This window comes from Pan paniscus, chromosome 5, assembly GCF_029289425.2.
Source record: "Pan paniscus chromosome 5, NHGRI_mPanPan1-v2.0_pri, whole genome shotgun sequence".
In the NCBI taxonomy this organism is placed as follows: domain Eukaryota; kingdom Metazoa; phylum Chordata; class Mammalia; order Primates; family Hominidae; genus Pan; species Pan paniscus.
Window position 1 is genome coordinate 21,960,928 of NC_073254.2, and position 144,179 is coordinate 22,105,106.

At 42.8% G+C, this 144,179-nt stretch overlaps 2 protein-coding genes, 1 long non-coding RNA gene and 2 pseudogenes across 5 annotated transcripts; 2 read left to right on the plus strand and 3 right to left on the minus strand.

Moving 5' to 3' along the window:
* Positions 1 to 7,128: 7,128 nt before the first annotated feature.
* CAGE1 (cancer antigen 1) lies at positions 7,129 to 70,283 on the minus strand. 2 transcript variants are annotated; one of them, XM_008972533.3, is made up of 14 exons: positions 69,730 to 69,930; positions 67,515 to 67,732; positions 66,318 to 66,405; positions 59,133 to 59,542; positions 53,625 to 54,683; positions 50,464 to 50,613; positions 49,240 to 49,350; positions 46,309 to 46,389; positions 45,973 to 46,080; positions 36,519 to 36,623; positions 35,535 to 35,605; positions 14,464 to 14,532; positions 10,304 to 10,343; positions 7,129 to 7,361 (listed from the first exon to the last, which is right to left on the minus strand). In XM_008972533.3, exons 2-14 carry the CDS (start codon positions 67,707 to 67,709, stop codon positions 7,320 to 7,322), a joined length of 2,529 nt encoding a protein of 842 aa, XP_008970781.1. In that variant the 5' UTR covers positions 67,710 to 67,732; positions 69,730 to 69,930; the 3' UTR covers positions 7,129 to 7,319. The 2 variants fall into 2 exon arrangements, with proteins under 2 accessions (XP_008970781.1, XP_054969136.1); XM_055113161.2 differs by lacking the exons at positions 36,519 to 36,623; positions 46,309 to 46,389; positions 59,133 to 59,542 and having other exon boundaries at positions 66,318 to 67,732; positions 69,730 to 70,283.
* On the minus strand, positions 19,271 to 19,996 carry LOC129397914 (small ribosomal subunit protein uS3-like; annotated as a pseudogene).
* Positions 21,247 to 22,988, minus strand: LOC100978489 (probable inactive 1-aminocyclopropane-1-carboxylate synthase-like protein 2; annotated as a pseudogene).
* Positions 69,817 to 98,455, plus strand: RIOK1 (RIO kinase 1). 2 transcript variants are annotated; one of them, XM_034961408.3, is made up of 17 exons: positions 69,817 to 70,601; positions 73,629 to 73,833; positions 75,580 to 75,670; positions 77,238 to 77,307; positions 79,232 to 79,274; positions 81,493 to 81,585; positions 83,141 to 83,253; positions 83,355 to 83,435; positions 84,479 to 84,565; positions 84,960 to 85,097; positions 85,460 to 85,563; positions 85,791 to 85,897; positions 90,932 to 90,997; positions 91,879 to 91,998; positions 93,433 to 93,486; positions 94,782 to 94,934; positions 97,888 to 98,455. In XM_034961408.3, exons 1-17 carry the CDS (start codon positions 70,531 to 70,533, stop codon positions 97,996 to 97,998), a joined length of 1,707 nt encoding a protein of 568 aa, XP_034817299.1. In that variant the 5' UTR covers positions 69,817 to 70,530; the 3' UTR covers positions 97,999 to 98,455. The 2 variants fall into 2 exon arrangements, with proteins under 2 accessions (XP_034817299.1, XP_034817300.1); XM_034961409.3 differs by lacking the exon at positions 69,817 to 70,601 and having other exon boundaries at positions 73,702 to 73,833; positions 75,548 to 75,670.
* Positions 98,456 to 120,659: 22,204 nt separating this feature from the next.
* Positions 120,660 to 133,626, plus strand: LOC134730570 (uncharacterized). The gene is made up of 2 exons (XR_010112378.1): positions 120,660 to 121,870; positions 133,144 to 133,626. It is a non-coding gene; the product is annotated as an uncharacterized LOC134730570 (long non-coding RNA).
* Positions 133,627 to 144,179: the final 10,553 nt, after the last annotated feature.

A 144,179-nucleotide genomic window follows, 5' to 3' on the forward strand; every position in this document is an offset into this window, starting at 1 on the left:
GGCTCAGGGCAAGAGATGCCGTAATGGAACTGCACTGACAGCAGTGGGAGTAAGGATGGGAATGGAGGCCAGACGGCATCACCTAATGGTCAGCAACAATGTGGGCACACTGCTCACAATTCTGCAGGGTCAGAATAGGGGAGAGGGGCTGGGGAACGGGCAAGGGGAGTAACCTGTAGAGAGTTATGGTAATAGCTGATAAAACGCCTTCCTAGAGGCAAGACAGATGGGCACCCAACAACAGCATTGTTTAGTTTATACAATTAAATAAATCAAGAGGCCGGGCGCAGTGGCTCATGTCTGTAATCTCAGCACTTTGGGAGGCCAAGGCAGGTGGATCACGAGGTCAGGAGATCGAGACCATCCTGGCCAACATGGTGCAACTCCGTCTGTACTAAAAATACAAAAATCAGCCAGGCGTGGTGGCACGTGCCTGTAGTCCCAGCTACTCGGGAGGCTGACGCAGGAGAATTGCTTGAATGTAGGAGGTGGAGGTTGCAGTGAGCTGAGATTGTGCCACTGCACTCCAGCCTGGAGACAGAGCGAGACTCCATCTCAAAAAAGAAAAAAAAGAAAAAAAGAAATCAAGAAAAACCAGGAGGCTGAGGGCAGTCATCCCAATAAAAAGTTTTGATACTGCTGTGGTCTGAATGTGTCCCCTAAAATTCACATGATAATATTATAAGAGGAGGAGCTTTTCGGAGGTGATTAAGTCTTGAAGTCAGAGCCCTCATGAATGAGATCAGCAACCATATAAAAGCTCTGGAGAGAACTAGCTAGGCCCTTTTTGCCAGTCTTGATTTTTTATTATTATTAGTTTTTGAGACGGAGTCTCACTTTGTCATCCAGGCTGGAGTGCAGTGGCACGATCTCAGCTCACCACAACCTCCGCCTCCCAGGTTCAAGTGATTCTTGTGCCTCAGCCTCCTGAGTAGCTGGAATTACAGGCATGTGCCACCATAGCCAGCTAATTGTTGTATTTTTAATAGAGACGAGGTTTCACCATGTTGGCCATGCTGGTCTTGAACTCCTGACCTCAAGTGATCCACCCACCTCAGCCTCTTGAAGTGCTGGGATTACAGGCACAAGCCACTGCACCCGACCTGCGTTCTTTCTGCCATGTGAGGACACAGCATCCATCACCTCTGGTGGCCACAGCAACAAGGAAGCAGAGAGCAGCCTTTACCAGACTCCGAACCTACTGGCACCTCGATCTCAGATTTCTAAACTCTGAGACTCTGAGAAATAAATTTCTGTTCTTTTTTTGTTTGTTTGAGACAGAGTCTCACTCTGTAGCCAGGCTGGAATGCAGTGGCTCAATCTCGGCTCACTGCAACCTCTGCCTCGCGGGTTCAAGCGATTCTCCTGCCTCAGCCTCCAGAGTAGCTGGGACTACAGGCGTGCGCCACCACGCCCAGCTAATTTTTGTATTTTTAGTAGAGACAGAGTTTCACCATGCTGGCCAGGATGGTCTCCATCTCTTGATCTCGTGATCTGCTTGCCTTGGCTTCCCAAAGTGCTGGGATTACAGGTGTGAGCCACTGCGCCCGTCCTAAATTTCTGTTCTTTATAAGTTACCCAGTCTCAGGTATTTTGTTACAGCAGCAGGAACGAATTTAGACAGCTCCCCTTCCTCCACTGGGCCTGACCCAATTACCAATCCCAGAACTGAAGCAGAAGTCAGGTTCCTATGACAAAGAGCCCTGAAGCACCACCACAACTGCCATTTAGTATTGAATACCACCACTACTCCCCTCCCCAGCCAAAATTAAAAATTAAAAATACAAACCAATCACATCAGTGGGGAATGGGAGAGGTGTGTGTCGCCTTCAAAGCGGTGGTGGTCTGTGTTAAATCCCAGTTTAATTTGCCAGCTTGCCCCTGCAAACACTAGATAGTTCATAGGCGATGACAGCAGAATACTAAAACTTTCCCAGGTAGCAGCCCCGATGCCTCAAGCTCAAACACAGCAGTTGATCACAGTTTGTCCTACCAACCCTTCTCTTGCATGTTCCCCAGGAAGAAGATTGATCAGAATCCTTGGGAAACATGGGGTGGGAGCAGTGACGGACTGCAAATAGGATGGAGGAAATTTGGGGATGGGGTGATGGAAATATTGTAAAACTAGATTGTGGTGATTATTGCATGACTGTATAAATTTGCTAAAAATCACTGAATTGTATACTTAAAATAGTTGAATTTTACAGCACATAAATCATCCCTCAATAAAGGGAAGAGTATATAAAATATATTTATTAGTTGTAATAACTTGTGTATTTATGTACTATAGTTTTTATGCCTCTTCTTCCAGTTACCAACACTCTTTCATTAGGGGATCAAACCCTCCCATCAAACAAGTGGAGACATGCCCAGTGGAGCAGCTTTGCTGTGAAATTTTGAAAATTGAAAACTCTTCTCCCAGCACCTTCTTTGGCCCTTGGCCCCATTTATGATAAGAATCCTCCACTGTATTATAGTGTTGAATTTTTACCATATTGTGCTCACTAGACTTTTATAAAAATATATTCTAATTGTTCTTCATGCACGTTTAACCTTGCTAAATACAGGATGATCTTTGTCCAGTTTCACACCTTACCCCTAAGGTGCAATCATAATTCATACTAATTCCCAAAGTCCTTTGCAGTTTTTTTCAGACTGGATCTGCTAGATTTGAATTATATAGGCGGCTCACTCTTACCAAGAGTTGCATTTATATAGGCGAATGTTAACAATCTTTGAAAGATAGAACATAATATACAAAATATTTATATCCTTAAACAATACTAGCACAGTCCTGTAACTCTTCTTAAACTAGAGTGACTATGAACTTAGTTTCCTAAAACAGATGTTATGGAGGAGCCAGGGTTTGAATCTGAATCTTATGATTCCCTGTCGAGTGCTCTTTTTCCTATTCCATACTCTCTCTCCTGCATTATAATTTAGGGAAGAATGTGCTAAGTGCCGTTAAAAAGTCAGATAAAACAGACAAAAGAGGCATTTCAGATGAGGATGAGGGTGAGATCTGATTTAGATCTCAAAGGGTACAAATGTTTTAAATATGAGGTACTGCATGGTGGATGTGAAGAAAGGAGAGCTTTTAGTGGGCAAGGTAAGTGCATTCCCAAAAAAGGAAACAATATGGGGAAAGGCACAGAAGTTTGGGCCCGGAGCATGGAAGGCAATGAACACTGACTATGGAGTAAGGATTTGAAAACCTGTCCATAAAATATATTTAAGTGAATTATGACACATATCCATGAAATATTATACAGCCTTCAAAAATCAGAGTTATGAAGACTGGATATATAGGAAAATAGTTATCAGAAACACTATGAGTTCAGATAACCTACTTAGGATAGTGTGTGAAAGTGCCTTGTAAACTGCAAATAACAATTTTTGGAAGGTTTATCATGGGGAGTGAAAAGAGAGGAACCATGATAGCTTTAGAAAAGAAAAGGGTTGCAGGAAGGATATTTTTTAAAGGCTAGGGTAGGGTTCAGTGAAGAGTTATAAAGGAAGGTGTGAGAAGATACAAATGATTGCCGGAGCAAATCCTCAAGGAGATACGATGGGTCAGAGTCAAGAGGACAAGAGACCAAACAGACCAGAGGAAAAAAGAGGAAAGTGCGTAAGTCCACAGACGGGAGAGGAAACTGCGTCCCCATGCAATCTCCTGTGGCGAGAGCCAAAGCTTTACTCTGTGAAGGCAGAAGCTGTGGCTATTTCCAACTTTCACTTCTCTCTTCCGTCCCCCTACTACAAGAAGAGAGTGACACTCCCAGCCATGAGCTCCCTCAACTTACTACACCACGGCTTATGTTTGCCCTGAACATGCCTGTCCTGATTTCAGAGGAAGAGCTGTCCCTGTCCCTAGGCTGTGCTGTGGAGCCTAGTCTCTCTTTTCTCCTCTGACATCTTGCTTCATCAATGATCCCTCTCTCTCCTTGATCTTCAGTCTCTTCCCTGATCACTTCTAAGCATATACATAACTGCTTGTGAAATACCTCCACTCAAGATGCTTCACAGCTACCTCAAACTCAGGTATCTCTCCCTACAAACCAGCTGTCCCTCTTGTCTTCTCTACATTGTTCATCCAGAGCTCTTCTAGGCTTCCTAGACCCTTCTCTCTCCACTCCCACAGCTAACTAATAACCCCATCCTTTCCATTTTACCTTTGAAATCACTCCGCATGCACATCTTCCTCTTTATTTCCACTGCCACTATTTTAGTTCCTAGTCTGTTTTTCTTGACTGTATCAGTAGTTTAACTGGTACTCCTGATTCTAGCTTCACCCGCCATCAACCTACCCTTTCTATCACTATTAGGGCAGTCTTTCAAAAATAACACCTCAACCACATCACTGCTCTACTTAAAATCTTTCAGAGCCTCTCATCAGAATAAAGTTCAAATTAATTAATTTCCTTTTTTTTTTTTTTTTTGACACAAGGTCCCACTCTGTTGCCCAGGCTACAGTACAGAGTGCAATTCCAGCTCACTGCAGCCTTCCCAGCCTTGACTTCCTGGTCTCAAGCGATCCTCCCGCCTCAGCCTCCCGAGTAGCTGTGACTACAGGCGTGCACCGACATGTCCAGCTAATTTTTAAAAATTTTTTGTAGAGATGAGGGTCTATGTTGCCCAGGCTGATCTCAAACTCCTAGGCTCAAGTGATCCTCCTGCCTCAACTTCCCAAAGTGTTGGAATTACAGTTGTAACCAACTATGCCTGGCCAAGTTCAAATTTCTTAGCACAGCACAGAATGCTCCTCATGATCTTCTTCATCTCTGACCCTCTGAAGAGCTTGAGTTTTCGACATTAACTGTACTTCAGGGAACGTAACTGGCATCTCAGGCCTCCATGCTCTGAGCGTGCTCTTGCTTTCCTGTTGTGTCTTGAGATACCTCATCGGCTGTGAACATCTGGCTCACATGCCATCATTTCTGTAAAATCTTCCCTGAGGTTTTCTCACGTAGTCCAGGGCCATTTCCTCCCACCATTACATCTTTCATTGTTCTAGAATACTTTACTTATTTATCACCTTAGGATCTTCATTTTTCTTTGTATCCTTGGCATCTGACACAGAGGCTGTCCCAGTGCTTATTGAAAGTCATTAAATGTTTATTGAAAGAAAGACGGGCTTAAACGCTGCATCCTTGAACCACACACCAAGGCAAGCACATTCATTCTGGGACAACCTCTAGGTAAAACCCCATAGGTGTCTCATAATACACACACTGCATCCAGCACTTATGCACACAGTCCTGTTCGCAATGTGTTAGTGCTTCCTTTCTACCTGTTTCATCACATTTGTGTGCAGACTTCCGGGGCTGCATTAGCCATCCTTCTCCTATCATATTTTCTCCTTTTCCCTAGAAGATCCCATGAAACTAGTAATAATATCTCTTTTTAAAATATGAGTAGCTTCTAAAGCTTTCAAGGCTTCACTTTCTAAAATGAAACTACACTACTAGAGCTGCAACCCACTGTGCATTTCTCATGGTTTAATTTGTCATTCTAACTTTTAGAATTTGAAAAATTAAATATTTTTGTTTCAACATTCATATAAGTCCTCTCTTATGGAATTCCTCAATAAACATGACAACAATAATAATAGCTTTTATTTATTCACCACTTCCTTCAGGAACAGATATATACTCCACATATATTTTCATCTTGTATTTATCTAATTTAAGTGCAAAACTAACTTTAGTGAGATAAAATAGTTTTTCTCTTCCACCTAAGGTGTGTGTATATATATATATATATATAATGTATATATTTTATATATATATATATTATTTTTATTTATTTATTTATTTATTTTGAGACAGGGTCTCACTCTGTTGCCCAGGCTGGAGTGCAGTGGTGAGATCTCAGTTCACTGCAGTCTCTGCCTCCCGGGTTCAAGCAATTCTCTGGCCTCAGCCTCCAGAGTAGCTGGGACTACAGGCACTCACCACCATGCACGGATAATTTTAGTATTTTTTTTTTAGTAGAAACAGGGTTTCAACATGTTGTCCAGGCTGGTCTCGAACTCCTGACCTCAAGTGATCCACCTGCCTCGACCTCCCAGGGTGCTGGGATTACAGGCGTGAGCCACTGTGCCCAGCCATAAGGCATATTTTGATCAATAGCTATACCTCCAGTCCGGTTCTGGGATTTATCAAAAGGATAATATGTATGTTATATACATTTATTTTTCTAGTGCATCTCACAAAATCAGCTATCTCTGGCTCCTTTGTTTAAATTCGGAACTAATTCCTCAAAACTATGTTAAAGTGGAAATTATAAGGGTTAGGTCTTAAGAGACCAGTCCTTTCCTTTCATCTGGGTTTTTCTGTTTTGAGACAGGGTTTCACTCTGTTGCCTAGGCTAGAGTGCGGTGTATGATCATGGCTCACTGCAGCCTCCTCCTGGGCTCAGGCCATCCTCCTGCCTTAGCAACCCCCCATCCCCACCCCCTTATACCACACTCCCCTCCCCTGCCACCCAGTAAGCTGGGACAACAAGTGCTTGCCAGCATACCTGGCTAATGTTTCTGATTTTTAGTAGAGATGAGCTCTTCCTATGTTGCCCAGGCTCTTTATTTATTTATTTATTTTATTTGAGACAGTGTCTCGCTCTGTCGCCCAGGCTGGAGTGCAGTGGCACGATCTGGGCTCACTGCAAGCTCCGCCTCCCGGGTTCACACCATTCTCCTGCCTCAGCCTCCCGAGTAGCTGGGACTACAGGCGCCCCCGCCACCACACCTGGCTAAGTTTTTGTATTTTTAGTAGAGACGGGGTTTCACCATGTTAGCCAGGATGGTCTCGATCTCCTGACCTCATGATCCACCCGCCTCAGCCTCCCAAACTGCTGGGATTACAGGCATGAGCCACCGCGCCTGGCCACCCAGGCTCTTTTATCTGCGTTTTAATTCCAAAGGATTTCAGAGTTGGTGTCTTTTAAAATTTGGTTGGTATTATGAAGAATCTGCCTGCCTGGACAGAAAAAGGATGTCCTGCAGAGGAAATAAAAAGTTGAAGTGAAATCCATGACTATTTTTGTGCATCATTAAAGGCCTGATAATATGGGAGTGATATTCTGTGAGAATATTTGACCAAAAAACCACTGTATTCTTCTGTTTATGTTAAATAGAATATATTTGATTATTCACAGGAAGAAATTAGAAGAAAAGTAATCACATCTTTGGAATGTAAGACTTTACCCTTTATACAGATTTTAATATATCATCTGCATGGATTGATTTGGCTAGCATATGTAGTAATGACTCTTCCTGGAGTGGTTGACAAAAATGATTACTGTTTAATCTTCAGGCTTGTTTAATCTAAATCATTTCTATTTTCTTTAAAAAGAGCTGGCATCTAAAAATGAAAGGAAAAATGTGTCGTAAGTTTTGGGGAAAGACTAACATTCAGTGACAGAACCCCTAAACAGCCAATTTTTTATTACATATGGAAAAGGGGTGCAAAGTAAGCCTATAGATAGATGAATTACACAGATAATACCAACACTATATTTTGTTTGTTTCTTTTGAGACAGAGTCTCACTCTGTTACCCAGGCTGCAGTGCAGTGGTACAATCTCGGCTCACTGCAAGCTCTGCCTCCCAGGTTCAAGCGATTCTCCTGCCTCTGCCTCCCAAGTAGCTGGGATTATAGACACTCACCACCATGCCCGGCTATTTTTTGTATTTTCAGTAGAGACGGGGTTTCACCATGATGGCCAGGCTAGTCTCGAACTCCTGACCTCAAGTGATCTGTCCACCTCAGCCTCCCAAAGTGCTAGGATTATATTTTTGATAGAGATGGGGTTTTGCCATGTTGTCCAGGCTGGTCTCGAACTCCTGACCTCAAGTGATCCACCCGCCTCAGCTTCCCAAAGTGTTGGGATTACAGGTGTGAGCCACCACACCTGGCCTCCAACACTATATTTTAACTGATATTTTTGTTTGTTTGTTTCAACCTTTTTCCCACTAAGGAACACCATGAAGAACAATGTGGATTGAGTTTCATCTTCCTTGGTTTGGTTGGCAATTGACAGATGTAGAAAAAGGAACAGAAGCAAGAATCTGAATAATCCAAAAGTGACTTACCAGCATGGCATAGTTAAAAATTGATAGTATTGGCTGAGCGCGGTGGCTCACGCCTGTAATCCCAGCACTTTGGGAGGCTGAGGCAGGCGGACCACCTGAGGTCAGGAGTTTGAGACCAGCCTGACCAACATGGAGAAACCCCGTCTCTACTAAAAATACAAAATTAGCTAGGCGTGGTGGTACCTGCCTGTAACCCCAGCTACTCGGGAGGCTGAGGCAGGAGAATCACTTGAACCCCAGAAGTGGAGGTTGCAGGGAGCCGAGATTGCGCCATTGCACTCCAGCCTGGGCAACAAGAGTGAAACTCCGTCTAAAAAATAAATAAATAAATAAATAACCATTGACAGTATTAAGGCACCCTCTTAGTTCAACTATGAGAAAAGCTGGGTCTCAATGGCAGCAGATGGAGGCATGCCCCACTGAGTGTCCCCTCATCCCCAAAGCTATGTTACAAATAGGCCACGGCATTTATGAACATACCCATGTCCTGGAATGGGACAGAGGTGGCAGCAGCTGTGTCTGCTGTTTGGGATCACTCCAGCAAGTGTAGCATTGGTCCTGGGTCCCAAGTCTAACATTCACTCCTATTTAGTACCTTTTATGAGATAGGTACTTGAGGATATCAAAATGAATATGAGACAATTCCTGTACTCAAAGAGTTCTAGTCAAGTCAAAGGACATGCAAGCAGAGAACTGTAATGCTGTGTCATAGGTGCTATTATGTCAAAGGGTATAGTGTGGGCACATGGGAGGAAGCAAGTCAGTTCCATTTGGGAGACAGAGCAGGAAAAGCTTCAGAGAGGAGGCAGAGCTTGAGCTGACAGGCGTTTGTGAGGTGGGAACTGAGTAACTGAGAGAAAGAGTTGGGGAAGAACATACCAAGTAGGAGAAGCTGCATGAGCAATAACAGGAAAGCACAGAAATGACATACCATGCATAGAGGTAGGAAGTAGAACCATGGTTAGTAGAGGCTGAGATGGGCAGTGAGGGGAGGATAGGGAGAAGTTGGTGAATGGGTACAAAATGACAGCTAGATAGAAGGAATAAGTCCCAGTGTTCTATAACACTGCAGGGTAACTAGAGTTAACAATAATTTATTGGATATTTTCAAATAGCTAGAAGAGAGGATTTTGAATCCTCCCAACACAAAGAACTGATGAATGTCTGGAGTGATAGATTTGCTAATTACACTGATGTAATCATCACACATTGTGCACATGCATGGAAGTACTACTCTGTATCCTATAAGTGTGTGTGTGTGTGTGTGTGTGTATTTTTTTGTTTGTTTGTTTGTTTTGTTTTGTTTTGTTTTTTGAGACAGAGTCTCTCTCTGTCGCCCAGGCTGGAGTGCGGTGGTAAGATCTTGGCTCACTGCAACTTCCGCCTCTTGGATTCAAGCTATTCTCCTGCCTCAGCTGCCCAAGTAACTGGGATTACAGGCACGCACCACAACATCTGGCTAATTTTCTGTATTTTTAATAGAGACGAGGGTTCCCCATGTTGGTCAGGCTGGTCTTGAACTCCTGAACTCAAGTGATCCACCCGCCTCGGCCTCCCAAAGTGCTGGGATTACAGGCGTCAGCCACCGCGCCCAGCCTGTATCCTATAAATATGTACAAGTAATATGCCAACTAAAAAGAAAAGAAAAAAATCGCTTGTTTAGAAAGCTGCAGTTGGTTAGATGTGGCCAATATGCATGATAAGAAGGAGAAAACAGTGAATGGTAAGACTGGATAGGAGGGCCAGAGCCAGATCATAGGGGACTTTATACGCCTTGCTAAGGAGCTCAGATTTGATCCAGAATGTGATTGGGAACCACTGAAGGGCTTTATGCAATGGAGGGGCATGAAAATATTTTGCTTTTGAAAGATCACTCTGTCTACTCTATGGAGGATGGCATGAAGGGGACCAAAACTGGAGGCAGAAACAATAATTAGGAGGTGAGTGCAACAGGTCATATGAGAAACGACAGGGGCTTGAAGCAGTAGCAGTGGGGATGGAGTGAAGGGGGCCCTACAAGATTAGAGGGAGGGGTTTCCAATTATAGCACCAGCTATGACAGGAGACGGAAGAGCCCTCATCTGAGGACAGAGGGGAAGGCTAGGTTGCACAGTATGGAAATGTGACTTCAGGAACTCCTATTAAATCTTGTGTTATTGTCAAATTACATGGAAATGTAAGATTCTTTATCATGATCATCAAGGTGACCTACCATGGTCATGGACTTTGGATGATTTTCTAAGCTTTTCGATCTGTAAGAAATAGAAAGAAAATAATGTAAAAAGGAGGAAGGGGGGACTGAAATAGTGAACATGGTGAGCAAGTGTGCCATTATTTAGCATATTTTCCCCTCACTTTCAAGGTGAAATCGTCATTTAAGATAGAACTATGAGACTCTCAGAGATTAAGATCAAGCTTTTTGGTATATAACATGTGAATCATTCTCAGTGGATTTAAATAAAAACAATGAGGCAGGTTGCTGTGGCTCACAACTGTAATCTCAGCACTTTGGGAGGCCCAGGTGGGTGGATCACTTGAGGTCAGGAGTTCAAGACCAGCCTTGCCAACATGGTGAAACCCTGTCTCTACCAAAAATACAAAGATTACCTGGGCATGGTGGCACGCACCTGTAAACCCAGCTACTCACAAGGCTGAGGCAGGAGAATTGCTTGAGCCCGGGAGGTGGAGGCTGCAGTTAGCTAAGATCGCACCATTGCACTGCAGCCTGGGTAGCAGAGCGAGACTTCATCTCAAATAAAGAAATACATAAAATAAAATAACGACGAGGCACACTCTCACTACATTTAACATTCTCATAAATTTACTTAGGATACGATTCTGACTTGAAAACTTAATGAATTTCCTTGAAAGTCATGAAGAACTAGAGGCAAAAATAAAACATCTGAGGCTATTCAGATACTCGCTTTTATATCCTTATTTCCCACTATTTCCACTACTGAAGACAACTGGCAAAAGCAATGCCATAATTTCGAGAGGCTGCAGAGTAAGCTGAAGCTTGTTTGAGTGCCGAATATACTGAGATCAACTGGGCCAGTCATCACAGGCTTCACAGAGGGTGGTGGCTGAAAGCTGATGTAGGTCTGGAGTTTTCTAACAAATGTCGTCTTGGCTGGAAAGGGCTTTGAGAGCTCTTCTGCCCATCTCACCCCCTGGCTTCTAGGCCAGTCTAAATCTATATAAATGGACCTAGACTCCATTGTGAAAATAGGCCAAATATAAGTAAACAGAGGTCTGAACTGGTGAAACACATGTAAATTCATATTTAAATTTTCTTATTTTAAAATAAGCCTAGGAAAAAAATTCCATTGTTTCTCTCAGCAACTCAGAGAAGATCCATCTTCAGTATAAATTAGCATTTACTGAGCATCTGTGGTATGCCAAGGATCAGATCACATTTTTTCATTTTGGGGAAAAAGTCATAGTTAACCTATCACTTGCAAACGCTAGTTTAAATCTGCCAAGGGTTTTCTATTTTCTTTCTCTCTTTCTTTTTTTACATCTTTAATGAAATGACCTTGGAAATAACGTACATTTCCATGACACCAACACTATAGTTTTTGGGGTCACAGTAAGATACACAGAATTACATCTGTAATTAATATGACTGCCAACATGCCAAGCAGTGGTTTATCACATGGCAAACAAAATCAAGAAAGCAACCATCAAACAAAAGAGACCCGTAAGTCTGGACAAGGCAAATCCCAGGATAGCATATGAGAACAGCTGCTACTTTAGTGCAGGGTTTCTGGCGTAACCAATGATAAGGCTACCAAAGACTGTTCCAATACCAGCACCAGAACCAGCCACTCCTAATGTTGCAGTGCCTGCACCGTTACATTTCACACCAGTCTCAATGTCTCTGCTGATTGCCGTGGTTTGAAACTCCCTTTGATTTAGCTGAGACACACCATTCTGGGCCCCATTAAATACCATAGAGCCCTCTCCAGGTCTGTATGCAACTCTACGCTGTTTAAGATAGAACTTCAGAGCAGGGGTGCAGGTGAGCTTGGCATAGGCAAACATCTTAAACTCTTCGAGGTGGTGCAGCTGGAGGACTTGGGCGACAGGAGACTTGGGCTCCTCTCCCGCTTCCTCTCCTCCTGGGAAGTGGCAGTGGTGGTGGCAGCAGTGGCAGCAGAGGTTGAAGGAATGGGCCTCCGATTTTCAAAACAGTTGTATTTGCAAATGGTATGGTGAACAAACATGACTTATGACAAAATCAAAATGCAACTTTAATTTTGGTCTTCCATTTCTACTTTAAGCTTTTTGCACTCAGAGAAGCTTTTCCTTTGCCCTTCCTCGGGTGAATACACAGCAGGGCCAATGCTTCTTTTGCTTACTCTAAAGTAACAGTCTTCACTGTGAGGCATAAACAGTCTCAATTCATTAGGTATACTGTACTGTCTTAATATTAATCAATCCTTTAATCTTCACTCAAAAGCAGGGCTTCTCCTCCCCATCTATCAGTTCAGGTCTGTAGCTGATGGACACCACTGTCTTTGGAGGCCAGTTTCCCCTTTTTGCTCATTTCCCTCTCCATTTGTAGGAGGAGAGCAAAGGCCACAGGACAGCTCATACTTGGCTGGGTGGCTTCAGAGTCTCGGCTTGGCAATTGGCTAATGCTGATTCTTTCTCTTTGGAGCTTGCCGTTGCTGGGGATCTCTGTCCTGCAGTTCCCTGGACCTACGTGGAGGCATTTCTCCTCTGGGTGATCACTCGATACTCTATCAGCCCCGAAGAATCTGGCATTCTCTTCTAGCTTCTTGCTGCTTCCAGGCCTCCTTGGGCAGAGCTGAAGATAACTCAACTCTCAGCTGCATGGTTCTTAAGGGATTTTCACACCCATTCTTTGTCTCAACAAGCTCAGAGAGAAAAGCTATCCAACACAGCCCCTCTGCTGAGCAGCCACAGCTTGCCTTAGTTTTCTTAGGCATGAATGAATCACCAGTCCTCTGTGTTTCCCAACTTTTAGGGAACACGTTTCAAAGCTCTCTAGGTGATTCCCTGGAAACTCCTCATAAGGCTTTAGGTAAAAGAGGTAGAATTACCTGGGAGACAGGAACTCATGACACGACAGATTCGAAGAAATCCTTCTCCAATCTTCCCTACTCTCCATACTTTTATATCTTGGATCTGGCCAAGAGATAGGAGTAATGGAAGGGGTTCTCTGAAATCATTTATTTCGGAAACTCTGCACATGGGAAAAACTCACTCTCACTTTGGGAACTGGTAACAGTGTTATTAGCACCTAAGGAACTGGGCTAGAAAGAGTCTCATTTTAACATACTGCTGTGTTCTTTTTTTTTCTTTTCTTTTCTTGAGATGGAGTTTTTGCCCTGTTGCCCAGGCTGTAGTGCAGTGGCACGATCTCAGCTCACTGCAACCTCTGCCTCCCGGTTTCAAGCGATTCTCCTGCCTCAGCCTCCTGAGTAGCTGGGATTACAGGTGCCCACCACCATGCCTAGCTAATTTTTGTATTTTTAGTAGAGACAGGGTTTCACCATGTTGGCCAGGCTAGTCTTGAACTCTTGACCTCAAGTGATTCACCCGCCTCAGTCTCCCAAAGTGCTAGGATTACAGGCATGAGCCACCGTGCCCTGCCTATACTGCTGTGTTCTTAATCAACCACACAGGGTTTGCGCATACATCTTGTAGCATCAGATGTTGAGCCTCTTCTAAAATAGCAGACTGTGAGGCTTAATGTTACTGTAAGAAAATATGGTGATAAAATACAGAGCAGGGCAAGTAGTTTTGTTGTAGACAAAATCTTAGCCCATAATCTTTATAGTTTCTTCCTTAGAGTGACTGTACATTCCATGAAAGCGGGGAATCTGGCTTTCCATTTCAGGTTCTACAAAAAACATTAATCAAGCAACTACTTTATGCTAGGCAAAACATGAAGCACTTTCATATAATTATCTTGTTTACCTTAAATTGAGATAAGAAAAAGAGTTTTTTTAAGTATTATCTAACTATCTATCTATATATATATATATATACACATTTTTTTTTTTTGAGACAGAGTCCCACTCTGTTGCTCAGGCTGGAGTGCAGTGGCATGATCTCGGCTCACTGCAACCTCCACCTCCCAGGTTCAAGCGATCCTCCTGCCTCAGCCCCCCTAGTAGCTGGGATTACAGGCACGTGCCACCATGCCCGGCTAATTTTCGTATTTTTAGTAGAGATGGGGTTTTGCCATGTTGGCCAGGCTGGTCTCGAACTCCTGACCTCAGGTGATCCACCCACCTTGGCCTCCCAAAGTGCTGGGATTACAGGCGTGAGCCACCGCACTTGGCCATATTACCTATATTTTAAAGACATTATTAATTTAAAAAATAAAGGGAAACTTACCTTGGTTTTCTAGCTTTTTCTCTGGGCTTTCTAATTAAATCCTCTAAATGTTTATTTCTCTCTTCCAAACTGAAAGAAGAAACAATTGAATTTTATGACTAAAATTGACTTTTCTAGACCAATATTTTGTTAGATTCACTGGAGGATTTTAGTAGATAAAAATAGGTAATCTAATTATCTCTATGCTATCCAACCACCTAACCATATAGAAACTTGGGATTCTTTCCTAGCAACTCAAAATTATTCTATCAGATTTTCCCTTTATAGGTTCCAGTGGTGAAGAAGGAAAGTAGACAGTAGCAAATATGTAAAGCAGCATTCAGATATTCTCCCATTTGCTTACACAGTGGTTTACTCATACTGATCCCTCTATATGAGTAAATCCAATATGATCCTGGGGGTAACATGCTAAAAACAAAACTCCTGGCTAGACATGGTGGTTCACACCTGTAATCCCAGCACTTTGGGAGGCTGAGGCAGGCGAGTCTCTTGAGCCCAGGAGTTCGTGACTAGCCTGGGCAACATGGTGAAATTCTGTCTCTACAAAAATACAAAAATTAGCCGGGCATGGTGGCACATGCCTGTGATCCCAGCTACTTGGGAGGCTGAGCTGGGAGGATTGCTTGAGCCGAGGAGGTGGAGGGTGCAGTGAGCCAAGATCGTGCCACTGCACTTCAGCCTGGGACAGAGCTAGACTCTGTCTCAAAAAAAAAAAAAAAAAAGAAAGAAAGAAAGAAAGAAAGAAAATAAAAGAAAAAAACCAAAAAACCCTGAGCTAGAAACAGCTTAACATGGGAAAATATGTGATAGCATTACAAGACTGTCACAAACCCATTTTTCCATCCAGAGAGGTTGTATGAGCTTCCTGTGGCTGCTGCAACAAATCAACACAAATTCTGTGGCTTAAAACACCATTTATTTTTTTCTGGAGGTCAGAAGTCCAAAAGAAGCTTCACCAGCCTGAAATCAAGGTGTTGGCAGGGATGTCCACCCTCTAGAAGCTCGAGAGGAGAATTCTTCACCTGGCCTCATCCAGCATCTGGAGGCCGTCCTCATTCCTGAGGGGGCTTGGCCCCACATCACACCACCTTTTCTCCCCGTTTCCACTGTCATGTTGACTCTTTATCTTCTGTCATCAAATCTCTCTCTGCCTCCCCCCTCTTATAAGGACCCCTGTGATTGCATTTAGGGCCCACTCAGATAATCCAAAATAATCTCCACAACTCAAGATGTAATCACATCTGCAAGGCTCTTTTGCTATATAAGGTAACGGTCACAGGTTCTAGTGATTAGAATTTGGATATCTTTGGGCCATTCCTCAGCCTACTATAAAGGATAAATAGACCTGAGAGGATATGAAATTCTACTGCAGACGTCTAAACTCAAACGCCTGTAGAAGGGTCAGGCAGGTATGTGAAATGAGCGAAGCCAGCTAAATGGTGATTCAGACAAACCAAAGAGCATACACTCCTAGGCCCTGCCTAAAAGAAGTTGCTACTTAGCTCTTGCCAAATGTTGCCATGTGAGAATGCTGCAGCCGTGAGATCAGATCTTCTTGTTTTATTTATTTTTAAAGTTTTACTATTCAGAGACAGAGTCTCACCCTGTCGTTCAGGCTGGAATATAGTGGTGCAATCACAGCTCACTGCAGCCTCAAACTCCCGGGCTGAAGCAATCCTCTCATCTCAGCCTCCTGAGTAGCTAGGACTGCAGGTGCATGCCACCACACCTGACTAATTGTTTTACTATTTTGTGGAGACAAGAGTCTTGCTATGTTGCCCAAGCTGGTCTTGAACTCCTGGCCTCAAGCTATCTTCCCGCCTCAGCCTCCCAAAGTGCTGGGATTGTAGGCATGAGCCACCATGCTCAGCCTACTCTTGTTTTTAAAGAGGAGATATAAATCTAGAGTTTTACAGAATTATCTTCCCTTTTCAATTTTGGCAATTAATTTAAAAAATATGTTAAATATTATATGGACAAAACACATATACCCCAGAATATAACTTGTAGATTGTCATTTTGAAAGTTATACTCTTTCAGAGATATCAGGCTTTTGTTTTAAAGGGATAAAGAGAAGTTGTCAAACCCAGGAACAGAAGATAATGTGAAACAGACTCTGTGTATACCAAAAGCCTGAGTCTATCATGCTTTATTATCAGAGAAATAACATGGAATAAATCTTCTGTATTTCTAGAATTGAAAAGAATGAGCCCAACTCCTGAAGGAGGGAGATACCCAAGGAAAGAAAGTGAAAAGTTTTTCCAAGTGTGCAACGTAGCAGCAGTGGAATATATTGACACTGCGCTCCCATGTGTAGAGCTGCGCGCAAGAAGCTATAATCTAAGCCTACCTAAATGGAGTCCTTGGTTTATTTTGGAGGAAGTCATGTCCTCCGTAGAGGCCATGGGAGAACTCTGCTGAGAGCTAGGCAAGCAAAGCAGCACCACTGAATGGAGTATAATGAGTGCTTTGATTTGCATTTAATGACATGAGTGTATTTCTTTCTTTTTTTTCTTTTAAGACAGAGTCTTGCTCTGTCGCCAATACTGGAATGCAGTGGCACAATCTCAGCTCACTGCAACCTCCGCCTCCCTGGTTCAAGTGATTCTCATGCCTCAGCTTCCCGAGTAGCTGGGATTACAGGTGTGCGCCACCATGCTTGGCTAATTTTTGTATTTTTAGTAGACATGGGATTTTGCTGTATTAACCAGTCTGGTCTCAAACTCCTGGACTCAAGTGATCCTGTCACCTTTGCCTCCCAAAGTGCTGGGATTACAGGCATCAGCCACTGCACCCAGCTGACATGAATATATTTCATGTGCTTATTTGCCATCCATATACTTTCTTGGTAGAATCTCTACTAAAATCTTCGCCCATTTTTATTGGGTTATTTGTTTTCTTATGACTGAATTTTGAGAGTTCATTACATCTGGATAGAAGTTCTTTATTGGATACACGATTTACAAATATGTTCTTCCAGACTATGGCTTGTCTTTTGATCTGTTAACAGTGTCTTCAGAGAGCAGTTTTAGGCTGGGTGAGGTGGCTCACACCTGTAATCCCAGCACTTTGGGAGGCCGAGGTGGGTGGATCATGAGGTCAGGAGTTCAAGACCAGCCTGGCCAACATGGTGAAACCCCGTCTCTACTAAAAATACAACCAAAAAAATTAGCCCGGTGTGGTGGCGTGCACCTGTAGTCCCAGCTACTTGAAAGGCTGAGGCAGGAGAATCACTTGAACCTGGGAGGCGGAGGTTGCAGTGAGCCAAGATTGCACCACTGCCCTCCAGCCTGGGTGACAGAGTGAGACTCTGTCTCGAAAAAAAAAAAAAAAGAAGAGCAGTTTTAAATTTTGATGAAGTCGAATTTATCAAAATTTTCTCTAATGAATCATGCTTTTAGTGACATGTCTAAGAAATTGTTGCCTAACCCAAAGTCACAGAAATTTTCTCATATGTGTTCTTCTAGATATTTTATGGTTTTAGCCTTTATCTTTGGGTATATTATCCATTTTGAGTTTACTTCGTATGTGGTGGAGTGTATAAATCAAAGTTAATTTTTTTGAAAATGGGCAATGATTTCAGCACCATTTGTTGAGAAGGCTATCCTTTTTCCACTTTGTTGCCTTTGTGCCTTTGTCAAACATCACTTGTCCATATATGCATGGGTCCAGGTCTGCATTCCCTGGTCTGTTCCATTGATTTTTATATTTTTACACCAATGCTACACTGTTTTGATTATTGTAGCTCTATAAAAAGTCTTAGAATCAGAGTTTCCCTCCCATTTTATCCTTCTTTATCAGAGTTCTTTCAGCTATTCTATGCCTTTTGAATTTCCATATGAGTTTAGAATCAGCTTAAGTTTATTTAAAATTGGAATTGCACTGAATCAATAAATGAACTTGGGGAAAATCTTAACAAAATTGACCCATGAAAGAGATATACCTCTCCATTTATTTAACTCTTCTTTACTTTTTCTCAATGATGTTTTGTAATTTTTAGTATATGAGTCTTTTACATACTTTCGCCAAATTTATCCTTATGTAGTTTATATTTTTGGTGCTATCAGAAATGTTTCTTAATTTCTGATTATCTGTTGCTAGTATATAAAAATACAACTTTTACATATTTGTACTGGATCCTGCAACTTTTTTTGTAGATTCCATCAGATTCTCTACATAGATGATCACGTGTCTGTGAACACATGCATTTTTGCTTCATGTCCAATTTGGATGAGTGTTATTTTTCTTGCCTGATTGTACTGGACAGAACTTCCAGTACAATGTGAATGTACTGGAATGTCTTGTTCCTGATGATGAGAAAGCATTTAGTCTATCATCATTAAGTATAATGTTAGTAGGCTTTTTGTAGGTGCTCTTTGTCCTTATTGAGACAGTTCCTTTCTTTTCCTAGGTTGTTTAGGTTTTCTCATGAAGAATGATGTTGGATTTTGTCAAACGGTTTTTCTGTCTATCGAAATTATCATATGCCTTCTCTTTTTTAGTTTTTTAAATATGCTAACATTGATGCATACAATTGTTATTACACATAAAGCTGGCCCTTTTTTGCTATATAAGGTAACATTCACAGATTCTAGGGATTAGAACATGGATTTGCCATTTACTTTTACCTGCCATTTTTAGCAGTATACACTGTACCCAATTTGTAATCTTTTTTCCCTCACCCCCTTCCACTCTTTCCCCCAAGTCCCCAAAGTCCACTGTATCATTCTTTTTTTTTTTCTGTCTTTGTACAATATTTTATAAAGGTCTTTACAGAGCAACATCCAGACTCCAGAATACAGCTGCCAAGGAGATCCTGTTATGCTGTGGTGACTGAGGGCACGGCAGGAGGCTCTGGCTTCCCACCCTTCTGTTCTGAGATGGGGGTGGTGGGCAGTATCTCATCTTTGGGTTCCACGATGCTCACGTGGTCAGGCAGGGGCTTCTTAGGGCCAATCTTACCAGTTGGGTCCCAGGGCAGCATGATCTTCACCTTGATGCCCAGCACACCCTGTCTGAGCAACACATGGCGCACAGCAGTGTCAACATAGTAGTTAACAGGGTCTCTGCTGTGGATCATCAGGCCATCCACAAACTTCATGGATTTAGCTCTCTGTCCTCAGAGTTTCCCAGACACCACGACCTCACAGCCTTTGGCCCCAGTTTCCATGATGAACCACAACGCACCATAGCAGGCCCTCCGCACAGCAAGCCCTCCTAGGAGTTTGTAAGGCAGAGACTCTGCCTGGGCAATGGCACACAGACCCCTAGTGGCCACCTTTTCAGCATAAAGCTCTACACTGCCCTCTGGAGAGCCAAACCTCTTCTGAACTACAGCAGTCAGTTCCCGAATCCGCCAGCCCTTCTCACCAAGAACATTCTGTGTTCTGGTGGCTAAGATAATGATTTCTGTCCTGGTTGGTGTAACTCGCATCTCAACTCCAGAGTAGCCATCTTCAGCCAGCTCCTGAGTAAGAAACTCATTCATTTCAGCTTAGAAGATGCCATCACTGACAAACTTCCTCTTCTTGGAAATTTGTATGACGATCTTGCCGCCATGCTCCGCTGAAAGGAAAGGCACTGTATCATTCTTATGCCTTTGTGTCCTCATAGCTTAGCTCCCACTTATGAGTGAGAACATATGATGTTTGGTTTTCCATTCCTGAGCTACTTCACTTAGAATAATGGTCTCCAATTCCATCTAAGTTGCTGAGAATGCCATTATTTCATTCCTTTTTATGGCTGAATAGCATTCCGTGGTGTATATATATATACCACAATTTCTTTATCCATTCATTGATTGATGGGCATTTGGGCTGGTTCCATATTTTTGTAATTTCAAATTGTGCTGCTATAAACATGCATGTGCAAGTATCTTTTTTGAATAATGACTTCTTGTCCTCTGGGTAGACACCCAGTAGTGGGATTTCTGGATCAAATGGTAGTTCTACTTTTAGTTCTTTAAAGACTTTCCACACTGTTTTCCACAGTGGTTATACTAGTTTACTTTTCCACCAGCAGTGTAGAAGTGTTCCCTTTTTACCGCATCCTTGACAACATCTGTTATTTTTTGATTTTTTGATTATGGTCATTCTTGCAGGAGTAAGGTAGTATCACATTGTGGCTTTGATTTGCATTTCCCTGATCATTAGTGATGCTGAGCATTTTTTCATACGTTTGTTGGCCATTTCCATATCTTCTTTTAAGAATTGTGTATTCATGTCCTTAGCCCACTTTTTGATGGGATTGTTTTTTTCTTGTTAATTTGTTTGAGTTCCTTGTAGATTCTGTATATTAGTCCTTTGTCAGATGTACAGAGTGTGAAGATTTTCTCCCACTCTGTGGATTGTCTGTTTACTTTGCTGATTATTGCTTTTGCTGTGCAAAAACTTTTAATTAAGTTCCACCTATTTATCAGTTTTTTTAAGAGAATATAGAATTTATTAGATATTGAATATAAAAATAAACCATCTAAATAGGGGCCCGGGGAGCTTCCTTTATTTCTGTAGGTGCCTCCAGGCCTTCCCACCCCAACCCCAATAAAAACATTTTGCATATATAATGGCTAGCAAACACTAAAAAGATGCAAAGCTTCCAAAGACAGCAGGCACTCAGCTTAAGGAGGGTGATGACTGGGTCAGATGAGATCTTCCTGGAGGAGCCCACCATTTTCTTAGTCGCAGCACTGACAAAAATACACCCCAGGCTTCTGGACCAGGGGCTGACATTAGGGGGTCCCTGAGCAAGTGACGGGCCAGAGCTACTCGTTGGGAGGCAGACAGTCTACTCCCTCAATGCATCCTCCAACTGCTTCACTAGCAAAGCCTGCTTCTGTTCCTGCAGCACACCACAGAACTGACGCATGGCCAATTTTAGCCGGGGGAGCTCGTCTGCAAAGATGAGGTGGAACCGGCCTGGCTCCTTATACATACAGGCTTTGCCACGGGATAACAACAGATTGTTGTCCAGGAAGCGGAGAGAGGAGCTGTTGCTCTTCAAATGTACAGGGATCCAGGTACGTTTTCAAGTTGATCCAGATATAGAGGCCAGAGCTGCAGCTGTGAAAGGGGATCTCCAATGCCTTTAGCTTGGCAGTGATGTACTTGTGAGCTTCCCACAGCCGGTAGTTATTGGTGGGCAGGTACACTTTGTCAATCCATTCTGTGTTCTGGAGCAGTTGACACAGCTTGTGCTAGGTGATGCCAGAGATACTGTGGAGGTAGCCAAAGGTGCTCACAGCAGAAGCCATCTCCTTGTGGTGGGTGTAAACAGAGCACCAAAGAGGAAGCCAGAGATGCCAAAATCCTTACTGGTGTCCCAGATCACATGGGTCCTGTTGTGATCAGGCAGACTTTTCATGCTTAGGACACTGTGGAATGTGATGGATTCATCAAAAACACAGAGAGCATGTAAATCTCATCTATGATCACATGTAGGTTATACCTCTTGGCAAATTCCAGGTATTCCATCGCGAGTCTGAGGAGCAGATGTCACCCAGAAGACTCTGAGGGTTGATTAGCACAAGGCCTCGGACCTTTTTCCTCTCAACCCTAGCTTTAAGCAGGGCTTCCTCTAACTTGTCCATAGCAAGGTGGAATGGATGGGTGTTTGCAACAGTGATCTCACTCTCCAGGTGGACAGGAATCAACTCAACCTTCACGTACAGGCAGGAGCTAAAGTCAAAGCCACTATAGAAGGGAGCAGGCGCCAGGAAGGCCTCGCTTGGATCACACAGAACCATGGCCAGTGCAGAGAAGACAGAGCAGCAGCCATTTAGAACAACCACATTTTCTGGATCAAGTCGGGCAGGTGCCTTGCACTAGTAGGTCAGGAACTGGGCCACTTCTTCTTGCAGGAACGGGTGCCCTCTCCAATCAGGGTACTGCAGCAAGATGTCCTCAATGCTGTTCGTGTCACTTTCTTGCAATCTTTCAGTCATCAGATCTATGCAGAGCTTGTTCTCACTGGTGCCAAGGTTAACGAAGCTCAAGGTGTTCTTGTCCTTATGATATTTGTCTTTTTGGTAGGCATTGTAGTCCTGGAAGCTCGACTAATAGAAGACAGAGATGTCAATCCCACAGTTGGACAGGTCACGGCTGATGAAGGCAGCTTCACAATCACTCAGTTGGGGAACTGGATCAGGCTGCCTGGACAGTTGGGCCCCCTGCCCATATCTGACATCACCCCTAGAGTCCTGGGAAGGAAGAGGCACTTGGAGCTCCAGGTCACTTATGGCCCCAGACTATAGGAGCTGGATCATCTGGCACATTAAGCGACCCAGAAGGGCTTCATGCTCACGGACGGCCTGAGTGTGCCTCCATTCTTCCAGCGGCAGGGCCCTGCCTGCTCATCAGCTGCACGAAGTACTCCCTCATGGTCTACTGCAAGTGCAGCATCATCTCAACAGCTGGGTATAGATGCTCTGGTCTCTGAGGACCTGGCCTCTCATCTGGCCAGACGGCACAGGAAGGGTGTCTGACTGATGACTCATACTCCGGGTATCTGTAGTGGCCCCTGCAGGCTGGCTGGCACCTCTGTCTCTGTTTTCACTTATCTTCTCTCCAGTCTAAAGCCTCACTGAACAAACTGTCCTTGACTGTCAGTGCTCAGGGACCTGCTCTGCCACCCTTCTCCTCAATCAATGTGTTAATCATTGTTTTTGTTGCATTTGCTTTTGGGTTCTTGGTCATGAAGTCTTTGCTTAAGCCAATGTCGAGAAGGGTTTTTCTGATGTTATCTTCTAGGATTTTTATGGTTTCAGGTCTTAGATTTAAGTCCTTGATCCATCTTGAGTTGATTTTTGTATATAAGGTGAGAGATGAGGATCCAGTTTCATTCTTCTACATGTGGCTTGCCAATTATCCCAGCACCATTTGTTGAATAGGGTGTCCTTTCCCCACTTTATGTTTTTGTTTGCTTTGTTGAAGATCAGTTGGCTGTATTTATGCCAACCCTTTTTTCATTAAAAAAGAAGCCTGGCCAACATAGTGAAACCCTGTCTCTACTAAAAATACAAAAAAATTAGCCAGGTGTGGTGGTGGGTGCCTGTAATCCCAGCTACTTGGGAGGCTGAGGCAGGAGAATCGCTTGAACCCGGGAGGTGGAGGTTGCAGTGGGCTGAGATGGCACCACTGCACTCCAGCCCAGGCGACAGTGCGAGACTCTGTCCCACAAAAAAAAAAAAAAAAGAAAAGAAAGAAAAGAAAAGAAAAAGAAGTCAAAGAAATACAATGGGATTGTGACTATAAATAAGGGCAGTACTAATGTTGTTTTTACTGTATACTGAAATGCAGCTTTCTGTGGGGTTTACAAGTTTTAGGGGTAAACAAATGTTCACCTTATTCTCTGTGATCAAGGTATAAAATCACATGGATTTTTAAAAGAATGTTCAATCCAATCAAACTTTTTGATCATTCTGTACTCAAACTATCATGAAACTTAGAAAGAAAGGTTGTGGATTTACACTGAAATTTTCTGTTATTTTTGATATGGTTTTGCATGGAAAAACATTTACAGGGGCTTCATGTGGGTGGAAATCACAGTTGCTGTGACAGGGCAGTGAGTTGTCATTTATGAATTCAGTGTTGTCTGTAGGAGATGTGGCATGGAAGTATTCTTCCAGGACTCTGTTGGCATTCTGTGGATGGTGAATAGTAAATAAGTTAATGCAGATTTTGATGAGTGACTTCAAAAACTACAGATTATGATCAGGGATCATATGGGTAGGAATGGAATAGAAGGTCACCTTGAATAACAAGGTAGCAGGGCTTGAGAAAATGGGAAGCCAGGACAGGAAATGAACTGGAACATTTTTATGAGGATCCACCTCTCACCAGGATGATGTAATGATTGTGATGGGGACAAAGATAGAACAAGTCTCATTTTGTAGGCAGGTGTTCCTTCCTACAAAGGAAGGAATGGGATAGATTCATCAAAAACTCAGACAGCACGTAATGTTGTTTGGAGCAGGAACTTCTACATCTGAAACAGACAGATCTGGACTTAAGTGTTAGAAAGTGGTGAGAGGTGACAGCGTGCTGGCAGTCCTCACAGCCCTCGCTCGCTCTCAGCGCCTCCTCTGCCTGGGCTCCCACTTTGGCGGCACTTGAGGAGCCCTTCAGCCCACCGCTGCACTGTGAGAGCCCCTTTCTGGGCTGGCCAAGGCCAGAGCCGGCTCCCTCAGCTTGCAGGGAGGTGTAGAGAGAAAGGCGCCAGCGGGAACCGGGGCTGGGCGTGGCGCTTGCGGGCCAGCTGGAGTTCCGGGTAGGCGTGGGCTTGGCGGGCCCGCACTCGGAGCAGCCGGCCAGCCCTGCCAGCCCGGGCAATGAGGGGCTTAGCACCCGGGCCAGCGGCTGCAGAGGGTGTACTGGGTCCCCCAGCAGTGCCAGCCTACCGGCGCTGCGCTCGATTTCTCACCGTGCCTTAGCTGCCTTCCCGCGGGGCAGGATTCGGGACCTGCAGCCCGCCATGCCTGAGCTTCCCAACCCCTCCATGAGCTCCTGTGCGGCCCAGCCTCCCGGATGAGCGCCGCCCCCTGCTCTACAGCGCCCAGTCCTATCCACCACCCAAGGGCTGAGGAGTGCGGGCCTACGGCCCGAGACTGGAAGGCAGCTCCACCTGCAGACCCGGTGCTGGATCCACTGGGTGAAGCCAGCTGAGCTTCTGAGTCTGGTGGGAAGGTGGAGAATCTTTATGTCTAGCTCAGGGATTGTAAATACACCAATCAGCACTCTGTATCTAGCTCAAGGTTTGTAAACACACCAATCAGCACCCTGTGTCTAGCTCAGGGTTTGTGAATACACCAGTCGACACTCTGTATCTAGCTACTCTGGTGGGGCCTTAGAGAACTTTTATGTCTAGCTCAGGGATTGTAAACACACCAATTGGCACTCTGTATCTAGCTCAAGGTTTGTAAACACACCAATCAGCACCCTGTGTGTAGCTCAGGGTTTGTGAATGCACCAATCAACACTCTGTATCTAGCTAATCTGGTGGGGACGTGCAGAACCTTTGCGCCTAGCTCAGGGATTGTAAACGCACCAATCAGCGCCCTGTCAAAACAGGCCACTCGGCTCTACCAATCAGCAGGATGTGGGTGGGGCCAGATAAGAGAATAAAACCAGGCTGCCCAAGCCAGGAGCGGCAAACGGCTGGTGTTGAAAGCTTTGTTCTTTTACGTGGTAGTAAATCTTAACTCTTGTTGCTGTTTGCTTTTTAGGTCCATATTGCTTTTATGGAGCTATAACACTCCTTCTGAAGGTTTGTACTTTCACTCTTGAAATCAGTATAAGCTATTAGCCTACAAGGAAAAAGAAACAACTCCAGACACGCTACCTTAAGAGTTGCAGCACTGACTGCTAAAGGTTTGCAGTTTTATTTCTTGAGCCAGCGAGACCACTATAACCCAGCAGGATGAAAGAAACTCTGAACACATCGCAACATCAGAAGGAACAAACGCCAGATGTGCCATCTTAAGAGCTGTAACCCTCACTGCAGGAGTCTGTGGCTTCATTCTTGAAGTGAGACCAAGTAGCCCACCAAATCCAGACACAAAATGGCATACTCACATTTATATTTCAGCAAGATCACTCTGGCTGCATATACAGAGTGGGCTATCACCAAGTAGTTTTCTTTTAGCCTTATTAGAAAAAGTGTCACTAATAGTTTTCATAGTAACCAGCTGTTTCTAACGTCTAAGGCCTGTGAACGGAAAAATTACAGGCCCGGCGCAGTGGCTCATGCTTGTAATCCCAGCACTTTGGGAGGCCGAGGCGGGCGGATCATGAGGTCAGGAAATTGAGACCATCCTGGCTAACAAACCCCGTCTCTACTAAAAATACAAAAAACAATTAGCCAGGCGTCGTGGCAGGCCCTTGTAGTCCCAGCTACTTGGGAGGCTGAGGCAGGAGAATGGTGTGAACCCGGGAGGAGAAGCTTGCAGTGAGCCGATACTGTACCACTGCACTCCAGCCTGGGTGACAGAACGAGAGTCCATCTCAAAAAAAGAAAAATTACAGTATAGCCTATGAATGCATTTGAAGAACAATACCTCAAACTCTATTAAATTTTAGCAGAATCAATAGACTAGCACCAATTTAAAAGAATATTGTTCTGATGATGTGTGTATTTGATATTTTTTTTAAAATTTTAGGTGAACCTATAAAGTGAGCAAGTTTATCAAGAAATAAAGGAATAAAAGAATGACTACTCCGTAGGCAAAACAGCCTGATAATTTTTGAAGCAGTGTATACCTTTTAATGAGAGTAAAGCTAATTCACTATAATTAAAAATACTGTTCTTCATGGATATAACAGACTAGATTTGATTTTTTTAAAAGTAAATCAGGGCGGGTGCAGTGACTCATGCCTGTAATCCCAGCACTTTGGGATGCCAAGGTGGTAGGACTGATTGAGTCCAGGAGTTCAAGACCAGCCTGGGCAACACAGCGAGACCCTGTTTCTAAAATAAATAAAAGTCACGCATGGTGGTGCATACCTGTAGTCCCAGCTACTTGGGAGGCTGAGGTGGGAGGATCATTTGAGCTCAGGAGATGGAGATTGCAGTGAGCCAAGACTGCGCCACTGCACTCCGGCCTGGGCGACAGAGCCAGACCCTGTCTCAAAAAAACAAAAAAGTTAGCCGGGCACCGTGGTTCACACCTGTAATCCCAGCACTTTGGGAGGCTGAGGTGAATGGATCACTTGAGGCCAAGAGTTAGAGACCAGCCTGGCCAACACGGCAAAACCCTGTCTCTACTGAAAAAAGAAAAAAAAATAGCCAGGTGTGGTAGCGCACACCTGTGGTCCCAGCTGCTCAGGAGGCTGAGGCAGAAGAATTGCTTGAGCCTGGGAGGCAGACACTGTGCTACTGACTCCAGCCGAGATTGTGCCACTGCACTCCAGCCTGGGCAACAGAGCAAGACTCTATCTCAAAAAAAAGAAGAAAGAAAGAAGATTCTAATAAGCAGCCACAGTTGACAATGCTTATGATAAAGCCTAAATTCAGATTCTGACCTATGGTCTCTTCTTCAACACAAATTGGATCAACCACTCAACTGAAATATACATTAGGAAAAATTTTTTTTTCACCCAAGCCCTGCAGAATATTTACGTTTTTTAATTTAAAAATAACTGGGGCAATCATCATGGTGGACGGGAGGCAGGACTAGATTGCAGTTCTGACTAGGATGGACAGAGCAGTGTGTGGAGGCTCGCGTCATGAATTTTAGCTCCAGAATGACTGCAAGAACAAATCAGGAATCCTGAGAGGACCCACAGACCCTCTGAAGGAAGCGGACTGCTCCTGCAGGAGCTGGGAGACACCCCAAATACTGTGAGGGCCCAAACTGCAGAAGTGGGAAAGGGAGACCCTCTGCTCCCAAACACACACCCCAACTGAAGAAAATGAAGGTCTAGTTTGCGAGAAGTTTCCGACCTTACCTGGAGCTGAGTCAATTTAGAGAGCCAAGCGAAATACAGGGGTAGAGGAAGCAGCGGGAAAGGCCCTGGGAGCTCGCTGGGTCCCCAAGCAGGCCCTTCCTGCCTGGCCCCACAGGGATCCAAAGCGGGGGTGGGGGGGGTTGGGGGGGGTGGTGGGGGAACTTTGTAACAATTTGAATTGAGCAAGAAGCCTCCTGGCCAGAACATGGGGGAGGGTGGGAAATCTATCTGGTTTGCAGACTCCACAGGAGGGAAAATAACCAAAGCCCTGTTCTTTCACAGCTGGGAGCCAGGTAGCCTGGGGCAAGTTCTCAAGCCCTGCTCACCCACTGCCTGGAAACAGACTGTAAAAGGGGGCATGGTGAGAGTGAGACAGGCCCTTTGGATTGTGTGGGAGTTGGGTGAGGCCTGTGACTGCAGGCTTTCCCCCACTTCCCGAACAACCTGCATGACTCAGCAGAGGCAGCCATAATCCTCCTAGGTACACAACTCCAGTGACCTAGGAATCTCAACCCCATCCCCCACAGCAGCTGCAGCAAGACCTGCCCAAGGACAGTCTGAGCTCAGACACACCAAGCCCTGCCCCTACCTGATGGGCCTTCCCTATCCACCCTTGGTAGCTGAAGACAAAGGGCATATATGCTTGGGAGTTCTAGGGCCCTGCTCACCACCGGTTCCTTTTCTCTCCATACTACACAGCTGATGCTCTCTGGAAAGTGCCACCTCCCCGCAGGAGGCCAACCAGTACAAAAATAAAACATTAAACCACCCAAGTTAAGAACCCTCACAGAGTCCATTTCACCCCCCTGCCACGTCCACGGGAACAGGTGCTGATATCCACAGCTGATATCCATAGACAGTTCACATCACAGGACTCTGTGCAGACAACTCCCAGTACCAGCCTGGTGCCAGGTAGACTTGCTGGGTGGCTAGACCCCAAAGAAAGGTAACAATCACTGCAGCTCGGCCCATAGGAAGCCACATCCCCAGGAAAAGAGGAAGAGCACCCCATCAAGGGAACACCCCATGGGACAAAAGAATCTAAACAACAGCCTTGGACCTTCCCTCTGACAAAGCCTACCCAAATGAAAAGGAACCAGAAAACCAACTCTGGTAATATGACAAAACAAGGCTCTTTAACATCCCCCAAAATCACACTAGCTCACCAGCTATGGATCCAAACCAAGAGGAAATCCCTGATTTACCTGAAGAAGAATTCAGGAGGTTAGTTATTAAGCTAATCAGGGAGGCACCAGAGAAAGGTGAAGTCCAATTCAAGGAAATCCAAAAAATGATAAAAGAAGTGAAGGGAGAAATATTCAAGGAAATAGCATAAAGAAAAAAATAAAAACTTCAGGAAACATTGGACACACTTATAGAAATGCAAAATGCTCTGGAAAGTCTCAGCAATAGAATTGAACAAGTAGAAGAAAGAAATTCAGAGCTAGAAGACAAGGTCTTTGAATTAACCCAATCCAACAAAGACAAAGAAAAAAGAAAAAGAAAATATGAACAAAGCCTCCAAGAAGTCTGGGATATGTTAAACGACCAAACCTGAGAATAATCGGTGTTCCTGAGGAAGAAGAGAAATCTAAAAGTATGGAAAACATATTTGGGGAATAATCGAGGAAAACTTCCCTGGCCTTGCAAGAGACCTCAACATCCAAATACAAGAAGCACAAAAAACACCTGGGAAATTCATCGCAAAAAGATCATCGCCTAGGTACATTGTCATCAGGTTATCTAAAGTTAAGATGAGAGAAAGAATCTTAAGAGCTGTGAGACAGAAGCACCAGGTAACCTATAAAGGAAACCTATCAGATTAATAGCAGATTTCTCAGCAGAAACCCTATAAGCTAGAAGGGATTGGGGCCCTATCTTCAGCCTCCTCAACCAAAACAATTATCAGCTAGGAATTTTGTATGTAGCCAAACTAAGCATTATATACGAAGGAAAGATACAGTCTTTTTCAGACAAACAAATGCTGAGAGAATTCCCCACTACCAAGCCACCACTACAAGAACTGCTAAAAGGAGCTCTAAATCTTGAAACAAATCCTGGAAACACATCAAAACAGAACTTCTCTAAAGCATAAATCACACAGGACCTATAAAACAAAAATACAATTTAAAAAACAAAAACAAAAAAACCAAGGTACACAGGCAACAAATAGCATGATGAAAGCAATGGTACCTCACATCTTAATACTAACATTGAATATAAATGGCCTAAATGCCCCACTTAAAAGATACAGAACTGCAGAATGGATAAGAACTCACTGGCCAGGTGCAGTGGCTCACGCCTGTAATCCCAGCACTTTTGGAGGCCAAGGCGGGTGGACCACCTAAGGTCAGGAGTTTGAGACCAGCCTGGCCAACATGGTGAAACCCCAACTTTACTAAAAATACAAAATTAGCCAGGTGTGGTGGTGCACACCTGTAATCCCAGCTACTCAGGAGGCTGAGGCAGGAGAATCGCTTGAGCCCAGGGGCCAAGGTTGCAGTGGGCCAAGATCTCACTGTTGCACTCCAGCCTGGGTGACAAGAGTGAAACACTTGTCTCAAAAAAAAAAAAAAAGAAAGAAAGAAAGAAAAAAAGAACTCACCAACGAACTATCTGCTGCCTTCAGGAGACTTACCTAACACATAAGGACTCACATAAACTTAAAGGGGTGGAAAAAGGCATTTCAGGGGTGGAAAAAGGCATTTCATGCAAATGGACACCAAAAGCGAGCAGGGGTAGCTATTCTTATATCAGACAAAACAAACTTTAAAGCAACAGCAGTTAAAAGAGACAAAGAGGGACATTATATGGTAAAAAGCCTCGTCCAACAGGAAAATATCACAATCCTAAACATATATGCACCTAACACTGGAGTTCCCAAATTTATAAAACAATTACTAATAGACCTAAGAAATGAGATAGATGGTAACACAATAATACTGGGGGGCTGGCTTCAATACTCCACTGACAGCACTAGACAGGTCATCAGGACAGAAAGTCAACAAAGAAACAATGGAGTTAAACTATACCTTGGAACAAATGGACTTAACAGATATATACAGAACATTTCATCCAAGAACTGCAGAATACACATTCTATTCAACAACACATGGAATTTTCTCCAAAATAGACCATATCATAGGCCATAAAACGAGCCTCAATAAATTTAAGAAAACTGAAATTATATCAAGCACTCTCTCAGACCACAGTGGAATAAAACTGGAAATCAACTCCAAAAGGAACCTTCAAAACCAAGCAAATACATGGAAATTAAATAACCTGCTCCTGAATGAGCATTGGGTCAAAAATGAAATCAAGAAGGAAATTTAAAAATCCTTTGAACTCAACTACAATAATGACAGAACCTATCAAAACCTCTGGAATATAGCAAAGGCGGCAATAAGAGGAAAGTTTATAGCCCTAAACAACTACATCAAAAAGACGGAACGAGCACCAACTGACAGTCTAAGGTTACACCTCAAGGAAGTAGAGAAACAAGAACAAACCAAACTCAAACCCAGCAGAAGAAAGGAAATAACCAATATCAGAGCAGAACTAAATTAAATTGAAACAAAAAATACAATACAAAGATAAATGAAACAAAAACCTGGTTCTTTGAAAAGATAAATAAAATTGATAGATCATTTATTTATTAGATAAATTGATAGATCATTGATAAATATAATTGAAGACTAACCAAGAAAAGGAGAGAAAATCTAAATAACCTCATTAAGAAATGAAATAGATATTACAACTGACACCACTGAAATACAGAAGATCAGTCAATGCTGCTATGAACATCTTTACACACATAAACTAGAAAACCTACAAGAGATGGATAAATTCCTGGAAAAATACAACCTTCCTAGCTTAAATCAGGAAGAATTAGATACCCTGAACAGACCAATAACAAGTAGCAAGACTGAAATGGTAATTAAACAATTACCAACAAAAAAAGTCCAGGACCAGATGGATTCACAGCAGAATTCTACCAGACATTCAAAGAAGAATTGGTAGCAATCCTTTTGACACTATTCCACAAGGTAGAGAAAGAGAAAACCCTCCATAATTCATTCTATGAAGCCAGCATCACCCTAATACCAAAACCAGGAAAGAACACAAATCAAAAAAGAAAACTACCCTAAAACTTAAAGTATAATAAAAATAAAATAAAATAAGATCACAGCATTTTGGAATAGAAAAAAAAAAAAAAACTACAGACTGATATCCCTGATGAACACAGACGCTAAACTCCTTAACAAAATACTAGCTAACTGAGTCCAACAACATATCAAAAAGATAATCCACTATGATCAACTGGGTTTCACACCAGGGATTCAGGGGTGGTTTAACATATGCAAGTCAATAAATGTGATACACTACATAAAAAGGATTTAAAACAAAAATCATATGATCTTCTCAATAGATTCAGAAAAAGCATTTGACAAAATCTAGCATCCCTTTATGATTACAATTCTCAGCAAAACTGGCATACAAGAGACATACCTCAATGTAATAAAAGCCATCTATGACAAACCCACAGCCAACATAATACTGAATGGGGAAAAGTTGAAAGCATTCCCTCTGAGAACTGGAACAAGACAAGGATGCCCACTCTCACCACTCCTCTTCAACATAGTACTGGAAGTCCTAGCCAGAGCAGTCAGACAAGAGAAATAAATAAGGGGCATCCAAATTGGCAAAGAGGAAGTCAAACTGTCACTGTTGGCTGAAGACATGATCATTTATCTTGAAAACCCTAATGACTCCTCCCAAAAGCTCCTAGAACTGATAAACAAATTCAGCAATGTTTCCTGATACAAGATAAATGTACACAAATCAGTAGCTCTTCTATACACCAACAGCGACCAAGTGGAGAATCAAATCAAGAACTCAAGCCTTTTTACAATAGCTGCAAAAAAAAAAAAAAAAAAAACCTAACCAAAGAGTACAAAGACCTCTACAGGGAAAACTACAAAACACTGCTGAAAGAAACCATAGATGACACAAACAAATAGAAACACATCCCATGCTCATGGATGGGTAGAATCAATATTGTGAAAATGACCATACTGCCAAAAGCAATCTACAAATGCAATACAATCCCCATCAAAACACTACCATCATTCTTCACAGAATTAGAAAAAACAATTCTAAAATTCATATGGAACCAAAAGAGAGCCTGCATAGCCAAAGCAAGACTAAGCAAAAAGAATAAATCTGTAGGCATCACACTACCTGATTTCAAACTATACTATAAGGCTATAGTCACCAAAACAGCATGGTTCTGGTAGAAAAATAGGCACATAGACCAATGGAACAGAATAGAGAACCCAGAAATAAATGCAAATACTAATAGCCAACTGATCTTTGACAAAGCAAACAAAAACATAAAGTGGGGAAAGGACACCCTTTTCAACAAATCGTGCTGGGATAACTGGTTAGCTGCATCTAGGAGAATAAAACTGGATCTTCATCTCTCGCCTTTTACCAAAGTCAACTCAAGATGGATTAAGGACTTAAATCTAAGTGCTGAAACTATAAAAATTCTAGAAGATAACATTGGAAAAAACTCTTCTAGATATTGGCTTAGGCAAGGATTTCATGACCAAGAACCCAAAAGTAAATGCAATAAAAACATAGATAAATAGTTGAGACTTAAACTAAAGAGCTTTTGCATGGCAAAAGGAATAGTCAGCAGAGTCAACAGACAACCCACAGAGTGGGAGAAAATCTTTGCACTCTATACATCTGACAAAGGACAAATATCCAGGATCTACAAGGAACTCAAACAAATCAGTAAGAAAAAAAATAATCCCATCAAAAAGTGGGCTAAGGACATGAATAGACAATTCTCAAAAGAAGATATACAAGTGGCCAACAAACATATGACAAAATGCTCAACATCACTAATGATCAGAGAAATGCAAATCGAAACTACAATGCGATACCACCTTACTCCTGCAAGAATGGCCATAATAAAAAAATCAAAAAACAGTAGATGTTGGCATGGATGCAGTGATCAGGGAACACTTCTACACTGCTGGTGGGAATGTAAACTAGAATGTAAACAGCCACTATGGAAAACAGTGTGGAGATTCCTTAAAGAGCTAAAAGTAGAACTATCATTTGATCCAGCAACCCCAATACTGGGTATCTACCCAGAGGAACATAAGTCATTATATGAAAAAGATACTTGAACACACATGTTTGTAGCATCACAACTCAAATTTGCAAAATCATGGAAGCAACCCAAATGCCCATCAATCAAAGAGTGGATAAAGAAACTGTTATTATATATATGTACACACACACACACACACACACACACAGGATGGAATACTACTCAGCCATAAAAAGGAATGAATTAATGGCATTTGCAGTGACCTGGATGAGATTGGAGACTATTATTCTAAGTGAAGGAACTCAGGAATGGAAAACCAAACATCGTATGTTCTCACTGATATGTGGGAGCTAAGCTATGAGGACACAAAGGCGTAAGAATGATATAATGGACTCTGGGGACTTGTGGGGAAGTGTGGAAGGGGGACGAGGGATAAAAGACTATAAATATGGTGCAGTGTATACTGACTGGGTGATGGGTGCACCAAAATCTCACAAATCACCACTAAGGAACTTATCTAACCAAATATCACCTGTACCCCAATAACCTACGGAAAAAAACAAAAAATAAAATAAAATAAAAATAAAAATAACTGAGGCAAAGCAATATCAGCAAAATGATAGTTTGATATTATTTTTAAATATTAGTTTTTTAATTTTGATATTTCATTGGCCTATGATCATTGAACATTGGCTGAATTTCCTTGGTTATAAGCTGAAGAGGAATCAAATTTTACATTTCCTGAGTATACAACATCCTCTCCCCTCTTCAAATTTAAAACTTGCCTGCATTAGTTTGAAAAAATGGAAAAACTGTTTGACATTTGTTCTGCTTAGAAACAATTGTGAAAACCAAATGCAAACTTTCTAAGATACAAATGCATGCACTTTTAATTATTTTGGGTGAGGCAGGCTTATAGAAAGCTCATATTTTGGGGGCGCTGTCTCTATAAAATTAGACCTTTTGTTAAGCTCCAGTGATAGCCAGGACAGCATAAATGAAATTGGGGGAAGGATGGAAGAAGCAGCATATTAGAAACAAGTATAATGAATAAATAAGAACTATGCAGAGTTTAGGAGCACAAATTTTGCAGTGTTTCATGCTGAATCCCATTCTCATGAGTTTATTTCCTTCTTGATATATGTATGAATATGTTTAATTTGGTGTGCATTCAATATCTTTTTGTGAGTAATTTCTAAGCACTACAAGATTTTACTTAAATACTACGATAATGTCCTCTAAAATTGCTGAATGTTTCTTAGTAATTCCTTCATCACCCCTTTAAATCAAAGGGAGCTCTGAGAAAGGAAGATGAAAATCTGGTTGCTTAACTGTTGAAGTAGTCCAGACATTAAGCAGTCTACCTATATTAATAAAGAATGAACTTAATTAATAAAACTGCACATTTTTCTTCTTTCTAGGAGTCTGAAAAAAAGAATTTAGAATCCAGAGAATAAGGTATTAGTAAATATTCACAAAATTAAGGATTCGTTTTTTCAACTTACTGTGCAATCTGGGAGTGGGATATTGCAAGCCTTTGGTCAGCACATTCAATGATTTCTTCATATGACGTAACCTTGAAAAAAATAAGCTAAACCAATTATTTTTCATTCTAGAATTTTTATTTTTTTCTTTTTTATGACTACAAGTTGAAGTTTAATTATCTGACTATTGATGAAAGTTTCATAATAGGCAAAACATCTTCCTTACATTTTGAAATCAGGAACATGAAAGAAAAGAATTATAACATGCCCATTAATCATGCAGAAAACGTGAAGTACCAAAAAATGGACAACAGTAATGAGTCAACTATAATCTAGTTGTCTTCCAAATAAGTACCGTATGCATCAACTAAGGATTATAGTTCATTTGATTAAAGTTAATACAGTTTTAATAAGGTAAACTGGAACACTAAGTTGGCAAGATTTAGAATTATCCTGAAAGTGAAGTAGCAATACTAAGATTTTAAATTGCCAACAGCAGAATGGATAGACACACACAACAATCTTTGATAGCTTTCAGCTAAAAGGATAATGGGGGTGATTTATAATGTCATTATGAAGTAAAAGGGATCAATATAAATGTGCTACATCATCCCACAGACCCTTTTTAGCTCTAAAATTCTATTAATATTTGGCATAGTTTTTAAAAGGCGCAAATATTTCTGTAAGGCAGTTTGTACCAGGCCGGGAACAGTGTCTCAGGTCTGCAATCCCAGGATTTTGGGAGGCCGAGGCAGAAGGATTGCTTGAGACCAGGAAGTTGAGACCAGCCTATGCAACATAGTGAGACCATGTCTCTACAAAAGTTTTTAAAAATTAGCCAGGAATGGTGGCACATGCCTATAATCCCAGCTACTCATGAGACTGAGGCAAGGAGGCTTGCTTGAGCCCAGGGGGTTGAGGCTGTAGTTAGCACTGCACTGTACTTCGGCCTGGGTGACAGAGTGAGATCTTGTCTCAAAATACAAAAGAAAAAAAAATGTCTACCTTCTTTATTAAGTTGCCTAAATGTCTTTGATACTTGTCATTTTCTTCAATGAGTCTGTTGCAGTGGTTTTCTTTTGACTCTAGGAGATGTCCCAGTTTTGTGATCTATGGAGAAATATCAGTAAACATACTAATCTGGAACCTGCCAGGAAAGCTATATATGGATGCCAAGAACAAATGAGAAAACTGAGCAATACTTTATTCCAATATTCTTCTAAACCGAGTTGTACCGTAGGTGAAGCATGAGAGGCTATGAACCAGATAATGGTTAGACTGCACTTAGAACAGATAAACAAAAATTATAATGGGGTTTTACCTTTCCTCTTTATACTATAAAACAGCATTGCAAATAACTGAACACCTATTGGTACATACAAATATTTATCAGCCCCAAATCTTCCTTATCGTCTTTCCATATATAGCCAATGAGTAGACATATTTGACTGTATATGAAGTAAAGCACTGATTTTTCAGGTTTGAGAAATACTCTCCCTTGCATAATTTTCAGGTTTGAGAAATACTCTCCCTTGCATAAATGACTGCAAGTTTTTAAAAAGGTTCAGCTTAATGTATTTCATTTTCTGACCTATGGTCCAATTTTTATTTGCAAGAAAGCCATTAAAAATGAAAAATTATGTGACATCTAAAATTAATTATCAGGAAATGGTATTCACAAGTTCCCCTAGCAGTTACCTTAATTTTCAAAGCAATTATAGAAGAAAAACTATAAACATGAAATAACAATGACTTTTAATCATCTAATGTTTTATTATTTATTTATTTATTTGAGATGGAGTCTCTATCGCCAAGGTTGGAGTACAGTGGCACGATCTCAGCTCCCTGCAACCTCTACCTCCCAGGTTCAAGCAATTCTCCTGCCTCAGCCTCCTGAGTAGATGGGATTACAGGTGTGCGCCACCACGCCCAGCTAATTTTTGTATTTTTAGTAGAGATAGGGTTTCACCATGTTGGCCAGGCTGGTCTTGAACTCCTGAGCTCAGGTGATCCGCCCCCCTCGGCCTCCCAAAGTGCTGAGATTACAGGTGTGAGCCACCGCGCCCAGCCTAATGTTTCAAATATACTTACATGTCTGTAGTGAAGAACCCTAGAGGAATCAATAACAGAGCAAATTTGCAGCAGAAATAGCAACTTTCTTTCTCTTACATGAATAAATTAATGAGGACAATATCAAATCAGTGGTCCCACTTCTCTAACAACATATATTATTTAAGGTACTTAATCTAGTTGTTATTACCTCAATTTAACAGTTGGAACAAAAGTGAAGAGAATTTAAAAGACTTTTGAAGTAGAAAGTGCTAGAATCCCTATTTCTCAGCTATTAATGTTAGGCTCTTTTCATCCCATCTCCTCACTACATCCTGGAGGGGGGTTCCACTCTGCTTCATGACACTTGACTGAAGCAATGTGGAATTCCTTCTCAATTTCTCTTTTTCATTATAGATTTCATGGCACACTTTGAATTCTTTAATAGCTTTCAAGATCAAAATAACAACCCTTTTAAGTCTGCAGATTGATTTTTTTTAAATTTGCTACCCTCAGATTAAATAAAGAATAGCAAAAGCTTCCTTACAGAATAATATTTATTTTAAAGATAAAGGAATTGCTCTGCAGAAGCCGGGTTTTTAGATTATCATGAAAAGAAATACAACAGTTTGAGTTTCTGCTAACGTACAAATTTTAACTGCTTTAAGGGTATAAGTGACACACGATTAATAACACATATTTAAAGTGTATGGTTTGATAAATTTTTGTTGTTGTTGTTTGTTTTTATATTTGTTTTTGTTTTTGAGATGGAGTATCGCTTTGTCACCCAGGCTGGAGTGCAGTGGTGCAATCTCTGCTCACTGCAACCTCTGCCTCCAGGGTTCAAGTGATTCTCCTGCCTCAGCCTCCCTAGTAGCAGGGACTACAGGTGCATGCCACCACACCTGGCTAGTTTTCGTAGTTTTAGTAGAGACGGGGTTTCACCATGTTGGCCAGACTGCGGTTAGGTAAGTTTTGATATATAGATATAGATATAGATATAGATATAGATATGCCTCCAAAACCATCACCATCATCAAGATAATGAGTCTGCCCATCAACCTCCACAACCAAAGTTTCTTCTTGCCGCTCAGCAATCCCTCCCTCCTGCCCATCTGCCTTCCTTGACCTCCACACTCTCTGCCAGTCCCAGGCAAACACTGATCCACTTTCTGTCATCATAGATTACTTTGTATATTCTAGAATGTTATCGAATCAAACAGTATTTACTCTTTTTTTGTCTAGTTCTTTTCACTTGGTATAATTATTTTGAGGTTCTTCTATGTTGCATGTGTTTCAGTAGTTCATCCCTTTTTTATGACTGAGGAGTATTTTCATTGAATGAATATATGCAATGTATTTACCCATTCACCTGTAGACAGACATTTGGGTTGCTTTCTGATTTGGGCTATTTATTATAAATAAAGCTACAAAGACATCATACATATTTGTATGAACATATGCTTTCATTTCTCTTGGGTAAATATCTAGGCGTAGGCCAGGCACAGTGTCTCATGCCTGTAATCCCAGTGCTTTGGGAGACGGAGGTGGGAGGATTGCTTGAGCTCAGGAGTTTGAGGCTGGCTTAGGCAACATAGCAAGACTCCAGCTCTACAAAAAAAAATTTTTTTTAATTAGCTAGGGCTGGTGATGTGCACCTGTAGTCCCAGATATTCTGGAGGCTGAGGTGGGAGGCCACAGTGAGCCAAGATTGCACCACTACACTTCAGCCTGGGTGACACAGCAAGTGATACCCTGTAAACAATAACCAAAAAAAACTAGGAGTAGAATAATGGTAGGTGTGTGTTTAACTTTTAAAGCCATCGCCAAAATGTTTTCCAAAATGGTTGTACAATTTTACATCCCAACCAGCAGCGAATGAGAGTTGCATTTGCTCCACATTCTCTCCAAGCCTTAGTATAGTCAGTCTTTTTAATTTTAGACATTCTAAAACGGGTGAGTGGTATTCTCTGTGGTTTTAATTTGCATCTTTTTTTTTTTTTTTTTGAAACGGAGTTTTGCTCTTGTTGCCCAGGCTGGAGTGCAATGGCACAATCTTGGCTCACTGCAACCTCCACCTCCCAGGTTCAAGCGATTCTCCTGCCTTGGCCTCCCAAGTAGCTGGGATTACAGGCATGTGACACCATGCCCGGCTAATTTTGTATTTTTTAGTAGAGATGGGATTTCACCATGTTGGTCAGGCTGGTCTCAAACTCCTGACCTCAGGTGATCCACCCACCTCGGCCTCCCAAAGTGCTGGGATTACAGGTGTGAGCCACCTTGCCTGGCCTAATTTGTATCTTAATGATGTTAAGTATCTTTCCCACCTCTTCAGCACCTCCTTTCCTGAGTGGCCTGCCCATGTGTACTGCAGCACAGAGCGCAGACACAGACCCATAGAAGTTGTGATGGGCCTCACTGACTGCCTTGAAGATGTAGGCTCTAAGGGCAGGGGTGAGTTAGGCAGAGGCTGAACACACATGTTGGGTCATGTTCACAGCAACAGACATTTGACAAAGCAGAGGAGGAAGTCCTTTTGGAGAGCTGCTCCCCGGGCAGTGTGGACTACAGCCAGTGAGAGGCAGAGAAGCCAAGATGAGGTTCACTCAGTCCAGGTGGCACTGCTCAGTCATGAGCCCTCCAAAGATATCCTGGGTTTGGTCCTCTCTGTATCCCAAATTTGTGGACACAGTTCCAAGTTAATAATATATTAACTTGCTTCAATATATTATGAGGCACTGAAATCCAAATCACTAAAAAACTGAGGTCACACATCTTGTATTCACTTTTTGTCGCTGCTGCAACAAATTACCACAAACTTAGTGGCTTCACACAACACAAAGTGATTATCTTATAGTTCTGTAGGTGGGAAGTCTGGCACAGGTCTCACTGGGCTAAAGTCAAAGTGTCAACAGGGCTGCGCTCCTTTCTGGAGGCCTTAGGGGAGACTTTCCAGCTTCTAAAGGCTGCCCACATCTTTGGCTTAGGTCCCCTCTCTTCATCTTCAGAGCCAGCAAGTGTTGTAGCTTTGAATATTCTTTAGTAGTCAAATCTCCCTCTGACATGTCTGGGAAAGGTCCTCTGCTTTTAAGAACTCATGATTATTGGACCCACCCTGACAATCCAGGATAATGTACCCCTGAATCTCAAGGCCCTTGATTTAATCACATCTGCAAAGTCCATTCTGCCGTGTTCTGGGGACTAGGGTGTGGGAATCTTTGGGGGTGCCATTATCCTGCTACCACACACCTGTTATGAGGGTTACTGAGGCCCTCTATGATTTGAGGTGCAGGTGGCCTGGCCATAAGGTGAAGCCAGGGTATTTAGCTCTATCTAGGTCGTAATTCAAGGTTTCCTAAGAGGCTTTTACTTGCATTAACACACTTTCCTCATATAGGGTTGTCTTACACTCTGGTAGTGTCAACTTAGAGGGAAAGTATGTCAAGGTAGACATAACAACATTCACCATGAACAGTGGATAAATCAGGCATCATTATTAATAGCCTTGCAGATTGAGATATGGGAAGAAGATTGGCTGATTGAGTTTCCAATTCTCTACACAAAGGTTTTGAGGTTGTGTACATACAATACAATATAAACCTGGCTGGGAGAGATGGCTCACAGCTGTAATCCCAATACTTTGGGAGGCCAAGGCGGGCGAATCACCTGAGGTCAGGAGTTCAAGACTAGCCTGTCTAACATGGTGAAACCCAGTCTCTACTAAAAAATACCAAAAAATTAGCCAGGTGGGGTAGTGCATGCCTGTATTCTCAGCTACTTGGGAGGCTGAGGCAGGAGAATCACTTGAACCCGGGAGGTGGAGGTTGCAGTGAGCCGAGATCACGCCAGTGCACTCTAGCCTGGGTGACAGAGCACGACTCTGTCTCAAAAAACAAACAAACAAATACAATATCAATCAGAAACTAAACATTAAGCCAGAACATATAGAGCAGGTGAGGAACAACATGCAGATATGAAGATAGCTAAGACCTACACTCCAGTGTCGTATTTGCTAATAAACTTCTTCGTAGCTAAAACGAAATGGAAATCTGGTCAGTTACATAAATAATGACAAATCTGGTTGTCATTATTTATGTGATGAAAATATACCTGCTTCTAAAAGAGAAACTTGTCCTAGTGGGCCCGAGATCTCTAAGGAAGTTCTCATCCAAGTGAAACAACCATGTCTCTGTAGCAAATGAGAAGGATGTTTCCTAGGATTGTTGAGTGTCTAACACCAAAGCACAACTCAGTAAAAGCAATTCTGCAAGGGCCAAGAAAGTATGTTCCAAGCAGCAGCTTTCACATCATGAACACAATTCAGGTTATGACTCTTTATTAAGTGGTAAAATGAATTTATAACCAACATAAAAAATGAAATGGAATAGAACAGAACAGAATTTTAAAACCCGATGTTTTAGCTGTGTGTGTGTGTGCATATAAGTATTCCATCAAGATGTAAAATGTATTTTTTCTAAACTGAGGATTACTACTAGAGGAACAAAAGAACTGCAAAGATAATCCTTCAGAGATACAAGAGCTCTTAAGCTCTTGCTAAGAGCTGGTCAGGAAACAGATTGATGTGATATCCTTTAGCAAGGATCTGTAGTGCAAATATTGTTTCCCACCCTTGCTTTAGAATGGAAATTAGGAAAATCAGAACCAGGAAGGTGAGGGATAGAGTCAGAGTATCAGAAGGACTACTGTAAAATGCCAGGATGCTTGAGAGAACAAGAAAACAGCTGGTAAGGTTGACATCTATGTAAACTAAGAACGTAAGATTCCATCTGGCTGGACAGCCCTCCCACCTGTGTGACCCAAGTTTTAGTGATGACCCTAGTCTCTTTCCTAGGAGGCTGGTCAGTGGCAGAGAGGCCAGCAAACTATAAAGTATACTCAAGGTAACACCGTGCCAAATCCAGATACAGGTGGGTCCCTTTCATCATTCAGGTGGACCACAAGATACTGGGCTTTGATTGTTTTCTTTTGGCTCACTTGGAAAATTTTTCCTAAAGCAGTAATTTTCTACTTTGCCTGTTCCTTTCTTATTCTTGTGACTTCTTTACAATTTAACAAGCTGTTAATTTTAAAGGCTACCAAAATAATAAATTAGGTAAATGTTTTACGTAATATATGACTGCCATATTGAAGTGGTATGTTTTAGGACAGATTTTGATTTTTAAATTTTAACTACTCCATAATACTGGTTAGAGATATCTTATTTGTATTAAAAGTTATCTATTTTACTGAAGATGGGATCTAGGAGGAACTTACTATGAGCCTCTTTGAACTCTGAACATCAATACCATTAAGTGGACTTTTGCCTTGTTCCCAGTGATCAAATCCCTGACTGTATCAGTGTCTTCCTGGACCAGGAGACATTTTGCACTTGACAGTTAAACACCCAGGATGCTTGAGCCAGCAGGAAGGCAAAGCTGAAGTCAAGGACCCTGTCTCAGGATGGAGGAGGCCAGGCTGTGAATGGAGCAGATGGCAGGGTCAGAACTGTGAAGAGGAGCCAACGGCAAGGGGTCAGAAGGACATGAGAGAAGCACGCGACGATGTGCTAAGGGAAGCATGAGCATCACCCTGCACTCCAGCGGCCACACCTTGCTGGCCCAGAGTTCCTTAGAGAATGAGGTGTGAATCTTCTGGAGTACATTCTGCACTACCAAAAAATAAAAACAAAATCCTTTTTATCTTGAAAATTTTCATGCAAGTCTAAAGAATAACATAATGAACCTCCATGTTTCCATCCCACAACTTCAACAATTATTAACATTTTCCATTACTGTTTTATCTTTCTCCAACCCTGCCCCTACACCTACTATGCCACCTTTTTGTTCTCCTGGAGTACTTTAAAGCAAACCTTGCCATCATATTAATTCACTCATAAATACTTTTCAAAATGTAATACTAACAGGCTGGGCATGGTGGCTCACACCTGTAATCCCAGTACTTCCCAGAGACTTTGAGAGGCAGGTGGATCACCTGAGCTCAAGAGTTCGTGACTAGCCTGGCCAACACGGAAAAACCCTGTCTCTACTAAAAATACAAAAAATTAGCTGGGTGTGGTGGTGGGTGCTTGTAATCCCAGCTACTTAGGAGGCTGAGGCAGGAGAATCGCTTGAACCCTGGGGGCGGAGGTTGCAGTGAGCCAAGATCGTGCCACTGCACTTCAGCCTGGTGACAGAGCAAGGATCCGTCTCTAAAAACAAACAAACAAATGTAATACTAACAGATAAGGGCTTTAAAAACAAAATGATACCACTATCACATCTATTAAAATCAACAATAAAATTTCTTAATATTATCTAATATGCTGAATTCAATTTTCTATTATCTCACAAATGTCTTTTTATAGTGGTTGGTTGAGTTTCATACACTGCCTCTGGCTGATTTGTCCTCTAAGTCTCTAGCCTCTCTTAGTCTATAACAGTTATTCCCTCTCCTTCCCTTCTCTCATGCCAATTATTTATTTATTAGAGTTCTCCACATTCAGGATTTGTCATTATGGTGTGATCAAGTACATTTCTTTACCCACTGTAGTTCCTGTCTGCTGGTAGTTAGGTCTAGAAGCTAGCTTTTGGATTCAGCAGTTTTGGTGAGAAGCCTTGTGGAGGGTGTTGTGTGCTTCCTCTGCACCATGTCAAGGGGCAGGGGTCTGCCTGTCTCACCGTTAGTGGGGTTGAGATTTATCGGTGTGTTCAAGTATTGGTCAATATGACTCATTCATTAAAAACTCCTTATTAATCTTGAACCTAAAGGTTTTCGCAGCCATTATGATAACTGCTTACATTCCTTAATTTATTCAGGAGTGCAAAATATAATTTTCTAAACTTATCTTTTCTTCAGCTCTTAATAGCTTACATTCTTCAATAAAGGACTCTCCCTCATCAATTATTTGGATACTCTGAGATAGGGTTTGTACATCAAAGCCTATAGTGCATTTTAAAGGTGTGTCTGACACTGCCATTTGTGACCTTGTTCCCATTCCAGCTCCCACTGCTGGGAACACTACTGTTTACTCTCATCATCTTTGTATCACCAGGGCCTGAAGCATAGGTACTGCTAATGGACAACAGAATGTATTGAGTGCTGTCCTCTTAGCTCCCTATGCCCAAATTTTACTGGTCTTTAAGACCCAACTGCCATCTCCTTCATAACCTGCATTTAGAAATAATCTCTTCCAGTCCTCGGACAAGTATCCACTCGGTTAGATGCCAGCCATTGTACCTCTTCTCTAAAAACTTTCCCTTTCCTTCTGATAAACAGTTATTTATGTATCTTATCTTCTTTTCTAGATTCCTTAGTACCAGGGTTTATGTTTTGTTTCGCTTTCTAGCTCCTTAGTGATTAGCTTATTTAATCTTTTCTGGGAAGTCAATAATAATTACTGGTTTTTTGTTTGTTTGTTTGTTTGTTTGTTTTTGAGACAGAGTCTTACTCTGTCACTCAGGCTGGAGTGTAGTAGCGTGATCTCAGCTCACTGCAACCTCCGCCCTCTGAGTTCAAGCGATTCTCCTGCCTCAGCCTCCCGAGTAGCTGGGATTACAGGTGCCTGCCACCGCGCCCGGCTAATTTTTTGTATTTTTAGTAGAGATGGGGTTTCACCATCTTGGCCAGGGTGGTCTTGAACTCCTGATCTCATGATCCACCCGCCTCAGCCTCCCAAAGTGCTTGGATTAGAGGCATGAGCCACCGCGCCTGGTCAATAATTACTTCTTATGAAAAAAAAATTACAAAAGAGGAAAGCTTTGAACCTTCACGTTATTAGACACTTTTCTATTAAAGGTGAATTGTATGTAATGAATTTAGTATAGAATGCTGCTTTTTAATCATTTAAAAAATATGATGGTAGACTTAGCTAATTAACTCCTATAAAAATTCATTATGTTAATTAGTCATTTTCATTTTAGTGAGATCCAACTGAATTCCTAAATTGCTCTATAAGTATCTAGATTCTAAGATCACATTTTCATTTTCTTCTAACATATTTTTCCTATTTTATCTGCCTTTATCTTTACAATACCATCTAAAGTACATTATGAGTGTTATTGCCTGAAGCATACCTTAACCATGGCTGTTGCACACAGCTATTACTGCAGCATATGCAACAGTATTAGTGTACTTCATCTACTGTGAAAAAACAGCACTTTTTAAATTTCTGCATTTGGAAGGAAACAAATCTGATTAATCTTAACAGAAACGAGGTAGGACAATATTTAAAATTTCAAAACCCCAAAATGCAAACTTCGATTCTATATTATTGTGGGTAAATAATAATGCCATGATGCCAGTGTGTGACCCTTTTTATAAGCCAGTTTTTTGAAGGATGATAACTTCTTAAACTTGCTAGTAAAATAATGTGTATAAAAATAATAGCAAGGTAAAAAAAGGTCTTTCTTACCAAGAAATCAAGCTCCTCATTTAGACTGTGGTACTTATCCAGTTTGGCTCCCAGAAGGGTAGGTACATCTCTGATACTCTTGGCTTCATCTGAATCACAGTCTATGACCTGAGATTAAATATATTTGTTCTCACTTTCAATCATTTCATACTCCTTGGAATACCTGACAATAAATACTTTATTAGTTTAAAAATCAAAGAGATTATCAGTGGCTGGAATAATAAAAGTGCAGAACTTAGAACTAGAAGTACTTCAACAAATTTACCAAAAGAACATAAATACCTGAAATTGTATATTTTTATGTTAAAGATAGTACATAGTAAATATTAAGCTCACCTTAATAGCATGATCTTGAAATGCTTTTTCCTTAGCAATTAACTCTCTAAAGATTGTGATTCTATCTTTATGTTTCAGTAGCTAAGAAAAGGAAAACATTCTGTATTTTAGAGAGAAAATACAACTACGCTCTAATATTTATAATAAAATAATCAAACCGGGCCGGGCGTAGTGGCTCATGCCTATAATCCCAGCACTTTGGGATGCTGAGGCAGGTGGATCACCTCAGGTCAGGAGTTCAAGACCAGCCTGATTAATATGGTGAAACCCTGTCTCTCCTAAAAATACCAAAATTATCCGGGCATGGTGGCTGGCACCTGTAATCCCAGCCACTCAGGAGACTCAGGCAGGAGAATTGCTTGAACCTGGGAGGCGGAGGTTGCAGTGAGCTGAGATGGCGCCATTGCACTCCAGCCTGGGCGACAGAGCAAGACTCTGTCTCAAAAAAAAAAAAAAAAATCAAACCATGCAGTCTAACAGTCTTCAAAAAACATACAAAAAATATGTTTTTATAGCTCTTGTGAGGAAAAGAATTCACACAGCAGGTCTAAGACTGCTAGGCTTAGAGAGGCCTGCTGGCAAGGCTGCCCCATGACTGGCATTTGGAAAGTTGGACTGCAGGAAGTTTTCCACCATTCTCTGATGTAAATGGCTTATGGTGCTTAACCTACTGCCCAAAGCATGGGCATCTACTTGCCTTCCAGGGGTCTGGAAAGAAAGCTGAGCATCTACTTTCCTTCCAGGGGTCTGGAATTTTGGTACGCACTAGGTAGAGGGTACTTATGTGAACAGCTCCTGATAAAAACCTGGGGCACTGGGTCTCTAAGAAGCCTCGCTGGTAGATGACACTTCCACACCTGTGGTTGCAACTCATTGCTGGGGGAATGAAATGCATCCCATGTGACTCCATGAGGACTCTTGGAAGCCTGAGTTTTGCTTTCTCTAGATAATGCCCCTGTGCCTTTCCCTCGGCTGACTTTGCATTGTATCCTTTGCTGTGGTAAGTCATAGCTGTGAGGACGACTCACAGTCCTTCAGCTAATCATCAAACCTGGGGGTGGTCTTGGGGTCTCCAAGGAGTTATCCTAACATAATGATTGTTGTTACAGTCAGGCTATTAAAATTTTTCCTTAAAGAAAAAAATTAGCCAAATCTGGGCATAATTTATAATCATTTCTTATTTATTCCTTCAGTATAATAATAATCTTAATATCCAATATTCAAACTGATTAGTGAAGTGTGGTGTGCAAAATATTTTTTATTCTTTATTGCAAACATTTTCCAATATTTAAAATAGAAAAAACTTTAATGAACCCCACGTAACTATCATTCAGCTTCAATAATTAACAGCTAATGGTCAATGTCATTATATCCTCAATCACTGCCCTCTTCCCTCCATCCCCCTTCACTGAATCAAACTGCAGACATCATATCACCTGTCAATGCTTCAGTAATTACACAGAAAAAATTAACCAAAAGAACATAAATATCTGAAAGAAATATTTGGGGGATTTTTTTTTTTTTTTTTTTTTTTTTTGCTTTTTGTTGTTATTGTTTGTTTGTTTTGAGACAGTGTTTTGAGACTTGCCTCACCACAGCTTCAACCTTTCTGGGCTCAGGTGATCCTCGCACCTCAGCCTCCGGAATAGCTGGGACACAGGTGTGTGCCACCACGCCTGGCTAATTTTTGTATTTTTTGTAGAGACGGAGTTTCCCCATGTTTCCCAGGCTGGTCTCAAACTCCTGGGCTCAGGCCATCCGCCTTCCTCAGCCTCCCAAAATGCTGGGATTACAGGCATGAGCAACTGTGCCCAGCCTGAAATTGTATTTTTGTAACAACCTCAGTTGGGCTTATTTTTGAAAGCTGTTTAGAGGAGTAGAGGCCAGCCGTTTCTCTGCATGACTGTGCCCATACTTTGGTCCTGTCCTCTACAGGCTGGCTAGGAGGCGGAGAGATTCTTCAGGATACCCGCAACACGTCAGTTCAGATAAGCGTTACAGAATGAATTCGTTATGATCCAAGATTCCAGGTTTGAATACGTTTTGATTCCTTTAGCCAGATAAAATTGTCATGTCTGCATTCCTCTCAGATTCAAAATGGTACAATTTGACATCCTGTTATCACCTTCCTTATTTAATTCTCTTCATTTTATCCTTCAATCTGTATACTACCACACCTAGAAAAGAGTACTTGAGGCCGGGTGCAGTGGCTCACGCCCGTAATCCCAGCACTTTAGGAGGCCAAGGCAGGTGGATCACCTGAGGTCAGGAGTTCAATGGCTGCATTTCATTAAATTCGGCCTGGTCAACATGGTGAAGCCCCGTCTCTACTAAAAATACAAAAAATTAGCTGGACGTGGCAGCACACGCCTGTAATCCCAGCTACTTGGGAGGCTGAGGCAGAAGAATCACTTGAACCTGGGAGGCGGAGGCTGCAGTGAGCCAAGATCATGCCACTGCACTCCAGCCTGAGCAACAGAGCAAGACTCTGTCTCAAAAAAAAAAAAAAAAAAAAATTAAAGAAAAGAGTAACTAAAGACACAATCCAAGAACCTCTGCCCTCACCCTTCAGCCACCTGAGAAATAAAATTGTTTTCAATGTTTCTGTTATTCCAAAGGATGAAGTTTGAAATCACTATAGGAAAGTCAAAATAAACAACCCTTCAGGAATCAGTAGTGCAGTGCAAAAATGAAAAAATTTATCATACTAAATTTTTTGTAGGTGAATGAGATTTTCCCATACAGACGAACAATAAAACAAGTCAAATGTTGAACATTTTATCTCTTTAGTGAGGGGCACAGTAAAACTAATCTGGTCCCCCAAAATAATTTTTAAAATGATTCCAACTTTAAGAGTTACTTCTTCACTACCTTTTAACTATTTTTTCACTAAAAATAATAAAATTTTTAGAAGAAGAATAAATATAGTACCTCTTTATCTAAAGTTTTCTTTTTAAGATGGAGGCTCTTCAGTTTTTGCAGCATTATATCACTAACCTTCTCACTCTCTTTGAAATGTTCAGCATCAGAATTGATGATGTCCTAAGGGTAAGAGTTTCAGAAGCTAGATGAAAAAGTTTTTACTAAAGCTAAAATGAGGCCAAAACTATGCATATGAAACAAAAACAAATCTCCTTTCAATAAGTAAGCAAATCAAAAGAGGTAAAATCATATTGAACTCCATTCCTCAATTACTTATCAGAAGGCATCTAATAAAGGGTTAGTACAGAAAGATTTCATTTTTTTAATTTTAATTTTTTTTTTTTTGAGATAGTTTTGCTCTTTCGCCTAGGCTGGAGTGCAGTGGCGCGATCTCTGCTCACTGCAACCTCTCCCCCCAGGTTCAAGCTATTCTCCTGCCTCAGCCTCCCAAGTAGATGGGATTATAGGCACCCGCCACCATGCCCAGCTAATTTTTGTATTTTTAGTAGAGATGGGGTTTCACTATGTTGGCCAGGTGGTCTCGAACTCCTGACCTCAGGTGATCTGCCCGCCTCAGCCTCCCAAATTGCTGGGATTACAGGCGTGAGCCACCGCACCTGGCCGTGCATGTCCCTTAATTGTTTTTTTCATTAAATGCAGTGCTTATAAGCTCCCAGGACAGAAGCATCATTTCCCCATCTTAAAGATAAGGAAACTGAAATGGAAGTTAGGTTACTTGGTCAAGTTACACAGCTAGGAAATGATAAGCCAGCATCTGAACTCATCTGACAGCAACTTCACTTTTCATTCTACTAATGTACACAACTCTACACTGCCCTTCCCCGACTCCTAACCAAACGTGGTATTTTAGATTGGGCAAACAGCTCATTAATGTGAACAGTCACTATCACTAGGCGCAGACTGACCAGAGCACAAGACTACTGATCTGGGAGGGCATCGCTGAAACGTGGGAAGTACTTAATAAAGGGTTCTTTTTATCTTATTACATCTTATCTATCTCTACGCTTGTGAGCATTAGGTGTTCAAGAAAGATAAGCAGAAAGAAGACATGGGGCGAAGAAGGGTTGGATGGATGGCTTAGGGGTCTGTATTTTATCTTCAATTCTTCATTTTCTTCTTCCACAACTTAATTCCTTTTATTGCCTCTCTTTTAGTCCAATCCCAGTATTTATTCCTCCCCTACTAAAATATCTAATATATATGTTTTATTACCTGGCATGTGAGAAGTCCCACCATCAGAGCCAGAAGACTGTGCATTTTGGAGGCCAGCTGAGAAGCTCTTTTTATATCTGCAGGATTCAGCCTCTCTTCTTCACAAGGTGAGCAATCCGGGAGCAGATTAGAATGTGTCGTTTTTGTATCCTACATGCACGTAATTCAGATTTGTCAAAATAATGATGAAGAACCTGAAATATCTTTTAAGTAAAATGCTGAATAAAATGGCACCCTTAAAAACCTTGGGCGATAGTTCTCAAACTTTTTCATCTTAGGATCCCTTTAGAAATTAAAACTGAGAATATTTTAAAATATTTGTTTACTAATTCTTTTAAAGTAGCAATAACTCCATTATGTAGAAGCATAAATAACAATTTATTTATTTATTTATTTTTGAGCCAGGGTCTCACTGTCACACAGGCTGGAGTGCAGTAGTGTGAACACGGCTCACTGCAGCCTCAAATGCCTAGGCTCACACAATCCTCCCACCTCAGTCTCCCCAGTAGCTGAAACCACAGGTGCATGCCACCACACTCGGCTAATTTTTCAAATTTTTTGTAGAGATGGGGGGTCTCACCATGTTGCCCAGGCTGGTCTTGAACTACTGGGCTCAAGCAATGTTCTTGCCTTAGCCTCCCAAGTGCTGGGATTGCAAGTGTGAACCACTGTGCCAAACCAATAACAATTTTTTAAAAAAACAATTACCACATTTTTTGAAACAAAAAATTTGTGAAAAGAATGGCACTGCTTTGCATTTTTTGCAAATATTTTTAATGCTGGCTTAATTGAAGATAGCTGGATTCTCATATTTGCTTCACACATTCCATCAGCCATGAGAGCAATTACATCATCACACATCATGTAGCTTCTGGAAAACTCCACTGTACACTTGTGAAAAATGAGAGTAAAAAGGGCAATAATGTCTTAATATTACTATAAAAATACTTTTGACTTCACAGATACTCCCAGACCATATTTGGAGTAAACAGAACTAGAGTTCATGAAAAGCAAAACTATAAGCAGAGTAAGTATGAATTCAGTGTTAGAGAAATTGATTAATCAAAATAAAATAAGGAACTTGAAGAAAATTATATACTATGCTACATTTCTGTACAATTAAACTAATTCATTCAGAGCTTACCAATTTAAAATTCATCATGATTTGCTTAGGAGCTCAAGTTAAGGTGGCTTAGGTCCGTGGTTCTCAAAGTGTGGTCCCAGGACCAGCAGCATCAACAACTGGGATCTTGCTAGAAATGCACGTTCTCAGGCCCCACCCCAGAATTACTGAATCAGAAACTCTAGGGTAGGGCCAGCAATCTGTGTATTAACAAGCGTTTTAGGGAATTTTGAAGATGTTCAAGTTTGAAAACCACTGGCTTAGATAATCCTTTTTTCTTAGATCTTAGATTTTTTTTTTTAATTTAGGAAAAGAATATTTTCCTAAGAATCCTTAAAAACAGTAAAATCATTTACTTGTAAAGAATACTTAAAATGATTACAGATTCATAAAAGAGGGTCCACTAAGGACATCTTAAGGTAACATCAGCTCAGTTCAAGTTATTAAAACAAATATAAACATAGCCAGGTGCGGTGGCTCACGCTTGTAATCCCAGCACTTTGGGAGGCCGAGGAGGGTGGATCACCTGAGATTGGGAGTTCGAGACCAGGCTGGCCAACATGGTGAAACACTGTCTCTACTAAAAACACAAAAAAATTAGCTGGGCATGGTGGTGTGTGCCTATATAATCCCAGCTACTTGGGAGGCTGAGGCAGGAGAATTGCTTGAACCCGGGAGGCAGAGGTTGCAGTGAGAGGAGATCACACCACTGCACTCCAGCCTGGGCGACAGAGCGAGACTCTGTCTTAATAGATAAATAAATAAAACAAATACAAAAAATAAACTTACACATTTTTCTAGTTCATATTAGCCTTCTTTCTAAGTAATCAGTTAATAAGATTTTACTATACATACTTTAAGGCAGGCCTACACAACTGAAATAGATGTGCTCTGTCTTGTGAAAATTATCACTTCCAGAATGTGTTTCCAGGTTCTTCACTGCCAAAAAAGCCTTTTGAACTACATATAATAAAATATTACAGCTTCTCCAAACATATTGTTATGGTTCTGATGCTGTTCTTAAATGTATAAAACTAGTATATGATATAGGTTTGTTTTGCCTTGTAAACCAAACATGCAATTATATTATTTTGTTTTGTTGAATAGGATTGAGAGACAACTTAGAAAATCTTTTCTCAAAGGAACCCTGGGGTTGGGCGCAGTGTCTCACACCTGTAATTCCAGCACTTTGGGAGGCTGAGGCAGGTGGATCACTTGAGGTCATGAATTTGAGACCAGCCTGGCCAACACGGTGAAACCCCATCTCTACTAAAAATACAAAATTAGCTGGGCATGGTGGCGCACGCCTGTAATCCCAGTTACTCCGGAGGCTGAGGCAAGATAATCACTTGAACCTGGGAGGCAGAGGTTGCAGTGAGCCAAGATCGTGTCACTGCACTCCAGCCTGGGCGACAGAGCAATACTGTCTCAAAAAAAAAAAAAAAAAAAAAGTAACTGCTGGAAGATGCTTTTGATGACTGGCAATGAGTACCCACAAAATTCCCAGGTTAATGGCCACCTCTACCAAAAGAACCACAAGAAGGCAGGAATAGCTGTTCTTTGAATATTCATGAACCAAAAGAAACTTCTCCAAACCTGTGGTGTATTTTCCTTTCCATATCTGTTTTTCTTTTTTCTTTTTTTCTTTTTTTGAGACAGAATCTTGCTCTGTCACCGAAGCTGGAGTGCACTGGCACAATCATAGCTCACTGCAGCTTCAAACTCCTGAGCTCAAGTAATTCCCCCATCTCAGCCTCCCGAATAGATAGGACTATAGGCGCACACCACCATGCATGACAGATTGGCTGCTTTAAAAAATGTTTTGTAGAGATGGGGTCTCACTATGTTGCCTAGGCTGGTGTCAAACTCCTAGCCTCAAGAGATCCTCCTGCCTCAGCCTCCCAAAGTGCCGAGATCTGTTTCTTTCTTTAATAATTCTTTCTGCAAACAAATATAAATGCCACGTCTAAATACGCATCACCAGACCACTAGAAACTCTTGAAATTCCGCATTAGAGATTTAGAATGTGTATCAATACCTTGGTAATATCTGACTTCAAGACTTCCTCTAATTGATCCTTTAACTGAGCTGTCTCAAATTTAGGGACATAATTTTGCTCTTCACTCCTTGCAACCTGCTGTTTAAGTTTTGCATTCTCATTTTTTACTTCGTTGATTTGCTGCTGAAGTTTTATATTCTTTGTTCTTTCATTTTCAGACATAAATTGCAAATTTCTAACTTGAGTGAGCAATTTCTCAAGTCTAGATTTCAGTTTCTGTCTTTCTTCCAGGTTTTCCTTTTCAAGTTTCTGGAATTCCTCCTGTAAAGACAAGAACTCTTGTTCTTGGGCCTCTTTTTCCCGTTTCAACAAGTCCAAAGCAGAAGCTGTGGCCTTTTCCAGTTCTTTTTTGAGTTGTTGTAGTCTCTCTACCTCTTCTTCTTTCTTGGTTAAGGTTTTGTCCATCTCTAAATACTGACTTACAGATTTATTTTTTTGTCGCATTTCAGTCATGTACCTTTCCTGTAAACGCACATAATTAGCCTTGATCTTCTTAAATTGAAGCTGTAACATTTCCTTGTCATTCCTGGATTCCTGAAGATGTTTTTGCGTGTTAGCTAAAACCTCTTCCAAATTCTGCAATGTCTTTTTAGTATCATTCTTCTCTAGGATTATTTTGTATTTGTCTTCAATTAATTCTTCAACATTCTCCTTTAGCTTATTGATGACATCAATGAACACTTGCTGTTTGGTAATCTTCATCTGTAGTTCTTTAACCCTCTTCTCTAAATACAGGTTACTACACTGGAGTTCTTGGATTCGCACTTCCTGCTTTCTGTTAGTATGTTTTAATTTCTGCAAGACTTCATTTAAAGCCATGTCCTCTTGAACAGGTTGTAAGCTTTCAGCACTTTGCTCCCAGTCAGGCATCTCACAGTTCTCCCGACATGCTTCACTCCTCCAGGAAATGCCTGCCGAAGACCAAGTTGAGACAATTTCTGGCCTCTCCACACCCTCTGCTGTGACTTCCTTTTCATAACTGACTGACATCTCAGGAATCTCCCCATAATTCTGTATTTCTTTTGAAGGAACTGCAGTCTGTAAATTATAGTAAACAAAGTAAGTGTGAACGAGTAGAAAGATAATGAGCTTTCAAGTCAAATAGGGCTGGCCTTGAATTCTATTAGTAGATCCTCTGTTTGGCTTTCTCCGCTATAAAGTAACAATAGTATCTACTTCCAATAATAATGCCTATTAACAAAAGTTAATACCTATGTATTAATTGCTAAATGTTTGTACAGCACCTAACAGCACAGCAGGGCACAGGCAGTAGGTATATGACAGATATACATCCCATTTACTTTGACAAAAGGAAAATTAAACTTTCATCCTCTTACCATTTTCTATTATGCAAACTCCTCTGCACACATATAAGATGCTTTGACTTCAAATAAATTCAGACAAATAAATGTATCAATTACCTTACAGACTGCAAGTTCTCTCTCTTTTTTTTTTTTTACATGTTATTACTGGGCCAAAAGTTTGGATTTTTAGGGGGAAAGGTCTCTTCTCTTTTGAATATTTTTTATTCCACATTTAGACCATTATCTCATTATTCTGTGACTCTCAGGAACATTAAAATGGCAGAAGAACATGCCTCATGATTGACTTTATGCTGCCGATACAGGTTTCGAGGAGGTTATAAAAAGACAGTAGGCCGGGCGAGGTAGCTCACGCCTGTAATCCCAGCACTTTGGGAGACTGAGGTGGGTGGATCACCTGAGGTCAGGAGTTTGAGACCAGCCTGGCCAACATGATAAAACCCCATCTCTGCCCAAAATACAAAAATTAGCCAGGCATGGTGGCACATGCTTATAATCCCAGCTACTTGGGAAGCTGAGTGAGGCAGCAGAATCACTTGAACGCAGGAGGTGGAAGTTGCAGTGAGTTGAGATCACACTACTGCACTCCAGCCTGGGCGACAGAGCGAGACTCTGTCTCAAAAAATAATAATAATAAAATAAACAAGTAAAAATAAAAAAAGACAGTAAATTGTGGTAAGAAATGGTGAAATGAATATGACATGAAAAACCCAGGGCCGGGCGCGGTGGCTCACGCCTGTAATCCCAGCACTTCGGGAGGCTGAGGCGGGTGGATCATGAGGTCAGGAGATCAAGACCATCCTGGCCAACGTGGTGAAACCCCATCTCTACTAAAAATACAAAAATTAGCTGCGCGTGGCGGTGTGCACCTGTAGTCCCAGCTACTCGGGAGGCTGAGGTAGGAGAATTGCTTGAACCCTGGAGGTGGAGGCTACAGTGAGCGGAGATCACGCCACTGCACTCTAGCCTGGGCGACAGAGCGAGACTCTGTCTCAAAAAAACAAAAAACAAACAAACAAAAAAAACAAAAACAAAACCCAGGCCAGGCACAGTGGCTCATACCTGTAATCCCAACACTTTGGGAGCCCAAGGTGAGAGGATTCCTTGAGACCAGGAGTTGGAGACCAGTTTGGGTAACATAGTGATACCCTATCTCTTCAAAAAAAATATTTTAAAAGTCAGTCAGGTGTGGTGGCATGTGCCTATAGTCCTAGCTCCTTGGGAAGCTGAGGCAGGAGGATTTCTTGTGGGCCATGATCACACTGCTCTCCAATCTGAGTAACAGAGCAAGACACCTTGTATCTAAAATAAATAAATAAGTAAAAACCCAGAAAAAGGTATCTGTAGTGGTGTGCTGTATAATTCTCTGGAATTTAGAGACAAGGAGTTCTGTATTTTGTTTTTTGAGCTCATCCTTCTGCAGAACCTTGTATCTTAATGGTTTTTCATTGTTCTGGGATAAAGATAACTATCATTACTGAGACCTACAAGGCCCTAATATCTTGCTCTTGATATCTGCTGTGCTTTAAATGCATCCCCTAAAGTTAATGTGCCAGAAGCTTAATCCCCAATGCAACAGTGTTGGAAGACGGGGCCTAGTAAGAGGTGAATAAAAATGACTAAATGTTGTTATCACAGGAGTGTGTTAGTTATCACAAGTGGATTTGTTACAAAAGTGAGTTTGGGGGCTGGGAGTGGTGGCTCACACCTGTAATCCCAGCACTTTGGGAAGCCGAGGCAGGTGGATCACAACGTCAGGAGATTGAGACCATCCTGGCTAACACTGTGAAACCCCGTCTCTACTAAAAATACAAAAAATTAGCTGGGCGTGGTGGCACACACCTGTAATCCCAGCTACTGGGAAGGGTGAAGCAGGAGAAATGCTTGAACCCGGGAGGCGGAGGTTGCAGTGAGCCAAGATGGTGCCACTGCACTGCAGCCTGGGTGACAGAGCGAGACTCCATCTCAAAATAAATAAATAAATAAATAAAATAAAAGTTAGTTTGGCCTCCACTTGCTCCCTCGATCTCGCCCTCTTTTGCCCCTCCACCTCCCACCATGAAATGACAGCACAGAGACCCTCGAGTGATGCTGGCACTATGGACCTAGCCTCCAGAACCGTGAGCCAGATAAATTGTTATTCATTATAAATTGCCCAGTCTGTGATATAGTTGCAGCAGGATGAAATGAACTAAAGCAGTATCTGACCCACACCACCTCTCTGTCTTCATCTGCTATACCCCTCCTCCTTCCTCCAACTCTGATCTTCCTGGACGCAGGGCTTCCTTCAGGTCCTAGTAGGTACCATGCTTCCTGTGGCCACAGGGTTTGCAGACGTTCTTCCTTCTGTATGGAAGGCTCTCCTACCCATAGCTGCCTAATTAACTCCTACCCATCCTTTAGAGCTCAGCTCAATGATCACTTCTTCAGGGATGCCTTCCCCAGACTCCCTGATCAGGGTAGTGTCCTTATCATAGACGCCCAACCTACTTACATTTGCAGCACTTATCATAGTTGCAAGTTTATCTGTAACTTGATATAGCATCATAGCATAAATAGTAACTTTATATAACATGCTCTACATATACTTTATATGTAACTTTATTCACCTAACTTATTGATCTTATTATAGTTGCAAGTTCACATTTATTTGTGTGATTGATTAATGACTACCTCCTCTAGCAGGATGTTGTCTTCATGAGACAAGAACTACATCTTTTTGTCTATTTTCTAACCATCACCTGATGTGTAGTACAGACCTGCCACGTAATAGATGCCTAAAAGTATCTATTGACTGAATGAAAAATGGCTAAATGCAATGAAAAGAGGAAAGAACAATCTTGCGAAACCCTATTTAAGCTGATTTTTAAAAGGTTGTTTTCCAGAAATCAACATGGACAAATAAAGTCCTTTTAAATGCTGTCATCTACTTTCAAAAAAATGAAAATGCTCATACTTGTAAATAAGACATTATAGTCATAGTGTTTCCCATCAAACTCACATTGGAAAGGTATTATTGGCCAGGTGTGGTAGCTCACACCTGTAATCCCAGCACTTTGGGAGGCCAAGGCGGGTGGATCAGCAGTTCAAGACCAGCCTGGCCAACATGGTGAAAACCCGTCTCTACTAAAAATACAAAAAAAATTAGCCAGGTGTGGTGGCACACGCTTATAATCCCAGCTACTCAGGAGGCTGCAGCAGGACAATCGCTTGACTCCAGGAAGCAGGGGTTGTGGTGAGCCAAGATCATGCCACTGCACTCCAGCCTGGGCAACAGAGTGAGACTCCGTATCAAAAACAAAACAAAACAACAAAAAAAGAGAAAAGGTATTACTTATACTATTCTTGAATTTTATCTATTTTCCCATACCAATTCCTAGTATTTTTAATTTTTTTGTTCAGAAAGTACACAGAATATATACTGTCGGTATCTTCAGTGCTCTTAGGATACTACATGTGTGCTCGGAATCAATAAACCAAATGATAAACTAATATTTTCACTTTAGTAGAAAAAATAGTATTTTTTGCTTGTCAGTAGAATTCCAATATGACAGAGAAATCTTGTTTTTCTTGAAAAATGAATTAGTGCCTCTGCACTCCTTCCTCTTCTTAACCATTCCACCAGTGTAAACTCTGCTACTTCCAGCCATTTTGATTCAACAAATATAAAAGCTTATTATATTCAGACTGCTCTGTCTACACAGTAGCCATTCTTTTGTTTCTTTACTTCTCTAATAAACTTGTTTGTGGTGAAAAAAAATTATAGTAAAAAAAGCTTATTATATTCAAGGAACCATATAGACGCTGTGGTGCATAAGAGGGTGAGTAAGACAGTCCTGATCCTTAGAGAAATTACCATTTGGTAGAGCTAATCCTCAAGTATGGACTTGATTTTACTAGAAAAATTTATTTCTGAATTGGCTAAGATCTCAGAATGCATTTTCCCCAGAGAAGCAAAGTCCCTCATGCTAACTAGGTGATTTAACACTACTTGGAAAAGTCTCAGATTATATATATATATACAATTTTTTAAATGCATCCTTTAATACTCCACAGGCTTTACTGACCATCACAATCATACCTCCTCTGCTTTATAATTAGCTCTCAGATGAACTAGGTTAGAACTATTCTCTTTATCAAATGGTTTTACAATATTATTGTGTACACTTTCCTTACATAAGAAGCTTGGAGGTTGGCTAGGGTTGAGGGCAGATTCCTTGGCAATACTTTTAGCCAGTGACTTTTCTGTAAATTTCAGCGTCTCTCCACTGCAGTGGATTAGAGGCGGGCTTCTAGGAGGAGGCTGTCTAAAATACTCGTTACCAAGTTGGTCTGTATTTGCAGAAACACTAGTTTCCATTGGATTTTCTTCCTTAAATGAGTCTTGCTTTATATTGTTGTCTTTTGCATAATTATACACTTGACTTTGAAATTCTGGCTTCTCTGTCATTTCATCATCAAATGCTTCTACCCAGTGAAATTTGCAAACGGTTTCAAATTGTCTCAAGGAAGATATGCTGATGGTGTCAACTGGCTGAATTAGTGCATTCGTTGAGTAATTTTCAACGTTGTTATCTCATAAGAAAGAGAAAGAAGGAAATAAAAACGAGTAGACCATGAACTTGGATGGTAACAGTTATATTTATATTTATCAAATAAACTGCTGTAGCCACTTAAAAATTATATATTATTTCAACCTCATTTACTGTGTGAATTTTAGCATGGTTTTGTGCTAGCAAACAAAACAAAACTTTTTACATGGGGGAAAGAAGTCCCCAAATGACTGCTAGGAAAAAGTGTGTTATATGTAATTCTGGTCAAATAAAATTACAATAAATTTCAAGAGATCTTCAAAATTCTTTTGTTGTACTGTAATTTTAAGATGTTTTAAATTATACAATGTTTCAAAAGGACAAGGATAGTATAATAGAAAACACATATAAACTTGCTTAATCTCACAAAAATCCCATGATGTCAGTACTGTTATTATCCCTATTTTACAGATAAGGAAACTGAAGTGTAAGAGATGTTAAAGTCACTTGTCCAAAGTCACAGGGCTGCTAAGCAGTGCTGCTGAGATTCTAGACTACTACTTCTAAATGCTATGCTATAGTATTTTTCAATATGACAAATTATGCAGATGTAATGTTTTTTAAAATCAGGAGCAAATAAGAAAACAGAATGTTACAAATTATTGATCCCTTTTATCTAACTTTCCTCCTCCCCAGAGATAACCAGTGTGCTGAAGCCCATATGTATTCATTCTTCCCATTCCCATTTTACTTTTACTACTGATTTATGTATCCTAAATAATAAAATCAACATAATCTTGCCAAAGAATAAAGTTCCCAGATTTCCTCATTTTGTGACACCCTTAATGTCTCAGTACTTTTTTTCACAGTACCTCTGGACCAAAAGGAATACTTAAGTTCCATTTAGTAAATAATTAAGTTCAAACTAGTATTTGTCCTAAGTTATTAGCTGTTTGAAAATACACATAAGCTAAAAGAAAAATATAATATTTTATTCTTAAACAACCACACTTTACTACTTGGATGTACACTGTTAGGCACCGTACAGCACCTCAAATCGTGGAATCAGATTGGAGACCACCACTCTCACTTCCTATTCCACAATGATTTTCATACGGGACTTGCTTTTTATTATAGCAACCTCCAAAAACCTACCTTTACAAATAAGGCATCATAGGAAGGACTATAGTATGGGTTTATAGTGAAAACTACAGCTAACAGATTGTGGGGGTCTGATAGATGTCCAGTGTCACTGTTTCCCTCAAACTCCAAAATACCCTGCAACACTTTAGGTGAGTGATTAATATATAGTATTGTTTTATGTGCTTTTACATTTTACATAAATAGCATCTCACTCTATCTATAGCCATATAAAAGTCTTGGACTTTTATACAGGCAGTGGTTTACGCCTGTAATCCTAGCACTTTGGGAGGCTGAGGTGGGTGGATTACCTGAGGTCAGGAATTCGAGACCAGCCTGGTCAACATGGTGAAACCCCGTATCTACTAAAAATACAAAACTTAGTGGGGCGTGGTGGTGCACATCTGTAATCCCAGCTACTCAGGAGGCTCAGGCAGGAGAACCACTTGAACCTGGGAGGCGGAGGTTGCAGTGAGCCGAGATCATGCCACTGCACTCCAGCGTGGGTGACAGTGCAAGACTCCGTCTCAAAAAAAAAAAAAAGTCGTTATTTCACACAAAATTTTGCTTCTGAGGCTTAGCCACATAAATACATATATATGTAGTTCATTCTACTGAAAGATTACACTTTATTCCTTTTTTGTTGGCTATTTAAGTTGCTTCTAATTTTGCCCTTAAAAACAGCACTGCAGTGAACATATTTCCTTCTACGCCAATGTAAAAACTTTTGGCTAGGCTCTGGGGATACACCTAGAAGTGAAATTGCTGGATTATAGAAAATACATATCTTCAACTTTACTAGATATTGCAAAATTACTCTCCAAAGTGCACCAATTTATGCTTCTACCAGTAGCCTCTGGGTTCCTTTGCTCTACACATCTCTCCAAAGCATGTCAAATTCATATGCATGAAATGGTATTTTACTGTGACCTTCTTAATGTACATCCTTTCATGTATTTAGTGGTCTTACAGGTTTCTTTTTCTGTGATCTTCTTGTTGTATACTGTTATGGGCTTAATTGTGTGCCCCCAAAATTCATATGCTGAAGCTCTAACCCCTAGTACCTCAAAACATGACTCTTATTTGCAGACAGGGCCTTTAAAAAAGTAATTGAGCTTAAAAGAGGTCACAAGGGTAGGCCCTAATCCAGTATGACTGGTGTCCTTATAAGAGGAGGAAGAGACAGCAGCAAGGCATACACAAAGACAAAAGGCCATGTGAGACACTGCAAGAAGCTGGCCATCTGCAAGCCAGGAAGGGAGGCTTCAGGAGAAAGCAACCATGCTGGCACCTTGATCTTGGACTGCCAGCCTCTAAGAATGAGAAAATCAATTTCTGTTGTTTACACTACCCAGTTTGTGGTGTTTTGTTATGGCAGCCCTAGTAAACTACTAATACATATACTTTACCTGTTTTTCTATTACTTGCCTTTTTTTTTTTTTTGAGACAGAGTCTCTGTCACCCAGGCAGGAGTGCTGTGGCACGATCTCAGCTCATTTCAACCTCCACCTCCTGGGTTCAAGCAATTCTCATGCCTCAGCCTCCCAAGTAGCTGGAAATACAAGCGTGCACCACCATGCCCGCCTAATTTTTGTATTTTTAGTAGAGATGGGATTCCACCATGTTGGCCAGGCTGGTCTTGAAATCCTGACCTCATGTGATCTGCCCACCTCAGCCTCCCAAAGTGCTGGGATTACAAGTGTGAGCCACTGTGCCCGGCCTGAATTATGTGCCTTTTTCTTTTCTTTTTTTTTTGAGACGGAGTCTCACTCTGTCCCCCAGGCTGGAGTGCAGTGGCGCGATCTCGGCTCACTGCAAGCTCTGCCTCCTGGGTTCACGCCATTCTCCTTTCTCAGCCTCCCAAGTAGCTGGGACTACAGGCGCCCACCATCACACCCAGCTAATTTTTGTATTTTTGGTAGAGACGGGGTTTCACCGTGTTAGCCAGGATTGCCTCAATCTCCTGATCTCGTGATCCGCCCATCTTGGCCTTCCAAAGTGCTGGGATTACAGGCGCGAGCCACCGTGCCCAGCCATTATGTGCCTTTTTCTAAGTGACTTGTAGTTCTTTATTTTAGATACCAAATCTTTGTCAATTATACATATTGCATGTATCTTCACTCCATGCTTTTTACTTTATTATACTTTGGTCATACAGACGTTTTCTTAATGTAGTCAATGCATCGATTATGGATTGCATTTCTCCTGTCTTTTTTTTGAGACAGAGTCTCACTCTGTCACCCACGCTGGAGTCAGTGGCACGATCTCGGCTCACTGCAACCTTCGCCTCCCAGATTCAAGTGATTCTCCTGCGTCAGCCTCCTGAGTAGCTGGGACTACAGGCACGCGCCACTATGCCCAGCTAATTTTTGTATTTTTAGTAGAGGCGGGGGTTTCACCATATTGGCCAGGCTGGGTTCGAACTCCTGACCTCCTGATCCGCTTGCCTCGGCCTCCCAAAGTGCTGGGATTACAGGCATGAGCTACCGTGCCCAGCCCTGCATTTCTCATGTCTTAAGAAATCTTAGGCTGGGCGTGGTGACTCATGCCTGTAATCCCAGCACTTTGGGAGGCTGAGGCCGGCAGATCACAAGGTCAGGGGTTCAAGACCAGCCTGGCCTACATGGTGAAACCCTGTTTCTACAAAAATACAAAAAAACTAGCCGTACACAGTGGCAGGCGGCTGTAGTCTCATTACTCAGGAGGCCGAGGCAGGAGAATAGTTTGAACCCGGAAGGCGGAGGTTGCAGTGAGCCGAGATCGCTCCACTGCACTCCATCCTGGGTGACAGAGCGAGACTCCATCTCAAAAAAAAAAAGAAAAAGAAATCTTTTCTGTTGTCACAAAGGCATTTGATATGGTTTGGCTCTGTGTTCCCACCCAAATCTCATCTCCAATTGTAATCCCCACGTATTGAGGGAGGGACCTGGTGGGAGGCAGTTAAATCATGGGGACGGTTTTCCCCACGCTGTTCTTGCGATAGTGAGTTCTCACAAGATCTGATGGTTTCAAAGTGTTTGGCAATTCCCCTGCCCCTCCTGTCGTCATTTAAGACATGCCTTGCTTCCTGTTTGTCTTGTGCCGTGATTCTGTTTCGAGGCCTCCCCAGTCATGTGGAACTGTGATCCAATTAAACCTCTTTTCTTTATAAATTATCCAGTCTCAGGTAGTTCTTTATGGCAGCGTGAAAACAGACTAATACAGCATTTTCTACACTTCTTTTATAAGTTAGAACTTTGCAGTTCACATGTAGGCCTTTACCCATGTGGACTTTATTTTGTATTTGGTGTGAGGTAAGGTTCTAATCATTTTCTGCATTGAGAGAGCCAACCGTTCCAGCACAACCAAATGAACTCCCCCACTGGTTTATAATGACACCTCTATCAAATACCAGGTGTCCTCATATATAAATGGGTCTACTTTTGGACTTTGTCTTTTATTTATCCCACTGGTTTGTTACCCTTCTGCCTATAATACATTTTTATAATTACTATAACTAATAACTCTTGCTATCTAGCAGGGTAAGTCTCCACATCTTCTTTTTCAAAATTGTATTGGGTATTTTTTTTAACTTTTTCACTTCTGAATGGGGATGTTAGGATTAAGGTAGGATACATGAAATTGCATTAATCAATAGACTTCAGGAAAACTGACATCTTTACAATCTGAACATGAAACATTTAATTATTTTTTATGGCCTCCAGGAAAGTTTTATAATGTTTTTTAATGGAAACTTACACTTTTTGTTAGATTTATTCTTAGGTACCTTAGTTTGTGCTGCTACTGATAATAGTAAGTTTTTAAGAATTACTGTTTTACATTTGTTGTTGCTAGTGCATTGAATGCTATTGGTTTTTTAATATTAATTTTATATCTAGCTTTCTTCTAAACTTTCTTATTAGTTTTAATAGCTCATCTGTAGGTGCTTATGACTTTTCTATGTAGAAAAGTACATATTTGCAAATAATGATAATTACTTCTCTTCCTTTCTAATCCTTACAGCACTTATTGTCGCCCAGGCTGGAGTGCAGTGGCACCATCTCGGCTCACTGCAAGCTCCACCCCCTGGGTTCATGCCATTCTCCTGCCTCAGCCTCCTGAGTAGCTGGGACTACAGGCGCCCACCATCATGCCCGGCTAATTTTTTGTATTTTTAGTAGACACGGGGTTTCACCGTGTTAGCCAGGATGGTCTCGATCTCCTGACCTCGTGATCCGCCTGCCTCGGCAGCGCTTATTTTTCTTACACCTGCATGTATTAAATTCCATAATTTCAATAAGCCTTGTCGAATCTTTTCATTTTAGTATTATTTGCAAGTATTAAAAATAAAGACATTTGTATACAGCATTTAGATTTACTTTAATAAACATGATCAGTGTAGGGCCCGGTGTGGTGGCTCATACCTGTAATCCCAACACTTTGGGACACCGAGGCAGGAGACTCACTTGAGCCCAGGAATTTGAGACCAGCCTGGGCAGCATAGTGAGATCCATTTCAAAAACAAAACCAAAAACATGATCAATGTATCTCATTATATGATTAAATCCTAAATAGCTTTCATCTGTCAATTTAGGATTAGAATAACAGATTTGGGGTTACATCAACACACAGCTCTCTTTTTTTTTTTTGAGACAAGGTCTCACTATGGTTGCCCATGCTGCAGTGCAGAGGCGTGATCTCGGCTCACTGCAGTCTCAGCCTCCCGTGCTCAGGTAATTCTCCCAACCAGGCCTCCAAAGTGGACCACGATGCCTGGCTAATTTTTTGTATTTTTAGTAGAGACGGGGTTTTGTCCTATTGCCCAATCTGATCTCAAACTAGTGGACTCAAGCAATCCTTCTGCCTTGGCCTCCCAAAGAGCTGGGATTACAGGTGTGAGCCACTGTACCTGGTGTTTTTTGTTTGTTTTGGTTTTTTTTGAGATGGAGTTTCGCTCTTGTTGCCCAGGCTGGAGCGCAATGGGGCGATCTCGGCTCACAGCAACCTCCACCTCCTGGGTTCAAGGGAGTCTCCTGCCTAAGCCTCCCAAGTAGCTGGGATTACAGGCATGCACCACCACACTCAGCTAATTTTGTATTTTTACTGGAGACGGGGTTTCTCCATGTTGGTCAGGCTGGTCTTGAACTCCCGACCTCAGGTGATCCACTTGCCTCAGCCTCCCAAAGTGCTGGGATTACAGGCGTGAGCCACCGTGCCTGGCCCCCGCTTTTTTTTTTAAGAGACAGGTTCTCCTTCTGTTGCCCACTGGAGTGCAGTGACGTGATCATAGCTCATAACAGCCTTGGACTTCCTGGCTCAAGCAATCCTCCCGCCTTGGCCTTCCAAAGCACTGGTATTATAGATATGATCCACCACACCCAACCTCAATACACATTTAAGGATACTTGTATAGTAGAAAATTTTTGTGTCTGAGTCTGAGACTTGATCACGGCTCATTCATTTAAAGCTACACAATCCTCGGCAAGTTACTCTCTGAGCCTTATTTTCCTTATCTGTAAAATGAAGATAAAAACAGCCCTTACTTCAATTTTTTAAAATCCTTATTTCAATAAGATTTTTTGTGGATTAAGTGTGATGATGTATATAAAGTGCTTAGCACAAAACCTGGCTATTGTTACTATCACGGAACACAAAAAAAGTTTCTCTCTTCTGCATATTGCTAACAAGTAGATACTTACCATTTAACAAATTGTCTAGTGTGCCATAAGCATCTTCACAAAGTGTGGATTCATACTCATTTTCCCTTTCAAAATTCTTTATTTCGTTCTGTATTAATAAAAAAGGCATCAATACTTCAAGCAAACATCACAAGCTTCTTCTAAAGGTATTTGCACATTGTTACATAATTCTGCTATTAGAATATTTCATTACATAGGTAGAATGTGCTTTCTAGTATCTTTCCCCAGCATGTATTTGGCTCCCTTTTAGTAAAACTATGCTATCAGAGTCCCAATATTAAACAACAATGTAACAAATAGCTTGCTATTTTAATATTTTGGTTTTTTGGTAAGTCAAATCATGTGACTATAAACTTAGGGATACGTGATAGCATATTTATGTATTGATAATTATTTGATGTTTATTAAATCTAGTCTAAACAGCATTAAGATGGTTGTTATTTCAGTCTTTTAACACTGAAGATATATAAAACAGGCATATATCTTTGATGTATTTTTATAAATTCCTATTTAGTGGAATCAGATGTCACTGACTATCAAACGTTTAGCACAACACTCATGAAGATATTGGGACATTACAGTCTTTTATTTTTTAATAAAGGGAGCTAGGCATTTTCATGAAGACAGGAAAGTTGTCATTTACATGCAGGGTGCTGTCAATGTCATTATGAATGACAAATGAATCATTTGCATACTGATGTAAGTGGAAGATGCATTAGACTAGAAGTCAGGTTCCTTGGGCTCTTGTCCTGCCTCTGACTGAATTGGTCACGTCCCCTGGCTGCACTCCCGGCTAGAAAGGATCAGTTTTAACACTGTGTGTAAAAATGTACCTTGCTCTCTCGCATAGGCTGGAGTGCAGTGGCGCAATCTTGGCTCCCTGTAACCTTTACCTCCCAGGTTCAAGTGATTCTCCTGTCTCAGCCTCCAGAGTAGCTGGGATTACAGGTGCTCGCTTCCATGCCTGGCTAATTTTTATATTTTTAGCAGAGATGGGGTCTCACCATGTTGCCTAGGCTGGTCAAAATGTATCTTACGCTAGTGAAACTGGGAAAACCAGACCCTGTATTCCCCTCCTTTATGTGTCCACCGAATATTTTTTTATTGTTCCTTATAGTTTTGAAGAAATTTTCTTATGGAAGACAATGTGAATTCTGAATACATCTGAGCCTCCTGGAACTTATAAGCAATGCACACCTGAGGCAAGTCACAAGTGGTGCCGGTGGTTTCCATACAGATCGGAGAATGTGAAAGCATTACACCTTGAGAAAGATTGCTGATATTCATGGTATCCGATTCTGACATGCTTTCTACTTTTTCATGAGAAGTATCCACTTCAAAATGTACAGGATCTGAAGGTGATGGCCAAAATTTTTGATAGTCCTTGTTCATAACTGTTGAACAATGGAAGACTTCTTTAAAAAAAAAAATGTGTCTATTAGTAGGTACAAACAAAAAGTTTTTTCCCTATCCCTCTTCTCATTAAGAAAGTAGCAAAGTTCACTGCCCTTATTTGAAATGTCATTTGTCAAGTTATTAGAAAAATTAAAAATTTTAGTCTGAGTATACCGTAATTTGGTATGGTAGTAAATACTGATTTGGAGAAAAACAAACAGTATTGGCTACTATCCAATAACTCCCTAGAAGGCTTTGGACCTAGAAGTGAAGGGATCGCTATGTTATTTAATCAAGGATATTTACAAAATATTATCAGAGACCTATTAGTTTCCACAAAATCCTGGATTTTTATTTACTTGATACCTTCCACTTGAACACCTCACTACCAAGTCAAACCCAGCATTGTAACTCAGTTTTCCCTCCTCACTTTCCTATACTGCGCCTATTCCCTCACGTACATGTGTTTGAAAACTGGACTTGTCTTGGCAAGTCATCATGCATGGCTATTCAGATACCAAGTCCCGTCCATGTCTCCTTTAAAAATGTCTTTCAGGGCCGAGCGCGGTGGCTCACGCCTGCAATCCCAGCACTTTGGGAGGCCGACGCGGGCGGATCACGAGGTCAGGAGATCGAGATCATCCTGGCTAACACGGTGAAACCCCATCTCTACTAAATATACAAAAAAAAAAAAAAAAAAAAAATGAGCCGGGCACGGTGGCGTGCGCCTGTAGTCCCAGCTACTTGGGAGGCTGAGGGAGGAGAATGGCGTGAACCCGGGAGGCAGAGCTTGCAGTGAGCCGAGATGGCCCACTGCACTCCAGCCTGGGTGACAGAGCAAGACTCCATCTCAAAAAAAAAAAAAAAAGTCTTTCAGTAACCTGTGCTTTCTTTCCATCCCATGTTGCCACACTGGTCCATATTCTCCTGACTTCCTCAGGCCTGTCCAGAGCTCCAGAGCTGAGAGTGGAAAGGATGGCCACTCACATTGAGTCTATAAATTCTTCTTGTCCTTCCAGGCCATCCATAGCCTGGAGTGACATTACCTACCCAGTACTCCCCTGCTCTACTCAGATCAGGCTCATTTCCCTGCAGACAGATAATGTTCCTTACGAATTAAGCTTCAGTCATCTGCCCTGGCACGTGCTTCTCTCCTAAAACCTTCCCATCTACCCATTCATCTATTTTCAAAATTCCTACAATGTCTTCAGTCTCTAAATCTCTATCTTACAATTCAGCACTTGGTGATTTCGTTTACTGTTTTAGAGCTTCACCACTGTTTCAAGGGTGTTAGTGTTTGTGTTTACAGATCATAAATGTCTTGAGAGGAGCATACTTAGGGCTTTCCGATATCCCCTACTGCAAATGGACCAGTGCTGTCTACACAGCAAATATTGATTGAATAAAACCTGCATTCCAATGACTTATTTCTATCAAGCTCTTTCAATTTATAGTCATTACTCATCTGCCTGGATTCTTTTATTGAATTTCTGAATGAATAGTTTATTGAAAATTAGTTGTTTTCAAACCTATGTCATCACTTGGTAAAATATAAAAAAGTAAGCCAAGCAGACTAGTCAGGATCAGTGAAAGGCCCAACTTTATGCTCACTTCTCCCTTGTCTTTCAAATAATGCTGCCTGGATTGTGGTGAGATCTGAAAAATTCTTGTTTTGTTTTCCCAATGCAAAAAAGCGCAAAGGCCTTGTTTCTTAGTTTTCTTGTTTGTGAACCCAGCACTTCCAATTACATTTCTACAACTTTGTTCATCCCTCATGTGGCACTGCACAATCTGCCAGTTTGCCTTTTTAATTTAAAGTTAGGCTATTTTTTCCATCTTTCATTTGTCCTTACAGGTTTATGTTGGATTTTTAACATATTTACCAAATGTTTGAATAGATGTTCCAGAGACATTCTAAAGCTGTTTTAAGATAGGAGTTAAAAGAGGTGTCACGGGAGTTACTCGCAAAAACCATAGTTTTGTTTAAAAGCTTTTTCAGTTGTAAGACAAACTTTACCTTTTTAAAAAGCACTTATCTCATTCATTTTTCACCTCAAAACGAGACACCAAACTTTTTAAGACACAAAAGTGTGCTCGCTTCCAGGATCCATAGTTTCTTGGACCCACGCTACGGACCTGGCGCTCCCTCCCTCTGCACCGGGTTTTGTGGGAGGGAGAACGCTTTCCAACCTCCTCCACTAAGGACTCTCACAAACTCGCAATCGGGCTCCCGGAGTGCTGGAACGCCCCTGTGTGACGTCCGCCCGCGCCGGGGGAACTCCGCAGAGACAGGTGCAGCCCGCGAGGCCCGAGCGACCCTACTGTGGGTGCGGTGTCTTCCCAGAGAGTGGTGAAGTTAGGAGGGTACGACCCCCTAGGCCGAACAGCCTGTGGGCTAGCTGGCGCCTCCTGCCGCAGTAAACACAAAGTGGGGTACAGAAACGAAAACTCCGGGAAGAAACGGCCAGCACGGGCCTCGCCGGGCCGGCTACTCAACACGCCTTCCCGAGAGCACAGAACATCCACAGGCCTATACGGCGCGCCATCCAGAGAGCTCCGGACTCCCAGCTCGGCGCAGGGGCGGGACTTCCGCTCAAGTCAGACTTCCGGGCGAGGCGGTGAGGGGCTTCCGGTTGGGGTGGCAGGGTGGTGGATCTGTTGGTCCCGTTTTCCCGTCGCACATGGTGGCCACTGTTGGCTTCTGAATGGTTTGCAAGGCGGATATCCACGCCAAGGCCTTTGGATCGGCCGTGGGTACATCCGTCTGAGCTGTTCCTTTCCATCGCAGAGCGGCGGCCTCCGGCGGCGCTCTCCAGTCATGGACTACCGGCGGCTTCTCATGAGCCGGGTGGTCCCCGGGCAATTCGACGACGCGGACTCCTCTGACAGGTAGGCGGCCGTACAGTGCCCTGGCTCTGGTTACTGCTCTCTCCTTGTCCGCCCCCTTGGGGCGTGGACTCTTGTTTGCGGTTTAGAGGGAGACTAGTGGTTCATTACTCAGCGTCTCTCTTGACAACCCTTTGCCTGTTTCTGCATCCCAGCTGGGTCTTTCTCCCAGTTCACGCGGCAGAGTTAAGTGAAAGCTACTTGTCAAGGGAGTCTGCGGTTCTCAGGTCGGTTAGCGTCACTGGGAAGCAGAGTTGGGGATAGCGATTAGGAAACATGGGTTTTTGCGTTTTAACCACATTTAGCGTTCAACAAATACTTACTAAGCACTTAATATGTACCATGTTCTGTCCTGGGCGCCGGAGGTAACAAGAAGAACCAACTTCCTGCTGTCATGGAACTTTACCTTCTACGTGAAAGAGAGGGCACACCATTTAAAAACCAAATAATGATGTAGACTATGCAAATCGTTTGATATACCAAGTGGTGACTGAATGGGTAGGGAAAGGTTAAGTCCAGATTTGAATGACAAGGAGCTAATCCTGGCAAGAGCAGAGGGAACAGCATTTCACACAGAAGGGACAGCAAGAGCAAAGGCCCCGAGGCCAGAGTGCCTAGAGCACAGTGGAGGTAGTTGAGAAGATTGGTAGGGTGATAGAGAAGTAAGAAGGGGGGCCAGATCATGGAGACCTTTACAAGTGATGGTGAAAAGTTCAGATATTAATGTGGGTCTTATGGAAAGCCATAGGAGGGATTTTAGCAGAAGAATGACATTATTTGATTGGTGATTTAAAGGAATCATTCTTCTAGGTAGATAATGTTCATGGAGGGTGGGAGTGGAACAGAGAGACCAGTTCAAAAATAATAAGGTAATCAGATTCAAAGATGGTGGGGACTAGAGCTCAGATCCTAAAGATATGTCTTGGAGGTAGAAGTGGCAGGGTTTGGTGGTAGACTGGACGTGGGGTCTGGGGAAAGAGGGATGAAGGATAACTCCTGCCTAAAAGCAAAATGAAACATATTGGAGTTATTTTGGAATTCCAAGAAAACAGTTTGTACTTTATGTTTACAGTAAGGATTCATTACATGCGGATTTTGTTAATTATTGGGGATGTTTTCAATAAATATATGTATGTTGAATGCTTTCTGTGAGTCAGATCTAGTCTTAGGTGGTAGGGAGGCATTGGTAAATACCATCCTGAATGACACAGAGCTTGCACCCTAGCAGGGGAAACCGATATTATTAAATAATTAGACTATTTGTATTCGAATTGGGTAAGTAGTACAAAGGAGAAGTGGGTGAAAAATAGGGAAGACTTCCTTGAGCAAGTGATAGTGAGCTGATACTTGATGGATGAGTAGGGATTAGCCAGAGAAAGAGGAAGGGCATTCCAGTTTTATGGTTACAGAGAAGTGTACAAAAAGCTTTAGAGAAGAAAAGCAGCAGAAGAAACACAGCCAGCATAGCTAGTGGGTAGTTAATGGTAATGAGAGGGCACTAATTTACCATCCACCCCAGGGTATTGTAAGGATACACCAGTGATTTTCCATTGGGGAAGATGTTGCCATCCCGACTTCTACCCAGGGGACTTTTGGCAATTTCTGGAGACGTTTTTATATGTCACAGCTGGGGGTGGTGGTGCATTAGTGGCATCTGGTAAGTAGAGGCCAGAGATATGCTGCTAAAAATCCTGCAGTGCAGAAGACAGTCCCCCACAACGAAGAATTATCTGGCAAAGTTACAACTTTAACATGCCACTCTAGGCAATTATATATCAATCTGTGGAGCATATGTATGAAGTCCTGGTAAATAGCAAGTGTTTGATGATTGTCTGTTTTCTTCCTCCACATGTCCACGGGGAACCCTCAGAGCCATGGCTAATTAATAAATTGGGATTGATAATCTGAATTTACTTAAACTCGTCTGTTTTTCAGCTGGTATCTCATATTATCAGCTGCTTTTTTATGGTTTCTGTCCTTTTCTGTACATGAGAGGTAAAAACTGAGTCCTCTGTTGAATTTGGCCTGCAGACATGTTTTGTTTGGTATGCACAATTATTTGTAAAAATTGACTATGCCAGTGAAGGGATAGATTTTACACAGAAATCCAGACTTACAGCTTCACTTGAAAAATTAAGATCTGGTAACACTAGGCCTGAATTCTAATATGGCCAAAAAAAAAAAAAAAAAAAAAGCCCTTACTGGTTGTGCTCCCTTTACCTTGGACCTCTTCTCCCAGTTTTCCAGTCTCCACTTCTATTGTGCAGCCTACTTCTCTCATTTGTAGTGCCTGGCCCCTGTATTCACCATTTCTTCCCATCATGAACAGGGATGATTTGGATTTCTTTGTGGAACACAAATCTTGATGTAACTTCTTTTATTGCAAAGTGTTATCGAGTTCAAAGTAAGACTGCCTTAGACTTATTCCCAAATTTTTTGTCAGAAAGCTTTTTTTTTTTTTTAATTACAATTTTTTTTAGAGACAGGGTTGCCCAAGCTGGAGTACAGTGGCACGATCATGACTCACTGCAGCCGTGAACTCCTGGGCTCAAGCAATCCTATGGCCTCAGCCTCCCGAGTAGCTGGGATCAAAGGTGTGAACCGCTGCACCAGCCTTTTTTCCCCCTTTCTTTTTTCTTGTTTTACAGAAAGATTTTCCTAGAGATTTTCTAAAGCAGCTCTGCGAATGATTTTCCTAGAGTCAAGTCTGGTATACTGGTCTGAGTTGTTTATTCAGCAGAGAAGATAACAATATAATTTCTAACTTCAACAAGGCAGAAGCAGATTTAACTTGATGTGCTTCTTGAATAGTAGGCTTTGGGCATGGAGAATGAGCAAACAACTGCAACAGAACTGGAAAACAGGAGAACATGGTTTTAAGGAGATGGAGCTTATCGGAAGGTGTATTTTATATAAACATATAATCTTTTAGATTTATCAATATTTTAATATCTTACATCATAAATATGTGAGATCAGTTAGGGTATGTGGAAATATTGTTATGAAATAATAAAACATTGTTATTTCTAGTGAAAACAGAGACTTGAAGACAGTCAAAGAGAAGGATGACATTCTGTTTGAAGACCTTCAAGACAATGTGAATGAGAATGGTGAAGGTGAAATAGAAGATGAGGAGGAGGAGGGTTATGATGATGATGATGATGACTGGGACTGGGATGAAGGAGTTGGGAAACTCACCAAGGTTTATGTCTGGAATGGAGGAAGCAACCCACAGGTATTTTATAAAGGATCCTGCCCATCTTTATGTAGTCTGCTTATGTCTACTTTTTTAAAAGGCTGTTTTGTGATTCTGAAATTGAATAACTAAAAGATTTTCTTCATGTTATATTGTCCTGTAGCCTCAGCCTTTACTGATTTTCACTTTTCATCCTTTCTGTATTTCTGATAATTTCCTGGGTGTGGATTCTTTCCAGAATCTGTAAATTTAAAAAGAGTTATAAAGATTGTGAGCTTAAAATCTTCATGGGAAAGGGCATGGATTGGCAGTTTACTACAAATAGTTAAGAAACATGGTAAAAAAGTTCAGCCTCATTGGTAATTAAAGAAATGCAGATTAAATTTGTAGAGATGCCGTTTTTTCACCTGTGAAACTGTTAAAGACAAAACATATCATTGATGGTCAACTAAATAGGTGCACTTACTTGTAGGATAAGCTGGTATGCGATAAAAACTTTAAAAGCTTCAAAATACTTTGACTTAGCGATTCTGTGAGTGTGCCAAGACTTAGTTACAAAAATGATCCTCCAGGATTGTTTATGGTAGAGGAACATTGGAAGCAACCTTGAACGGGATTAAACCTGCTATGGGACTGGTTCGCACGATGAGGCATTATACAGCCATAAAAGATGTAATGGAAGACTGTATTAATGAGATAGGAATATGTTTGTGATTATTTACCATGTACAAAAAAAAGTTACCAAACCACGTACAGCTGCTTCTCATACTGGAAGTACCAAGTGTGTTAGGAGTTTGTAAGGCCATAGGATTAACATGGTACATCTTCCTGGAGCATAAAGGTTAATCCAGCAGTCTTCCTTTGACCATTAAAATGGCTATATCGGCTGGGCGCAGTGGCTCATGCCTCTAATCCCAGCACTTTGGGAGGCCGAGCTGGGCGGATCACCTGAGGTCAGGAGTTTGAGACCAGCCTGGCCAACATGGCGAAACCCTGTCTCTACTAAAAACACAAAAATTAGCCGGGCGTGGTGGTGGGCGCCTGTAATCTCAGCTACTCGGGAGGCTGAGGCTGGAGAATCGCCTGAACCCAGGAGGCAGAGGTTGCAGTGAGCCAAGATCACGCCACTGCACTCCAGCCTGGGCAACAGAGCGAGACTCTGTCTGTAAAAAACAACAACAATAAAATGGCTATATCATGGACCAGAATGTATGCATTTTAAAATAACCACATTGTGAGTGACGACAAATTTCGCATTTTTATATCGTCTTGTTCTGGTGACTCCTTCATTGATTCATAATGAGGCTTTGAGCAATTTCATTATTGAAGTTTGCGCATAGCACCAGCGTAAGTGCTGAGCCTCGTACTTAATATTTCCCTCTCTTGAGACATTGGGCCCAAAATGAAATTCTGAACCAGCTTAATGCTGGTCTTAGCTCTTTATTATATACTTTGGGGGTAAATGAACATTCTCAAATTTTAAGTCTATAAACCAGTCAAATTAGAAAACTACACTTAATTTTAATCTGTTACTTATAATAAGAGGAATCATAGAGAAGTTAAAAAAACGGATTATGCAGACTCTTTTAGTCAGTAATTTTAACCTTCTGTTTCCAATGCTCTTTAAAAAAATTTTTGAGCCAATTTGATTGACTCTTACCTTTCCTTAAGATACTCCTCTAAGTACTGATGCTTTAATAGCTAAGTATGAACTAAGGAAATGTGATGATGAATCTTAGGTTTGTTTTTACAGCTAGTGCCTTAGACTCTGGAATTCCCTTCTAGGCAAATCGACAGGCCTCCGACAGCAGTTCAGCCAAAATGTCTACTCCCGCAGACAAGGTCTTACGGAAATTTGAGAATAAAATTAATTTAGGTGAGTTTACAAAATACATCACTGGGCTAAGAGGACATTTTTCAAAAACCATGGAGTGTTGTATAATTTTATTAGATCAAGAAATGAAGGCTGGCCGTGGTGGCTCACGCCTGTAATCCCAGCACTTTGGGAGGCTGAAGTGGGTGGATCACCTGAGGTCAGGAGTTTGCGACCAGCCTGACCAACATAGTGAAACCCTATCTCTACTAAAAATACAAAATTAGCTGGGCGTGGTGGCACATGCCTGTAATCCCAGCTACTTGGGAGGCTGAGGCAGGAGAATCCCTTGAACCTGGGAGGTGGAGGTTGTGATGAGCCGAGATTGCGCCGTAGCACTCCAACCTGGACAATAAGGGCAAAATTCCATCTTAAAAAAAAAAAAAAAAAAGAAAAAAGGAATGAATGTATTCAAGTGTTACTAACTCAATAATGTTTAGAGAAAATAAAAATCGTAGTAATTTAAAAACATAACTTTAGGAAAAGACTTAAGCTTATGCTATTTTGGTTGTTTTCCCACTTGCCATAGGAATGTAATGTTACAAAAACCCATTTAAGTATTGTCTGTTCTGTTTTAGGTTTTTTTTTTTTTTTTGAGACAGGGTCTCACTCTGTCACCCAGGCTAGAGTGCAGTGACACGATCTTGGCTCACTCCAACCTTGATTTCTGGGGTTCAGACGATCCTCCCACCTTAGCCTCCCAAGTAGCTAGGACCACAGGTGCACACCACCACACCCGGCTAATTTGTATTTTCTGTAGAGACGGGCTTTCTCCATGTTGACCAGGCTGGTTTTGAACTCCTGAGCTCAAGTGATCTGCCCGCCTCAGCCTCCCAAAATGTTGGGATTACAGATGTGAGCCACTGTGCCTGGCCTGTTTTAGATTTTCTAATAGGGTTATCTCATAGTAGGATGTTGAAAATACTAGAGTATTGAATATAGTTACATACAGTTTCACTAGAGGTTTTTTGTGTAGGTGTTAATTATTTAGTGACCTGTTCGATGCCAGGCATCAGAATGTTAATTTGAATCATCACCTCATAGAAAATGTAAGAGGGATGGAGGGAAGGAAGGAAGGCCATCTTTCTATTCTTGTGGATCTTCACTCTAAACCTAACACAGTGTTTCTCATATAAGCTGTCAATACATGCTAAATTAATATAAGTATTTTAGGGCCTTCTTTGCCTATCATAGACTTATAACTTGAAGTGAAACAAGTTTTTAGAATTAAACTTGAAATTCAGGCAGTTTTATTAGTCATGTGGAGTACTAGCAAGTGTCTGAAATTTATTATGCGAATTATTATCTTTGAAGAATTTCTGCATCTAGAATTCTGTGGCTCAAATATTATAGCTGTAGTGATGAAAGTGACACTTATGAAGGAAACACAGTTTAGTGCCTACTTTTAAAAACATTACATTGTTTTCATTACTAAACTGTATTCTATTTACAATAAAACATTTAGAAAGTATAGAAGAGAAGGAAGAGGGGAGAAATACCCTGTTCAGCAACTCTGTTAATGTCTTTTCGTCTTACATATTGTTTACATTGTGGGTTTCTTGTATTTTAGATAAGCTAAATGTTACTGATTCCGTCATAAATAAAGTCACCGAAAAGTCTAGACAAAAGGAAGCAGATATGTAAGTAATATTTTAATAATATGCATGGGTGATAAGGACTAATCTAGATTAAGTAGCACCTTGATCATAATTCTTTTATAGAGGATGTTCATTTGTATACTTAAACCAATCATTATTTTGGTGTGTGTGTGTGTGTGTGTGTGTGTGTTCCTTAGCTTAAATTAGGATAACCTATGCCTTTGTGAATTAAAAATATTAATGAATCTTGGCTGGGTGTGGTGGCTCACGCCTGTAATCCCATCACTTCAGAAGGCCGAGCTGTGGGGATCACTTGAGGCCAGGAGTTTGAGACCAGCCTGGCCAACATGGTGAAACCACGTCTGTACAAAAAATACAAAAATTAGCCAGACATGGTGGTGCACGCCTGTAATCCCAGCTACTCAGGAGGCTGAGGCGTGAGAATCTCTTGAACCTGGGAGGTGGAGGTTGCAGTGAGCCAAGATCGTGCCACTGTACTCCAGCCTGGGCCACAGAGCGAGACTCCGTCTCAAAAATAAATACATAAAATAAAAATTAATGAATTTTAAGAAATACATGGTAAAACTATAATCTCATGAAATTTATAAATGTGTTCTCATGAGGGGAACAGTGTTTGTAGATTTCAGTTTAAACTAAAATGTGCAAAAATGTTCCCTTAAAATTTATTAAGAATTATTCTTTCCCATGAAGTATTTTTAAAAATTTAAGGGAAGACTATGAACTAATGATATAACTGAGAACTGTTTCTGTTTACACTTCTGTTCTCAAAGCCAATTGTTTAAGATCTGAGTAACTTCTCTTATATGCTAATAACTCTAAAGTATTATCACTATATTATAGAAAACGACACTAAGATCATACAACTAACTGTGAGAATTGAACTTAAAAGCCAGCTTTCTTCCAATTTATTGCTATGGCCAAGAGGTATCAGCTTTTTGAGATACACCATAGTTATTTGTTATTTCACTGGTATCTGTTTGAATCTTTGTGTTTAAACCTTTATTAGTTTAGGTTAGTGTGCTAGGTGGAGTCACTCAGTATATAAGCAGAAGCAAATCAGAGTCTGCATTTGAATACTGTCTTGAAACGATTTTAAAAAACAAAAAAACTGCCAGGTGCGGTGGCTCATGCCTGTAATCCCAGCACTTTGGGAGGCAGAGGCGGGCGGATCACAAGGTCAGGAGATCGAGACCATCTTGGCTAACAAGGTGAAATCCTGTCTCTACTAAAAATACAAAAAATTAGCCGGGCTTGGCGGCGGGCGCCTGTAGTCCCAGCTACTCGGGAGGCTGAGGCAGGAGAATGGCATGAACCCGGGAGGCAGAGCTTGCAGTGAGCCGAGATCGTGCCACTGCACTCCAGCCTGGGCGACAGAGCGAGACTCCATCTCAAAACAAACAAACAAAAACAAAAACATTTAGAGGCATTTCTTCTTAGAAAATGCCTCTAAACAGAAAGCCTTGTAAATGACTAACTCTATGTGGAGGCTGGGGCAGGAGGAATACTTGAGCCCAGGAGTCTATGCCTAGCCTGGGCAACATAGTAAGATGCTGTCTCTTTAAAAAAAAAAAGAAGACAAGACTTTAATTGTGTGCTAACAGAATCATTAAAGATGTGAAGGACAGTACAAATATACTCAATGTTTTCTCTTTTTCAGCATAGTTCACTTTACCCTGGCGGCTCTTTGATGCTTCTGAAATAGGAATAGATTTTTCTTTTTACTGTATACATACTCCTTTTGCCAAAATACAGAATTGAATTTTGGTATTCAGGGGAAATGAAGAAAGTTTCACTGAGTAATGAAAAATCTACAATCATATCATAAAATCTGTTATTTAGAGAAACTACCTACTTGGGAATTTTCATGAAATTATCTACATTTAGAAGATTTTGGCTTCTCACTGAATTTTGAATGTGTCAACTATACGTTTTTGTTTTTGGTTAGGTATCGCATCAAAGATAAGGCAGACAGAGCAACTGTAGAACAGGTACAATTTAAATGTGTTGCAAACTCTTCTTTTTAATTAGCATTTCTTTTCTCTTTGAATTGTAGTTTGCTTTTATCCTTTTTGCTTAATGCTAATGTTACCTAAAATTACTCCTATATAAAATTATTCCTTTTTATAGTTTCGATTTTAGAGACCTACATCTTGCTTTTATAGGACTATTGGATGAATTACAGTCATGGTCCTTCAGTGGCCTTGCAGAGCCACCATGCGATGCTTTCCCTTCTTGGAGAGATGATCAGACCAGCAATCTTTTAGAAAAGGTCCATAGGAATTTTGTGAGCTTTCCCAGAAGATAGGTAGGGTATCTGCCACAAAGCAGGAAGTGTGGGTGTAAAAGAGAGAGGGGCAGATAATGTCTTCAAATTTCCAGTTAGGAATCCTTTGTTTAGAAATTATGCTTGTTTTATTCTTTCTATTCAAGAATGGGGAAAAATTGGCCCCTAATTTTCCCACATTCCAAAGAATGTGATTGGATATTAGCCTTGGCCCAGATTTTTGATGTGAAGAAAGTGGTAAAAAGAGTCAGAACATTTGCCTCTGCCACCTACCACTCCTCTCCACCACCCCCACCCATATACACAAACACATGTTCTGAATTCCACCATTAGACAGAAGCCGGGTCTGGGGTCTGTGTCTTCATTGTCCCCTAGTTTATTTTGTGATTTATTTCTGTAATCGAAAACAAAGTATGGTTCACCTCGGAAAAATGAGATAGCCTTAAGTTTCAAAGACCCTAAATAACTTTAGGGTTATTTTTGGCAGGAAATTCTTTTTGTCTTTCAAAATTAATTTTGAATGATAGAGTACATAGCTGGTGTCTTCAGCTGTCTATATAAAATATATGCTTGTGTGTAAATTTATCATTTCTCTTTCCCTGTTTTGTTCTTAAGCCATTTGGTTTGTTACTTCTTCCTATGCCCCTGACTTGTCTAACTGCCAACTTCGCAGAAGCACAGTTCTGTACCTAGAGGCCCATACTCAGCCAGCTGACTTCCCCTCTTTGCTTACCTGTGCAGTAGAGAAGGAATGGAAACTAGTGCCTTTTCATTCTTCTCTAGTTGCAATGGTCGTGATTTGGTTTTTAGTCCTATAGTCTTCCCAGGTGGTTTTGTTTATATTAACCTTAGGTTTGTGGTGTGACCCCAGCCACTTCATTGAAGGTGGACCCTAAAGTATAGTTGAGTTTGGCTAGTTTATAATACCGTCTCACCCCATGGGGGCTAGAGGGCCTGCCTGAGCCACAAGGAGTTATTGGTTGGTATCCTTAGAAATTGCATACAAATATTTGGCTGCTTTAGTTTCAGAGATAAACAAGAACAGCCTTTAAATTCACTGCCTTCTGTTTGTTAGAGAAGACTTTGAAATCCATTTTACTCAAGATTGATTACTCTGGCTTGAAGGAAATGCTTACCGTGGTTTACTAATCTATAATGGCAGGGGTCTGCAGACTCTTGAAAGGGCCAACTAATAAATATGTGTGAGCATTGTGGCTCACATATAGTTTCTGTTGATTTTTTTTTCAAAGCAATCATTTAAAAGTGTAAAACCCATTCTTAACTTGCAAGCTAAGGAAAAACAAGCTGTGGTCTGATTTGGTCCATGGGCCGGAGAGTGCTGACCCCTGATTTACAGCTGCCTGTCCACGACGGTAGCCACTGGGCACTTGAGATGTGGCCAGTCTGAATTGAGATGTGCTTTAAATGCAAAAGACACCAGAGTTTGGAGACTTAGTGTCAAAAACAAGGATTATCTCACTGATGACTTTTTATATTGATACAGGTTGAAATGATAGCGTTTTAGATATTTTGAGTTAAATAAAATATATTAAGGTAATTTCACCTGATTCTGTTTACTTTCAGTGTAGTGACTAGAACAATGTAATACTATTTATGTAGTTTGCATTATATTTCTATTAGCTAATAGCCTAGAGTTCTGTTTCTCTTGAACTTGGTTGCCTTTGATTTCCATGACTGGATGAACTTGTTAGTTGGTTTTGCCTTTGGTTCCTTTGGCCTTTACCTGACATTTTACTGATTAACAATTAGAGTGAATAAAAGCACCAAATAGTGACTCTCATTTAGTCAACCAGGATAGCGTCGTACAGTTAAGCTCTGCTGTTTATTGATTGTCACAGGTTTTAATGAGGAAAATTTGGTACCGTCTTTTGGAACTTTTTAATTTTTGCATTTCTTTTTAGGTGTTGGATCCCAGAACAAGAATGATTTTATTCAAGATGTTGACTAGAGGAATCATAACAGAGATAAATGGCTGCATTAGCACAGGAAAAGAAGTGAGCTCTTCATTGGATGATTGGATATTTAATTTTCTTATTTCAGATACCAGATGAAACTGGCACTTAGAACTACATTATGCCTTTAAGAAGAAAGAAAAACAAAGCCATACACATTAATATTCATGGTTAGAGAGGAAGTTGTACATATAACTACGCCCTTTTCACTACCGCTGCTGCATTGGATCATTGAGTCTAACTAGTTGTGCCCAGTAGTGAGTGAGATGGTCAGATTATTACAGGCCTGAGTTCTAATAAAATAAATTACTCATGGGGCCAGGGGTTTATGGTTATGTTTCTATGAGTCAGCAAGTCTTTCTTATTTTTTTCTTTACCTACGGGTATACTGCCTTCTGTTTGTTAGAGAAGACTCTGAAATCCTTTTGACTCCAAATTGACTACTCCAGCTTGAAGGAAACTCTTACTGTGATTTACTCAGCTATAATGGCAGGGGTCTGCAGGCTCTTGAAAGGGCCAGCTAATAAATATATGTGAGTGTTGTGGCTCAATATAGTTTCTGTTTTTTTTTTTTTTTTTAAAGCAATTATTTAAAAGTGTAAAACCCATTCTGCTGGAAGCAATTCTCAGTAAAATTCAACTTATAAATCACTGGATTTTTAAATTTTTTTTAAACAGTCTTTTTTTTTTTTTTTTTTTTTTTGAGACAGTCTCCCAGGCTAGAGTGTGGTGGCATGTTCTCAGCTCACTGCAACCTCTGCCTCTCAGGTACAAGCAATTTTCCTGCCTCAGCCTCCCGAATAGCTGGGACTACAGGCGTGCACCACCACACTCAGCTAATTTTTGTATTTGTAGTAGAGGCAGGGTTTTGCCATGTTGACCAGGCTGGTCTCAAATTTTTGGCCTGAAGTGATTCACCCGCCTTGCCTCCCAAAGTGCTGCTATTACAGGCATGAGCCTCCACGCCTTACCTAAATCACTGGATTTAAGAATGTCTTTAATTATTTTGCATATACTTGAGATATAAAAAAGTTTGAAACCACTTCTCCCCTATATTTAAATTGGATTTTACTGTACAGTCTTGCATTGCTTAATGAAGGGAATACTTTCTGAGAAATGCATCATTAGGCAAATTTGTCATTATGCGAAGAACATTATAGAGCATACTCATACAAACCTAGATAGTATAGCCTACTGCACTCTCAGGCTATACGGTAGTTCCGAATCTGTACAACAGGTTTCTGTACTGAATACTGTAGCAATTGTAACACAATGGTAAATATTTATCTATCTAAACATAGAAAAAGTACAGTAAAAATACCTGTTATAGTCTTACGGGATCACCTCATATATGCGGTCTGTCACCTGTCAGTAACTAAAACGTTATGTGGCACGTGACTGTATTTGTATATTGGAGCTATGTTTACTGTCCTTTTGATGTAATGTTTTATATTTTAATTCACATATTCAAAAGACAGTGGTATTCCTTATGCATGTTATTTCAGTTCACTTGACTTTTGAGGTTAGAATCAAATAGATTGAAAAAGTAGTTATTTAACATAAACTTCATTTTCTTTTTTTTTTTGACTTAATATAGGCTAATGTATACCATGCTAGCACAGCAAATGGAGAGAGCAGAGCAATCAAAATCTATAAAACTTCTATTTTGGTGTTCAAAGATCGGGATAAATATGTAAGTGGAGAATTCAGGTAAGTTCAGATTTTTCCCTCCAGTTGGTTTAATTTCTATTTCCTAAAACATTAAAACAATAATGGAATGATTGAAATAATAAACATTTTTCTTATTCAAGATTTCGTCATGGCTATTGTAAAGGAAACCCTAGGAAAATGGTGAAAACTTGGGCAGAAAAAGAAATGAGGAACTTAATCAGGTGACTGTCTGGGATGTGTGTATGTCTGTCCTATGCCCTGTACATGAACATCAGCCCTTCCTCCCAGCAGATCCCAGTGTGGTTCTGCCCAAATGTAGGGACTTGTTAGGGCCTTTATTTCTATTAGGTCTGCTGAAGTAAGCAGAAGAAACACATTTCTGGACAAGTAGAGATTGTTTCCTATTCTGTTGTTTTCTATTCTGAGAATCCATTACAAAAGAATACTGCCACAATTCATATTTATTCCACAAAGCTAGATCATTTGGAAGGCCTTGTAAGCCATTGAAAATGTTTAGAATTTATACTGAGGATAATAAGGAACTGCTAAAGGATTTTAATCAGGGAAGTGACACAATCAGATGGTTATAATGCTCTGTCATGTTTTCGTAGGTATTGGAGTTTTCGACTAATCTTGTTAGGTCGTGAACTCTTTGTTTATCATAGTTTCCTTTTCTTAGTCCAGTTTTGGACACCTTTTTTATATTCTTTGTTTGCACTAACACCTTTTTACCAGGTAAAGGCCTCATCTAGTTGAGATCAAGTTTCCTGAAAATTATGGAGTTTTAAAAAATGTCTTATAACTTTTTATATGGTGTACACAGGTGACACATTGGATAGTGTAGTATTGAGCAAGTACTACTCGTTTTGAAAGTCTTTTGTGTTCAACAAGCTATTAGGTGTGAGTCCAACTATTTTTATTAAGCATTTTTCAGGCTATTCAACACAAAAGATACTTGTGGACCTATCTCCTCTATTTCCTCCATTGTAAGATGCACATTTTTTTCAGTTTAACATCTCTGGAATTGCTTTGGGTATTACAGGTTATGGGATGTAATAGTTGAATTGCTAGTGTTTTATCATTCTCGGTGGTACATAATGGTGCCACTTAAAATTATCTTAGAGTTTATGAAATATTATAATACACTTGAGAGGCCTTGGTGCTATTTCTTAACAGCAATATTAATCTTGGGACCTGCAGTTGTAATTTATTTAGATGCCTTTTCAACTTTTCAGTTGTCCTTTTATTTGTTATAATATCACAGGCTAAACACAGCAGAGATACCATGTCCAGAACCAATAATGCTAAGAAGTCATGTTCTTGTCATGAGTTTCATCGGTAAAGATGACATGTAAGTACATGGAAGGGCTAATAATTGCATTCTCAGAACTGTATTTTTAAGTTCTTTGAGTTATCCACTATATAAATATTTCCCATTTGAATAACTTCTTTTATTAATCTTTCCCACTGTATTAGTGAATAAGTGTTATCAATGTATTCTACCTTTTCAAGTCTGAAAATGCTTCAGAATGAGGAGCAAGTTAGTCCTGTGTTGGAGGGTGGTCTTACACAGTGTGTTGGGAAAGCATCTATTTGCCGGTACCTTCTTGGTTTATGTGCATTGAGACAGATTGTCCCACATACAGCTCACATGATGAGTTGTAGAAGAGAAGGGCATGTAACAGTATAGTAAGAAGCGAGAAAACTTGTTCTTGGTCATTTTATCTTAGTTCTTTTCATTCAAGGCCTGCACCACTCTTGAAAAATGTCCAGTTATCAGAATCCAAGGCTCGGGAGTTGTACCTGCAGGTCATTCAGTACATGAGAAGAATGTATCAGGATGCCAGACTCGTCCATGCAGATCTCAGTGAATTTAACATGCTGTGAGTGTATTTTGTCTCTTAAGAACTGCCTGTCAGTTGTTTCGTGTCCTTTAAAATGATAAACAAAATCCCAATCCAAGAAGTCACACTAACTTCTGAAGTTTTATTGTTGACTTCCAAATGGTATAAGATAGGATTCCTTTTTTCAGTGACCTTAGTCACCGAATTGACTGCTTGGATCATTAACAGTGAATGGATTTTGGAAATTTTCCCAGTTCCATCTGTTAGTCAAGATTGCCTCATCTTATCTACCTTGGTGATTTTGTGAGCTACTTCCCTTGCTTTTAAGAGTAGAATTTATTTTAAACGAAAAACATAGTAAAGTAGTACCATCCCACAGCTTCTGTGTCTCTGGCCCATAGGTACCACGGTGGAGGCGTGTATATCATTGATGTGTCTCAGTCCGTGGAGCACGACCACCCACATGCCTTGGAGTTCTTGAGAAAGGATTGCACCAACGTCAATGGTGAGTAGAAACGGCAATTTTCGAAACAGCTCATTGGTCTGTTTTGGTTTTGTACTCAGTTAAGCTGTTGGCATAAAATTTTCTCACTAAATTGTTTGGTGCAGTGACGCTTAAACCATTTGCTGGGAGATGGTATGTAATTTTATCTCCTTGTTTCTCTATAAGGTAGTTGGAATAATAATACTTTTCCTCATAAAAGCTGTCATTAACGTTTTTCCTTCTGACAGATTTCTTTATGAAGCACAGTGTTGCTGTCATGACTGTGCGGGAGCTCTTTGCATTTGTCACAGATCCATCCATTACACAGGAGAACATGGATGCTTATCTCTCAAAGGTAAGATGGGGAGAGGAAGGAGGAATAGGAAATAGCAGTACAGGTGCAGTATCTCTTATCTCAAGTGCTTGGGACCAGAAGTGTTTTGGATTTTGGATTTTTTCCAGTTTTGAAATATTTGCCTTGTACTTACCCTAGTTGAGCATCCGAAATATCAAAATCCAAAATCCTCACTGCTCCATTTCACATTTCATTTGAGCATAATGTTGGTGCTCAAAAAGTTTTGGATTTTGGAGTATTTCAGATTTTTGACTTTTGGATTTGGGATGCTAACCAGTAATTGCATTTGCTTGACACTTCTGAGGGACCCAGATTGCATAGTGTAGTTTATTCATTTTGACAGCTTCCTGAGACCTTTTCCTTCCTACTTAACAGATGAAGAATCAAAAATACAGCACAACAGCCAATGGTAAAGCCAGGGTTTTTTTTTTTTTTTTTTTTCTTTTTTTTTTTTTCTTCTGAGTCAACTTGATATCCAAGCTTTTTACTTCAATTATCTGGCAAGATTACATAGACTGTCAAAGTTTGTGGAAGTTTAGCAAGAAAACTGTCAGTTTTTTGGTCATTAATTCTTTTCCCTTGTTTCTCAGGGGCCTTTCTCTTTTTTTCTTTTCTTTCTTTTTCTTTTTTCTTTTCTTTCTTTTTTTTTTTTTTTCTTTTTTGAGACAGGATCCCACTCTGTCACGCAGGCTGGAACATAGTGGCGCAATCTTGGTTCACTGCAACCTCTGCCCCTCAGGGTCAAGTGATCCTCCCAGCTCAGTCTCCGAGTAGCTAGGACTACAGGCACACGCCACCACACCTAGCTAATTTTTGTATTTTTTGTAGAGACAGGGTTTCATCATGTTGCCCAGGCTAGTCTTGAAATCTTGGCCTCAGGTGACCCACCTGCCTCAGCCTCCCAAAGTGCTGGGATTACAGGTGTGAGCCACGACACCCGGCCTCAGAGGCCTTTCTGAATATAGAATTTTTTAGAATTCTGGTAAAAGACATAATATAAAATTTAATGCTTTAACCATTTGAATGTGTGGTTCAGTGGCATTAAGTACATTCACATTGTGGTACAAACTATCACCACTGTCTATCTCCACACCTGTTACATCATCCCAAACTGATATTCTGTACCCATTAAGTAACAACTTCCCATCCCCTGGCAATCACCATTCTACTTTCTGTCTTTGTGAATTCACCTACTCTAGGTACCTCTTATAAGTGGAATCATATAGTATTTGTCTTTTTGTGTCTGGCTTATTTCACTTAGTATGATGTCTTCAAGATTCATCCATGTTATAGCATGTGACAGGATAACTTCTTCTTTTTTTGTTTGAGACAGGGTCTCACTCTGTCACCAGGCTAGAGTGCAGTGGCGTGATCTTGGCTCACTGCAACCTCCGCCTTAGGGTTCAAGCGATTCTACCACCCTGGCCTCCCTGAGTAGCTGGGACTACAGGTGCGAGCCACTACACCCGGCTAATTTGGGTATTTTTTGGTAGAGACAGGGTTTCACCATGTTGGCCAGGCTGGTCTCCAACTCCTGGCCTTAAGTGACCTGCCTGCCTCGGCCTCCCGAAGTGCTGGGATTACAGACGTGAGTCACCACGCCTGGCCTAGGATTTCTTCTTTTAAGGCTGAATAATGGTCCAGTGTATGTATATACTATATTTTGTTTATCCATTCATCTGTGGATGGACATATGGGTTGCTTATACCTTCTGGCTATTCTGAATAATGCTGCTATGAACATGGATGTATAAATATCTCTTCAAGATGCTGCTTTCAGTTCTTTCGAATATACACCCAGAAGTAGAATTGCTGGATCAAATGGTATTTCTATTTTCAAGTTTCTGAGGAACCCACCATACTGTTTACTATAGTGGCTGCACCATTTTACGTTACCACCAACAATGCACAAGGGTTTTAATCGCTCCGCATCCTCACCAGCACTTACTAATCTCCATACCCTCACCAACACCTATTATTTTGTTTTTTGTTTTGACAATGAGAGACCCCCTAATGAGTGTGAGGTGTATGTTATTATGGTTTTGGTTTGTGTTTCCCTGATTACTAGTGACGTTGAGCATCTTTTCATGTGCTTCTTGCCCATTTATATATTTTCTTTGGAGAAATGTCTTTTTTTTTTTTTTTTAAGAGACAGGGTCTCTCTGTTACCCAGTCTGAAGTACAGTGGTACAATCCTGGCTCACTACAGTCTCAACCTTCTAGACTCAAGCAGTTCTCCTGCCTCAGCTGCTTCAGCCTGCTGAGACTATAGGTGCAGACCATGACACCCAGCCAATTTTTTTTTTCTTTTTCATTTTGTTAGGACAGGGTCTCACTGTGTTTTCCAGTCTGGTCTTAGACTCCTGGGCTTAAGCACTCCTTCTGTCTCGGCCTCTCAAAGTTCTGGGGTCGCAGGCATGAGCCACAGTGTCCAGCCCCATGTCTTTTTTTTAATCAGGTTTGGTTTTTTTTGTTGAGTTGTTTGTATTTTCTGGATATGTCAGATACGTGATTTGCAAATGTTTATTCCCATTCTGTGACTTGTCTTTTCACTCTGTTGATTGCAAGCTTTGATGCACAGAAGTTTTAAATTTTGATGTGATCCAGTTTATCTATTTTTATTTTTGTCTCTGAATCATAGAGTTTTGAACACACGGCATGTATGCCTCTACACAGGTTTTCAGGTTTGTTTGTTTTTGAGATGGAGTCTCGTTCTGTTGCCCAGGCTGGAGTGCAATGGCACAATCTCAGCTCACTGTAACCTCCACCTCCTGGATTCAAGTGATTCTCCCACCTCAGCATCCTGAATAGCTGGGATTATGGGCACCTGCCATCATGCCCAGCTAATTTTTGTATTTTTGTAGAGATAAGGTTTCACCATGTTGGCCATGGCCAGTCTCGAACTCCTGACCTCAGGAGATCCGCCTGCCTCGGCCTCCCAAAGTGCTGGGATTACAGGCATAAGTCGCCTTGCCTGGCCAGGTCTTCAGGTTTTATCCTGTCCTTTCCTCTTTTTCCATTTCCTTGCAATACCTTCCCATTTCTGCCTTTACTCAACTTTGCTCCGCCTGGTGAACTTTAAAGCTCCGGTTAGAAAGCTCTCTGGAGGGGGATTTCAGCAGAAATTGTTTTCATAGGTGTAGTCTCCTACAACTATAATAGAAGTAGTCACACTGTGTCACTTATTATACTAAGTCCTTAATTCTGTCACCCTCAATTATGAACTTTTATGGAACAGGAGTTTTCTCTGTTGCCAAGTACCCAATATCTGGCCCATAGTAGGCAATCACATCTGTTAATGGAATAAATAAGTGTGTCATTTTTATTCCTCAACTTTTTAACTTAGCACTGACTTTCTTTTTCTTTTTCTTTTTTTTTTTTTTAAATGGAGTTTCCCTCTTGTTGCCCAGGCTGGAGTGCAGTGGGGCAATCTCGGCTCACTGCAACCTTTGCTTCCTGGGTTCAAGCGATTCTCCTGCCTCAGCCTCCCGAGTAGCTGGGATTACAGGCATGCGCCCCCACGCCCAGCTAATTTTGTATTTTTAGTAGAGATGGGGTTTCTCCATGTTGGTCAGGCTGGCCTTGAACTCCTGACCTCAGGTGATCCATCCGCCTCGGCCTCCCAAAGTGCTGGGATCATAGGTGTGAGCCACCACACCCGGCCTCTTTTATTTATTTATTTTTTTGACGGAGTTTCGCTCTTGTCACCCAGGCTGGAGTGCAGTGTGCAATTTCGGCTCACTGCAATCTCCACCTCCCAGGTTAAAGCAGTTCTTCTGCCTCAGCCTCCCCAGTAGCTGGGATTACAGGCACCCAGTAGCTGGGATTACAGGAGCCCACCACCACTCCCGACTAATTTGTGTGTGTGTGTGTGTGTGTGTGTGTGTGTGTGTGTGTGTGTGTGTGTGTGTTTGAGATGGAGTCTGGCTCTCTCACCCATGCTGGAGTACAGTGGCACGATCTCGGCTCACCACAACCTCTGCCTCCCGGGTTCAAGTGATTCTCCTGCCTCAGCCTCCCAAGTAACTGAGATTTCAGGTGCATGTTAGCATGCCTGGCTAATTTTTGTGTTTTTAGTAGAGACGGGTTTTCACCATGTTGGCTAGGCTGGTCTGGAACTCCTGATCTCATGATCCACCCGCCTCAGCCTCCCAAAGTGCTGGGATTACAGACGTGAGCCTCAGCCTCCCAAAGTGCTGGGATTACAGGCGTGAGCCTCAGCCTCCCAAAGTGCTGGGATTACAGGCATGAGCCTGTAATTAGACTGCACCTGGCCTAATTTTTGTATTTTTAGTAGAGACGGAGTTTCCCCATATTGCCCAGGCTGGTCACAAACTCCTGATCTCAGGTGATCTGCCGGCCTCACCTCCCAAAGTGCTGGGATTAGAGGCGTGAGCCACTGTGCCTGGGTCAGCACTGATTTTCGTGTCTAAACTCAAAAAAAAAAAAGAAAAACCTCTGCTCCCACTATTTTTTCCTTTCTTCTATATAGAGAAGAGAACACTCAGTTTTATAAACCAAAAGAACCCTTTGGAATCTTTGTCACCCTCATTTCAGTCATTGTTTGCTCAGAGAGCTTTCTTCGGTGGTTTATACTGCAGCAGCAATAAAGCCGTATATTCAAGATTTACAGCCAGCCTTTGCAATTCCCTTTGCCGACTGCTCAGGATTTAAGGAATGGTTCTTTCATTCTTTAGGTCTCTGTATTCCTTTAGTAAATGCTAAAGCATTTACTAAATGCAAAAGCTAATTATTTAAATTTAGTAAAAGTAGCATAACTTTTGAAAAAGGGGGGCTAGGGATCCCCCTAGGCTAGAAGAGTTTGATTTATTGTTACTTTTGGGTTGATGGCAGCCTTTTTGGTGAGGTCTGTGCTGGAAAGCTAACTTGTACCATTAGACCTCACTAAATGCTTTCCTAAGTGTGAGGAGGTGATACTTAAAAAGATTGGAACAAATTTGTACCAAAACTGGGACATGGATGTGCCTTCTGCAGTTTGAATATAAAAGAAAGTCATTTTTGTTTTCTTTCCAAGGCCATGGAAATAGCATCTCAAAGGACCAAGGAAGAACGGTCTAGCCAAGATCATGTGGATGAAGAGGTAGGATTTATTATCTATTCACAGCCTTTGGAAACACTTGTGTTTTGAGGGTTTTTTTTTTTTATGTTGCTAGAGCATAAACTTGATTTAAATAGATAAGCAGCTTTTTCAAATGATGGTAATATTTCCTTAAGATATATTATAGTAAATGATTTAAGTGAGCCAAGTTGGATAGTTTACATTTCACTGTATTGGTCCACTCAGCAACCTGTTAGCCCGTTGTCCTAGATGGAGAAAATTTTTAAAGAGCCTGTTAGGATATAGGCGTCAAGAAGGAAAAGCCTGTTTTTAGTTTGCAAATGTGAGTTTTTAAATGACTTAAATATTGATTCTAGAAATGTTATAGATTTTAAATATTATGCTTTGATAAAAACGAGTCAGGGTGTTTTTTTGTGAAGGAGCCATAGTAGGCTTTTAAAAAAAATTCTCACAACTCTTAATGGTTGACTATGAGGTGCCCTGTGTTTGTCGGCAGCTCTCCACCTTTTTCACTGTAGCAGCTGGGTATGTTTCATAAGGCATAGCCAGGCAGCGCTTGCCAACTGTAATTCCGCCCCTTTCCCTCCTGCTCAGAAAAGCTTTTTGGAACAAAAATGAAGGAGAAGTGTTATTCTAAGGATAATCTTGAATCAGCTCTAATGTTTTTTTTCCCTTCCTTAAAATAAATCATATGCAAAATTTAGTGTTCTATCATTAGTAGTGTTACTTTTGGGACACCACATCACAGATGGGATACCAGTGTGTGCAGACAGCTTAGCCAAGCATCAGTGTTGGGGATGAATGAATATATAGATTCCCCTGTAACCTGATGGAGGAGTATGCTGTGTGAATGTGAGAAGTGTATGAATAACAGTTTTGATTTTGCTTTTCCTCTCTGTTAGGTGTTTAAGCGAGCATATATTCCTAGAACCTTGAATGAAGTGAAAAATTATGAGAGGGATATGGACATAATTATGAAATTGAAGGAAGAGGACATGGCCATGAATGCCCAACAAGATAATGTAAGTAGCTTGGTTTGTATATAGCAAGCAGCTCTTCAAAAGTAGTAGGGGACTGTCCCAAACCTATCTGGGCCTTTTAAGTTCCCCTAATCGTGAATATTGGCTTCTGAGCTAGTGAAATGACTAACTCTATCTGTGTTAACTTGTGTGCACATTGAACGCAAAGGGAATTATTTGGAATTTATGAGAGGAGGTAACACATTTGAATGAATCCAACAAGCTGTAATTGTAGAAACAAGATTCAGAAAGAAGTCTAGGCTATTAATGGTTATTATATTAGGTCCATTAACATATATTTCTTTAACATACATCATTCAGGAACAATTTCTTTTTGGTGAAGGGTCAGATAGTAAATATTTTAGGCTTTGCAAGCCAAGAAACAAAATTGAGGTGATTACGTAGGTCCTTATGTAACAAGAGAGAAAAAAATTCACCCTCAATTTTTATTCGTGAAATTAGAAATACTTTAATAATAGTTGAATACACTTTTGTGTAATACAAGTATACTAAAGAAGAGTGGAATTATTTGATGTGGGGCAGATAATATTTCGCTTAATTGGGGCTCAAAGTTTGTGTTTGCTATCTTCAAATTGATTGCAAATGTTTATCTGTAAAAACTACCAGGTAGGCTGGGCGCAGTGGCTCACACCTGTAATCCCAGCCCTTTGGGAGGCCAAGGTGGGCGGATCACTTGAGGTCAGGAGTTCGAGACCAACCTGGCCAACATGGTGAAACCCTGTCTCTACTAAAAATACAAAAATTAGCCAGGCATGGTGGTGTGCTCCTGTAATCCAAGCTATTGGGGAGGCTGAGGCACGAGAATCACTTGAACCCGGGAGGCGGAGGCTGCAGTGAGCTGAGATTGCGCCATTGGACTTTAGCCTAGGCTACAGAGTGGGACTTTGTCTCAAAAAAGGCCCAGTACGGAGGCTCACACCTGTAATCTCAGCACTTTGGGAGGCCGAGGTGGGTGGATCACCTGAAGTCAGGAGTTCGAGACCAGCCTGGCCAACATGGTGAAACCTCATCTCTACTAAAAATATAAAAATTAGCTGGGCATCGTGGCAGGCACCTGTAATCCCTGCTACTCAGGAGGCTGAGGCAGGAGAATCTCCTGAACCCCAGGTGGTGGAGGTTGCAGTGAGCCAAGATCGCGCCACTGCACTCCAGCCTAGGCGACAAAGCAAGACTCCGTCTCAAAAAAAAAAAAAAACAACTACCAGGTGGCTGGTTGGATTTGGCCAGTAGATCTGGTAGACAGAAATAATATCAATATTATAAACTTCCTGTGTTACAGTGAGATTAATTTTAGATACCTTTTTATAATCATAGGAGACATTATTTAACCCACATTGTTCTTAATAGTGCAATATGCATATTTCATTGTCTAGTTTTATGTTGATCCTTATTTTTTTTTTTCCTTTTGGTTATAAGATTCTATACCAGACTGTTACAGGATTGAAGAAAGATTTGTCAGGAGTTCAGAAGGTATGAAGAACATGTGTTACTGTTTGTTTGTGTGAAAACAGTTTTAAAGGATATAAACTCTAGTCATACTGTTTTTTATTATTATTTAATATTATTAGAACTAAATATTATTTTATATTGTTAAAATGTTATAATTGCTTTCAAAGTCTGTGGACATCTTCAGAAATGCCATTTTTGTGTTCTTTCTAAACACAGCACTGAAATTTGGAAATTAATTTATTTTTCTTTCTGTCTCTGAATTGTTCAGTGATTGCAGGTGAGGTATTTATCTTTTTGTATCCTAGTCGTCATTTGTGGAGTTCTTAATGATAGCCATTGTGCTTCTTGATGGTTTTACAACCAGCTTAGGAGAACTTTGGAATGTAGTCTCCTACCAGGGTATTACTTGTTAAAGAACAATCTCATGAGTTCAGCAAGTCCTGCTGTGCTGGATTCCTGTAATGTTCTTTTTTCTTAAAACAATCTTGTTTTGTTTTACATTTTAGAAGGGCAGGGATTAAGTAATTCTAACTTAGGCAGTCATAAAAGCAGTCTTTATTTTTTTAAATCTTCCTAATTGAAGACTTAAATAAAGGATCACAGTTTGCTTTCTTAAAATCATGTATTTTCTGTGGAAAGAATTGAATTAGGGGAATTCTGGTATTTTGCATTTCTGAGTTATAATAACAGGTGTCATAAGGAAGTTATGCTTTGGATTCCAGAGCATGAAGATTTTATTGCAGCAAGCTAGAATATCTTGTTGTACAATTGACTTCTAAAGATCTGTTTTTCTCTTATAAAAGGGAAACCTCACTCTTAAAAACTGCTAGGAAGCGCTGTATTAGACAACTGCTAAATTTCAGGAAGTAATGAAAATTTCTCTTCTTCAAATATTGTTTTCCCTCCCAATTGGATTAGTTTATTGCTAGAAATGTGGTTCACAGGAAAACAGCTGTGAAGTTATCCATATAAATCTTTATTTTCTACCTCTATGTATATTTTGTCTCTTTCCCAATCCCAACTAAATGCTCCTGATTAGCTGAAAGAAGGAGAACAGCTCTGTTGTTGGTCTAGGTCACGCAGTAAAGCCCTGGTTCCTTCATTTGAGTATGTTCTGGAGCCTTACTTGGAGTGGCTACTTTCATGTTTCCCTCCTGATGTTCATTCTGGTGTTTTGATGTTTCAGTACGGGATGTTAGTTTTTAACATATATTTGCGAGCCTAAAATCTGAATTCTGGCATTAACACATTTAACAACAACACATAACTTGGTTTGTGTGTTGTTTAGAATAACATGGTTCTTTAATAATTTCAAGGTCCCTGCACTCCTAGAAAATCAAGTGGAGGAAAGGACTTGTTCTGATTCAGAAGATACTGGAAGCTCTGAGTGCTCTGACACAGACTCTGAAGAGCAGGGAGACCATGCCCGCCCCAAGAAACACACCACGGACCCTGACATTGATAAAAAAGTAAGCAATGAAATACCTTCCCCTTTTCTTTAGCGTGGGAGCACAGCCGCTCTTATTTCTCTTTGCTCAAGGATCTAGCTAGATTATGATGGCTGAAAACATTATTGATAAGTACCTCTAATTACAGTTTTAATACCTAAGTGTGAACTTGACTTTTGGTGGTAACATTATCTTGAGATTGGGCTGCTCATCAGAGCACCTTGGGCATTGCCTAGAGAGAGCACGCACTAAATTCAGTACATTTCACATGAAGTACAAGTGATGTTAGAGTTGACCCAGGGTAAATACTGAAGAGCCATTTCAGAGGGATTTATAGCCCAGCTTGATGTTTCTGGAATCTGAAAGACCATATAATAGTCCCCCCATCCATGCTTTCACTTTCTACTGTTTCAGTTCCCTGCAGTCAGCCTTGGTTTGCAAATATTAAATGGAAAATTCCAGAAGTAAACAATTTATAAGTTTTAAATTGCTCACTGTCCTAAGTAGTGTGATGAAATTCATGCTGTCCTCCTCCATCCTGCCTGGAATGTGAATTATCACGTGGTCCAGCGTCTTCACACTGTCGACACTCCCCACCCGTTAGTCACTTAGTAGCCTTCTTGGCTATCAGTTCAGCTGCTGTGATGTTGTGGTGCTTGTGTGCAAGTAACCCTTACTTTGCTTAATAATGACCGTAAATTACAGGAGTAGTGATGTTGGAATTTCAGGTATGCTTTAGAGAAGCCATAAAATGCTTCCTTTAAGTGGAAAGGTGACCATTCTTGACTTAACAAGGAACTCATGCCTGTAATCCTAGCACTTTGGGAGGCCAAGGAGGGCGGATCACTCCAGACCAGTCTGGGCAACAGAGTGATACCCCGTCTCTATTAAAACATTGGTGATGAGCACCTGTAGTCCCAAATACTTGGGAGGCTAAGGCAAGAGGATCCCTTGAGTCCAGAAGTTTGAGGTTCTAGTGAGCTGATCATGCCACTGCACGCCAGCCTGGGTGACAGAGTGAGATTCTGTCTCAAAAAAGTAAATAAGAAAAGGAAAAGAATCATATGCTGAAGTTGCTGGTGAGAATCTTTTATCCGTGACATTGTGGAGAAGGAAAAAGATGTTTGTGCTGGTTTTGCTGTCTCACCCCAAACTGCAAAACTTAGGCCCATAGCATGTGATAACTGCTTAGTTAAGATGGAAAAGGCATGAAATTTGTGGGTGAAAGACGTAAACAAAAACATCTTCCAGTTGACGGCACCATGTTGCACCAGAAAGCACTGAGCCTATACGAAGGTTTCAAAGGTTTCGGCAAGGGTTCCCCTGAAATGAGTGACACCAGGCCATTTACTGTAAGGAATAGTTACACAGATTCAGGAATAGGTTTGGACTAAAAAATAGAAAAATTACCAGAGAGGCTGCATCTGCCAATGAAGAAGCTACTGTCACATGAGTATGATACTGTGGGATATTTGGAGAGAGAGACCACATTCAAATAACTTTTACTATAGTATATTGTTACCATTCTGTTATTAGTTATTATCTCTTACTGTGCCTAATTTATAAATTAAACCTCATCATAGGTACGTATGTATAGGAAGAAGCATAGTATCTATAGGGTTTGGCACTATCCACAGTTTTAAGCATCCACTGGGAGTCTTGGAACATATCCCCCATGGATAAGAAGGGACTCTTGTATTTCTTTAATCCCTAGCCATAGACATAAGAGACACTGCTGACTGAATGCTATGTAACTATTATTATTCCATCTTAGTCTAATCCTTTAAACCTTATACAATGTGGGTCCCAAGACTTCTGAGGGACAGACTCAGCTGCTAGCATATTTTCTCATATGTCTACTAGAAATACATATTTTGTCTCTTTCCAATGTCTATTTCTGTTAGAATATGGAACTTGTAAAGAAAAGTATTTGCAAACATTTAATAACATTCTTAAGGATATTTCTGTTTGGCTGTCTTCACATTTCTATTAAGGAAGCTCAGCTGGGCGCGGTGGCTCACGCCTGTAATCCCATCACTTTGGGAGGCCGAGGCAGGTGGATCACGAGGTCAGGAGATCGAGACCATCCTGGCTAACATGGTGAAACCCTGTCTCTACTAAAAATACAAAAAATTAGCCGGGCGTGGTGGCAGGCGCCTGTAGTCCCAGCTCCTTGGGAGGCTGAGGCAGGAGAAGTGGCGTGAACCCAGGAGGCGGAGCTTGCAGTGAGCCGAGATCACGCCACTGCATGCCAGCCTGGGCGACAGAAACTCCGTCTCAAAAAAAAAAAAAAAAAAAGAGGAAGCTCAATGCCGGTTATGGTGGCTCATGCCTGTAGTCTCAGCTACTGGGGAGGTTGAGGCAAGAGGATTGCTTGAGCCCAGGAGCTTGAGGCTGCAGTGCACAATGGTCATGCTACTGCCCTCCTGCCTGAGTGACAGAGTGAGTCCCTGTCTCTAAAAAGAAAAAGCTGAAAGACAGTTTTCACCCCAAGTTCCTCCACCAACCCATAATCATTTTCTTTTCTTTTCTTTACATTACACTCACTTTTATTCTTCTATGTGTGTATTTTATTTAGTTATAATCATAATAAGAATACTCCAGGTGGGTGCAGTGGCTCATGCCTGTAATCTCAGCATTTTGGGAGATCAAGATGGGTGGATCACTTGAGCCCAGGAGGTCGAGACCAGCCTGTGCAATCTGGCGAAGCCCCATCTCTACCAAAAAATACCCCAAAAAAACCTAGCCAGGTGTGGTGGTGCACACCTGTTGTCCCAGCTACCCAGGAGGCTGAGGTGGGAGGATTGCTTGAGCCCAGGAGGTGGAGGCTGAAGTGAACCAGGGTCACGCCACTGACTCCAGCCTGGGCGACAGAGCAAGACCCTGTCTAAAAAACAAAACAAAACAAAAAACAAAAACAAAAAATGCATACTCCAAATGAATGAAAGTTGGCTTTTTTGTTTGTTTTTTACAGGAAAGAAAAAAGATGGTCAAGGAAGCCCAGAGAGAGAAAAGAAAAAACAAAATTCCTAAACATGTGAAAAAAAGAAAGGAGAAGACAGCCAAGACGAAAAAAGGCAAATAGAATGAGAACCATATTATGTACAGTCATTTTCCTCAGTTCCTTTTCTCGCCTGAACTCTAAGCTGCATCTGGAAGATGGCTTATTGGTTTTAACCAGATTGTCATCGTGGCACTGTCTGTGAAGACGGATTCAAATGTTTTCATGTAACTATGTAAAAAGCTCTAAGCTCTAAGTCTAGATCCAGTCACTGACTCTGTCTGGTGTTGACAGAGGATTTATTTAAGCTATTATTTTAATAAAGAACTTTGTACATTTTTATTTTTATATTTTTTTCTCTTACAAATATGTTTTTGGAAGCATGATGAATGTTTAAATGTAGTCAACATCTGTAACTCTTACATGAGTGTCCAGAGGCACTCATGGGAAAATTGGTTTTGCTTTCTTTGTACACACCAGAGACCCATCTGAGATCATCTGATTATAAGGCCATGTTTATATAAAGGGAATTTCACCCACAGTTCAGCTGGCTGTTGATTTTCACTGCAACTCTGCCTTTGTGTGTATTGGCGATCATTTGTAATGCTCTTACACTTCGTCTTTAATGTTCTTTTTGGAGTTAGGACCTCTCAGTTCATAAAGTTTTTTACATTCAATCATTTGGCATATTCATTCATTCATCAAAAATTTGAGTATTTTGCTGGGGATACAGCAGAAAACAAACTAGACAAAAATTACTACCTTTGAGTAGTTTACATTTTGATAGGAAGATAAGACATTAACCAAAGTAAGTAAAAAGCAGTGTATCAGCAGGTGATAAATTCTATGGAGAGAAATAATGCAGAGATGAGAGGGCGCCTATAGATGAAGGAGTTTGCAGTTTAAAATAGGGTTCTTGGAAAGGCCTTACTGAGGGCTGATATTTGAGCAAATACTTGAAGAAGGTGAATTGTTTGCATAACAAGAAGGAAGAACATGCCAGGCAGAACAACCAGCAGTTGCAAAGCCCTGAGGCAGGAGTGTACGTGACATCTTCCAGAAACAGGGCTGAGACATCATCATCAAGGGAGAAAGTAGTAGATGCAATCAGATAGTGTACGGCTGTGGGAGGGTTTTGGCAGGGGAGTGATATGATCTGACTTCTGTTTTAAAAGGATTACTCTGGCCTCTGGAGAATTGATCAGGAAGCAAGGGTGGGAGACCAGTGGGTATGTTCATTGAAGTAAACCCAAGCAAGAGACGCTGATGGCTTGGTATAGGATGGTGGCAGACATGAGAGAAGTGGTTGCACATTCTAAGGGAAGAGATGAGATTGCGTGGAGTGAAGGGTGACTTCAGGGTTTCTGACCTGAGCAGCAACTGAGATGACTGGAGTTGCCACTTACTGTGATGGGAAAGACTGGACGGGAGCAGGTTTGGGGAGGGTAGGAGGGTGAGATAAAATAAAACCTTACATCACAACATAGTACAGATACTAAAAGAAATTACCAGTTTAATTTTTTTAATGATATACTTTATGTTGGAAGTGACTCTTGTAGTCATTGCATTTAGAAATAATTTCTATAAATCAACCCCTAGTTTTCACTTAAACTGAAGCTTGCCCCTGCTTATTTGACAGTGGGTTATAGGGGGAAATCATTTGAGCTCTTTATGTTTATTTTTACTATAAAGTTCAAAATATGAAATATAATTTCAATGAAACACAAAAATAATCCCTCTAAAATAGTCTACAGTTAGCACAACAAAAGAAAAAGCAAAAGCAGATATCAATCCTGCACACATCTGGGGAGTTTATCTTCAGGATCTTCTAACTCTTGTTTGTTTTGATCTTACTCTCCGACATGGTATGTTTGCATTAGGAGGTCAAGCTGCTCAGTGCTGTCTTTTGCTGAATCTCATGCAGTTTCCAAGCTTGGAATCAGTGCCACTTGGCCAGATGTAGCAATAGCCAGATTGTGGGGCAGTTCATTCTCTTACATTGCTGCTGGGAGGAAGTGACTTGTAAAACATCAAGAGTTGGTAATGAAGATTCTAACCTGAGAAAAGCTTTTCTGATACCCCTCTTGCTCATGTGGCTGTATCCTTGTTTGGATTCTGGGTCATAAGGCTGTGGCTGGTTAATAGCCACTCATCGTATTCTTGCCAACCTTGTCTGAAATTATCATCCTCATCAGAAGGCTTAAAAGGAGCCTAATCTTAGGCAAACAACTAGCAGGGCTGCTTGCTGACTTTGATAACAATTGAGTTTTGATTGTTTGGCAGGTTTTAGTGTTAATGGATTATTGGTTGTACAGTTACTTTCTATTTGGAAAGGTGAAGTTTGGGTCTCTTGGCCCAAAGCTGGGGACATTATTTTGGTGGTTGTAGATATATCTGATTTCATGTTTTGTTGTTTTTCTCATCCATCAAAATAATGCAGATGTTTCTAAAAGTTTACTATGAGAAATCTGGGTAACTTCTTTGAAGCACAAAATTACAGCTCTTTCCTATGCTGCTGTCACTCTTATTCTTCCTTTGATAAACCTGTTCAGGAATAGAATGTTTCTCAGCCTGAAAGTACCACCATTTCTTTTTGTTTGTTTGTTTGTTTTGAGATGGAGTCTCGCTCTGTCGCCCAGGCTGGAGCGCAGTGGTGAGATCTTGCCTCACTGCAACCTTCACCTCCCAGGTTCAAGTGATTCTCCTGCCTCAGCCTCCCAAGTAGCTGGGATTACAGGTGCCCGCCACCACACCTGGCTAATTTTTGTATTTTTAGTAGAGACAGAGTTTCACCATGTTAGCCAGGCCGGTCTCGAACTCCTGACCTTAGGTGATCCGCCCACCTTGTCTCCCAAAGTGCTGGGATTACAGGCGTGAGCCACCACTCCCAGCCAGCACCACCATTTGAAAGTGGTCTTTTAGTGAAGAAATGAGAACGGTGGCAGCTCTTTGCCCAGGTCTGGTCAAGTATGAATCCATGGTTCTTGACTAACATCAAGTTTTCTTCAGCTTTATCGCTAACTTGATGAAGACAGACCCAAGATGTGGAAAAACTTTATAGCTTGGTACTAAGAGTTGTTTGAGATCTTTCCTTTTCATGAGTATTCTGTTTAATTCTGTGTTAGCAGCTTGTTTCTTGGCTGTGGGCCCATCCTGTTTTGTGACTGTGATTTCATTAACCTTTTGGCTCAGAAAAGGAAGAGATTAAATAAAAGTTCCTCCAGATGCAGGTAAAAATGAAATTTAAGGACATCTCAAATGTCAGGCTCTGAATGCTATCTCTGAAAAATCCTTTTCATTTTCAAAAGCTTGATATGCTCTCTAATTTCTAGTGGTCTATACACATCATAAATAAAGACCTTGACTGTTCAGAGCTTTACTTTGATTTCTGAGGTTTACTTTTTTGATGGAAGAGCTAAAAGGATCGGCAGCGTGAGCAGATTCTCCTCAAGTATAGTTTCCCATGAAGATTTCAAGCACAGGGATCAAAACCAAGAACTCTCCACATTCTGTCTCCTAAATGGGATTAGGGTGTCACATTCCCTGCATTTTGGTTGGAGTATTTAACTTTCATATCCTTTGGGTTTGTGTTGCCTTGGACATGAAGGCTTTTAACTGTTTCAAGGGAAACCATAATATTGGTATGAAATCATTAAAGCCAGTTTTGTAAGGAAAGAAGTACTATCTTGCATCTATGCCTTCCAGAGATCTTAGTCCCAGTTGATGGTGTTGCAGAAGGTGGTGCAGGGTCTCAGACCCTGTGACACCATTAAGAAGGCAAATGCTGTAACCATTGTGGAAGTAATAGTAGCACCTCCCTCATAGATTATTGTGAAGGATGCTGAGAAGAGCTGGTGGGAAAGTTTGCAATGGTTGGATCAGGCTGATGGTACCCGAACCCATTGCTTTGTCATTGAAAGCGGAGCAGCCAGCCCCATAGGTGCTCCTGTTGTGATGTAAAAGGAAGTACACAGAACCATCTGTAAAATACCTCACCTGCCCCTAAAAACATTGAACCTGAACTATGTGGCCACTAGATGTAACTAGCAGTTTACAGGAAACACAGGACGCAGGAACAGGATAAATGATCCTATGAGGACACAACCAAATCTGGAATAAGGGAAAGTCCATAAGGAAAAAATAATAATAATAATAATGGAAGGCAGGGCACTGTGGCTCATGCCTATAATCCCAGCACTTTGGGAGGCCAAGGCGAGCAGATCACGAGGTCAGGAATTCAAGACCAGCCTGGTCAACATAGTGAAACCCCGTCTCTACTAAAAATACAAAAATTAGCTGGGCATGGTGGCACATGCCTGTAATCCCAGCTACTTGGGAGGCTGAGGCAGGAGAATCGCTTAAACCTGAGAGGTGGAGGTTGCAGTGAGCGGAGATCGCACCACTGCACTCCAGTTTGGGCAACAGAGTGAGACTTCATCTCAAAACAAAAAAGAAAGCACAAGTGGTTTCAGACCACATATCCCAATGCTGGGTACTGCATTTGGATCCTGATGAAATCAAACCAATTGTAAAAAAAATTGGGATGGTTTTTTAAAAAAAAGGAAAGTTAAAATGAAATATGTATTAGATGGTAGTAAGGAATTGTTCATCTTATTACATATGATAGTGACATTGTGGTTACATTTTTAAAAAATGTGTTCCCTCCACGTATCTACTGAAGTCTTAATGAATAGGATGTCTGGGATTGCTTTAAAATACTCCACCCTGTCTCTAAAGAAAAGTGGCAGTAGATGAAGCAAGATTTGCAGAATGTTAATAATTGCTAAAGCTGGGTAATGGATATGTGGGGATTCATAATACTGTTCCATTTTTGTATATAAAAATTTCTCTAAGAAAAAGGTTTTTTAAAGCAATTTTTAAGAGCGTCTCACTCTCTTGCCCTGGCTGGAGTGCAGTGGCACCTTCTTAGCTCACTGCAGCCTCGACCTCCTAGGCTCAAGTGATCTTCCTGCCTCAGCCTCCCTCGACCATCTGGGCTCAAGCAATCCTCCTGCCTCGGCCTCCCAAAGTGCTGGGATTACATCCACCACACCCAGCCAATAAAATGTTTTCTAAAAATGTGTTTAAGTATATTGAGCACTCAACATGGCTTATCACGTAGTAGTGCTATACTATACAAGTGTCTATGTATTTGTTATTTTACTTACTACTTTTAAGTAACTTCTTTTGCCTAGGCATCAGGTTAAACCATGTGAGCTAAGAAGATAGGTCTAGGCAGAATTATAATGCCAGTACTCACCTAGCTTGGTGTCATGAAATGCCCTTTTGGTTCTGAAATTTAGATTCTATTAGTGGGTGCAGTAAGATAACTTGTATATTGAACAAATGCAGATAGAATTCATTTTGCCAACCTGATCCTTGTTTTAAAAGACAATATCAGCCAGGTGCGGTGTCTTATGCCTGTAATCCCAGCACTTTGGGAGGCTGAGGAAGGTGGATCAGCTGAGGTCAGGAGTTCAAGACCAGCCTGGACAACATGGCAAAACCCTGTCTCTACTAAAAATACAAAAATTAGCCGGGAGTGGTGGTGTGCACCTGTAATCCCAGCTACTCGGGAGGCTGAGGCAGGAGAATCGCTTGAACCTGGGAGGCAGAGGTTGCAGTGAGCCAAGATCGTACCACTGCACTCCAGCCTGGGCGACAGAGTGAAACTCTGTCTCAAAAAAAAAAAAAAAGGCAATACCACTTCTGTGAGACCTGTTCTAACCACTCTATTTGAAATTGCCATCCTGCCTGCTTCCCGAAGGCCCCACGTGCCTTGTCAGCTCACTTGCATTATTTTTCTATAGCTCTTCTAACAACCTAAACTCACATGTTGAATTTACTTATTCATACCGTGTCTCTTTCCTCGCCTTCCACCTCGGTCTATAGTGTAAGCTCCGAAAGGGCAGGGATATCTGTCTTTGTTTTGTTTTGTATCCCTGCTCCTAGCATGGTGCCTGAAACATAGTCAATGCCCAATAAATACTTAACTGAATAATATGTTGTGTTTCCTAAAAAAAGATCAGGCTATTCCATCCATGGATCACACCCCTCACGTTCATAAAAATGAAAATAAGGAGTCGACGTGGGTTGATCTGCACCTTCTAGTCACACCCTCCCTGTGACCAGCGGCCATGTTTTCCAATGGCAGCCGGAGTCGGATCTGTGGGCTCAAGTGCTACACCCTGCAGCAGAGCCTGTTTTGTCATTGACCCTTGGTGCGGAAGGCACTCAAGCCAATGGAACTGATTAGACTAAGATTAAATTAGACTAAGATAATCGAGGAATGTTGCTATTTTAATCTTGACCATGTGAGACCATTTGACTATCATCCAAAGGGCTCGGCCAAAAAAAGATTACCTAGTGAGTTAATCCCAAATCATCACAATATGTGAGAAAATGGGGCCGGGCACGGTGGCTCCCAGCACTTTGGGAGGCCAAGGCAGGTGGATCACCTGAGGTCAGGAGTTCAAGACCAGCCTCGCCAACATGGTGAAACCCTGTCCCTACAAAAATACAAAAATTAGCTGGACATGGTGGCAGGCGCCTGTAATCCCAGCTACTCAGGAGGCTGAGGTGGGAGAATCGCTTGAATCCAGGAGGCAGAGGTTGCAATGAATGAACCGAGATCATGCCATTGTACTCCAGCCTGGGCAACAGAGCGAGACAATGTCTCAAAAAAAAAAAAAAAAAAAAAAAAAGGAAAGAAAAAAAGAAAAGAAAATAGGAAAATGGGAAGCTTTATGAAATCAAGACGTGTGTTCACACGTCATCATCTCTTCCCAAATGTTATAGCTGATAAATTTAAAGAGCTATTGATTCCAAGAGATGGCCCTGAGTTTAAACAAGACCTCGGCCTACTTGACAGCCTGACAAATTCCCACAGTGACACTGCCATGACTCTTTCCTCCAACAGGTTGTGAAATAGTGCCCCAGCCCCATGGGACTGGTGTGATTGTTAGTGGGTACTCAGTCTTGCCCAATCTGATTTTTCCTTAAATAGTACCAATATGACAGCAATGTTGGGAGGTTGTCTCCGGCTGCCTCTGCATGTAAATATTGTCAACCTTGCTCAAGGGAAATGGGGTTGTCGACTTTAGTCCAAGATCCCTCTCTTGGCTATTACTGGCAACCTGCCATGGAACTGGGCAAGCCTCTTTCCTTTCGGGGGAAACTGCTCATCTGTAAATTGAGGGAATTGGGTTATCTAGTCCAACTTGGTCTAGATGGCCATAACATTTCATCTTTAAAATTCTGTTATTAAAAAAAAAAAATGATTTGGAACAGCCAAGTTGGAATTACAAATCCTGAAAGGACTTGTTCATTAAAAATAAAATGGCCAGGCACAGTGGCTCATGCCTGTAATCCCAGCACTTTGAGAGGCAGAGGCGGGCGGATCACGAGGTCAAGAGATTGATACCATCCTGGCTAACACGGTGAAACCCCGTCTGTACTAAAAATACAAAAAATTAGCCGGGCGTGGTGGCGGATGCCTGTAGTCCCAGCTACTTGGGAGGCTGAGAGAGGAGAATAGCATGAACCCAGGAGGCGGAGCTTGCAGTGAGCCGAGATCGTGCCACTGCACTCCAGCCTGGGTGACAGAGCCAGACTCCATCTCAAAAAATAAATAAATAATAAATAACAAATAAAATAAAGGGGTTGAAAGTGTCCATGATCACACAGGTCAGGTATGCCTTTTCTATGAATCATAATCTCATAAGGCAACTTTTTACCCTGTGCTATTTTAATTTTGCGATAGGAATTGTTCATTGGCTTTGCAATAATGTTTGCTCCTCTAGAGGGAGGTGTGCTCTTGGGTTCCGATTATTAGCTTGTACTCAAGCAAGCGGAGGACAGGCTGCTGAGGGCCAGAACTGTAGACTGTGCAGGACAGCAGGCATCCCCCTCAAAGAAGGATTACATCAACAGACCCTGGTGATAGTGGGGGCATGTTTGGTGGCTGATTTTTTTTTTTTTTTTTTTTTTTTTTTTGAGACAAAGTCGCTCTTGTCTCCCAGGCTGGAGTGCAAAGGCACGATCTCGGTTCACTGCAACCTCTGCCTCCCGGGTTCAAGCGATTCTCTTGCCTGTCTCCCCAGTAGCTGAGATTACAGGCGCCTGCCACCACGCCCAACTAATTTTTGTATTTTTAATAGAGACGGGGCTTCACAATGTTGGCCAGGCTGTTCTCAACATTGTGTTCCCAACACAATGTTGGCCAGGCTGACCTCAGGTGATCCGCCCGCCTCAGCCTCCTAAAGTGCTAGTGAGAGGTGACAGCGTGCTGGCAGCCTTCACTCACTCTGGGCACCTCTTCTGCCTAGGCTCCCACTTTGGCGGCACTTGAGGAGCCCTTCAGCCCGCCGCTGCACTGTGGGAGCCCCTTCCTGAGCTGGCCAAGGCCGAAGCCGGCTCCCTCAGCTTGCCAGGAAGTGTGGAGAGAGAAGCACGGACGGGAACTGGGGCTGGGCGCGGCGCTTGCGGGCCAGCGCGAGTTCCGGGTGGGTGTGGGCTCCGCGGGCCCCGCACTCGTAGCGGCCAGCTGGCCCCGCCGGCCCCGGGCAGTGAGGGGCTTAGCACCTGTGCCAGCAGCTGCTGTGTTCGACTTCGCGCCGGGCCTTCACTGCCTCCCCGCGAGGCAGGCCTCGGGACCTGCGGCCCACCATGCCTAAGCCGCCCCCCAATCCCGGGCTTCTGCGCGGCCTGAGCCTCCCCGACGAGTACCGCCCCCTGCTCCACAGCGCCCAGTCCCATCAACCATCCAAGGGCTGAGGAGCGCGGGCGCACGGCGCGGGACTGACAGGCAGCTCCACCTGCGGCCCCAGTGCGGGATCCACTGGGTGAAGCTAGCTGGGCTTCTGAATCTGGCGGGGACTTGGAGAATCTTTATGTTTAGCTAAGGGATTGTAAATACACCAATCAGCACTCTGTCTCTAGCTCAAGGTTTGTAAACACACCAATCACCACCCTGTGTCTAGCTCAGGGTTTGTGAACGCACCAATGGACACTGTATCTAGCTACTCTGGTAGGGACTTGGAGAACCTTTATGTCCAGCTAAGGGATTGTAAATACACCAGTCAGCACTCTGTATCTAGCTTAAGGTTTGTAAACACACCAATCAGCACCCTGTGTCTAGCTCAGGGTTTGTGAATGCACCAATTGACACTCTGTATCTAGCTACTCTGGTAGGGACTTGGAGAAGCTTTATGACTAGCCAAGGGATTGTAAATGCACCAGTCGGCACTCTGTATCTAGCTGAAGGTTTGTAAATGCAACAATCAGCACTCTGTGTGTAGCTCAGGGTTTGTAAATACACCAGTGGACACTCTGTATCTAGCTAACCTAGTAGGGAGGTGGAGAACTTTCGTGTCTAGCTCAGGGATTGTAAACGCACCAATCAGCACCCTCTCAAAACGGACAATCAGCTCTCTGTAAAACAGACCAATTGGCTCTCTGTAAAATGGACCAATCAGCAGGATGCGGGTAGGGCTAGATAAGAGAATAAAAGCAGGCTGCCTGACCTAGCAGCGGCAACTTGCTCAGATTTATGTTTCTGTAGTGTGAAAGCTTTGTTCTTTCACTGTTTGCGATAAGTTTTGTCTAGTGCTCAGAGTTTAGGTCTGCATTGTCTTTGTGAGCTGTCACGCTCACTGTGAGAGCGTGCTGTTTCGCTCTTAAAGCCAGGAAGACCCTGAACCCCCCAGGAGGAACAGACAACTCCAGGCGCGCGACCTTAGAGACCTGTAGCACTTAGCGCGAAGGTCTGTAGGTTCATTCTGGAGCCAGCTAGACCATGAACCTCTAGGAAGAAAAAACTCAGAACGCATCTAAAATGCCAGAAGGAACTAACTACGGACACGCTGCGTTTCAGAACTTTAACACTGAACGCGAGAGTCTGCGGCTTCATTAAGTCAGTGAAACCAAAAACCCCCCAATTCCGGACACTAGGATTAACAGGCGTGAGTCCCCACACCTGGCGTGTTTAGTGGCTGATTTTAGAATTAATCCTCACTGAAGAACTCCTGAGGAACTAACTCCTCAGTAACATTTTTCAGAAGTTGTTCATCCAATCAGGATTTGGTTTACTTTAAAATAAGCTGGGTTTGGTGACTCACACTTTAATCCCAGCGCTTTTGGGAGTTGAGGCGGGTGGATCACTTGAGGTCAGGCATTTCAGATCAGCCTAACATGTAATCCTGTCTCTACTAAAAATACAAAATTAGCTAGGTGTGGTGGCACATGCCTGTAATCCCAGCTACTTGGGAGGCTGAGGGGGATCGCGCTTGAAACCAGGAGGCGCAGATGGCAATAAGCCGAGACCTCACCACTGCACTCCAGCCTGGGCAGTAAGAGTGAAACTGTCTCAAAAAAGTAAAAAGCACGCTTTAACAAAGAATAACAATAACAAAAATAGACGTTTAAAGGGCCTTAGATTGCGAGGGTGAATGCTGATGAACTTGCTGAGGCTCACGTCATCTTTCTGGGCCTCCGCTTTCTCATCTGTAAAATAATATTGAACTGATAAAGCCTCTGACAGGTCTAGAGCTGCCCTCTTCAGCAGGGAGTCAGGAGCCACATGTGACTACTGAGCGTTTGCATGTGGCTAGTTTGGATTGTAAGTGTGAAATACATACTGGGTTATGAAGATAGTATGACATATATAATGTATAGAATAATTTTTAAATGTTGGGTACATGTTGAAATGGTAATATTTTGCATATATTGGGTCAAATATTTACATTAATTTCACCCACCTTTTGGTAGGATAGGAAATTTAAATTCCGTTAGTGGATATGTGATACATAGGATAAAACAACATACAAAGGAAGGAACTTTCCCCCAGAATCTAAGTTAAACTTCACATAAGATACTTTTTTAGCTGGATGCTGTGGTTCACACCTGTAATCCCAACAGTTTGGGAGGCCGAGGATCTCTTGAGGCAAGGAGTTCAAGACCAGCCTGGGTAACAGAGAGAGACACCACTTCTACCAAAAATTTACAAATTAGCTGGGTGTGGTGGTGAATGCCTGTAGTCCCAGCTACTTAGGAGGCTGAGGTGGGAGGATCGTTTGAGCCCAGGAGGTTGAGGTTTCGTGAGCAGTGATCGCACCACTGCACTCCAGCCTGGGCGACAGAGTGATATCTGGTCTCACACACACAAAGATTCTTTAAAATTTCATATTCAGGAATATTAATTCTGAAGAACAAAAACAAAAAGTTAAAATTGCCATTCCAATTGGTTTAAATATAGTTGATATACAGAGTATGGGGGAAAATGAGACTTCTTAAGAATAAATAAAAGGAGACGTAAAATACTTGTTTTTTTCCCCAACAATATTTTGTTAGCTTATAAGTTTGTTCCTCAAACTTTTCTACCAAAGATGGAAGAACATCACTGAGCTGCTTCTACTCCACCTCCAAGCGTGACATTTCTTTCAAATCTCTTGTTTGAGCTTGAAAAAAGTCCATGTGAATTTTTCATTCCTTTTCATACTAAATTCCTGTTAAATTGTTTTAATTTATTTTTAAAATTGGCCGGGCACAGTGGCTCACGCCTGTAATCCCAGCACTTTGGGAGGCTGAGGTGGGTGGATCATAAGGTCAGGAGTTTAAGACCAGCCTGGCCAACATGGTGAAACCCCATCTCTACTAAAAAATACAAAAATTAGCTGGGCGTGGTGGCAGGCGCCTGTAGTCCCAGCTACTTGGGAGGCTGAGGCAGAAGACTTGCTTGAACCTGGGAGGTGGAGGTTGCAGTGAGCCAAGATCATGCCACTGCACCCCAGCCTGGGCGACAGAGTGAGACTCCATCTCAAAAAAAAAAAAATTGATACATATCAGATGTACATATTTTTTGGGTACATGTGACAATTTGATGCATTCATATAGTCAAATCAAGGCAATTGGGATATTTATCACCTTAAATCTTTATCTTAGACCAGGTGCAGTGGCTCATGCCTGTAATCCCAGCACTTTGGGAGGCTGAGGCGGGCGGCTCACTAGAGGTCAGGAGTTCAAGACCAGCCTAGCTAACATAGTGAAACCCCATCTCTACTAAAAATACAAAAAAAAAAAAAAAAATTGGCCGGGCACAGTGGTGCACACCTGTAATCCCAGCTACTCGGGAGGCTGAGGCAAGAGAATTGCTTGAACCCAGGAGGTGGAGGTTGCACTGAGCCTAGGTCATGCCACTGTACTCTAGCCAGGGGAACAGAGCGAGACTCTGTCTCAAAAATATATATATATATATTTTCTTTACCCTAGGAACATTTGAATTATTCTAGCTGATTTTGAAATATACAATCAATTAACATTATAGTAACCCTACTGATCTATCAGCACCACATCTTATTTCTTCTATCAGCTTAAAACGAAATTCATGTGAATTTTTCACTCCAGTTCATAATAAATTTCTGTTATGTTTGAAGTTTTAAACTCACATCAAGTAATGATGCTCCAGAAAGTAGTTCCCCACGTTCAACCTGTAGTTTTCTTGTGGCACATCAGGATGACCATAATTGTATTGTATATTTTGTTGCTCCTAAAAAGAGTATGGCAAGATTTTTGTCAATTGGAGGACAATGGTATCCATTATATTGCAGTTAGGATTAAATGAGATATAATGCAGGCATGTCATTTAGCACACAATACACTTTAATAAAAATAAATACTGGTTACTTTTCTCATTTGGTTCCTAATAGGTGCCATTCCATATAAAGTGAAGGATAATGGCTACAGCATTTTTTCTTAGACTTGGACAATGTTGAATGTACTACAGAAGCATACTTTAAGGTATGTGCATGGAGGCTGCTATAGGACATATAGGTACCCATTCATTTACAGTTTGTTGTTGTTGTTGTTGTTGTTTTGAGATGGAATCTCACTCTTGTTGTCTAGGCTGGAGTGCAATGGTGCAATCTCGGCTCACTGCAACCTCTGCCTCCCAGGTTCAAGCAATCCTCCTGCCTCAGTCTCCCAGGTAGCTGGGATTACAGGCATGTGCCACCACGCCCGGCTAATTTTTTTGTATTTTTCGTAGAGACGGGGTTTCACCAGGCTCGTCTCGAACTCCTGACCTCAGGTGATCCACCCACCTCAGCCTCCCAAAGTGCTGGGATTGCAGGTGTGAGTCACCGCGCCCGGCCTACAGTTTCGTTAATACTTATGCAGGTGTTAGTAGGCAGTCATGTGCTGTAATTGAAAAGTCCCAGATTTGAGTTAAGAGAACCTGATTCTAGCCCAGGATCTGCTACTCCTTTTTAATTTTTTAAAAATAATGTATACCTTGCCTATTAATAATTTTTAAGACCAGATACAGTGGCTCACACCTGTAATCGCAGCACTTTGGGAGGCTGAGACAAAAGGATTGCTTGAGCTCAGGAGTTCGAAACCAGCCTAGGTAACATAGAAGACCTCATCTCTATTAAAATAAAACTAAAAAAAAATTAGCCAGGCATGGTGGCACGCGACTATGGTCCCAGCTATTCAGAGGCTATGGTGGGAGGATCACTTGAGTCTGGGAGGTTGAGGCTGCAGTGAGCCATGACGGTGCTCCAGCCTGGGTGAATGAGATGCTGTTTCAAAAAAAAAAGAAAAGAAGAAAAACAACACAACCCAAACACCAAAAAGCAGAAAGAATTTTTAACTAGTCTTTGTTAAGCAACATTCTCAATACTATCAGGAAAAAGATCAAAGCCATTGAGAGGAAGGGAGAAGGTATTATAGCCAAAGCAAAATAGGCTGCCATAGCTGGTGCCTCGCTGAATTTCCTGAGTTGTTGAGCACAGGGTCAGTGAGCTTGGGGAAGTCATTGGACATTTCCCACCTGGCCTGGGTCCTCCCACCTCCACAGTGCAGTGGTTGGATGCCGCCTCCTGCAGTATTGACTAACTGGGCGAACGTGGGCAAATCCAACTTTCTGAACATACTCCCTTATCTGAAATGAGGACGGTGTGGAAGGTGAATGTGCTGCCAGTGAAAGCTCAGAGCTTGACACCAGGAAGCACTCAATTAATGCTGGCTTCCCCTACGAATTCTCAGAGTCTAATACAAATTCACTTGCGGTGTCATTCTGTCGTTCTGTTACCCTCTTCCAAAATGAGGAAGTGAGTGTTCTTGGACGAACAGGCTCCTTTGGATTTAAAATCACCACTCCAGAGCAAAGTGGTCTTTCCATCCTTAGCACAGCCCGTGGAGGAGGAAGGAGGATCACTGTGGAAATCGTCCTCACCTCCCACGCGGCTCCTGGGAACATGTCTCAAGAGCAGATGAGGGCCTTGATCTCAATGGCAGATCAGTTCACCCTACATTGTAAATGGCTCATATGCGTAGAGCAAACGGTGATGGGTGGAGGGCAGTGGAAGGGGCGTGGTGGGAAGTCCAGAGAGAAGTCCAGAAAAGAGAGGATGGAGAAATCCAAAAGCCACTGACTTCACAGTTTTACCTGGGCCAGCCCTGCCCTGGCCTAAGCCAGGGGGAGGAGCTGGTTGGCTTTCAGGGCCTCCTCATCGCGTCAGGAAGCCACGCCCCATTTGGGACATGGGACCACAGTGCACAGCTTGTGGGCTCAGGTGGAGCTGGGACCGGAGCTGCGGCCCTCACCGGGCAGCCTGAGTCCCATAGGGCGGGACAGCAGGGCGGGGGCTGTGGCACCAGCCGAGCTCCCGACCCTGCGCCACTTGAGACCCCAGATTTCCTCTGGCATGTAAGCCAAGTGGTCATTTGGATTCTGGAGGAGAGCCAGGTTGTTGTTTTGGGTGCTTATGTTTGTTTTGTTCGTTTGTTTTCTGTTCGTGGCAGCCTCATGGAGCATCTAGTTGCTCAGCTTGGTGCAGTGTGGAAAGCCCGGAGCTGCGGCTTTGCTGGAAAGCCAGATCCGGTTAGGATCTCTTCAGTAGCCTCTTTGCTGCGGTGGTTTCTGAGCAAGTACACCCGTGCTTGCTGCCTTCAGTCTGTGGCCGGGAAAGAAAGTGTCTTGACCACAGAATCAGTGGGCAGTTCCGAGGCATTCGCTGGATTGCTCTCCCAGCATCTCTCTAAAATACCGTGACCTTGGGAGCGGTTCTGAGTCCTGGGGTGGCCGAGTGGGCTTACATGCTTCTGCCTCTGGAGGCAGGGGATGGGGAACAAAGAGAAGATTCTCTGGGGACGGCTTTCCAGAGTGAGAGGCAATGTTTCCAGAGGTGTCACAGAGACAAAAATCCAGCCCTCTGACTAGATGGGCTTGCTGCAGACAAGGCAGTTCTGGAAACAAACAAACAAAAAACTTCAAACCGGTTAACAATGGGAAAATATTTTTGCAATGAAGAAAAAACAAGCCCCTACGAGAAGGCAGGTCCAGAAAAGATCGCTGCATGATTGTATTTTGGGTTTGAAATTTCAGCTGCTTCTATCTTCAAGCCAAAGGGAGACCCACCCCCAGCCTCGGCGGGCTCTCCCTGGTCTAGGGAGGGCCACACCAAAGGGGCCTCACCCCTTTTGGTGTGGGCTTTGTGCCAGCCACTGTCAGCATCCCAGCAAGTACAGCATTTGTTTCCTAGAACTATGTGTTTTGAAGGGGAGAAAGATTATATTCGGCACATTATGGGGCTTTGGATCCTGCGGGTGGAGGCTGGCTGTGCTGTGGGACGCCAAGTGCTGCCCACTGGAGCTGCAGGGGTGTGAAGGCAGCGCATGCACCGCCTGTGCTAGATGGAAAACAAAGTGTCTGCAAATACTAACAGATATGAAAGAAGGCTGCTCAGCGTGTGGAAACAGGGGTGGGTGCTGGAGCCATTGGAACCCTGTGGCTTTTAGGAATGTGGATGGCCAGTGCTTGCAGATGTTCACAGAGTGGAAACTGTGGATGGACCAAGAGGCCAGACTTCACAGCTTGGGTTGCCCCTGGGAGGGCAGGTGAGAATCAGGCAGCTCTTGGGTTTGAAGGCCCGGACCCTTGAAGGGCTGCTGTTAGTGTTTGTGTCTCTTCCTCAGTTAACACCTGGAAGCAGGACAAGGAAGGCTCAGAGGAGCTCCTTTGGTTAGGGGCAGGACTGTCATCTGATCTGTGGAAATGGGATCCACTTTCTGTTGGCCTATTAGGGCCTTTCTCTGTCACACATAATTTCAAGAAGAGGAGGGGAAATTGAAAAGTGGTAGCCTTGACTGTCAGCATCCTGCCCTAGTTTGGAAGTCAACAGTCTGTCCTTCTCCGGGAGTGGCCAGTACTGCTCTGGGGCTGCTTCCTGCACCCCACAAGCTGCAGAACTGCAAAGCCTCTCAGCCTCCCATGAGTCTGGTCTGATTATTTTTTTTGAGATCGTCTCGTTCTGTCGCCCAGGCTTGAGTGCAGTGGTGCTGTCTCAGCTCATTGCAACCTCCGCCTCCCAGGTTCAAGTGATTCTCGTGCCCCAGCCTCCCGAGTAGCTGAGATTACAGGTGCGCACCACCATGCCCGGCTAATTTTTTGTGTTTTTAGTATAGATGGGGTTTCACCACGTTGCCCAGGCTGGTCTTGAACTCCTGAGCTCAGACAATCCACCTGCCTTGGCCTCCCAAAGTGCTAGGATTACAGGCATGAGCCACCGCGCCCAGCCTGATTTTTCTTTCTTTTTTTTTTTTTTAAGTAGAAAATGTGAACAGCAGAATGAAATGCCACCCAGTTAACCCATTTATGCCAGAGGTTGCAAATTTTTTTTTTTTGTAAAAAATCAGAACTTAGCGATGACCTTGAGCAGTAGAGTATAAATAACTCCCATAAGCTTAGCATTCCGATAATGGAACACTAGGCATAAATGGGCTAATGACCTCTTTCCTTACTTGGGCTCTTTTTATGTAGCTTTTATGCTGCCATTTTTTTGTTGTTGTTGTTTGTTTGTTTGTTTGTTTTTGAGTCTTACTTTGTCACCCAAGCTGGAATGCAGTAGTGCAAACATGGCTTACTGCAGCCTCAACTTCCCAGGCACAAGAGATCTTCTCACTTCAGCCCCCTAAATAGCAGGACTACAGGGGCACACCACCACACCCGGCTAATTTTTTTTTTTTTTTTTGGTAGAGATGGGGATTTGCCATGTTGTCCAGGCTGTTCTCAAACTCTAGAGCTCAAGCGATTTGTCCACCTTAGCCTTCCAAAGTGCTGGGATTACAGGCGTGAGCCACCGCGCCTGGCCTCACGCTGCATTCATAAAGAGACTTTTACCACACGGAGTCTGATTGGAGGTTGCAATAGAGGTTTGAAAGCTAGGAGTAAATGTTTACGTTAAACATAGACTTATGTGGCTTAGATTCTTTTCCCAACATCCCATCCTCCTATCAAAATAAAATAAAACTTCTTCCCCAGCAAGTAGAAAGTTGATGAAAATCAAAAAAACCATATAGTTCATTCACTGTATTATTTTTCTAAATTGAATATTATTCTAAGCCTATCAACAGAATGCTATTGGGGAATATACAAGGGTTATATGTTATCTCCTATCCTTAATATTGCTGTTTCTTATGCAATAACACACACGTGGACACACACACACTCACATGTTCACACTCACACACAAATGATTTGGAAAGAATGTGAGGTTTAAGTGCTAAATTGTGTGGCCCAGAGGTACATGCCATAGATGTACAGAGAAAGGAGCAAATTGCATGGATTGGAGTGGTTGGGTGGGACTGGTAGGACCAGAGCCAGACTGAGGGATGGATAGGTTTGGGTGGGGAGTGGGAGGGTGAAAAGCTGAGCTACATGCCAGAGGTAGATCACAGAGAACCTGCTCTGCCTGGATGGAAGAGTGCACCAATCGGTGTGCTTCTGGTTGCAAGTAACAGTAAACCCTGACTTGCACCGAGATTATCACCAGAAATATCCCAGAACTAAAATATGAAGATAAGACAGTTTTCAGGGCCACAAAGAGGTGAAAAAAACCCGAGAAGATGGTAAGATAATCAGATTTCCACATCTGTGACAACCCTCCCCTCGTTCTACCTGGCAGCAAGTGTGTGGAAAATTTCCCCCCAACTCACTGTTTCTACACTGGTGTAAGTAAGATCAAGGTCAACAAACAGCTCCCCTACCATCTTGGGTTCCCCGGCAGGAGATCCGTTCCTTCCTTAACCCACAGGAAGCATAAAAGGAGAAATATCTCTGAGAACAGGCAGAGACAAAGGGAGGAGGCAGGACTACCATCCCCACCCTGGAAATTCTGTTCTGTAACTCAACCAAAGGAGGCACCAAGTCAGAGTGACTATTCAGCAGTACGACACTGTAGGGGGTTCAGCTCACAGGTCCCCTGGGCACAAACTCCTAGCCAGGAAGGGCAGCATACTGATCAGTTACTAGAGTCAAAGTGAACCTGGGCTTTAAGGTGCCACCCAGAGCCGAAAAGGGGGCAGTGGCCTAGCAGTGAATAACTTCTAAGCAAATATATTCAATAAAAACCCAAACAAGCTAGAGAAGACTGGAATACATAATGTTTTGATGCAAAGACAGACGTACATCCAGAAGAAACAACGGCAAACAGGGAACAACAATCCTCCCAAATGGACAAACCAAGGAACCAGTAACTGACCCCAACAGGATGGTGATATGTGAGCTCTCTGACCAATAAGTCAAATAGTAGTTTTAAGGAAACTCAGTGATCTCCAAGATAATACAGAAAAGCAATTCAGAAATTCATCAGAGAAATTTAACAAAGAGATTGAAATAACAACAACAAACAAAATCAAACAAATATTGGAACTAAGAAATACATTTGCTGAATTAAAATATTCATTAGAGGCTCTCAACAGCAGAATGGATCAAGTTGAGCCAAGAATCAGTGAGCTAAAGACAGGTTATTTGAAAACACACAATTGGAGGACAAAACAGAATAAAAAGCAATCAAGAGGCCGGGTGCAGTGGCTCATGCCTGTAATCCTAGCAATTTGGGAGGCCAAGGTGGGCAGATCACCTGAGGTCAGGAGTTCGAGACCATCCTGTCTAACATGGTAAAACCCTGTCTCTACTAAAAATGCAAAAAAAATTAGCTGGGCATGGTGGCACGCGCCTGTAGTTCCATTTACTCCGGAGGCTGAGGCAGAAGAATCGCTTGAACCCAGGACGCAGAGGTTGCAGTGAGCCGAGATCATGCCACTGCACTCCGGCCTGGGTGACAGAGTGAGACTCTGTCTCAAAAAAAAGAAAAAAAGAAAAAAAAGACTCCAGGGTATTTGGGCAGACAGCTCCTGTCATCTGTCTCCTCTGCCTTCTGCATTATCTCCACTCTCTTCCAAAGTGCAGATTCCTCTCTTTCCTAATTAAAGAGTATGCTTGATAGCTTTTCCCACACCTTGCCCATCATTTCCTCTCTCCTTTTTTTTTTTTTTTTGGAGACAGGTCTCACTCTGTTACTCAGTCTGGAGTGCAGCGGCGTGATCTTGGCTCATCACAACCTCCGCCTCCTGGGTTCAAGCAATTCTCCTACCTCAGCCTCCCGAGTAGCTGGGACTACAGGTGTGCACCACCGTGCCTGGCTAATTTTCGTATTTTTAGTACAGATGGGGTGTCACCATGTTGGTTGGGCTGGTCTTGAACTCCTGACCTCAGGTGATCCACCTGCCTCGGCCTCCCAAAGTGCTGGGATTACAGGTGTGAGCCACTGGACCCGGCCTATGGTGCTGTGTCCTTACAGTTCTAGAGACAGCCTCTGGTTCAGAGGAGAAAGAAGGGTCTTGTTCTACAGTTTCTCAATCTTGTTCTATGAGCTACTTCTTTGAGAAACAGCTCGAGCTACAGGTGTGTGTCTGTAAGCTGTTGAGACGGGCAGCTGCATGAACAGAAAGGGTGTGGGCCACTCAGATAAGGGTGACTATGAGATAAAGAAATGACAGGTCTTGGGGCTGAGTGTGGTGGCTCATACCTGTAATCCCAGCACTTTGGGAGGCCAAGGTGGGGAGGATCACTTGAGCCTAGGAGTTCGAGACCAGCCTAGGAGTTCAAAACATAGTGTGACCCCCATCTCTACAAATTTTTTTTTTAAATTAGCTGGCATGGTGGCACAAGCTTACAATTCAGCTACTAGTGAAGATGAGGGGGAAAGATTGCTTGAGCCGGGGAGATACAGGCTGCCATGAGCCAAGATCGCATCAGTGCACTCCAGCGTGGGAGACAAAGTGAGACTGTCTCAAAAAGAAAAAAAAAAAGAAGAAAACGAAAGAAAGAAAGAAAAGAAAAGAAAAGAAAAAAGAAGAAAATAAAGGAAAGACAGAAAGAAAAGAAAAAAAGAAGATAAAGGAAAGAAAGAAAGAGAGAAAGGAAAGGAAAGGGACGGGGAGGGGAGAGGAGGGGAGGGGAGGAAAGAAAAAAGAAAAGAAAAGGACAGACAGCCACAATATGACTGAGAGAGGGTAGATTTTGACCAGATGTCTGAGCTAGGAAAAACCGTGAGGAGAGGAGACAATAAACTCCAAACCCAGTTTAAGATGGAAGTCTGGCTGGGTGCGGTGGCTCACGCCTATAATCCCAGCAGTTTGGGAGGTCGAGGTGGGCAGATAACCTGAGGTCAGGAGTTCGAGACCAGCCTGACTAACATGGAGAAGCCCTGTCTCTACTGAAAATGCAAAATTAGCCAGGCATGGTGGTGCGTACCTGTAATCCCAGCTACTCGGGAGGCTGAGGCAGAAGAATCACTTGAACCTGGGAGGCAGAGGCTGCGGTAATCAAAGATTGTGCCATTGCACTCTAGCCTGGGCAACAAAAGCAAAACTCCGTCTCAAAAAATAAATAAATAAATAAATAAATAAAAAGGAAGTCTTGAGAATAATCTGCTCATTTAAAGAAAAAAGAAAAAGGGAGGGGGTGGACTTTAGTTCCATATGTGTTGTGGCCTGGCTGTGAATGTGCTATGGGTTTCCACAATAAAGGCCTGGCCAAGGACTCATCATGCCCCAAATCCTAGATGAGAAACTTTCATAAGTCAGAGGGCCTGGCCCTTCTGACTCTCAGATTCTGAAAATTAGTTTTTACCTTGATTTGGACAAGAAGATTTATTGGGTGGGGAGTTTTCCTACAAATTTGAAAACTTCTAAAAGCCATTTGAATTTTACATTAATATTGAAATATGGGAAACTGGCCTTTGTAAAGATGTTTTTCACTTCTTTTTTTTTTTTTTTTTTTCCCGAGACAGAGTCTTGCTCTGTCACTCAGGCTGGAGTGCAGTGGTGTGATCTTGGCTCACTGCAACCTCTGCCTCCTGGGTTTAAGCAATTCTCCTGCCTCAGCCTCCAGAGTAGCTGGGATTAGAGGTGTGTGTCACCATGCCTGGCTAATTTTTTGTTTTGTATTTTTAGTAGACAGGATTTCACCATGTTGGCCTGGCTGGTCTTGAACTCCTGACCTCATGATCCACCCACCTTGGCCTCCCAAAATGCTAGGATTACAGGCATGAGCCACCATGCCCGGCCTTGTTTTTCACTTCTACAAAAAGCATTGATAGAAAGGATGCATACTTTCATGATTTAAACTTCCTATGAATGTCTCATGTAATTAATATCATTGCTTCAAAGATGAGTTGTGAATTTCTTATGGAAATTAAATAACTTTACCTGTTTTGGATGAGAAATTTCATTCATTTTAGTGTTAGCCTACCATAATGATAGCCAGAGGATTCTGTTCCTTTATTGTGAAAAAAAGGTCTAAACTTTATATTAATAAGTTACTTTAGTTTAGAATAAACATTTTTTCCACTTGCAAAAACATCCAATATTGCCGTTTCACTTTTTGTCAAATGTATATGTATGTACTTATTTTTCTTTTTTTAAAAAGTTTGAGACAGGGTCTCACTCTGTCACCCAGGCTGGAGTACAGTGGCTCGACCTCAGCTCACTACAACCTCTGCCTCCTGGGCTCAATCAATCTTCCCACATCAGCCTCGTAGGTAGGTGGGACTACAGATGCACGCCACCACATCCACTTAATTTTTGTATTTTTTGTAGAGATGGGGTCTCACCGTGTTGCTCAGGCTGGTCTCAAACTTCTGGGCTCAAGCCATCTGCCTGCCTTGGCCTCCCAAGTGCTAGGATTACAGACATGAACCACCATGCCATGCCCTTATTTTTCAAAGTCAATCAAATTATTAAGTTAAAAAAAACCACTTCCCCTATACCCACTTCCCCTATACCCATTTCCGGACCACTTCCCCTATACCCACTTCCCCAATTTCTCCTTTGCTAGTGTCAGTTATGTTCTTTTAACTGATTATTTTGGTATTTACCTGGATAAATTTAATTAACAAGCTTGTATTGCTTTATATCAGTTTAAAACATTAGTTATTTTCTTCTATGAAAGTTGAAGATTTAGTTCTTCATTCTCCACATATTTTCACTTCTGTCCTCTTGCCTGTCATCCCCAGTTATGTTTTAACTTTTATTACTTTTTGTTAGACACGGAGTCTCCCTATGCTGCCCAGAGCGGATTTGAACTCCAGGGTTCAAGCCATCCTTCTGCCTCAGTCTCCCGGGTAGCTTGGAGTTTTCACATCAATTTCCATTATTTGTGTCAGTGTGACTATCTGTGTTCAGAGCCAATCTTGTAATATTGCAACTACTTTTTTCTTTTGTGCTTAGCTATTAAGTTTCCCCCAAATTAACAACTGTCCTTTTTTTAAAAAAATTGCCTACTTTTCTGTCTGCTGTGGCTAATTCAATTCCAAACTTTCTGCTCATTGTCTGGGTCCTGTCCCAATAGGTTCATTTTCATCACATATCCTCCCAGTTTGGTCTCCATGCAGACCCTCCGAGCTCGTTGCTCCCACGCTGCTGTCCAGCAATCATCTGGCAGGCCCCTTTTCCCGTCACACGGGGATTCTCTTCATCTCTCCACCATCAAGTCTCCAGTTCCTTGACTTATTTTTCATCTCCTTGTCATTTTACTCTGGGAGATTTCCAATTTTACCTTGAACTTTTCATTTCTATTATATTTTTAATTTCCAATAGATCTTTCTTCGTTCTCTTGAATGCTGCTTTAAAAAAACTCATTGTGGGCCGGGCGCGGTGGCTCACGCCTGTCATCCCAGCACTTTGGGAGGTTGAGGTGGGCGGATCACGAGGTCAGGAGATCGAGACCATCCCTGGCCAACATGGTGAAACCCCATCTCTACTAAAAATAAAAAAATTAGCCTGGCGTGGTGGCGCGTGCCTGTAATCCCAGCTACTCCGGAGGCTGAGGCAGGAGAATCACTTGAACCTGGGAGGCGGAGGTTGCAGTGAGCTGAGATCACGCCACAGCACTCCAGCCTGGCGACAGAGCGAGACTCCGTCTCAAAACAAAACAAAACAAAAAACCAAACCAAAACAAAAAACCTCATTGCATTCTTCTTTAATGAATACACTCTCTTTTCTCTATATTGCTGTCATCTGGCTTTAAAAACATGCTGTCCTGACTTGGTTTTGAGTCTCTAGCTAGAAACAGGTCAGTTTCCCTTATTAATACTCGAGGGGGTTCTGGAAGTTATCTTTTCTCTGCAGTGTCCCATTTCCCCAAGTTGCTTTTCCCCCTTCCTTGGGTCTCCTTGATATTAGAGACTTCGGTGGTATGCTGCTGCATTCTTTAGGGTGTAAACATTCACACCACCCTCCCCACTGACTCTCGGGTCCTCCCCCGCAGCTGTGCCCCTGGTCCCTAGTGCAGAGACCTTCTCCCTTCCCCTCTCCTGAAAATACATCTGTCCCCAGGCTTGTGCCGCAGTGGGAAAGGGCCCGTCCAGGAGTCGGGGAGGGATCCTGGAATTTAAAAGCATCTTTAACAGCTCCTCCTCAAAAACCCAGTCACACTTCCTTCCCCGCTAGTGAGAGATGCCAGCCTGCTGGCAGCCCCCGCTCGCTCTTGGCAGCTCCTCGGCCTCTACGCCCACTCTGGCCGTGCTTGAGGAGCCTTCAGCCTACCGCTGCACTGTGGGACCTCTTCCAGGGATGGCCGAGACTGGAGCCGGCTCCCTCGGCTTGCGGGGAGGTATGGAGAGACAGACAGGGGCGGTAACCGGGGCTGCGCGCGGCGCTTGCGGGCCAGAGCGAGTTCTGGGTGGGCTTGGGCTCGGCCGGCCCCGCCGGCCCGGGCAGTGAGGAGCTTAGCACTTGGGCCAGCAACGGCTGTGCTCCATTTCTTGCCAGGCCTTAGCTGCTTCCCCATGGGGCAGGACTCGGGACCTGCAGCCCACCATGCCTGAGCCCCCAGCCCCAACCCCGCCCTAACCCCGCCCTGGGCTCCTGCGCAGCCGGAGTCTCCTGAGCCTCCCGGACGAGCGCCGCCCCCTACTTCACAGCACAGGGTCCCATTGACCACCCAAAGGACTAAACAGTGCGGGTCCACGGGCGGGACTGACAGACAACTCCACCTGGGGCCCCAGTGGGATATCTACCAGGTGAAACCAGCTGGGCTCACTGAGTGTGGTGGGGACTTGGAGAATCTTTATGTCTAGCTAAGGGGTTGTAAATGCACCAATCAGCACTCTGTATCTAGCTCAAGGTTTGTAAACACACCAATCAACACCCTCTATCTAGCTCGGGGTTTGTGGATGCACCAATCGGCATTCTGTATCTAGCTAATCTGGTGGGGGCCTGGAGAACCTTTATATCTAGCTAAGGGATTGTGAATACACCAATCAGCACTCTGTATGTAGCCGAAGGTTTGTAAATGCACCAATCAGCACCCTGCGTCTAGCTCAAGGTTTGTAAATGCACCAATCGGCGCTCTGTGTCTAGCTGATCTGGTGGGGACTTGGAGAACCTTTATATCTAGCTAAGGGATTGTGAATACACCAATCGGCACTCTGTATGTAGCCGAAGGTTTGTAAATGCACCAATCAGCACCCTGCGTCTAGCTCAAGGTTTGTAAATGCGCCAATCGGCGTTCTGTGTCTACCTGATCTGGTGGGGACTTGGAGAACCTTTATGTCTAGCTAAGGGATTGTGAATGCACCAATCGGCACTCTGTATCTAGCTCAAAGTTTGTAAATGCACCAATCAGCACTCTGTGTCTAGCTCAGGGTTTGTAAATACACCAATTAACACTCTGCATCTAGTTAATCTAGTGGGGACGTGGAGAACTTTTGTATCTAGCTCAGGGATTGTAAACGCACCAATCAGCACCCTGTCAAAACGGACCAATCAGCGCTCTGTAAAACAGACCAATCGGCTCTCTGTAAAATGGACCAATCAGCAGGATGTGGGTGGGGCCAGATAAGAGAATAAAAGCAGGGTGCCCGAGGTAGCCCCGGTAATTCGATTAGCTTGTTTCGTATGGGGTGATGAGTTTGTTTTTTTTTTGTTTGTTTGTTTTTTTCTTTTTTTAAATAAGGTTCAGAGTGCTAGTTGTGAGTTCTAGCGGTTTTTTGCGAAAGTGTGTGGGGTTTTTTTCGAACCTATTGTGGGCTATGAGCTCTTCGAAAAGAGCAAGGAACTTCAGATACGGTACTTTAAGTATTGTAGCATTAACTGTGAAAGTCTGCGGCTATTATTCTTGAGCTAGTGAGACAGCAAACTCTAGGCAACACTGTGTTTAACAGCTGTAACACTCATTGTACAACTCAAAACACTGTTAACAGTCTGCAACTTCTTTCTTGAAATTAGTGTAGACCAAGAACCCGCTAATTCTGGACACACTAGTTCTCAGGGTTACCAGGTGCTGCGTCTTTACGAGAGGTTGAGGCTTTTTGGCTGCTAGCTTTTCTCTTCTATCTAGCATTCGGCTTTTCTCAGGTTAGTTACTTGCCCTACCACTAACGTTTGTCTTGTACGTTTTTCCGCAGTTTTCTCTTAAGCTGTCTATTGTGGGTGGTTTTGGTAATTCAGGAGAGAAAATGAGGTGTGTGCATTCGTTACCTATTTTTCCCCTGAACTACAGTTGAGTGGTGTGTTACTTATCTTTCCTCTTAACTACATAGTAATTTGTAGTTCGGGCTACAGGACTCTGAAAACATGACTAGAAATCTTATTTCATTGGTGTATGCTCTTAAAAAAAATTCAAAAAAACTAAATGTCTTAATTCTTTCATGTCTATATTGTCAAAATCTTGTCAGGCCAAGGAAGGTAAAGGAGAAAGTAGTATTCAGTCATCCATAGCTTTTCCTATTCAATCTCTCTCTCATTGATAAAGCTTTAAAGGTCGTACAGGTCCTCACTTCATGACAATGATAAAAGGAATCACGAGAGGGCAGGTTTACTTGGTGAGCAGAAGGATTGGAAGCATTTTCTCTTGACATTGTTTGGAATTGCCAGCCCATGATAATAAAAAGCAGAGTTTTGATCAATCGGTTGATTTTGAGACAGGTTCTCACTCTGTCACCCAGAACAGAGTGCAGTGGTGAGATCTCGACTCACTGCAGCCTCAGCCTCACAGGCTCAACCGATCCTCCCAGCTCAGCCTCCCGAGTAGCTGGGACTATAGGCATGTGCTACTTATCCCCGGATAATTTTTTTTAATGTTTTGTAGAGACGGGGTCTCTCTATGTTACCCAGGGTGGTCTCCAACACCTGGGCTCAAGTAATCCTCCTGCCTTGGCCTTCCAAAGTGTTGGGATTACAGGCATGAGCCACTGCGCCTGGCTCGGTTTATTACTGTTTTTTAAATCTGCTTTGTCTGCATCTGTCTGGTGGTTTTAGTTGAGGATCTTGGGACAAACAGGCTCATAGCAATGATAGGGAGATTTTAGATTTTAGGCAGAAAATGGAAAGTTTCTGGGGTTTCAGAAATTTTCAAACTTCAGAAACTGTAATGGTTGTTTGTAGCTCTTTATATTATTCCATCTTATTCCATCTTTATAAAATTCCATATGTGGAAATAATGTGTGTTCTCGTATTTAACTCCATCCAGTCATGCATTTAGTGCATATTCATTGAGGACCAATTACGTGCCAGTGTTGCTGAACAGGGGAAGGACGCAACGCTATTAAGACTTCCCAGCCGGGCGCAGTGGTGCATGCCTGTAATCCCAGCACTTTGGGAGGCCAAGGCGGGTGGATCAGTTGAGGTCAGGAGTTCGAGACCAGCCTGACCAACATGGTGAAACCCCATCTCTACTAAATACAAAAAATTAGCCGAGTGTGGTGGACATGCCTGTAATCCCAGCTACCTGGGAGGCTGAGGCAGGAGAATCTCTTGAACCCGGGAGGCAGAGGTTGCAGTGAGCTGAGATTGTGCTATTGCACTCCAGCCTGGGCAATAAGAGCGAAACACTGTCCAAAGAAAAAAAAGCCGGGCGCGGTGGCTCATGCCTGTAATCCCAGCACTTTGGGAGGCCGAGGCGGGCAGATCATAAGGTCAGGAGATCGAGACCATCCTGGCTAACACGGTGAAAACCCGTCTCTACTAAAAATACAAAAAAAAAAAATACTAGCTGGGCGTGATGGCAGGCGCCTGTAGTCCCAGCTCTTAGGGAGGCTGAGGCAGGAGAATGGCGTCAACCCGGGAGGCGGAGCTTGCAGTCAGCCGAGATTGTGCCACTGCACTCCAGCCTGGGCGACACAGTGAGACTCCGTCTCAAAAAAAAAAAAGAAAAAAAAGAAAAAAGACTTCCCCTGGGGAGTGTCTGTAATCTAGCTAGAGAGATATCTTTTTATTTATTTATTTATTTATTTTTGAGAGGGAGTCTAACTCTGTCACCCAGGCTGGAGTGCAATGGCACGATCTGGGCTTACTGCAACCTCCGCCTCCCGGGTGCAAGCAATTCTCCTGCCTCAGCCTCCCCAGTATCTGGGTTCACAGGCACATGCCAGCATGCCCTGTTAATTTTTGTATTTTCAGTAGAGAGACAGGTTTCTCCGTGTTGGCCAGGCAGGTCTCGAACTCCTTCCTGACCTCAAGTGATCCACCCCCCTCGGCCTCCCAAAGTGATGGGATTACAGGCATGAGACACCATGTCCGGCCGAGAGACATCTTCTTAAAAACTGCAATACAGGGACAGCGTGATGAGAGGTACAGCAGAAGTTTTCTTGACTAGGAGCTACAAAAGAAGCCCAAAGGAGGATGGAACTGATCTTGCCTGGGGGCATCAGGGAAGCCTTCGGTTGGAGAGGACATCAGATAGCACAACAGCTCATGCAGAGAGTGGGGAAATGAAATCATTCAGTGTGTCTGAAGAGTAGGATGTGTGGTGGGGAAGGGGCCTTTGAAGGGATCTGAAGATGATTCTTCAGGCAAGGAATTTTCAAAATCCACTCCACAGCAGGAATAACCTCCTAAGACTCCCTGGAGATCCTGACTCAGCCCTTCTTGGGCCCTCGGAATCTCTGTTTTTTTTAAAGCTCCCAGATGTATCAATCAGACTTAGAAATCACTGCTCTGGGCAGTACGATTCCACTTTAGGAATTTAAGTAGGGGAGAACATAATCAGATTGGCATTTTAGCAATATCCCTTCAACCAAAATGTGGAAATTGGACTGAGAGAATAGAGGCAGGGATGCCCCATGGGAAGCTTGTGAGAAAGTGGGGACAGGAGCAAAGGCCATGGGAGCTGGGGTGGAAAGGATAAGACCCGACAGCACACGGCGGTTGTGTAGCTGTGGAGAGGGGAGCAGAGTCGTCACATGGCGCCCAGGTTTCGACTGGGACAGTAACTGGGTAGGCAGTGGTCAAGATGGGAAATCAACGGAGAGTCAGAACTGGAGACAAAATGAGATCCTTTGGGAAACAATGAGTCTGAGCGATCAGCAGGCCGATGTGGGAATGGATGTGAAGATTTGAGGTCCCCCTTACGGGGGTGCTACTGGACATCATAGGAATAAGTGAGTCACCCAGACAGAGGGTGAAGAGTCAGAAGGGAAGACAACGACGCTGTCAACCTTCAAGGTAGGTAGGACCGTGAGCATGGGGGTGGGTGGGAGAAGGTGGTAGGGTCAGAAAACTGGCAAGGAGGAGAGTCGGGAGGAAAAGGAAAACACAGTGTCCCCAAACTGGGGAGGAGGACAGCCTTAAAGAAGAAGGGTGTGGTCACCCGGGCCCACTGCCCTTCCTGAAAGCCACCTCCCACCCTGCACGGCACCTCCTGGGAGCAGGCAGCTGCAGCCCCGAGGGAAAGGCGAGGGGAGCAAAACTGAGGATCTCCCTCAATTATTTTTAATCTCTTTGCAGATTTCGTCAGTGCTCAGCAGCATTTTCTCCCAGAAACAAAAGCAGGAGGGTGCTGGGGGCCTGGGTGTGGCTCCGGGAGCCCTAATTGCTGAGTGAGACACTCCTCCGTCCTCTGGTGTCCTGGAGAACAAGTTGGGGGAGCCGCCCGCCCCACCCTGCAGGAAGAGGCCAACTCAGAGCTGTGCATTACTTTGTACATTTCTTTGATTTTTCTTCTTATTTTTTGAAGCATATGCAGTGCTCAGAGATCATTTTAGACACTGCAAGAAGACAAAGATACCTAAAGAGGAAAAATGAGTTTTTCTCCCTCGTTCTGGGCTCTCCACTGCTTATATTTTGAGTTTAAAGGAGACATTATACACACATTAAAGAGATTCATGGAGGCCCTTATTACTGGGTGAAATATATTCTGTAAGCTAGCCGTCCCCAGCCTTTTTGGCACCAGGAAGCGGTTTGGTGGAAGGCAGTTTTTCCATGGATGGGAGGGTGGGGATGGTTTCAGGATGAAACCACCACCTCAGATCATCAGGCATTAGTTAGACTCTCATAAGGAGCACGCAACCTAGATCCCTCACACGCGCAGTTCACAATAGGGCTTGTGCTCCTATGAGACTCATGCCACCGCTGTTGTGACAGGAGGTGGAGCTCCGGCGGTAGTGCTTGTTCACCCTACGCTTACCTCCTGCTGTGCGGCCCAGTTCCTAACAGGCCACACAGATACTGGTCAACGGCCGGGGGCTGCGGACCCCTGCTGTAAGCCTTTTCTTCTTCAGCCAGCAAGATTTAGTGTTGTTCATCCGAAGAGCTCAATTCTTATTATGGACACAAATGAATTGATCTAACCAGCAGCCCTGGGAAGTGAGAAAGACTAATTACCCTAGGTTGTAGTTATTTCTTGGATGGATGGCTTTGGATGGATAGCCAGGTGCTGTGAGTACATTCATTCACTATTCATTCAGCAGATATTTTTATTGACTGCCTACTCGGTACAAATTAGTGTGGATGAAACTATGCCCTGCCCACAGGAACATGTCCAGCTGGGGAGCAAGATGGAACATGCATGCAAAGGTTTAGAAACACTGCAAACAAGGCTACCTGCCGTCATTCCTGGCCAAAGGAAACAGAACGGAAGAGCCTCTGTTCCCCAGAAGTGGTCACTTAGGGTTGCCCTGATCTGGGAAGGTTCTGTGCGGAGGTGGCCTCGTGAGGTGTGCTGTGGCACATAGACCTGTCACCAGTGGAGGGTGTCCAGGTTCTTGGCATCTTGAACAAAGAATTGGACAAAACGCACAAAAGCAAGGAAGAAATGAAGGGGGTTTATTGAAAATGAAAGTACACTCAGGCCGGGCGCTGTGGCTCATGCCTGTAATCCCAGCACTTTGGGAGGCTGAGGCGGGCGGATCACAAGATCAGAAGATCGAGACCATCCTGGCTAACACGGTGAAACCCTGTCTCTACTAAAAATACAAAAAAAAAAAAAAAATTAGCCGGGCGTGGTGGCGGGTGCCTGTAGTCCCAGCTACTCGGGAGGCTGAGGCAGGAGAATGGTGTGAACCCAAGAGGCAGAGCTTGCAGTGAGCTGAGATTGTGCCACTGCACTCCAGCCTGGGTGACACAGCAAGACTCCATCTCAAAAAAAAAAAAAAAGAAAGTACACTCGACATCGTGGGAGCAGGCCTGAGCATAGGGGCTCAAAGGCCCCGTTACAGAATTTCTGGGAGTTTAAATACCCTGTAGAGGACTTGGGGTATGCCCTATGTAAATGAAGAGGTTGAAGTAATGTTCCAAAGTCATTTACTAGGGAGAGGATATTTTCTGTCATAGCGGAAGTGTGAATTGGCCTTATGTTCCCTGCCTCCAGACCCTATTTTCCTGCCTCAGACCTTGGTCACTCGCTGGCTCTCCGTGTCCTTTTCAGACCTCCAATATCTATTCCTAAATAACAGAGTTGTTAGAAAGTGCTTGGCAAGTGTAACTGAAGTTGCCTTTCTCTGTCCAACCCCCAACTCTGCTCTCCAGCCCCCAGCCCCATACCACTTCTCACGGGGGTCACAGCTGCCTGATTCCCGGTGGGCCGCCCTCATGAGCTGTCTCATTGTAAAGTCTGCCTCCTGGTACATAGTGAGGACTTTGTAAATGTTTGTTGAATGAGGAAATGAAGAGCCTTCTAGACAGAGAGTAGAGAGTGTGGGGCTAGCATGCGCTTGTAGTGTTCAGATGAAAGGGAGTCAGCCTGTTGGGTTGGAGTCAGGTGTGTGTGGGAGGATTGTGGAAAGATAGCCAGGGTCCTGTCTGTCCACACACGAGGCTGAGAATTGGGACTTTGTCCTGTTGGTACCAGAGAGTCACAGAATGTTCTGGAGCAGGGGATTGACAGGGCAATGTGGGGGGAAGGTCAGCTTGCGCCGCTGTGTAGGGTGGACTGGACTGGGTTAGATGAGAGGAGGAGAGGCCAATTAGGACTGTCCCAGTAGTGCAGGGGAGATGACACTGCCGCTCCCAAAGCAAAAGATGCAGGTTAAAAAAATGTGTCTATTTTCCATTAAAGAATATTTTAGCCACTGGCTGGGCACGGTGACACACGTCTGTAATCCTAGAAATTTGGGAGGCCGAGGCGGGTGGATCACTTGAGGCCAGGAGTTTGAGACCAGCCTGGCCAACATGACGAAACCCCGTCTCTACTAAAAATACAAAAATTAGCCGGGCGTGGTGGTGGGTGCCTGTAATCCCAGCTAATTGGGAGGCTGAGGCAGGAGAATTGCTTGAACCTTCGAGGCGGAGGTTTCAGTGAGCCGATATTGTGCCATTGCACTCCAGCCTGGGTGACAAGAGCGATACTCTGTCTCAAAAACTATATATAAAATAAAAATAAAAACAAAAAATAAAAAAATATTTTAGCCACTGATAGGGCAATGATATGTAAAATTTATTTTTTTGTTAGTTTTTCTTTCTTTTGAGACAGGATCTTGCTCTGTTGCCCAGGCTGAAGTGTAGTGGCACCATCACGGCTCACTGCAGCCTCAATTGTGTGATCCTTCCACCTTAGCCTCCTAAGTAGATGGGATCACAGGCATGCACCACCATGTCCAGCTAACTTTTTAATTATTTATAGAGACAAGGTCTCACTATATTGGCCAGGCTGGTCTCCAACTTCTGGTCTTAAGCAATCCTCCTGCCTTGGCCTCCCAAAGTGTTGGGATTACAAGTATGAGCCACCACACCCGGCTACCACATATAATTTTAAAACCCACATGAGTTTCATTTAGGCCATAGTAGAATGGCCTCATATTCTGAACAGGAACTGATCTGAAACTGACCTTTCACTCCTAAGGATGCCTTTCTTATAAATTCGGCCTTCTCTCCCCCTGTGAGTGGAATTCTCTCTGGAAATCAGATGGCAATGAAAGACTGGGAGCCCTTATCTTTTGTGTTATTGATTTGGTTTTGTTTACTCTGACTCCCAGGAGAGACTCCCAGCAGGGATTCCTCGGGAGGGCTCACATATGTGCATGTGTATGTGTGTGTTGTGTGTCTGCACAGGTGTGTGACTTTTTCTAGATCTCCTCCAGATGTTTTTTTGTTGTTGTTTTTTTTTTTTTGAGACGGAGTCTCCCTCTGTTGGCTAGGCTGGAGTGTAGTGGTACGATCTTCGCTCACTGTAACCTCCGCCTCCCGGGTTCAAGTGATTCTCCTGCCTCAGTCTCCTGAGTAGCTGGGATTACAGGTGTGCACCACCACACCCGGCTAATTTTTGTATTTTTAGTAGAGGCGGGGTTTCACCATGTTGGTCAGGCTGGTCTTGAACTCTTGACCTTGTGATCCGCCCACCTCGGCCTCTCAAAGTGCTGGGATTACAGGCATGAGCCACTGCGCCCGGCAGCTCTTCCAGAACTTATCTGGAGCTAAACATTGTCCAGTTGCTGCTGACCCTAATCTCTGTTAAGAGAGTCTTGGTTCTCCACCCGCAGTGCTCCACTTGACCAGCTTCAACTAGTCTTAAAAAAAAAAAAAAGCAAGATTGAGTTTCTTGGCGCTCAGTAAGCCAGGGCTTGAAAAATACCACAGCTTCACGCTTCCCCAAGACTGGGGACAGGACGGGTTTCAACAAACCTCTTGGCCTACAGGCAAAGAGCTCATGGCAAAAATGACTGTTTAAATAAAGCTTGGGTGGGCCAGCTTTTTAATTTTTTCCAGGATGACTTAATTTGGCAATGATGATTGTGCATGTTGGCAAACAGACGGGAGAATGAAAAAATGCACGGTAAAGGTGTTCTGTAGGAGGGAGAGGAGAGAAGGTCTGGGAGAGAGAAAGGGCATCTGAGGACAGCAGCAGCAGCAGCAGCAGAAGGAGAAAGGAAAAGATGAGAACACCCGAGGAGGGTGGGTGAGAGGTGTATGGAACAGGAAAGAAAAGATTTGCCTTAAGTGAAACTTTGACTCTTTGCTTGCCTCCTTTTTTTTTTTTTTTTTTTTTTTTGAGATGGAGTTGTGCTTTGTCACCAAGGCTGGAGTGCAGTGGCGCGATCTCGGCTCACTGCAACCTCCACCTCGTGGGTTCATGCAATTCTCCTGCCTCAGCCTCCCGAGTAGCCAGGATTACAGGCATGCGCCACCACGCCCGGCTAATTTTTGTATTTTTAGTAGAGACAGTGTTTCACCATGTTGGCCAGGCTGGTCTTGAACTGACCTCAAGTAACCCACCCACCTCAGCCTCCCAAAGTGCTGGTATTACAGGTGTTAGCCACCGCGCCCAGCCAACTTGGACTCTTCATAGCTAGACCAGCATGTATTTTAAATGTGTTTTAAAATGTATATAGAAGAGATCCATCATGTGGCAGTAATGCCACCCAATTCTTGTTTTCAGTATTAGGATATCTTGGAATGGATGTGGATCAAAATTTTGCATTTCTGAAACATTATTCTCCCTTTTTTGTTTTTGACACTGAGTCTTGCTCTGTCACCAGGCTGGAGTGCAATGGCACAATCTCAGTCACTGCAACCTCCGCCTCCTGGGTTCAAGTGATTCTCCTGCCTTAGCCTCCCGAGCAGCTGGGGTTACAGGTGCATGCCTGTAACAGGTGTTACACCTGGCTAATATTTGTATTTTTAGCACAGACAGGGTTTCACCATGTTGGCCAGGCTGGTCTCGAACTCCTGACCTTAAATGATCTGCCTCAGCCTCCCAAAGTGCTGTGAATACAGGCATGAGCCACCGTGCCTGGCTGAAACATTATTCTCAATAGCTGAAAAGTAGAAACAACTCAGATGTCCATCAGCTAATAAGTGGATGTGGGTATGCAAACAACAGATTATTATTCAGCCTTAAAAATGAGTAAGTTCTTTTGCAACATGCAACAATATAGCTGAATCTTGAAAACATTATGCTGAGTGAAAGAAGCCAGCCACAAAAGATGACATATTGTATGATTCTCTTTTTAAGAAATGTCCAGAATGGGCAAATCCATAGGTACAGAGGACAAATTGGTGGTTGCCAGGGACTAGAGGGAAGAGGGAATGGGAAGTGACTGCTAAAGGGTTTAGGGTTTCCCTTTGGGGTGATGGAAATGTTCTGGAATTACACAGTGATGATAGTTGTACACCTGTGTCTGTACCTAAAAATCACTGAACTGTACACTTTAAAAGGGTAAATTTTATGTTTGTGACTACTATCTCAACTTTTAAAAAATGTTGTGTTTGTGTGACTATACTTTTCAACTTTGGCCCTACTCATTTTGTTTGTATTTATTTATTTATTTCTTCCTAGAAATAGTATTACGGTCACATGATTCAAAATTCAATATATAAAAGGATATAAAGTGAAAATTCTTTCTCCCATCCTCGTCATTCCCCAGCTACTCAAACAGTAAGCAATATTACCAGTTTCTTGTGTGACTTTCACAGATTTTGTGCACACAAGCAAATAAGTACAAACAAATATTCTTCCCTTGCTCTTTTTTAAATAAATAGTGACATTCACATGGTTCTGTACCTTGCTTATTTCACTAGCCAACACATTTGGTTGAAACCTTGTTCATATCAGTGCATGTAGATCTCTGCCATTTGTCCAAACATATGCCTTTGGATTACATGTGTCATTTGTTTAATTGGCCCACTCTTCTTCTTCTTTCTTTTTTTTTTTTTTTTTTTCTTTCGAGACAGGATCTCTCTCTGTCGGCTAGGCTGGAGTGTAGTGGTGTGATCATCATGGCTCACTGTGGCATCAAACTCCTACTATGGACAGGAGACAGGGAAATACTGGGTAGAAGAGGACAGTTCCCCAGCAAAGGCCCCACCCTCAAGCCTGGATACCCATGGCCCTAAATGGGAACAGGCATTTCTGTTTTTGCACCCCAAAAGTTGACTTTTGGCCCACATGCTCCCTATCCTGTACCCATATAAACCCCAAATTCCAGGCTCCAGAGAGAGACAAGGAGATGAGGAGACAAGCAGACGAACAGCGGAACAATGCAGCAGAGAAAGAGAGAAGAGAAGGAACGTCTGAACGTCGAGAGGAGTTCGGCTGCTGGACGGCCAAACTCCAGGGGAAGATCATCTTCCCACTCCATTCCCCCTCCAGCTCCCCATCCATCCCACTGAGAGCCACTTCCACCACTCAATAAAAGCCCCACATTTATCCTTCAAGTCCATGTGTGATCCAATTCTTCTGGGATGCTAAACAAGAACCTGGAATACAGAAAGCTGTCACACTGGCCCTCTGCCCTTGCAGAAAGGCAGAGGGGCCCTGAGCTGGTTGATACTTAAGCTGTCTGTGGATGGCAGAACTAAAAGAGCATTGGGACACTGGGGTTGCAGGCACCCCCCCACCCCCAGACACTACTGCAGGGCTGGAGCCCAAAGTGCTCGCTGTGGCTCATGCCCCTGCCCATCTGCATGCTTCCCTCCTGCAAGAAGTTTGAGCTTGCAGTGGGCGGTCAAACAGAGAGCCGCACCCCTGTCACATCCCCTGTGAGGGGGGCCAGGGGACTCTCCCGTTTACCTCCCAGGCTCAGGTGATCCTCCTACCTCAGACTCTCAAGTGGCTGGGACCACTGGCACATGCCACAATGCCTGGCTAATTTTTTAAAAATTATTTGTAGAGACTGGGGTCTCCCTGTTGCCCAGGCTGGTCTCTAACTTCCGAGTTCAAGTGATCCTCCTGCCTCGGTCTCCGAAAGTGCTGGGATTACAGGTGTGAGCCACCAAGCCCAGCTTAACTGGCCCACTCTTGATGGAAATTTGGTTCTTTCCAATCCTTTCAGACTTCAGTGAATAATTTCCTTCATACATGATTTCACCCATACAGGAGGTTATCTGTAGGCTTAAATTCTTAGAAGTGGGATTGTGATTAAGGGGTATGTGCACTTGTAGTTTTGGTGGATATTTTCTAGTCTCCTTTCAGAGATATAGGCGTGGGTTTACACTCCCACCAGCAATGGATGAATGCTCCTGTCCCCAGATACTGTCAATATGTTGTTAACATTTTCACCCTGCCAAACTAAATGATGAATAAATGTGTCTCAGTTGGTGGGTTTTAACTTTGTCTTTTCTTTTCTTTTCTTTTTTTTGAGACAGAGTCTCACTCTGTCACTGAGGCTGGAGTACAGTGGTGCCATCTTGGCTCACTGCAACCTCCACCTCCTGGGTTCTAGCGATTCTCTGCCTCAGCCTCCCAAGTAGCTGGGACTACAGGTGCACACCACCACACCCAGCCAATTTTTGTATTTTTTGTAGAGACGAGGTTTCGCCATGTTGGCCAGGCTGGTCTAGAACTCCTGGGCTCAAGTCATCTGCCCACCTCGGCCTCCCAAAGTGCTGGGATTGCAGGCGTGAGCCACCTCACCTGGCCATTAACTTGGCATTTTATTGTTATGAGAGAAGTTGACAGATTTTCTGATGTGAAGAGCCTTTTCTATGAGCTACTTTGCCCATTATTTTATTGAGTTTGTCCAGTTTCTTATTAATTTTCAGGAGCCCTTATATGTCTTTGTCTGTGATAGGGATTTGGAAGATAAGTTTTCCAAGAATCTTTAAAAAAAAATTTTTTTTAAGAGGTTGGATTGATTGATTTTTTTCTTCTGTGGTTTCTAGGAATCTTACTTACAAATAATTTTGGTTGCACGCAGTGGCTCACACCTGTAAATGCAGCACTGTGGGAGGCTGCTGTGGGTGGATCACTTGAGCCCAGGAGTTCAAGACAAGCTTGGGCAACATAGTGAAACCCCATCTCTACAAAAAATTAGCTGGATGTGGTGGCACACACCTGTAATCCCAGCTACTCAAGAGGCTAAGGCATGAGAATTGCTTGAACCCAGGAGGTGGAGGCTGCAGTGAGCCATGAGCTGAGATTGCACCACTGCACTCCAGCCTGGGCAACAGAGCAAGACTCTGTCTCAAAAAAAAAAAAAATTCCTTGCCTTTTAGTTTTCAAATATTAACCAGTATTTAATAATTGTGTGTTTGTGATCCCCAGACGCTTGTTCTCTCTGTGTGTTCTTTGGAGCATTTCATTAAGTCTTTGATTTAATAGCTTTATCCTACAATACCTTCTGATATGTTCCCAATTTTTTCTATAAAGAAGACTACCATCCACTAATTTTTTTATGATTCCCTCCTGCTCTTGAAATCAAGCATCTAAGTATCTCACCAGACTTGGCCTAAGGCATAATTCCAGGGCTGGTGGTTTGGATATCAGCCTCACTGATGGCTCTGTTTGTCCCCCCACCTTCAGCACTGTCAGCGTTAGCACCTCCTCCTCCCCTGTTTTCCCTCCCTCTTCTCTCTTAGCATGAGAAAGAAACTGGTCCCTGTGGGGTCTGCATATTGTTTGATACTCTTTTCTTTAATAGGTGGAGCTTAATTCCCCTTGTGTTTGGCTTGGACTTGGTGACTGACTGCCAATGAGTAGAGTATGCAGAAGTGAGGATGTGTGGCTTCCCAGACCAGGTCACAAAGGCATTGGAGCTTCCTCGCTCTCTCAAACCACTTGTTCTGGGGTAAGTCAGCTGCCGTGTTGTGAGGACACTCAAGCAGCCTTATGAGGAGGTTCACATGTGAGGAACTGAGGCCTCCTGCCTATAGCCATACCACTGAGCCATCTCGGAAGTAGGTCCTCCAGCCCTAGCCAAGCTTTCAGATGACAGCAGCCCTGGTTGATTCTTGACTGCAACCTCATAAATGACCCTGAGCCAGAACTGCTTAGACAAGCCATTCCCAACTTCCTGATCCACAGGAATCGTGTGAGCTAAAAAGTGTTTATTGTTGTTTCAAGCTGTTCGGTTTTGGGGTAATTTGTTATACAGCAATAGAACAACACAGTATCTGTAGAAATTACAGCTGGGATGAATCTCAATCACTCAAAGCCCTTGTGCCTCTGGCATCGCCCATGGTTGGGTGCAAATGTGCCTGGAGTATAGCAGTACCCCAAATCTCTTCTTTCGGGCTGGGCGTGGTGGCTCATGCCTGTAATCCCAGCACCTTGGGAGGCCAAGGCAGGCGGATCACCTGAGGTCAGAAGTTGGAGGCTAGCCTGGCCAACATGGCAAAACCCCGTCTCTACTAAAAATACAAAAATTAGCTGGGCGTGGTGGCGGGTGCCTGTAATCCCAGCTGCGCAGCCGGCTGAGGCAGGAGAATCGCTTGAACAGGGAAGTGGAGGTTGCAGTGAGCCAGGATCGCGCCATTGCACTCCAGCCTGGGCGACAAGAGCAAAATTCTGTCTCAAAAAACACTTTTTTAAAAAATTATTTTCTTTTTTTTTTTTGCTGGCAGGGTCTCGCTCTGTCACCCAGGCTGGATGCCAGGCTCACTGTAGCCTCCCTTGACCTCCCAGGCTCAAGTAATCCTCCCACCTCAGCCTCCCGAGTAGCTGGCACTACAGGCATGCACAACCACACCTGGCTAATTTTTGTGTTTTTTGTAGAGACAAGGTTTTGCTATGTTCCCCAGGCTGGTCTCCAATTCCTGACCTCAAGGAGTCCGTCCTCCTTGACTTCCCAAAGTGCTGGGATTATAAGTATGAGCCACTGCATCCAACCACTCCTAATTTTGAGAGGTGACAGCGTGCTGGCAGTCCTCACAGCCCTCGCTCGCTCTCGGGGCCTCGGCCTTGGCGCCCATTCTGGCCGTGCTTGAGGAGCCCTTCGGCCCGCCGCTGCACTGTGGCAGCCCCTTTCTGGGCTGGCCAAGGCCGGAGCCAGCTCCCTCAGCTTGCGGGGAAGTGTGGAGGGAGAGGCGCGGGCGGGAACCGGGGCTGCGCGGCGCTTGCGGGCCAGCGCGAGTTCCGGGTGGGCGTGAGCTCGGCGGGCCCCTCACTCAGAGCGGCCGGCTGGCCCCGCCGGCCCGGGGCAGTGAGGGGCTTAGCACCTGGGCCAGCAGCTGCTGTGCTCAATTTCTCGCTGGGCCTTAGCTGCCTCCCCGCGAGGCAGGGCTCGGAACCTGCAGCCCGCCATGCCTGAGCCTCCCCCGACCCCGCCGTGGACTCCTGCGCCGCTAGAGCCTGCCTATGAGCGTCGCTCCCTGTTCCACAGCGCCCAGTTCCATCGACCGCCCAAAAGCTGACGAGTGCGGGCACACGGCGTGGGACTGGCAGGTAGCTCCCCCTGCGGCCCCGGTGCGGGTATGCGCCGGGTGAAGGCAGCTGGGCTCCTAAGTCTGGTAGGGACTTGGAAAATCTTTACGTCTAGCTAGGGGATTGTAAATACACCAATCAGCACCCTGTCTAGCTCAGGGTTTGTGGATGCACCAGTAGGCACTCTGTATCTAGCTAATCTGGTGGGGACCTGAAGAATCTTTATGTCTAGCTATGGGATTGTGACTACACCAATCGGCACTCTGTATCTAGCTCAAGGTTTGTAAATGCACCAATCAGCGCTCTGTGTCTAGCTGATCTGGTGGTGACTTGGAGAACCTTTATGTCTAGCTAAGGGATTGTGAATGCACCAATCGGCACTCTGTATCCAGCTCAAGATTTGTGAATACACCAATTGACATTCTGTACTAGCTAATCTAGTGGGGACATGGAGAACTTTTGTGTCTAGCTCAGGGATTGTAAACGCACCAATCAGCACCCTGTCAAAATGGACCAATCGGCTCTCTGTAAAACAGACCAATCGGCTCTCTGTAAAATAGACCAATCAGCAGGATGTGGGTGGGGCCAGATAAGAGAATAAAAGCAGGCTGCCCGAGCTGGTGGTTAGGACCCTTTTGAGTTATTTTGCAGATAACGGAAGGGGTGTGTTTTGTAATAAGTCTTGCTGCTGGTTGGTATATATGTTTGTGTTACTTTTGTGAGCTATAACAGTCACTGCAAAAGCCTGTAGCTTCACTTTTGAAGCTCAGCGGGAATATGTAAACCACCAGGAACGAACGAACAACTCGATACACTGTATCAACAGCTGTAGCTCTGGTAAGGTCTTTAGCTTTGTTCTTGCGTGTTTTGCTGGAAGGTGGAAGCTGAGTATATCCATCCATCAGAAGGAACAAATTCCAGACATACCACTTTTAAGAACTGTAAGAGTCACCGTGAGGGTCCATGGTCTTGTTCTTGAAGGCAGTGAGACCAAGAACCTGCTATATTCCAGACCCAATTTTAAAGGTCTAATAAGGCTACTTGAGTAGCAGTGATAAAAATGGGAGCCAAGTACTGGTTAGAAGAGGGAGGTTCACATGCTTAGTAAGGCCCCACCCTCAATCCTGAGTGGCTGTTTCCAAATTAGGACAGGCATTCCTGTTATGTCTGAAAGGTGTCTCTTGGCTTGCCACACCCCCTATTCTGTACCTATATAAATCCTAAATGACAGGCTTCTGAAGCAGACAAGGAGATAAGCAAATGGCAGCATGGCATGGCAGAGCGAAGAGAAAGTGCATGTAAATGCTGAGAGGAGTTAGGCTGGGGATGGTCAGTGGAGAGATTGGCTGTTGGGCGGCCAAATTCCACAGAAGATCATCTTTCCGTCCTGTCCTTCCACCTCTCAATCCATCCCACTGACAGCCACCTCCACCACTCAATGAGACCGTTGTATTCATTCAAGTCCATGTGTGACCTGATTCTTATGGTACACTGGACAAGAGCTTGGGATACGGAAAGCTGTCATACTAGCCGATTGCCTTTGCAAGAAGGCAGAGGATCCACTGAACTGGTTAACACCTATGCCATCCATCTACAGATGGCAATGCTAAAAGGGCACCGTAGGGCTCTGCATGGTGGCTCATGCCTGTAATCCCAGCACCTTGGGAGGCCAAGGCAGGTGGATAACCTGAGGTCAGGAGTTTGAAACCAGCCTGACCAACATGGTGAAGCCATATCTCTACTAAAAATACAAAATTGGCTGGGTGTGGTGGCAGGCGTCTGTAATCCCAGCTACTTGGGAGGCCGAGGCAGGAGAATTGCTTGAATCTGGGAGGCAGAGGTTGCAGTGAGCTGAGATGACGCCATTGCACTCCAACCTGGGCAACGAAAGTGAAACCCTGTCTCAAAAAAAAATTTACAATCTTTCTAAGAAAGGGAGGTCAGGGGTCTATCATCAGGTGCCTGGAACAGATCAGTTGTCAACCTTGGGTTTTTCCAGACGAACTCAAGGGGGGCTGGATTTTCCCAGAGCTCAGGCTGTAGGCTGCTAGAAGCCATGTCAGAGTTTGGTCAAAGCTCTCAAGAGAGAGATTTAGATGTTTTTCAGGCCGAGAGTTTTTGCGGTTCTCAGAAGACAGTGGCATTGAGTACATTCACACTGCCGTACAACCATCAAAACCCTCCATTGCCAGAACTTTTTCATCTTCCAAAAATGAAAATGTGTACCCATTAAACAATAGCTCCCCATTCTTCCTCCCCTTAGCCTCTGACAACACCAATTCTTTCTGTCTCTATGAATCTATTCTAGGAACCTCATATAAGTAGAATCATACAGTACTTGTCCTTTTGTGATTGATTTATTTCACTGAGCATAATGTCCTCCAAGATTCATCCATGTTGTAGACTATAAGAATTTCCTGCTGGGGGCAGTGGCTCACGCCTGTAATCCCAGCACTTTGGGAGGCCGAGGCGGGCAGATTATGAAGTCAGGAGATGGAGACCATCTTGGCCAACATGGTGAAACCCCTTTTCTACTAAAAATACAAAAATTAGCTGGGCATGGTGGTGTGTGCCTGTAATCCCAGCTATGCAGGAGGTGAGGCCGGAGAATCGCTTGAACCAGGGAGTCGGAGGTTGCAGTGAGCCAAGATTGTGCCACTGTACTCCAGCCTGGGTGACAGAGCGAGACTCTGTCTCAAAAAAAAAAAAAAAAATTCCTTCCTTTTATAGTCTGAAACATCTCAATGTTACATTTTGAATACGGTACTGTCTATGTGTAACATTTGGCTTGTTTTCATCTTTTGGCTACTGTGAAGAATGCTGCTGTGAACATCAGTGGACAAATATCTCTTCAAGACTCTGCTTTTAATTTTTTTTTTTTTTTTTTTGAGACAGGGTCTTGCTCTGTTGCCCAGGCTGGAGTGCAGTCGTGTGATCATGGGCTCAAGTGATCCTCCCACCTCAGCCTCCTGAGTAGCTAGGACCACAGGGGCACACTGCCATGCTCAGCTAATTTTTCTTATTTTGTAGGGATGGGGTCTCACTATGTTGCCGAGGCCGGTTTCCAACTCTTGGCTTCAAGCGATCCTCCTGCCTTGGCCTCCCAGAGTGCTAGGGTTAAGGCATGAGCCACTGCCTTGGGCCTGCTTTCAGTTCTTTTGCTTATTTACATTTGCATCGTTAAGCCTGATCATCTATTAGCTCCTAAAATCTTGTCGAATTAGTTTCTTGGAAACAGCAATGGTCACGGCCGCTTGGCTGAGGCCCACCTTGGAGATGAGATCTTGGGAGGGCCAGGTGAAGATGAGGGGCCTTCAAACAAGGAGGCAGTGCCATGGAGATCGCAAAGCTGGCTGCACTGCTGGTGAACTGGGGCTCCTTGGCATAGGCTTGGGAGCTGTGGTTCGGCCCAGGCAGCAGCACGTTGACTCTCCTGCTGGCTTTGAAAGCCTTTGCAGTTGCTGTCAACCTCTGCCTAGCATGCTCCTCCTCCAGCTCCTTCCCCACCTTTAGCTCTCAGATCTCATATCTTCTCCTCAAAGAGGCATTCCCCAAACACCTTAGACTCAGCATCTCCGTGGCCAGGTGATTCTCTAGCCTAACACCTGTTGAGAACCATTACAGCCTTAGCCTATATTGCAACAACTTCCTTTGTTTACTTATTTATTTTCTGATCTTCAATGTTAGGTAAACTGAAGCACACTAAAATATTAAAAAGTTTATTTGGGCCAGGTGTGGTGGCTCACGCCTATAATCCCAGCACTTTGGGAGGCCGAGGCAAGTGGATCATGAGGTCAACAGATCAAGACCATCCTGGCCAACATGGTGAAACCCCGTCTCTACTAAAAATACAAAAATTAGCTGGGCGCGGTGGCGGGTGCCCATAATCCCAGCTACTCGGGAGGCTGAGGCAGGAGAATTGCTTGAACCCAGGAGGCAAAGGCTGTAGTGAGCCAAGATTGTGCCACTGCACTTCTGCCTGGTGACAGAGCGAGACTCCGTCTCAAAAAAAAAAAAAAGTTTATTTGGCAAACAGTAATTCATGAATCTGGCAGTTCAGAGACCACAAGTAATTTGGGGCTTCCCCCAAAGAGGTACTAGGGGAAGGCTTTTACAGGGTGAACACGGAAGCAAAACAAATAAATTCATTTCTGTGTAAAATCTTGTTAGAGGTTAGTTGGCAGTTTATGATGCCTAGAATATGACCATTTACAGGGAGTTGGGTTTGTTTGCTAGGTAGGAACCCAAGGTGCTGGAGTCTTCTCAGCCTAATGACCTCCCAATGAATTATTTTAGCATCAACCATGCTGTAAGCACCGTGAGGGTGTGTGTCTTATCTGTCTGCATCCAAGCAGTCCTTGGCACATAGTACATTGTATACAAATTGTGGAATGACTACGATGATTTTGTGCACATAAGGAATGTCGGCACCTCTAGTTATAGTCTAAACAGCACTGGGGAGGAGGCTGTGACCCCAGGACCCTGGTCACCTAAACCTCCCTGACCCAGGAAGTAGGCTTAGGAAAGATCTCTGGCACAAGCAGTTGGAGGAAGTCCTGACAGGTGAGTAGAATGCAGATAATCATGATCTGAAGAGGGCTTATGGAGGTCCAGGCACAGGAAACAACCACACTCAATCCTGGGATTGAGTTCAGGTACAAGACTCCATTCATTAGAAGAACCCCTGAGAACAGACAGGCTCAGCTAAGAGCAACCGGGCCTGACGTCAGAGTTACTTGACTAGGGCTGGACCCAAGGAATGCTGTCAGGAGAGGCTGATTAGTGGACCCAGGACATGAGGCTTGAGTGTGACTAGCCACTCTGTGGCTAATGAGCTCTGTGTTTGCCAGTGGGCTCATGGCTGTGAGGGCAGTGCTGTGATTCAGCCAGCATTGGTCTAGATCCTGAGTTGGGGGTAAATAGTCTCAGCATTATGACTATGGGGCAATGGGAACCAGAAACCAGGTAGGCCATCCGAGCAAGCGTGGTACATTTAAAAATGATGTTTTACGGGACGTAATAAAGCACAGACCATCAAGGAAAGGGTAGAAAAAGTAAATGTGTTAATATTATTTTATTTTATTTTTGTTAAAAGACAGCATAAACAAGGCTGAGGAGGATCACTTGAGCCCAGGAAGCAGAGGTTGCAGTAAGCTGTGATCACACCACTGCACCCCAGCCTGGGCGACAGAGTGAGACCCTATTTCAGAAGAAAGAAAAAAAAAAAGACAGCAGAAACTCAAACAGATACTGTATGCCAATTTTTATAGCAGCATTATTCCCAATAGTCAAAGGGTGGAAGCTGCCCACAAGTCTGTCTATTAATAGATAAATGGATAAACAAAATGTTCTATACGTGTACAATAGATTTAATATTCAGCTTTGGGGCTGGGCATGGTGGCCCACACCTGTAATCCCAGCACTTTGGGAGGACGAGCCGGAGGAATGCTTGAGCCCAGGAGTTTAAGACCAGCCTGGGCAATATAGGGAGGCCCCTCTCTACAAAAAAATTAATTAGGCCGGGTGCAGTGGCTCACGCCTGTAATCTCAGCACTTTGGGAGGCCAAGGCAGGTGGATCACTTGAGGTCAGAAGTTCGAGACCAGCCTGGCTAACATAGTGAAATCCCGTCTCTACTAAAAATACAAAAACTAGCCAGGAGTGGTGGCACGCACCTGCAATCCCAGCTACTCGGGAGGCTGAGACAAGAGAATCGCTTGAACCTGGGAGGCAGAGGTTGTAGTGAGCTGAGATCATGCCACTGCACTCCAGCCCAGGTGATAGAGTGGGATTCCATCTCAAAAAAAAATTATCCAGGTGTGTTGGTGCATGCCTGTATTCCCAGCTACTTGGGAGATGGAGGCAGGAAGACTGCTTGGAGCGGGGCAGATCAAGGCTGCAGTAAGCTATGATTGCACCACTGCACTCCAGCTTGGGCAACAGAGAGACTCTGTTTCTAAAAAAATAAAATAAAAATAAAATTATTCAGCCTTAAAAAGAAATGAGCTGGGGGGGGAAGGGAGAATGGGGAGTTATTGTTTAATGTTACAGTTTCAGTTTTGCAACATGAAAAAGAGTTCTGTGGATAGCTAGTGGTGATGGTACAATGCGAGTACTTAATGCCCCTGAAATGTACATTTCAAAATTATTGAGACATAAATTTTATGTGATGTATATTTTACCACAATTTTTTTAAAAAGCAAGGAAATTCTGACACATGCTACGACATGGATGAACCTTGAGGAAATTATGCTTAGTGAAAAAAGCCAGACACAAAAGGACAAATATTGTCATTCCACTTAGATCAGGTCCTTACAGTAGTCAAACTCATAGAGACAGAAAGTAGAATGATGGTTGCCAGGGGACTGTGGGGAGGAGAGAAAGGGGAGTTAGTGTTTAATGGGGACAGTTTCCGCTTGTGAAGAAGAAAAAATTCGGGAGATGGGTGGTAGTGTTGGTTGCACAAAATTGTGAATGTACATAATGCCGCTGGACTGTGCAGTTAAAAATAGTCAAGGCCGGGTGCGGTGGCTCACGCCTGTAACCCCAGCACTTTGGGAGGCTGAGGCGGGTGGAAAATCAGGAGTTCAAGACCAGCTTGGCCAACATGGTGAAACTCCACCTCTACT

Bases quoted from the DNA above. Each gene is read 5' to 3' on its own strand.
- CAGE1 (XM_008972533.3), bottom strand. From the start codon at position 67,709: ATGAACAAGGACTATCAAAAATTTTGGCCATCACCTTCAGATCCTGTA. The intron at 35,606-36,518 runs GTAGACATTTTT...ATTTTTTTCAAG, and splicing joins TAGGCAACTTAATAAAGAAG to GTTACGTCATATGAAGAAAT. The intron at 7,362-10,303 runs GTAGGTCACCTT...TTTCATTTTTAG, and splicing joins ATCCAAAGTCCATGACCATG to ATGCCAGCTCTTTTTAAAGA.
- RIOK1 (XM_034961408.3), top strand. From the start codon at position 70,531: ATGGACTACCGGCGGCTTCTCATGAGCCGGGTGGTCCCCGGGCAATTC. The intron at 85,098-85,459 runs GTGAGTGTATTT...TCTGGCCCATAG, and splicing joins CTCAGTGAATTTAACATGCT to GTACCACGGTGGAGGCGTGT. The intron at 85,564-85,790 runs GTGAGTAGAAAC...TCCTTCTGACAG, and splicing joins GGATTGCACCAACGTCAATG to ATTTCTTTATGAAGCACAGT.